Source organism: Gallinula chloropus, assembly GCF_964237585.1.
Source record: "Gallinula chloropus genome assembly, chromosome: 5".
Taxonomy (NCBI): Eukaryota; Metazoa; Chordata; class Aves; order Gruiformes; family Rallidae; genus Gallinula; species Gallinula chloropus.
Genome location: NC_140090.1, coordinates 66,892,903 through 66,998,272, shown reverse-complemented (window position 1 = coordinate 66,998,272; position 105,370 = coordinate 66,892,903). Strand labels below are relative to the sequence as shown.

The 105,370-nt window shown below is 47.4% G+C and overlaps 2 protein-coding genes across 3 annotated transcripts; both read left to right on the top strand.

Moving 5' to 3' along the window:
• Nucleotides 1–2,917: 2,917 nt before the first annotated feature.
• PPRC1 (PPARG related coactivator 1) lies at nt 2,918–17,206 on the top strand (the record flags this gene model as incomplete). Its single annotated transcript, XM_084265033.1, has 15 exons — nt 2,918–3,058; nt 7,112–7,255; nt 7,389–7,544; nt 7,944–8,066; nt 8,434–11,022; nt 11,104–11,284; nt 11,684–11,737; nt 12,111–12,171; nt 12,528–12,595; nt 12,759–13,551; nt 14,945–15,124; nt 15,297–15,360; nt 16,131–16,252; nt 16,392–16,543; nt 16,860–17,206. 15 exons carry the CDS (start codon nt 2,918–2,920, stop codon nt 16,961–16,963), a joined length of 4,932 nt encoding a protein of 1,643 aa, XP_084121159.1. The 3' UTR covers nt 16,964–17,206.
• Nucleotides 17,207–33,546: 16,340 nt separating this feature from the next.
• Nucleotides 33,547–86,485, top strand: LCOR (ligand dependent nuclear receptor corepressor; the record flags this gene model as incomplete). 2 transcript variants are annotated; one of them, XM_084264710.1, is made up of 7 exons in its annotated part: nt 33,547–33,643; nt 64,791–64,856; nt 65,273–65,352; nt 74,676–74,808; nt 79,370–79,657; nt 82,583–82,676; nt 85,456–86,485. In XM_084264710.1, 7 exons carry the CDS (start codon nt 33,547–33,549, stop codon nt 86,423–86,425), a joined length of 1,728 nt encoding a protein of 575 aa, XP_084120836.1. In that variant the 3' UTR covers nt 86,426–86,485. The 2 variants fall into 2 exon arrangements, with proteins under 2 accessions (XP_084120836.1, XP_084120835.1); XM_084264709.1 differs by having other exon boundaries at nt 74,676–74,895.
• Nucleotides 86,486–105,370: the final 18,885 nt, after the last annotated feature.

The window sequence follows — 105,370 nt, the reverse complement described above, 5'->3', positions numbered from 1 at the left end:
GGGCTCCCTGCGGCCCGGGGGAGCTCGGCGCCTCTGCCCAGAGCCCTCCCGAGGCGCCGGGCTGCGGCTCCCGGCAGGAGGCCAGCGGCCTCCCGCCCCGGGCTGCCCTTCCCCCGAGGCGGGGGGGACGAGCGCGCACCCAGGGACGGGGGGGAGAGCGGATGAGCCCGCTCGCCCGAGCCCAGAGCCCCGCGGCACCCGGGTCCCAGGGCAGCTAGTGGCGGTTTCCACCCGGGGAGGCGGGGGAGCGAGGGAGCGAGAGCAGGATGCCATCCATGGCTGTTCAGCACGGCGCTGCACCAAGCCGGTGCTGTTTGGGAGCTTGCCAGCCCCCCAGCCTGGGGCACCGTGGGAGGCTGGAGGAGAGCGAGTGGGAGGGAAGGGGCCGGCAGGCAGCCGCAGAGCCGGGGGGCAGGAAGGAAGAGGGTTTGCAGCAGCGTGTTGCGCGGTCGGGGAGGTCGTGGCTGGCGTTTGCCGCACCTTGTGCAGAGATGGCAGGTGCTGCCAGGGCAGCGGAGCTGCTCCCTGCACCGTGCAGGGGTATGACCGCATCCCTCCAGCACATCTGCCCCACAAACATCAGCCTGAAAGAGGAGTCCTGCGGGGAACCCTCCTCTGGCCTCCCAGCTCTGCGGGAGCCTGTGTGCCTGCTGCCGGCAGGGCAGGTTCCCAAAACCTCCCCAGCACACCCCAGGGGAGAACAACACCAGGTACGAGAGAGGGTGTTGTCCCTCTGCCACCCTGGGAAGATGCAGCCCCACCGTGGAAGCAGCAGCCAGGGCAGATCCCTGCTAAAGGGCTGATACCAGCCCACGTGGTCCTACCCAGGGGTTGGTGCATATTCCTCTTTGCTGAGCACCCTGTGAGCAACACATGGGTTGCTCAGCTTTCCTTTGCAGTGTGTTCCCGTTTTCCCCGAGCAAGCTGTCGGCTCTGAGCGCTGCACAGCCTGAGCGGCACCAGGCAGCATCACGTTGGGCAATGGGCTGTTTGCAGGCTGTGCCTGGCCAGGGACACCATGACTGTGCCTGGAGGGAGGGGAGCTGTGGAGCTGGGATGCATTATGCGCATTTTCCTTTCTGCTTGTTGCAGTTGTTTGGGGTTTTTTTTTCCTTGCAAACCAAGCAGGAATGCTTGGCACTTCCCTGGGGGAGAGAGGTACCTGTGTGGGGGTTTTGCTCTGGCCACAGCCGAGGGACCTCATGCACAGGGCCCCCATAAGGTTAGGCTTGGTCTGTGGACCAATGCCAGAGGGTCCTGCCACATGCAGGGACAGAGGGATTAGGCAGGTCACCGCATGTCCTGTGTATGCCCCAGGGAGAGGATGCAGAGGGAGAGGAGGGCTCTGAGCAGGAGGAAGAAAGCTGTGGGGCACCCAGGGCAACATTGCTCTGCATCCCTGTCGGCAGGTCCCTGAGTACCAGATCATGTCCGAGTTCTCCTCAGGCTGGTGGAAAGACACAGGCTTTTCCAAAGTGACGTGTATTGAAGTGATGTATTGAACTCAGGAGGAGCAAAGCATCCTCCGGAGGGAAGAACAACCACTCCTGGGTCACTGATGGAGCCCAGAGCTCTTCCCCAGGCTTCCTGCTTCCTCTGCAGTGCCAGGGATGAGTGCTGGCTGGAGGAGCCTGTTGTTAACAACTGACATGAGCTCTTACACCCTGCATCCCAGGGGTGTGCTCACATCCCCCCCCCCTTACCAAGACCCACGTGTGCACAACTCAGCGAGTGTTCACCAGTGCTCCTGTCTGGGTCTGTGGCCTGGGAAGAGGGCCCAGCTGCTCCTCAGCCAGCGTTTTGGCTGGACAAGGGTGTCAGTGGGGGGCTCAGAAGGTGCTACAGGTCTGTGGGAGGAGGGGAGCAGCTCCCCTAGATGGAGTCAGTCGGCTGCCAGGGAGGAACAGCCCCCGCAAGGCAGGAGGTGACATGGGACCAACGATCACAGCAGAAAACCCCGGGTGGCAGGAGTGGAAGGAAGGAAGGAAGGAAGTAAGGAAGGAAGGAAGGAGAGCAGCAGGATGAGGCTGTGCATGTCAGTCACCCTGGGTCAGGGACCAGGCACACAAGGCTGAAGAAAGCAGCTCTGTCCCGTGGATCCCCGAGGGAATCCGGCTCGGGCAGGCCTGTTTCCCCAGGGGCAGACAGACAGGCCAGGGGGATTGTTCTCCCCGGTGAATCCTGCACTGCAGAGCTGCTGCCCGCGCTGCTGTGAGCGCTCCCCCACGCCTCGCAGGCCGGCCCCGTCGTCACGGAGGCAGAGGAAGAGCCACAGGAGGTGACAGCACCCGCAAGGGGCTCCGGGATCCGTGAACAGGGGGCACCAGCCCAGAGCCGGGCCAAGAGCCACGTCCCCTGCCCCTCCGGGGGAAGCTGCGCCGGACCGGGGCTCTTCCAGGCGAGCCGAGCTCGGCCTCCGCCCATCGCTTCGCTCTGCCGCCCGGGCACCCCGGCGCGGGGCAGGCCCACAGCCGGGGGCCGGCGAGCTCCCGCCGGAGGCCGCCGCGCCCACGTGGACAGCAGAGCCGGCGGCGGGGCGGGCCCGGCGGCGCCGCGGGAAAACGCGCGGCGGCTCCGCCCCGACTGGGCGCTTCCCGCCAGTGACACGCGCGTCGCCCCGCCCGCCGCGCGCCGCAGGGCGGGGATGACCCTCCTCGCCCTCGCCCGCCGCAAAGATGGCGGCGAAGCCGAGAGGTTGCCCGCCGTCAAGATGGCCGTCCGAACGCCGCGGCCGGGCGCCCCCGCCGGCCGGTGTCCGCCGCTCGGCACGCCGGCGGCGGCGAAGGGGTGCGCTCCCGGTGTGCGCCGCGCGGGGCGGGGCGGGGCGGCGCGGTGGCCGCCGGGAGCTGTAGTGCGGGGCGGGCGGCGGTCACGTGCCGCGCCCGGCAGTGGCCGTGCTGGGAGCGGAGGCGCCAAGATGGCGGCGCTGCGGGGCGGAGCGGTGCCCGCCGCGGCCGGGGCCGGGATCGGCGGCGCCGTGACCGGGGTGGCTCCGCGAGGGCTGGCGGGTGGCGGCGGCCCGCGCGAGCCGCCCCTCCGCGCCGGCAGCCCCCTGCAGGTACGTGGTGGCCGGGGCGCGGCGGGCCGCGCCGTGACACGTGGAGGCCGGGGCGGCTCCTGTGGCGGCGGCACCACGTGTGCCGGGAGCGGGCCTGCCGCGCCGGCGGCGGGCGGGGGCCCTGTCGGGACCGGGGGAGCCTTTCCGCGGGTGAAGCGTGGCGCTCGGTTCCCTTCTGCTGGGGTTGGGGCGGCGGCGGCGGCACCGGCGCGGGGAGCCGCAGGACGGAGGGGGCCGCGGCACGGAGCCGGGGGTGTTCGGGGCGGGGGTCTTGATGCCCCTCGCGGGACGTGACAGGCAGTCCTCGGGAAGCGGGGCTCGGGACGGGCCGGCGGGGTCTTCCCTCTACGGACCCTCTAGACTGGGGCCGCCCTCGGCCACCTGCGGCCGCGGAGGGGGGTGGTGGGAGCACCCGGTTTGGGACACCGACATCCGCCGGTTTCGGTGGCAGGAGCTCCGGGTGGAGGTCGCGGGGTGCTCCGGAGCGGGGGGGCTTCCCCGAGCTGCCCCGGGAGGTTATCCCGGGAGAAACGGGGGGTTTGTCCCGGGGGAAGCGTGTCCCGCTCCGGGCAGGTCTGAGGCGCGGTGCTGCCGCCCGTGCGCGGCCCCCCTGCCGCCGCCGGTGCGACCGGCCCCGGTGTGAGCCTGCCGGGGCCGGGCTGGGCGCTGGCTGTGTGCGCTGCTGTTTGGGGGGTGCGTGGAGGGGTGTGCAGCATCCCTGGACGGGACCCGGGGGCTCCTGCGTGGTGCGGTCGCTGGGATTTCGGGGAGCTTCACGCTCTTGCTCCCTCCGGGGTGTTCCCGCTTGGCCGGGGGGTTGTCCTGGGGGCTGCTGGGGAGGCACTTCCCCTCGCCCCCAGCCAGGGAGGGGGGCGCTGAGCCCACCTCGCCTGTCCCTGACACGGGCAGAGCCGCCTGCGTCCGGGGAAGAGAGGCGTGTTCCCGCCTGACGCTTCCCGAAAGCAGCTGAGAAATCCATGGAGCATCCTCTGCCGGCGCCGCGCCGGCCGGGCGGAGCCCCCCGACTTGCCGGGCTCACCGCACGCCCCGGCGGGCAGAAGCCCCGCGCCCTCGCCGGCAGCTCCGGCCAGGTGAGAGCCGCCTTGGCGGGCTGCCCGTGGCTGGAGCCCAGCCGGGGCTCCGCGGGGAGCATGGCCGCTCTCTGCTTGGGGCGTAGCCCGGCACAGAGCGCCAGGCACACACGTGTCACGCGTCGCCAGCGTGGTTCGGACGGGCAGCTGCCCGTGGTCGCCTCGGTTGTGCCTCCTGGGTACCACAGCAGCGAGGACACTGTCCCCTGCCCTGGCTGGGTGCCACAGGAACTGGTGGCTGCTCTCAGGCTGTCCCGAGCTGTTGGCTCGAATCCCGGCTCCCTGCGTGCCCAAAGCGCGCTCAGGGTTTGCGGGCATCCTCCCTACTTCCCAGCTGTGCCAGCTGCTCTGCCATGGCGTAGCCCAAGCCCATCCTCAAACATCCCTGTGACCCGTGGTCCCATCCCTGCTGCGCTGCAGGGTGTAAAGCGAGCACAGGGAGGTGGGAGGATGCGGAGGGTGTCCCCCTGAGCTGGGGGGGGGACAGGGGCTTCTGGCAGGCAGGAGAGCGGGCAGGGACACAGGAGCAGGCTGGGCTGGTTCGTACCCCCGCCCCGACGCAGGAGCAGCGAGGGCGAAAGGAGGTGCCCGGCCCCAGGTGGATCAAAGGGAGTCCTGGGGGAACGCAGCTTCATTCCCTGGTGACTCACGGCTGTGGGACTCCTTGTTGGGAGGCCCTGAGTCAAAGGAGTTGAGGAGGGCTTGGGAGATCGCCCTCTCTCCCTCCCTCCCCCCCGGGCTGTGGGCAGGAGCTGCAGGAAGAAGCTGTTTGTGTGGGAGGATTCTCCCTCCCAATGTCCAGTGCTGGTCACAGCTGGAAACCTCTTATTAGGCGCTGCCTTTGGGGAGAGCCGGCTCTGTGCCACGATGGGAGGCGATGCAGCCCCCGGGGCATCCCGCAGACCCCCATGTGGTCATCTGGCAGGGCTGAGCTGGCCACCGCGTCCCTCAGCTGCTGATGCTCTGGTGCTCACTGCTGACTCAGGGCTGCACACCAGCACTGGGCGTGTGAGCCTGGATATGCTTCCTCATGGCATCTTGAGGAGGATCAGCCAGGAATCGCGGCTGGGTTGCGCTCTGCCAGCTGCCAGCCGGGCTCTGCACTGACAGCACGGCCTGAGGGACGAGACTGAAGATGCCGAGCAGTAGAAGTGCTCCATAGCCTGAGCTGCACAGTGGGGTGGTGGGGTGGTGTCACAGTGTCACCAGTGGACTGTGTTTCCAGATGGAGAATCCTGGTCAAGGGCGTGTGGGCTACCGAATCGCCAGCTGAGCCCCAGAGCCTTGCAGGCTCCTGTGTTTTGGTGCTGCCGTGCCGGCATGCCGGGGATTTGGGCTGAGTGGCTGCGGGGCATTGCTACAGGGGTCCTGGCTTTGATTTCCATCCTGGTCCTGGAATGCTCTGGGGTTGCTCAGAGCTCGCTCCAGGCAGTGCTGCACCCAGAGGTGCCTGCTCTGTCCTACGGGGCGAGTGTCTGAAGAGCCCCAGGGACCCGGCGTTTGGGCACATGCCTTTGGTGCTGCTGTAGTTTGGGGATTGCTTATTTAGTGAAATTCCTGCTCTGCCTCTGGCGCAGCTTCCCCTTTGCTGGAAGAGGATTTAAAAATTCAGGCAGGTCCTGTAGAGGGACAGGGCCCCTTTTGTCCTGTGTGGGCTCAGGCTCATGCAAGCTGTGCTACCTGCAAGAAGTGCAAGTGAGCTGCATCGGATGCGCATCCCCCAGGGTTCACTGAATTCTCTGGGTGGTGCTGCGGTGGTGGGAGGACAGCTCTCTGCCTGCTCCTTGCCAGCTTTGTGAGGGAGCTGTGCTCTCCCAGGGCTCGACCTTGATGCCCTTATCTTCCCTGCTTGCATTATCTCTGCTGAAGCCCATCTGCAAACAGGAGTTTGAGTTGTGTCTAGTGCTGATGAAATGTCTGCGCTGCCGTCACGCTCCTGGCAGAGGCTACATGTCTGGCAGTGCTGCTCAGCTGGGGCTGCAGCCCCTGCCCTTGCCCAGCACCTCACTTCTTCCCAGCCACCCTGCAGTGCCAGGCTGTGTGGCACCACAGAGTGCAGTGCTAAGACCTTGCTGAAGTTATCAGGTGGGTACCCTAACAACTCTGGGGCCGGCTGGGGGCCTGGAAAGGATGTGGGGCTGGGAATTTGAAGGAAGAACAGCCGGTTTGGTCCTGGAGCATGAGCATGCCCCATGTCCTCTTGTGGCCTGCAGCAGAGGTGTCGGGCCCCAGCACTGTCAGCCGGCTGCATCCCTGTTGCTGACTCCTGCACTTCTGTTATGAATTTCGTAACGTTTTTGGGCTTATCCAGAGCTCCGACAGCTGGAGTCAGAGCCGCACGTGACAGTCCGTGGGGTGGGGGGAGCCTGCCACTCCCCTGCCTGTCCAGCACAAGTGGTGTGTGGTGTCTGGCAGAGCCTAGGAATTGCTGTGGGTTTATCAAAGAATCACAGAACATTCGGAGTTGGAAGAGACCTGAAAATATCGTCTAGTCTGACCTCCCTGCCAGAGCAGGATCACCTAGACTAAATCATACAGGAACCCATCCAGGCAGGTTTTGAATGTCTCCAGAGAAGGACACTCCACCATCAGTTTGTATTTCCATCGATTCCTATTTCCCAGTCACGCAGCTGCGGGGTGAATTGGGTGGGGTTTTTCGTTCTGGAGGCGTCTCTGGGAATCGAAAGGGTCCTGGGCTGAAAGCAGCACGGGGGTTTGTGCAGTGGGGTGGGCTGGCCAGAGCCTCTCCTGGAAAGCCAGGCAGGAGGGTCCCTTGTGCTGTCTTCCAGCCTGCACCCCAGCTCTGTACCCTGTGCGTTTTGGGGGTGCTGGGGTTGCAATGCTGAGCTTGGCCACTCTTGGAAACCGGGATGCGCTGCACAGGTGATCGGCACCAGTGGTGACAGGGGTGTGTAGTGGTGCTTTGCAGAGCATTCACATGGCTCCCTATGCCTCTCCACAGTGCTTTTCCCTGGAGGACGATGACCTGAACTTATCATCACTGGATGCAGAAACCATCTTGGAGGCCGAAGAAATCCTGGGGACAATGCAGAGCTATTTTGACTCCTCTGTGATCTCCATCATTGAGGACCTCTCTCTGAGCGAGGTGGGAGCCCACGGGTGGGCGCCGGAAGTGGTGGCCAGGCTGGCTCTGGCTGGGGCATGGATGGGGAGGGGTGGTGGCACTGTCCCCCGTGGCCGTGTCCCACTGCCCTCTGAGATGGCTCCTGCCTTTGCAGCAGAGCAAGGCCTGCCTGGATGCGCAGAACGAGCTGTCCCTGCTGACTGCCATCACCGAGATCCTGGACAGCACGGACGATGAGACCCTGTCTCCCTTCGACACCATCATGGATGCAGAGCTGCTGACTTCACCTCGGGAGCGGGAGAATCCCTCGGTGAGTCGAGAGGCAGGGGTGGCCTGACCCCAGAACAGATGGAAGGATGCTCGGGCAGGTCCTGTTGGGGGGGTGCCCTGAGGTGGTAGCACCCTGGTCCCCAGCACCTTGGGATGCTCCCTGTGACCACCAAAGTGAGAAAAGGGCTGAGAAATTTGCTCACTGCCCAGAACCTGATGCCCAGCCCATCCCAGAGCAGCGATTCTGAAGCAGAGCTTCCCCCACCCCAGCCAGCTCCCCCTCTTACATACTGAGCACGATGTCATACTGTATAAAATATCCTTTTGGCCAGTTTGGGCCACTTGTCCTGGCTGTGTCCCCTCCCAGCTCCATGTAAAAATTGTCTGTCCCAGCTGAAAGCCAGGGTGCTGCCTCACGCTCTGCCTGCCTTCTCTGCAGTTTCAGAAGTTTCTCAGTTTGTCCCGACCATCGCTGGAGTGTGAGAGCCCTGCCCTGGAGCAGCCCAAGGCTCTCAGGCCTCTCAACAGCAGCAGCAGCAGCAGCGTCTCTGTGGTAGGGAAGGTGAGTAGCTGGCACAGGGAAGCTGAAGGAGCATCATCAGGGTGCTGCTGGGATAACTGAGTCCCTGCTGCTGTGCCCCAGGCCCTGCCCGCCTGGCACAGGCATCCTCTCCCAGAAGCAATGCTTTTGATGGGCAGTGGCAGCAGTGGGGTGAGGGGCTGCCCTGGCAGGTGGGTGCTGTGGGACTGGCGATGCTGTAGATGACCACGTAAGGGTGGTGGGTTTCCAACTCTGTCTTCTTACTGGGAGGGTCAGATGTGTTCAGGCTTTTTGTCTGCTGTGGGGCTTTGCTGCAGAGTTGGCTGTACCTGGGGGGGGCTCCAGTAGAAGCGCAGGAGCTGATGTTCGTTCTGGTTCCCCTTCCCAGACCGACACAGACCTGGCCTGGGACCGTGCTGCTCATGGCCTTGAGGATGCGGTGCTGCCGAAGAAGCAAGTGTGCAGCACCCCAAGGGTGGAGCGGAAGCTGGGCCGGCACCGGGCCCGAGATCAGCCCCTGCCACAGCGCAGCGATGGGGAAGAAGAGGAGGAGGAGGCAGCCTTGATCCCAGAGCTAGGCAGCAGCATGGAGGCTGGGGGTTTTGGTGTTAGTGGGGTCAGGGCAGCGCTGGAGGAGCACGAAGACCCCTGCATCATCAACACGGGTGATGTGTCCCTGAGTGAGCTGGTGAAGTCCATGCACCCATACTGCCTGCCCACCTTCACTGTGTGCCTGGACCCCGAGACTGAGCCCGTGGCCAAGGAGCTCCTGAGTGGTCCAGTCTTGCTGGAAATTGTTCCTGGTGAGGGGGAGAGCATGGAGATCCCTGTGGTCCTGCAGCCACTGACCCCCAGCTTCCCTGACATGGAGTCCCAGCTCCTGGGAGCAGAAGAGGGGACTGGGGAGTTGATCCCAGAGGATCAAGAGAAGATGACAGGAGCTCCAGCCCAGGAAAACAAGATGAAGGAGAAGATGGAGGAGAAACCACCTGGGAAGGAGCCCTCCTGCTCTACCCCAGGGAGCACATCCCCACCAGAGACAGCAGTGCCCAAAGCCCGGAGCCCTGACAGCAGCTCCCAGCGCACTGTGGAGGCCCCAGTGGGTGGCAAACGTGAGGGATCTGAGAAGGGCCGTGGCCGTGAGAGAGCAAGGAAGAGTCGGAAAAAGAAAGCAGAGGGAGACCGCAGCGAGCAGGCCCGGCCAGGCAGGGACTCTATGGCCCACCGCCTCTGCTCAGCCGGCTCTGGGCAGCCCCAGGACCAGCCACATGCCAGCCGGCGGCGGGCAGCACGTCCCTCCGTCCAGGTCTCGGACTTCCTGGCGCGGCAGCTGGAGCAGGCCCGGAAGGAGGGGCAGATGGAGCTGCGTGCTGAGCGGGCACCACAGGCCCGAGGCAGGCCCCGCAGCATGGCAGTGGCCTCCCTGCCTGAGAAAGCGCAGCAGGAGTCGCAGAAGGAATCGGTGCCAGAAACAGCGAGCGTGGCCCCAGAGAAGGCTGAGACCGTGGTACCTCTGGAGAAAACCACAGCAGACACGGAGGAGCGGCCGGCAGCTGTGCATCCCAGCCTGGCAGACCTGACCGAGGGCAAGGGAGATACACAACCCACTGCTAGACAGGGCAGCGAAGTCATGGAGGCTGCCTCTCCGCTCCCAGAGCAAGGTGTGGGGCTGGAGCCTCCCCAAAGCCTGCTGGCAGCAGAGCCAAGCGAGGGCCTGCCCAAGGAAGCCAAGCCCAAGGCCCTGAGCCTGCGTGAGTACCGCATCCGCATGCTGCACCGCCAGCCCAGCCCGGGCAGCAGGAAGGATGGAGAGAAGCAAGCAGCCAGCAAGTGGCCCAGCATCCCCGAGCCTCCGACAGAGCTGGCTGAGATCCCCTGCCTGGTGTCACCCCTGCGCCCTGCCGCCGAGGTGTCCAGCGCTCAGAAGAGCCCAGAGAAACCCGCCAGTCCTGCTGCTGTCCCGTCCGCTGGCACAGCTCCTGCTGCTCTAGCCACAGCACCAGCACCCACTGCAGCGCCAGCACCTGCTGCAGCTCCGGCACCTGCTGCAGCTCCGCCGCCCTCAACAACACCAATGCCTTTCGTTGCGCCAAACATGCCCCCAGCTGCTGGCGCTGCCCCTGCCGGGATGCCGCCATCCTCTGCTGGTGCTTACACCCTTTACCCACCAGTGCCTTCCTGGCCCTGCTTCGGCCCACAGCCCGTGGGCTGCCATGGTTTGCCCCCGCCACCCAGTGCCAGCTCTCCCGGTACTTTTCACATGGTGCCTGGCCTCCCGCCTCCGGCTATGGCCTGGCCCCCGCCAGCTGTGCCGCCCCCCATTCCCTTTGGCCCGGGGGCCCCCTATGCCCCGGTGGGGTGGGCACCACCATCCTACTGGCCGGGAATCCCCGTGCCACCACCTGTGCCTCCCCTGGCATATGGGGACCCCAGAGCAGCACTGCAGGGTGCTGCTGCCTTCCCAGCTGCTGGCCACCCCAGCACGGGCCTCCTGCATGGGCAGCCTGCTGCTGCCCCGGCACTTGGCTGCCCAGAGCCACTGGCCTTCCCCACCCTGCCGCTTGCTGCCCCGGCCAGCGAGACGGGGGCTGTGGATGGCCCGGCCAGGCTGGCAACTGGCAGGGTGTCAGACCCCAGGAGGCAGGCACGGCTGGCAGGGGAGAGCTCTCTCCCCAAGGCCCCTGCAGCCCCCACCCAGCCCCAGGCAGCCCCATCACCTGCCACTACCCAGCCCAGCGGGGTCCTTCCAGCAGCACCAGCCCAGCACGTGGGGACCTCCCAGGCTGCCCCCACCCAGCTTCCAGAGGAGCCCACAACTGCAGTCCCTGCCCAGGTCCCAAAGGCTTCCTCTGTCTGCTGCCCTGAAGAGGTGTGCCCTGCCGCTGGCCCTGGCACTCACCCCATGGAGGAGTCTGTAGGGCCAGGCAAGGTGGCTGTGAAGAAAACCCCAGTGGAGCCCAAGGCAGTTGTGGCCCCAGTGGAGCCCAAGGCAGTTGTGGCCCCAGTGGAGCCCAAGGCAGCTGTGGCCCCATCGGAGCCCAAGGCAGCTGTTGTGCAGGAGCCTCCTGCCCAAAAATCTGTCTCCCAGGCTGCAGCACCACCACCAAAAGCGGGCCAAGATAGCAGCCTGCCCACCAAGGCGCCTGCCACGCGGCCTTGGAGACACCAGCCGCTCCTCGGCCTTGCACATCCCAGTGACAGCAGCAAGGACATCGTGCAAGCCTTCATCAGTGAGATTGGTGAGCAGGAGGGCTACGGGGCACTGGGTGAGCATAGCTGGTGAGGCTGCGGTGCTGCTGGCAGCCGCGAGTAGTGGGACAGGTTCCTGGCACTTCCAGGGACAAGGGTGGCAAAGCTGCGCCCGTGGGCTTGCAGACTTCCCGGCACCCTGCCAGGGCATTGCCTCCAGTGGATGGTCTGGGCTGGCTGTGCCCAAACTGGTCCCTCCTCAGGCGGCACAGTCCTCCTTGTGGGAGATGCAGAGCTGCTGCAGGCTCTGCAGATGCTTCATGTCCCTAGTGCTTGCTCTGTCACCCTGGGGAGGCTGATGCAGGGGGAGGATGAGGCTGGGGTGCATCCCTGCGGTGCCAGGAGGGGTTTGGCTGACCTGACTTGCTGTGTTTCGCTTCTTGGCCCAGGGATTGAAGCCACCGACCTGTCCAGCCTGCTGGAGCAGTTCGAGAAGTCTGAAGGTGTGGTTGTGCCTCGCTGTGCCATCCCCTGTGGGGTTCCCTCCCTGGGCTGCCTGTGTGGGGTGGGAGCTGGGGTCCAGGACACTGCTGCCTGTGGCCTGGTGTTACCCTGCTGCCCTTGTCCTGGGGGTGTGTCTGTCCCCATCTCTTCCCTGGCCTGTGAAAGTGCCTAGGGATCCCTGGAATGACCAAGGGGGTATGGAAGAGCCTGTGAAGGAAGGGGACTTGTGGCAGCTCTCTGCAAGAAGCTGAGTTGGGGCACCGGGAAACTGGCAGCACTGGGGGTGCTCAGTGTGTGTCCCCTGTATGCAGGGTCCATTCCTGCCCTCCTGCCCCAGCTTCTCACCACCTTCTCCCACCTGCTCTCTTTCAGCCACAAAGGAGGAGGCTCCTGTGCAGCCCCCTGAGGACAGGCAGCCAGTGGGGAGCTCCAGGTGAGTTCTGAGCCTTTTGCAGGCAGTGCCTCAGCCTAGCCAGGGGCTCAGCCCTGCCTTCAGCAGCAGGGGCATGAGGCAGCTCTCGGTTCTGGCAGGGTGCAGGCTGTGCCAGGGACCACATCTGTCAGCCCAGGAGGAGCCGAGCCCCTTGTCGGGCTGGGAACCAGAGCTCGCACCGAGGGGGAAACTGGGGGAAGCAGTGATGGGCTGTGCAACCTCCATCCTTGCAGCTCTCTTGGGTGCTCTGTTTCCTCTGTCCGAGCAGGGGGGTAGCTCAGGCGAGTGCCCCAGGCGTGGGGACGGGGTCTGGCCTTTGGCCACTCGGTTTGACAAAGCTCCTGTCCCCTTCTCAGGCCCGAGACGCAGCAGGACAGGAAGCTCCCGGAGACCCTGCAGGCCTCTGAGCTGGCCAACGTGGCAGGTAATGCCCAGCGTGGGACGAGCGAGTCCACGATGTCCGGGCAGGGTCTGTCATGGGGCCGGGGGATACCTCGGGGCTTGAGGGGAGGTGGGGCAGGAGGGAGCCCCAGCTGGGTGGTTTGCAGCGAGGTGCTGCCATTAAAAGCCATCTGATGCTCTCACAGGCCTCACCCCCCCAGCGACACCCCCCCACCAACTCTGGAAGCCATTGCCCACTGTCTCGCTGCTGGCCAAGGCCAAGTCTCCCGGGTCCGCGCCCCAGGACGGGCCCCAGAAGATGGCCAAGCTGACAAAAGCCAAGCCGCTGCTCCCAGGCAAGCTTCAGGGGAAGAGCCCAGCACTCACCCCAGCTGGCTCAGCCCCCAGCCACGTCTGCTCGGGAGACCACGACTACTGCATCCCGGGTGCGCCGCAGGCAGAGAGCAGCGGCAGTGCTGGCACGCAGCCCCCCGCCGCGGGCGGCTCCCGCTGGAACGTCAAACACCACCGGGACATCACTATCAAACCCATCTCCTCCTTAACCAAACGGACGCTGGACCAGCCCAAGCCCACCCTGCCAGCCCCCACCACCACCGTGGGGCCCAGCCAGGAGCCCCTGGGGACGGCCTGCCTCGCCCCTCTGGATTATCGGACTAGCGTCCCCAGCAAGGCCCCCACCGGGTGCAGCAGCCCCCCCACCTCGGTGCTCATGTCTCCAGCCGCGTCCCCGTGCCGGGACCAGGAGACGCGGACTCCCAGTGCCCAGCCCAGCCATGCTGCTGCCAAGAGGTCCCTGCGCTGCTACCGGAGACCCCAGGACTCGCCCAGCCCCTCCACTGGCAGCTGGAGGGCTGGCCGGAGCCGTACCAGCCGCTCTTTCAGCTCCAGTTCGGATGGAGCTAGCGAGTCGTCCTCTTCATCCTCCTCTTCCCGATCCCGGTCCCGGTCGCTGTCCCCACCGCCCAAGCGGTGGCGAAGGTAAGCAGGGGAGCACCTGTCTCCTTGAGCTGGGCAGTTGCCTGGTGGCCAGAGTGTGTTCTGACACCTCTTTATGGACCCTCCTTATGTCTGTGCTTGATCTTTTTGTTGTCACGGTCCCTCTGAACGGGCACCTGGCTCACCCGGACTGGAGGAGCTGCTGGAACACCCTGCCAGGGCAACAGGTGTCTGGTTGAACCCCCACATCTGTGCCTGCAAAGCCTCTGCTGAGCCAGGCTTCCTTACTCCTCCTGGAGCACCATGGGACAAGTCCTTGGCTGCTTTTTCTGCTGTATTAATGGAGGTGGGACTGGTACAGCCCCAGGTGTAGACATGAGAGGAGCCACAATGGCAGCAGGGAGCTGCTGGAGGCAACCAAGAGAAAAACCCATCTGGCTTGACTGCCTCAGGGGTTCCTTATGGAGGTGGCTGTGTAGGAAAGTGGGGTAGCTTGGTCTTTGTGGGAAGTATTTCTTTGGGACTCCTTGTGGAATCTCTCACTTGCCCATCCCTGGGTATCTGGCCAGTTTCGGAGGCATCCCAGGTGCTTGTCCGTCCAACGCGTCTCTGTCAGTGGCCAGTAGGTGCAGGGGCTGTAGCAGGAAAGGGCACTCATATAGTGCTGTGTCTCAGGGATGTGCTGCTCAGGGATCTGACCTACCTGGCTTGGCTTTCCAGCAAACGCAGTCGGCCCTGTGCTGGGGAACATCCCCACAGATTCTGCCATCCTGACCTGCTGCCCTCCAGGAGAGTGTGTGGCAGTACCAGCAGCTTGGGGCCTGGGTTTGCCTGTGGCCATCAGGTTTAGAGAGGGACCCTGTTGCTGGCTGAAGGCAGCAGAGCTTGGTCCCAAGGCAGTTTCAGCGCTGCTGCCCTCAAGCTTTGCCTGGCCCTGCCAGAGAAGCTCTGGTAGGCACAGTGGCACAGCCCTGTCCCAGTGCATGCCACCTCCCACAGTGCAGTCCCATGGAGGCACAGGTGGTCCCAGTTGTTACGGCTGTTGAGTGCCACACGGGTGTGATGGCTCCAGTGTTAGCCTGTGCACTGCGTGGGGCTCAGCATGGCAGCCCTGGCCCCTCCTGAGGCCTTGCCCAGCCGCAGCCATGAGCTGCATTGTGCTCTGCAAATGTTTCTTGCTCTTGAGAGGCTGTGCCTGGTGTGAGCCTGCTCCCTTTTCCTGCCCTGTGTGGAGCCATCTGCATCTGTGGTGACATTGCTGCTCCTGTCAAACTCGCAGAGAGGTTTCCATAGCCCAGCTCACCCTGGGGATGGGCCCTGTCTGAGTGGGGTGCTGGGTACCTTGGGAAGGATGGAGGGGTTTTCCTTCTCCGGAGCCTCATGGTGCTGGGCATGGGAAGGGCTCGTCACTGAGCTGTGTCTCTCCACCCCCCAGGTACCGCTCAAGATGTTCCCACAGCTCCTCCTCCCGCTCCAGCTGTGGGTCATGTGGCAGGTCCCGGGACAGGTCCTCATCCACCTCATCGTCATCATCCTACTCATCCAGATCCACGTCCTGCAGCCAGTCCCGCTCCCGCTCCCCATCGCCTCGCAGGAGGAGTAACAGGCGGAGGAGGTGAGCATGGCCACCCTGCAGAGGTGTGAGCTCCCTTGGATCCATCTCCTGGCCTCCTGTGACATGGGCAAGGGTGAACCCGCTCATTCAGTATATCCCCTGTGCCCAAGATCACTCTCTTCTGGCACCCCCATGACCCTGAAGCTCATGTGTCTGGTTTCTGCCCTGCCAGGTACAGTTACGATGCGCAGGACCACTACCAAAGGCAGAGGATCCTCCAGAAGGAACGTGCAATAGTGAGTGCTGGGGGGCTGGGAAGCTGTGTCTGGGAATTTGGGGCTCCCTGGCCTCTCCCATCTCTTCAGAAAGCTGTGGGTCACAGCCTTGCAGTCAGCAGTGTTGGGAGGCTGTGGCCAGGGCATGGTGTGATGGTGATGATGAAGGGGAGGGTGCTCCATGTGAGAGGTCCCACTCACTAGGAGGGCTGGGAGGTGCTGAGCTCCATCCCATTTCATGGACTCCCATCTGGAGTACTGTGTCGAGATCTGAGGTCTGCAATACAAGAAAGATGTAGGACTGTTGGAGAGGGTTCAGAGGAGGCCACGAAGATGATTAGAGGGCTGAAGCACCTCCCTTACGAAGAGAGGCTGGGGGAGCTGGGCTTGTTCAGCCTAGAGAAGAGGAGGACCTCATTGCAGCCTTCCAGTACCTGAAGGGAGCAGAGAAACAGGAGGGGAATCAACTTCTAAAAAAGTTACACACTGGCAGGACGAGGGGGAATGGATTAAAGCTAAAGGAAGGAAGGTTTAAATTAGATATTAGGGGGAAGTTTTTTACAGAGAGAGTGGTGAGGTGCTGGAACAGGCTGCCTAGAGAGGTGGTGGATGCCCCATCCCTGGAGGTGTTCCAGGCCAGGTTGGATGGGTCCCTGGGCAACCTTGTGTAGCTCCAGGCCTGGAGGTTGGTGTCCCTGCCTGTGGCAGCGGGGTTGGAACTCTGTGATCCTCGGGGTCCCTTCCAACCCAGACCACTCAGTGACTCTATGACGGTGTGTCCCTGCTCGCAGGAGGAGCGGCGAGTCGTGTTCATTGGCAAGATCCCCAGCAGGATGACGCGGTCGGAGCTGCGGCACCGCTTCTCTGTGTTCGGGGACATCGAGGAGTGCACCCTGCACTTCCGCTCCGAGGGGTAAGCGCTGTGGGGCCACGGGGCAGCCCCTGCCCGGGAATGGGTCCTCTTTTCCCATTGCTCAAGGGGATGGTGCAGACCAAGGGGAGACACGCACGCTGCATTGCTGTTAATCTTCCTCCTCCTTCTCTGGCTCCAGGGACAACTATGGTTTTGTCACCTACCGCTATGCTGAGGAGGCCTTTGCCGCCATTGAGAGTGGGCACAAGCTGCGGCGCCCCGACGAGCAGCCCTTCGACCTCTGCTTCGGGGGCCGCCGGCAATTCTGCAGGAGGAACTACGCTGACCTGGGTGAGTTGTGTCAGCCCTCAGGTTGTGAGGGGACACCCTGGGTCCTCTCCACTTCCCAAAGGTCTAGAGGTCCCTGTCCTTGGGGTCGGTTAGGCTTGGTTCAGTAGGGCCGTGTTCAGGGATAGTTTTGCCCCGAGGGGAAGTTGCCTGATGGGCTCCCTGTCCCTCCAGTGCTGTGATGGAGCCCAGGTCCCGTCCGCATCAGCCCAGCTCTGGGGCTGGAGGTTTGGCGAGATGGGAGGGAGTCGCTGCAGGGATGGCTGGAACTGTGCCGGTGTCCCCGTGGCTCAGGGCATCCTCTCTCTCTGCCTTTCAGACTCAAACCGGGAGGATTTCGAGCCAGCCCCCGTCAAGAGCAAGTTTGACTCCCTGGACTTCGACACGCTGCTGCGGCAGGCACAGCGCAGCCTGCGGAGGTAGCGGCAGGCGCGGCGGAGAGCCCGCCCCCGCTTTTATACTCAGATACAAAAGACAAAAAAGTATGGAGGGAGAGGGAGAGAGAGAGAGAGAGATGGGGTTTTTAGAAAAAAAATTGAAAAAGGAAAAAAACAAATTTGTTTTATAACCGGTATTTAAGGCGAAGGGGCCGTTGGCCTTCGGTCGGAGGGGCCCAGGCGAGTGGCAGCCCCAGGCTTGCCCCAGCCGTGTAATAAATGCGGATGCCCAAACAGCAGCGCTGCCTCTTCTCCTTCATGTGAGCGTCCCCTCGGGGCCCTGGGGATACGGCTGCCCCCGCCCCCTGGGCTCTGGGAGTTGGGGCTGGGTGCAGGAGTGGGTGTCTGAGGGAAGTGGGGCAGGACTGGGGTCACCGAGCCTCTCGGGAGGGGTCTGTGGCAGCCCCAAATGGCATGCTGTGGGGTGACTACCTCTGAGGACAGGCAGCACAGACCCTCAGAGCTTTTCTCAGGCTCTGCTGGAGTGAGGACCCCGCAGTCCAGGCCGGGGGCATCAGGCTGGGTTTTGGGGCTGCCTGCACCTCCCGTGGTGGCCACGGAGGGGCACTGCAAGATCCTCCACCACTGCTCCCTGCTGCAGGCTGCGGTACAGGGGCCTTCGGTAGGGGCAGGGGCAGGGGTCTGCCGGCAGCTGCAACCTCTGCCTGTCCCCTCTGAGCCTGCTGGCTATCTGTGCTGCAGCTCGCCAGGAGCAGAGGGATGTCCGACGTGTCACCTCGGTGTCCCCCGACTGCAGAGAGGTTACAGGCCTCCACAGGGCAGAGCGCAGCGAGATGGTGCTGTGCAGAGGAAGGACAGGCAGGGGCAGGGAGGGGATACAGGATGCCTCTCCAGGATGCATCTCGGAGGAGAGAGGTGATCCCAGGCTCCCAGGGCAGCGTGCTTGGTTCTGCTGCCTGCTCCCAAGCATCTCCCCTGCTCCTCTCTGTGCCAGCAGTGCCAGGGCCCTGCAGTCTGCTCTTGGGACTAGAACAGACTTGGGCAGGGTGTGCTGGTGCCCAGTTAGGCCCCCTCTCAGCACTCGCTGGGGTGGGGGATCCTGCAGCCACCCAACTGGGCTCTGCAGAGCTGTGGTGGTGTGGAGGGAAGGGATGGGCAAGGGATGGAACCCCCAGGGCTCCTCACAGTGCCTGGACTGGGACGGGGCTGGTCAAAGTCTCCATCTTTCCTGCCTGATGGAGGCAGTGCCCGCTGCTCTGGAAGGAGAGCGGGGAGGGGAACAGCAGCAATAAACCCAGGGTGGGGTGTGCAGTGGGTGTGATGCAGGGCCAGGGCTTCAGCCACTGGGATTGTGCTCAGGCCTCCGTGGCCCTTTGGGGCTGTGATTGGGGGGTGCAGCAGTCTTAGGGAGCAGGGCTCAGCAGAATGGCTGCAGCTCTACCAGATGGTGAGGGATGCCTTTGGTCCTGCCTGGTGCTCCACAGCTTGGCTGTGAAGGCCTCCACAGTTGCCCAGGTATGTGAGGGTGAGCTCCCACCCTGTCTTCTCCTGCCAGGCCCTGGACTTTGCACAGGGGAGGGTCCAAGGAGGTGGCTGCAAGCAAAAGTGTGAGTGGGATGGCAGGGGGAGGCGGGCAGGGGGCTGTTAATCATTAATGCAGCTCTTCTCAGAGACATCAGCTTGGCAGGATGGGGCAGGAGGAGATGAAACGTGGCACAGGGGCATGGGAGGAGGATGCAGGCAGCCCTCACTGGGGCTCTGCAAAGCCCTTTTGCTGAGCACTTGTACAGCCCTTCTCCTGCCAGCTGCCACAGCAGTGCTGAGGGTGCGTGGGTCCCCATACAATCATTGCAGGGAGAGCGCCCATCCAGCCACCTGCCAGAAACACCCACAAACTGATTCAGGTTTGAGCCCAAAGGCTTGGGATACTTTCTCCAGCTGCTTTTGCTGGTCTCCAAGTTTCTTTACAGCCTTTCCTTGAACATCTGCTGCAGCTGTGGAGGCAGGTAGGAGCTGGACACAGGGGATGTCCTTTAGTAGAACAATCCCCAACACCCCTGGGGACGTGCTATGCCATGGACTTGTAGGTGCTCTGCAACTGCAGTGTCACCCCAAAGGTAGGTGCTGCTGGCCACAGCACCGGTGTGGCTGGCTCTTGCGGTCCTGCGGCTGGGCTGCACATGGTCTCCTCTCCTCACTGCTGTGGGTGAGGCAAGGCAGGGGGTGTGAAAGCGTTTGTGTTGCCGAAAGAATTAACACCCTGCTGTTGCACCCTATAAATCTTTGAAGTGTCAGGGGCTGTCTTTATCCCCCCCTCTTACAGTTTAATGGTTTCCGTTAGCAGTAACCTGCCCCTCTGTGCTGGGGTTGCTGATTTAAGGCCTGTTGTGGCAGGTGTGAGAGCTGCAGAAAGGTGTTTCCCTGCCACCCAGCCGGCAACAAAGGCGCCGAGGCAAGAAGACGGCGGGCGAGCGGGGAGCGGTGCGCGGCGCTCGGGGTGTGCGAGTGTTGGGGGGAGCTGTCTGGAGAGGCTGGGGGAACAGCGGTGAGGGGAAACACGTGGAGCGTGTCCCTTGCTCAGCCGGCCAGCTGCAGCGCTGCACGTAGCCCTCGTGGTAGCAGGGCAGCCTAGGTGTGTCCCCTGAGCTGCAGTGCGGGTGGGCTGTACCTGCCTTTGGCTCTTCGCAGCGCCGTCGTGTGTGGAGGGCCCTGGCCTGATGGCTGGCACCACTGCCACCCACGCCAGCCAGCGCACGTCGGGACTCGGGAGCTGGAGCTCCCCAGGCAGGGCTGTGCCTGGACTCTCTTCTGTGCTTGCCGACAGGTAAGTCTCACCAGCTGCTGCCTGCCTGAGTGGCTCTGCCACGTGCTGCCCCGTGGCTGGGGACAGCTCTGAGAGGTCGCCAATTGGAGCCAGCATTTTCACTCTGTGCCTCTTCAAGGCACTTTCCACATCTGTTCCCGTTCCAGACTCAACCCTCTTGTGGGTCCCTCAGGCTCCCCACACCAGGCCCTGCCCTGCCCTCTGCATTCGTGCTCCACAACAGGCTTTCAGGGTACTGATGCCGATTTCACACCTTCATCTTCCCTTTCCCATCTCATTCCCTCTTGCCTTAGTATGTGCTGAACGTGGTCCCCAGTCTAGAAGGGGATCCGGAGTGGCCCCTCATCGTGGGCAAACCTGGAAGATGAAGGGCCCGTGCATGGGGCAGCCATGGTCTTGGGACAAGGGATGACGTGCTCACTAGAGCAAGGGGAATTGCAGTAACAGGGTGACCTGACAGAGCTTGGGGTTTGGGTTGGTCTCACAGACCCTAAGTGCTTCAGCTGAATTACCGCACATCCCCAGGGATTTGCCTTTTATCTGTGCATAAGCCTCCTTTGGAGACTGCATGCAGGAGAGTCTGATAGCAGCACCTTCCACGCTTAAGATCCAACTGAGTATGTTCAGCGTGCTCATCTGGAAAGCTGACAGGGAGCCCGGTGGCACGAGATGCCAGGCACGAACCTGGCTCTGCAGCGTTCCTTACTGTTGGCACCAGTTCCCTACCCCAGGACTGACAGCCCTTGCAGGTCAGGCTGATTCTGCGCAGTCAAGAGCTCAGGGGTCCTGACCCAACACAGACAGAGGTTGCTGCTGGGTCGCCTGTGTCTGCCCAGCCTGGGGTCCCTGCACAGGGAGTGCCGCAGGGGCACCCAGCTTCAGGGTACCTGTGCAGAGGGGGCTGTGGGTTTTTTATGCTGGGATCACTGGGAAACGCAGGTTCAGGGGAGTCCCTGAGAGCTGGGAGTGATGCTCATCCCCCCTTCAGCACACAGAGCCTGCAGGTTTGGGGCTCCCTCACTCTCCCACCTCTGCTCTCTTACACATCCCTTATCCCGAATCCCCGCTTGCCTGCAAGCAAACCCCAGAGGCCAGCCTGTGTTTGTGTGGGCTTTAAACCTGTGCTTGTACAGCTGAGAGGGGGCTTAATTTCCAGGTTTCCTCTTAGAGTCGCTTTTGCAGTCAGTGTGTGTGCTTGGGGTGATGCTCCAGGGTCACCCTGTAAGTGTCCTGCAGTTCTGAGTAAAGGTGCAGTGAGTGTTCTGCCAGTGCCTCAGAACCAGACTCCTGCTCCACTCACCCCCAAACCAGGCAGCAGCTGCTTCCTGACTCCTCTCAGCAAAAAAGCTGGGGCTGTAACACACCACACAAAGTCACTGGGGAGATTTAGGGACAGTGAGGTCTGCAGCCTGGTGATGGCAGAGGATCGGTGAAGAAAAATACATAGGATTTAGAAAAACAGGTGTACACTCGGAGAAGGGGGAAAACACAAAACTCACCCCAAAACCACACAAAAAGCGTATCTGCAATTTTTCTATCAATCCTGGGACAAGTCCCTCCTGACCCTAATCTGGTGATAGCTTTAAGCCTAATGTGTGAGCAGACCTCTGGGCCTGTAATGCTGGGAGCATCAGTGCACGAGGCCCAGAGCTTGCCATCAGTGTGCACCAGGAGGAGGAAACCCCCAATACTTTTAGAAGCAAATTAAGAGGGGAAGTTGTTTATTCTTCATCTTCATAGTACCGGCAGAAACCTGGAAGCCTGGGCTTGGAGCGGCACCTCCTCCAAAGGACCCTATCTCTGCTGACTCCTTGGCCACCTGGGAGCTGTGTCCCAGGCTGAATTGCCCATCTCCAGGGCTCTTCCATTTGGATGTTTATGGAGGGAGTTTTACTAAACTATGAGTTAAATGGCTGCGGGTTTCTCTGCCCCTTCTTGGAAGGCTGGTCCAGAACTTCATTCCTGGCAGGGCTAGAAACTCTCCAATTCCCCATCTAAGCTTATTATTTGTGCCATTATCGTACGGTTAAAGAGTTTCTTAACATTCCCTAATTTAATGTTTTGTTTTCTTTCAGTGGTTCTTGAGAAATGCATATCCCCTTTCAGCCTCTGTCTGGCCAGGACAAACGAACCAAACGTTTCTCGTAGATCTTCGTCAGCTGATGCCTGTTTATCTCTGCACCCAAATAGTTTTCCTCTGTGTAGTGGAAACTCATCCTTCCTGGATGCAGAGCTACAAGGACGTTCTGGAAGAAGTCTCGTAGTACCTTGCGCAACGGCAATGATGTTTCTGCCTTTGCTAAAAATAACTTGTCCGATGCATCCTAGCATCATGCCACTCCTTTTCCACAGAAGCATCAACGAGCTGCTTCACGTTCATCCTGCAGCACAGCGAGGTCTTTTCTGTTCCCTCAGTGCCTCCATTCCATCGGTTTATAGCAAATGTCTTTTCCCACTGACCCCTGGGTCTTTGGCTTTGCCCCTTCTGCTGCCGTATTTCACCCCACCTCTCCCATCAATGACAAGGTGATGATCCCCTTCTTCCTCTGTGAGGAACTACTTCCCTCAGCACTTGCAGTCCCTTCCAAGCCCAGGCTGCCTCTGCATTTCGGGGGCTCGCACACGGCTCTTCTGAAATTACCAATGGATTTATTAACCTGAGTTTATTCCCAAAATAGGTCGTTAATGTCCTTCCAGCATCCTGGTCATGCTGGGTTTTGATGCAGCGTGGCCAGTGCCACTTGTATCTCCTTACCAACCGTGGGACTCATCTTCACCTTTAGCAGCAGTTCTGCATCAGCCCTAACCCTGAATCACGTGTCTTAGTCTGAGAGACCAGCAGCCCATGTTCCCCTAAGCCCCACTTTTGGGTTTTGACTGCAGCTGGCTCCCATCCCCTCTTCCCCCACCCGTGTCCTTGCAGGCTTTGCTGACGTGGGGTGTCTGCTCCCCGCTGCCACTCTGCTGCCTGACTGAGCAGCGATCCCTGCATTCACTACAGCCCTGCCTGGAATCATGTTGTGTTTCGTGTTACTGGGAATCGATCAGGAAATCTGCTTTCTGTCGTGTCGGAGGATACCCAAGCACTGCTGTTCTGGTGCTGTTCACTGCCTGGTGTTCACTGGGAAGTTAAATGCTCCTGTACTTGCACAATTTCTACTTTTTGTTCTTCTTGTAGCCTTAGAGACAGCACGGTCTATACTCAAAGCTGCATCTGCTGCACCTGTAACCAGCCCCTGAGAATACCTGCTCCTTTCTATCCATCCGTTCTCACAACTCCACAGGACATACCTTGCTCATGCCACCCCCTTTCCCATCCTCACAATGACCTGCTTTACTAGCACAGCTTCACAACTCCCTGCTCAACTCCCACCGACCGGGTGCTCCCAGCCAGCTTCCACACGTGCTTGTCTCTGCAGCTTGGTTCTAGACAGCATGCTCTGCCTCCGACGAGCGTCCCGGCATCCCCCAGCTCATCACACTGCCAAATTTCTGGCTTGCCTGATGTGACTGCAGCAAATAGCACATTTGGGGAAGAAGCCTACAAAATCCGTGGCCACAGGCTGTGGCAAAATCGAAGGAGAAGAAGTTGTGAATGGATGAGGGAAGAGAAAGGACGTGGAGTTTCTAGTTTAACCTCAAAAGATCCTGTTAGATGACAACTGAGGCTTAGGAGATAATGACCTAGGACAAGTGGATTTAACACCTCCTGGCTTAAATCAAGGGAGACCCACGAGTCCCTGTGAAAACGCTACGCAAGGTAAGTTGAGTGTGGCTAGAAGGCTCAGTCACAGGGCAAGCGACAAGGCTGTGAAACTGTGTACAGCATCAATACTGTGTCCAAGCTCTGTTCCCAGGTGAACCAGTGAGTATTGGAAACTGCATCTTTAAATAGCTTATTTTTAGAGGCAGGAAACATGTAGAGAAGCAGCAGAAAATACACTTTCTCTGTTACCTAGAGACAGTTGGAACTTGGCCCTAAATAAAGCGTCTCTCCTTCAAGTAGCCAGGGGCAAAGGGATTCCCAAATACCACTTATTTGTTAGAGCAGTGCTGCCCAGGGTTAGGAAGCAGAGGTTTAACAGCTCTAGCCCTGCAGCCTGAGAGTGGGCACGCACAGCAGCATGACTCAAATGGCCCGATAAAGCTATCAAGCAACACATCTACAGTCCATCAAAGGTCTCATGACCCTTGGGACTATAGAGCCCCTGGGACTCTTCAGGTGCTGTGCGATGACAACGTGCAGGCTGGGCAATGCTTGTGCACCTCAGGGCACAGAAGGACCATCACAGGAGCCCTGCAACCCGGGGTCGTGGAAGTTCTGCTTAGCATGTAGGCAAAGTACTTAACAGGTTAAAAAATACACATTACGTGTATAACAGAGGATCATAACCTTAGGGGAACAGACAGTATGATGCCCTGGGAACTAGTTCAGACTGTGCTTGGACTTTTACAGGCTTTGAAAGCTGGCTATGGGATAGACAGATCCCACTTCAGTCCATTTTCATCAGTGGACAAGTCTGTGAGTGCTACCTGTGATCTCATGTGAGTGGAGAGACCTGCAGGATGTACCTGGTCATGCATGTGGCTGCCACAAGAGGCGGAATGGCTAAGTCAGAGTCCCCTGGGTGCTGGTGGAGGCAGACTTCAGAGAAGGCAATGCTATTAATGGCCTGGATAAAAGGAATAGGTCAGAGCAGGACAGACTCTCTGTGCCGATAGCAACCAGGGAAAGAGGTGACAGCAGCCCGCACCGCTTACTGCTATGGACAGCTGTTCCCCTAATCCCCATCTCTGTCAACATCTCTAAACATCTCCATGTGAGAGCCAGGTTGGTGAGGCAGTGACCCCTCCCAGACTCAGGAGCTCGGCTCAGTTTTGTCTCTGTCGCCTCTCTCTCACCATGCTTTGACTAGCAGCTAATTCCTCGGTGCTTCCCATCTGACTATTCACCTTCAGAGTCGCCTATCAATGAAATGTGTCAGTGAAGAGGGACCAAAATCTGCTCTGAAGCCCTCAGCTGTTTCAGCAGTGCTCCCTTCAGCCTGCTGGATGGCACAGAACAGAATGAGGCACTTACAAGGCTGGGCCCAAACTCTGGCAGAAGCTGTGCATACGCCAGTTCCTGTTAGACTGCAGCTGCTGGGGAGGCACTGCAGGGTACTGGGTGCCTACCAAAAAAGGGTGGGGATGTGCACAACGTTTTGGTGCCAGTGGTCACTGGTCAAGGTCATTTATTCTTTTTGCCACTTCTCCCCTTACAGCTCACTGTTGGGCCCCTGAGTCCCTCTAGGTTTTTTCTTACTCTGTAAAACGTATTTTTATTAGTAATCATCACGTTTTGGACAAGCTGCTGTTCAAAACTGCTTTTGGCTGGCCTAGATATGTTGGGTTGGTTTGGGTTTGTTTGAGGTTTTTTTTTTTTATTTAACTTGGCAGAATTTGGGATGGATTTGCTATATTTCTTCTTTGGCCATAACTTACACTTTTTGAAGGATGTCTTTTTACTTCTAAATGTCTTCTCCACTCAGCTGTGCAACTGTGCCAGGCTTGGAGATTTTTGTTTTGCTGTTGGCATATTTTGAGCGATGGCATATTTAAAGCTTTACATGCGGGGTCTCAGTGTCATTGCAATCATTTTGTCTTTTCATCAACTGCTTTCAAGTACTCCTTAATTACTTTTCTGACTTTCATACCACTTCCCTTTTGAAGGACAATATACTCATCTCCCTTTTAAGTTACATTGCACTGCAGTGTACTTTTTTTTTGTTGCTTTTTCCTCTCCTGCAGTAATGTTGGGCTTGAGCACATTGTGTTCGTTATGATTGTTCACTATTATGTTTCCAACTCCCTCCTATGTACTACTTGTGACTAAATCAAGGGTTCATCCTCCACTTGGCTCCTATGAGTGGTCATTCTAAGAACTACTCATTTATCAGGGCTAAAAATGTGGTCTTTGCATCATTCTTTGACATGGTTTCTACCCAGTCTATATGGGGGTAATTAATATCTCCCATTATCATTATGTTTTCTTCCCTGACAACCTCTTAAAGTCCTCCAGCTGTTTCATATTCTACTCTCCTAATCAGGTGGTCAATAGTGTAAACTCACTATTAAGCACATGTTAGTGCATAATGGTTCTCTAGTAGTTTAAACAACATCCCAGGCTATTTTTCTCTCTCCTTCTTTCTTTTCCTCTTTTCCTCTTCTTGCTTTTTCTTTCTGGAACCTAGACGAACCCTGTGCTAGTAGCCTGAATCACTTTCTGTAGCTTTGCTTCTTGAGCTGCTGCTCTGGCGATCGTCTTCCTACTGCAATGAGACAAGATCTTACATTGGCTTGGGTTTTTTGGTGGTGGTGAGGGGTTGTTTGGTTTTTTTAAATAAAATTCACATGTTCAGTGTCTAGCTCTGGGCTTTGGTCCACAAAAATGTCTTCCTTCACCAGCTCCTTTTTCAGTGTGCTGAATGTACATTTTTAACTGAAAAGAAAACTTCTATCACCTTGGAAAAGCACAGAGAGATTTTCTAGCTGCCTGTGCTTTCCTAGTCTTCTGTAAGGGCAAGAAGCATTTTGTGGTCATTGCAGTTAAGGTCAGCTTGCTGTGTATAAAGACATTCAGGTTTTTATAGCCACACCCAAGTTCTTGCCAGGGTGATGGGTAATGGTAATCCTTCCCCAGCTTCCTCAGTCTCTGCTCAGAAACTGGCACTACATTTGCCACTTTTCACTTCTTGATTACCAAGGGTTGTATGCTGCATCAAATAATTTCGTGGTTTCATCCCTGAAGGGCTTTGAAGTTCCTGGGCAAGTGCTATCACAACTAGTCATTTGTCACAGCCCCCAGCACCGCCCACACAGTGACCACAGGCATGTTTGACACGTAGCGTAGTTTGAATGTGGCTGTGAGTGCAGGACACCAACACCTGAAACTGTTACTGAGCACTGCCCTTATTATCCTGGTATCAGGTTTGGGGGTCTCTCCTGAGCAACTTTTAAGTTCTCAAACTCTTTGCGTCCTCCGTTTTGGGGGCACTGCACTCGTCAGGTTGTTGCTGTGGGTACCTTGTAAGGTGCACCTGCCTGTTCCCCCTTTCTCTCCTAGGATGCACCAAGCCTTCCTCCAAGTACCCACATGCTGGTTGAGTTCATGTTTTGCTGCTTCCTGTTTCTGTAGCATTTATGGTTTCGCCCAGTCTCCTTAATGAGCTGACACCCACAAGACCTGTCGCCTGCTGACTGCCCTGCTAAGAGCTTTGGAACTATACAGGTATCATAGAATGGTTTGGGTTGGAAGGGACCTCAGAGATCATCTAATTCCAGCCCCCTACCATGGGCAGGGACATCCTCCACTAGATCAGGTCTCCCAAAGCCTTTGTTCTTGCAAATTTGACCAAATCAGACCAAAGTTGATTATGTTCCTGCTAATTTCCTGACAGACAGTGGTGGTACAGACAAGAGATAGCTGACCCTCTCCCCTCAAGTGGGGTAAAAACAGAACCCAGGGATTATCTGTTCCTTCAGCAGCAAAATGGCTCATCCATCACCCAGGAGCTGCCTCGTGTGAATGCATGTGGCACGCAGAGGAGATATGCTTAGTTATTTGCAAGGGACAGTGGCACTGGGGCAAAGCACGCAGAACTGGCCCCAGTCTGCTTTTCTTTGGGTCGTGGTGGGTGGCAGACACAGCCCCAGCAACAGCCTAAGGAAAAGGTACCTTGCAATGCCACACTTTGCTTTGCTAAGGGCAGTCGCAAAACCCTGCGGACACATCCAGGGTGGAAAAACATTCAGCGCTGAATTCATCATCAGCACTCATCTTGAGGGCTGAGTATGTATGGATTTGGATTTGAAGGGTATTTGTGTGCAAATGAAAGGCTTTACTATCTTCCTACAATATTCCTGGTCTTGATTTGTTTGTTTGTTTGTTTTTAGATCCATCCCAAGACTTTCAAAGGTGCATAGCATTATATACGTTTAGCCCCTGCCTCAAGGCAAAAGAACTACCTCAAGTCATACCTGCTGAAGGCAGCTTGTCTCTTCCAGCTCTGTCCTGGTTTCAGGTGAATGTTTCCTCACCCCCTTGAAACAGTTACAGGTTGACCTCGTGTTCACCTGCTGCATGCACCTTTCCTTTTATTACAACGATGATCCATTATTCAACCCTCCAGCTTTCCTGTTCCTTTAATGGGGATAAACTCCCTGCTGTAACCCCCAGCTTATTCCCCTCCACCTCCCAAATCTCTCGCTTTCTATTTACATCAGTATCGCAGTTACTGACAACACATCGTCTCGTGCACTGAGATCCACCCCAAACTTACCCAACACCTCCCCTGCTTTCAGGCTGATAGCCGGTCCCTCTCTGGCGAAGCTGCGGGTGCACATGACAATAAACCCCTCTGAAGCAGGGGTCCAATTGCTGCCCTCTCCATCCATCCTCCACCCACTCCATGGCGGTTTTCAGACTCCTGCCCAGCGGTGTAAATCACAGTGTTTCCCTTCCCACTCTCTGTGGGGGACACACTGCGCCTCTTCCCACCGATTCGGGTAGACTTTCCAAACTCCAGTGTCGCATCCTTGGCCTGTGATCAGTCACAGTGTCCTCTATGATGTCACTTTCTTTTTCTGAATTCTGGGGAGGGGGGAATATCTCCCTTGATGGGTTTTATTTCAGCATAGGATGGAGTAGACACATTTGTGTGAGCTCGTCCCTGTAATGGGCTTGGGACAAGCATTTGATTTTGTCTTGGCTTGCACTGGTTTAGCTTTAGGTTACCAAATTTGCTGCAGGGAATAATCCTGTCTTGGTGAGAAAACTGGGAAGATAATCTCTCTCTCTCGTTACTATAAATCATTTAACAAAGGCAATGTATTGGAATTAAGGCACATCCCTCAGAAGAAGGCATGTTTCTCTGTAACCTTCGGTGAGGTCTCATTTGTTGCTCTGCTTGACAGGATGTAGTCTGGGTTTGGTTCTGCTTGGCTGGGGGCTTCCCCGGAGGACGGAGGTTGCTTGCTTTGTGTGGGGATAGAAGCAGAGTGTGTGTGATATTGTAAATGTATCTTGCTGATGACTGGCAGAGGGTGACAAAGTTGAATTTGTGCCTTTTTCCTCACTTGTCTTTGTTCGTACTTGTGATTCAGTGTTCCCTCCCTGAGGCTGCAGGACCTCGTGCTTCCTACGGGAAGGTCTCTTCATCGCCTTTCCCTGCTTTTCCTGTGCCACTTCTCTGCAGCAGGAGCTCTGCCTAAACTGGGCTCTCCCTCGAGCATGTGAGGTGCTACCCTAAGGAGGAGTCCCCGCTCAGAAGGGCTGACTGAACCCTGGGAAGCTGCAACACATCCATGGGCTCTTTTGTACCCTGTCTCTGAGGGGACCTGTCGCTGACCTAGAGGTTTGTGTGCACTTGTCAGTGTGCTGCTGCCTGTACCCACCCCCAGGAAAGTGTTTTGTGGGCAGATCTGCTAAAGAAAGAGGATAGTCCAAGGCTGCGCCTGTGCAGACTTCTGCTGTGCTGATGGAGAAGGTGCTGCTTTTGGGATGGGGTGGCTTCTAGCACCAGCAGCACAGGGACAAGCCTCCTGTAAACTGGTAACTTACAGTCTGGCCCCTGTTCCTGTTTCTGTGTACTTGTGCTGCAGGACCAGAGGGGCAGGCAGTTCGGGGAGTGAAGGAGTAAATCATGCTTCCAATGAATCACATTAGGCCATGCAGTTTGACAGAGCCATTTTTTCATTCCTGCTGCTTCCCTTCCTCTGGCATCTCTGGGGCTGCAAACACACTGGGTGTGGTACAGGACCAGGTGAGAAGACGGGCCTCTGCTCTAACATCTTTCTGAATATTTTCTGTTCCCATGGCAGAACGGATGTTGGAGAGACCTGGTGCAGGATCTGCCTTGAAAGCCTTACCTCTGAGATGCCAGGCCCTGCTCAGTGTTAAGTGAAATTGTCTGTAGCTCATTAACATCAAAGCATTTTCTCCACTGGTCTGGGCAGCTCAGTAGTAACCAGCAGATGAACCAGAGAACAGCTATGCTCTCCACTAAGCTTTGCCTGCAAACAATTAACATCAAAGGGGAGCCACTATGAAACAGGGGAAAAACAATGCTCCTGCTGCAGCAAGTCTCATGGCTGGTGAGGGAGCGGGGGGAGGCCGAAGCTCGGACCCAGCTAGTGAGTTTGTGGCAAGATGTTTGCAGGAGTGAGCAGAGGAATGGCTGCTGGGACCTGCTGATGGCATTGGCCAAGCAAATGGGGGATCCACTTTGGTTGGAACAAACCTGTCTGATGGTGTTGGTGGCAGCCTGGTGCAAGCTCTGGTGCATTGGATCTGGTCCAGCCTAATTCTGGGATCAAGTGAGATCTGCTCGCTTACCTGTCACTCTGGATGGGTGTCCTGGGGTCAGCCCCACTGTTCTTTATACCCTTCTCAGTCCCTCTGACCACAAAAGTTTTTGCTAGCGATTCCAGATACTGGTGCCCTTTTTTGTTGTTGCTGCTGTTTTACAAGTGGACCTTGATCCTCTGTTTGCCCTTCCCCACAGGAGGCCTGTGAATGAAACCATTTTTTAGATTACAGGATGATTCCCATCCTCTAGCTCTCAAGCACTTCCTCCTGCTTTACGCACTGGATCCTGTGCTTCATGTCTCTCTCATCCTGCTCCCCTCTGCTTTGGCAGTGAGTAGGAAATCCGAATTGTTGGGATTTATCATGCTAACAGCCTGTGATTAGCCCTGGGGTGCAGCAGGCTTTGTAAAATTAATTCATTCTCTTAGGTGACCTGGTCAGAGATCAGAAGCTTTTTGGCAGGTGCTGCACCAGCACAGACCGAGGAGAAACGTGGGGCAACCTCCACGAGTCTGCTATCTAAACGTCATTCTAGGAACACAGTATTGCAAAAAAAAAAAGAGAGCAACAGAACTGCAGCTCTCTATTAATGAAGTGCTGGGGGTCAAGATCAGAGATAGAGTAACCACAGCGAGACGTGCCAGCCAGCGCACGCACGCTTCCTTCCTGCTAGCTCTGCCACGGGCGCGCTAACCTCCAGCCGCCACGCTGCTGATAGAGCACAGCCAAAACAGTTAAACCCACCCAGGCTCACCAGTCAAAGTTGTAGGATGTGACTTACAGGCAAGATACTTTCTCCAGAGGGCAGGCACGCTTTGTGGAAAAGCATACCTAATTCTGTTCGCACTTGCTCGGGAAAAGTATGTTTAAAACCCATCCGACGTGCTGGGGGTCAGTCAATGCTGTCTGGGTAACAGTCAAACTGCCACAGAAGGGGGAACTACAAAATTTATCTTGTCCCCCCTAGAAAAAGGAGGGTCATGTGGAGGCCGTGCACAGAATTGTGTTAGGGGAAGGATGGGGAGAAAAGATGCTTAAAAGACTATCAATCAGCACTGCCTGGGTGCAAGTGGGTTGGGGAACACAGGCTGCTGGTATGTGAGGATTGGGTCAGCAGCCACCAAGGAAGGGAAATTTGGGGGCAGCCTCCTGAAAGGAGTCAGTGGGGAGAAAAAAACCACACTTGCTCTGAAATGGAGATTGATAAATGTAAGACCGGCATCACATGACCCAGCCACAGCAGGGATGCAAACTGAGCGCAGAAGAAACAAGAAGATAGTAGCAGGTTGACAGCCAACAGCCACGCTGCCAGCACGGTCACCACCACTGAGTTTATTTTGTGGGCATCAGAGCAACAGTTGCATCTTGCAAGGAAGATTTTGCAGGAAGGCTCTTGGGAAGACCACAGTGGGCAGGCACTAGTCCTTGTGTATCTGGACTGATAAAATATAAGGTTGGCAACCATTAATCTGTCTAGCAGCTAGACTGCAGATAGAAGTTCCCTGCTGGAGGCTACAGCATTCATGTTGCAATCCTTTCATTTAGATCATCTGCTCCTCAGGGAAGGAGTATTCCTGTGGTTGGTACAGCACCTAACCAGACTTCTGAACTGGTTCTAGGAAGTAGCATGTCTGGACTTTGGGCAGAAGGAAGACTCCCCACTGCCGACAAAAGGGCTCTGGAAATTAAGACTCCAGTGGCTCATCGCCCTGAAAAAAGGGTGGAACAAAGACCAGGATATTACCGAGAACCAGACTGAGGTGCAGCCAAAGGTTTCATTCCTGAGCAGAGGTGCCCAAAGTCCTTTCCTGCAGCAGAGGAATTCTCTATAGGCCATGCTTTCCTTCTTTCCACCACTAACAGTTTTCAAGCCAGGACGGGGGGTCCCTAGTCACTAAACTAGCCTGCTCCATTCATGATGACAAGCTTCACCTTGCCCTCTTTACAAGGAGCCCACATCTTGAAACAGGCTTCTTGCATCTGGTTGCTGTCTGCTTTGGGAAGTTCTACCTCCTATTTAGAAACCATCCCCTGACCTTCTCCACAAGAAAAGAGCCAATTAATAATCTGGCCTTATGCTGTTGGTGGGCTTCAGATAGCTCAGTCCCTTGAGATTTACATGCTTTGCCTCCTGGAGCTTCTCTGGTACACTGGCAGAGCATTCACACCTCGGTTTTGCTTTCCTTTTGCTGGACTAGCCAAACCAAGCTGTCCTGATCTCCTTTTGCAGGACTGGCTAATTGCTGTCCTACCTACATGCACCAAGAGCCAGGTCCATCCCTTTTGGTCATCCCCTTTGAAGGGGACAACCAGCTTCCTGCAGCTGCGACTGCACCTGAGCAGCCACTTCTCTGTCTCCACAGCAGACACATTACCTGGGACACCTTATTACCACATCTGCATACAAACAGCTTTGACCTCTCCACCTTGGCAAGGTGAGGGCAATGGCCCTGGTGGTTAGGGTGGGGGGACAAAGGCCACGGCTCCTGGGTTTTGTCTCTGGCCTCGCTGCAGGATTTGGGGTAAGGTGTTTCAGTCTTCCAAGCTCATCCCTTGGGGTTTCCCTCCAGCTCAGGCGTTACGCCCCTTGCCTCCCCAGGCACTGAGTGCTCGCCTCAGAAGCGGTGTTGTTACATCATCACCCCCCTTACAAGGCCCGAGCTCATGCTGGCGGCCGGGAGGCCTTTGTTCCCGCGGTGTAAGGTGGAAGGGTAGAGCGGCAGTGCTGCAGCCCGGGGGTGGCCGTGACAGGGAGCTGTCACTGCAGCACCCGGTGCCGGGGAGGCCTCTTGCCCACGGCAGCCGTGCCTTTCCTTTCGCTGCGGCCGCCGCCTGACCCGCTGCTCCCGGCTGCGCCAGAGCCGGGATGGGGAGATGTCAGCTCCTCCCGGGGGAACCCTGCGTGCTCCCCGCGGGGGGGGGGGGGATGTCCCCGCAGGCCACAGCGACGCCCTGGGGCGGGATGTTCCCTGAGGGACAGTGACCCTCGGGGCGGGGTGTCCCCTCAGGCTGCCGCGTCCCCACAGGGGCGGGACAGGGGGCCGCAGCCTGCGGCCGGGCCGCGTCGCCGTTACCGCTGGGGAACGGCGGCGCCGCCCCGCGCCCTGAGGGAAGGCGGCGGCGGGGGAACGGGACGGGCACGGGCACAGCGCCCCACAGCGGGGGGCGGCGGCGCTGCGCGTGCGGGCAGGTGGCGGGCAGGAGGCGGGGGGTGGGAGGCAGAGGCGGCCGCGCATGCGCGCGGCGGGAAGGGGCCGGCGGCGGGGCGGGGCGCGCGGCGAGGCGCGTCCCGGCGGCGCCTGCGTGGCGAGGCGAGGCGGGCGCTGACGGCGGGTGGGCGTGGCGCGGTGCGGCGCGCGGCCCTTCCTTCCCGTCCCTGCCCCCCTGGCCGTGCCCGCCGCCGCCCCCACCCCCACCCCCGCCCGCCGCCCAGAAGATGGCGAGCCCGTGCGGGCGGCAGCAGTGCTCCATCGAGAGGCGCGGCGTCCGCCACCAGCTCGATTCGTGGCGACACAAGCTCATTCACTGTGTAGGTGAGGGACGGCGGCGCGGCGGGGAGGCCGGGCCGGGCCGGGCCCCGCGGCGGCGGCCGCCGCGGGGGGAGGCTCTACCGGGCCGGGGCGGGTGGAGGGGGGGGGGGGGTGGGGGCGCCGTGAGGCGAGCGGCGCCGCGGCCTGCGGGCCCGCCCCCCTCCCCCCGCTGCCGCGGGCCGCCGTGAGGCGAGCGGCGCCGGGCCGGGCCCCGCCCTTCGCCGGGGAGGGAGCCGGGAGGGGGGTCCTGCCCTGCCCTTTTGTGCGGCCCCTGTCAGCGCTGCGCCCGCTCCTCCCCGCCCGGCCCGGCCGCGGCCCCTTCAAACTTGTTTACGGCGCGGCTACGGCCGCGCCCGCCGGCGGGGAGCGGCCCGCCTGTCACTGCCCATCCGCCGCCGCGGGAGGCGAGGCGAGCCCGGTCCGTCCCGCCTGCCCCCGGCCCGCCGCCGTGAGGCGAGGCGGGAGGGAGGGAGGGAGGCCGCGGAGCCGGCGGCGGGCGCGCCCGCCCCGCTCCGCTCCCCGGCGGGGAAGGCTCGGGCGCGGGGGGAGCGCGGCGGCGGGGCCGGCGGAAAGTTGTGGATCGCGGTGCCGGGTTGACGCCGTGGATCCGGAGCGGGGCCGCGGGGGTTAAAAGGATGTGGGATTGCTTTTCTCTTCTCCCCCCCTCCCCCCTTTTTTTTTCCTCTCCTCTCTTGTGCGCGTTTGTTGTCATGCAGGCTCCTTGCAGCCGACTGTTTCGGGCTTTGAAAAAGAGGTCTCCGACGCCCTTTCATCTTGAGTAACTTTCTCCCGTCAAAATACAGATTTTTTTTTTTCTTTCTTTCTTTTTTTTTTTTTTTTTCTTTTTTCTCTTTCCCTAGCGAGAATTGGAGGCCTTTTCTGCGGGTCCCAAAATGCACGTAAACGCCAGCTCTAGGCCGGGAATTCGGTGGGTGTCCGCAAAGACAGTGATATAGGTTTGACAACAGTAGACTCTGTGAACTCCCAGAGTCATCTAAAACACTTCTAACCAGAACCCTGATGTGGCTCTTCTTGTTTGGCCTCCCGCTTTTAATTGAGCACAAATCCTCGTTTTATTTTTAAATATGCAAATATGGCCATAATCTGCCAGCGACCGCTCAGCGTAGGTAATCTGTAATAACATTCACAGATTCACTTTAGTTCCTTGTGTGTAGAGTTAAACCTCTTATTGTCAGTTAGCTCAGCATCCTAGTTCATTATCAGGGATTTGAAACACCATTTTTGGTTACACCAGGAGTTGTAACTGCTGCTGTATGTATTTTTAGCTTCATCTAAATGTTTAAATGTCTGTGATATAAAAGTGTGCGCTAGATGCTTGTTAACTCCAGATTAATAAGAGCAATTAACTTGTTCTAAGGATAAAGCAATTCAAGGGCAATACGTTGCAGAGAAACTCAGACTCTTTGTCGAAGTGCTGGGTTTTCTTTCTGTGCAATTATTGATGCTTCTCGATTCAGTTTATGGGGTTTTATTTTGAACCTAGCTTTGCTATGTTAGGAATGTGTTGTTGGCTTCCACCTCTGCTTGAATCGGATTTGTTTTACTTCTATCTCCTTTTCTCATCTCTCACCTTGGCTGCTGGGGATCACCTGTTCTAAACCTTCTAAACTCCCTGCTTGCAGCATGTCATCTTGTCTTGCTCTCGGTCCCTGCTGTTTTGTCATTGGGTCCCTCAGTCCTCCAATGGAGCTGTCCTGCTCCTCAGAGTTTAACCAGAAAGCTCCAAGGAACAAAAAAAAAAAAAACCCCAAACCCGAAAAATAGAGACAAAAAAGTGACAGTTTCAAAGCTGCTGTTAATCTTGTGTTGGGGTGAGAGTTGAGTCTGTTCATTATGCTGCTCTGTGGGAAAATCTTGGGACGCTGGAGAAGTTTGTGTTATCTACAGACTCAAGGAAAACTCTATGTTATTAAAGTTCTTAGCAACCCTTAGTACTAAAACTTAAAACAAACACCACCGCCACCCCCGTTTATACACACACACCCTGTTCCACTTCCCTGAAGCCATTTAAATTGCCAGCTCCTGGAGAAGTTGCTTTCTCCTCTATCCTTCCTGTATCTCTTCCTCATGCTTAAATTTGATACACGTTTTGTTCCTTCAAAAGGTTACCCTCTGTGAAAGTCCCTCTCTGTGTGTTTAACAAAAGGTAGCTGTGTACATTGTGAAGCACAGGGCTGACTGGGATTTTTTGGAGGTAAAGTACAAAACCATTTAAAAAGAAAAAGAAGTCCAAAGTGTAACAGTGCTATGTGACTTTTATCTTGATGCCACTATGTCATAAATAGTTTCAACTTCAAATTGATCAGCTTTATGAGGTCTCAGGACCTGCCCTGTTCCTGGTGTGAATTTTGCAAAAATTGTTGAGTCGTAATAAATGTGTTAATTATTACCTGTTTTGGTATTTTTAATAGAAATATAAAAGGCTTATTGCACTAGCCCAGGATATCCAGCTAAAATTATGCTGTGATCTTAACACCTTTCCCCAAATAAACCTCTGTTGTCTTTTTAAGAGGGCGTTAGCAATGTTCCTTGAGGTTTCAAAGTCGACCTGTTAAATGCTGTAATATTCTGTTTCACCTTGGCTGTTTGTCTTTTAAGAATTTGTTCCTGTAATAAATACTGATGGATAAACCCAGGGAAGCAGAGCATGAGGAAAATTCCTTGTTACTTCAGAAATACCCATTCATAGTTCTGAAAGTAAATCTGAGGTGTGTGGGGTTCTCTGTGTTAGCATCGTTCCCTGAAAAGTCATTCTTACACCACAGTGTGGTCGTGAGAAAAAAAAAAAGCCTGTGGTTGGAAGTAGTGAATTTTGCAATGGAAATGGCTTAAGGAATTCACTTTTCCCTCTTGCTTCTGCAATAGTCTGCTCTGTTGGGCTGTGGCTTCATGACAGTTTGTCAAAGTAAGCTTGTGCTCTCAGGGGGAGTAAAACCACAGGAGACCTGAAGGACCACCGTTGCCTACAGAGAGCCAATTCAGGGGAGCTGTGCTAGCAGAAAACGTCATCTTTTGGAGTGGGATAATTTTCTGCTAGCATAGCTCCCTGAACTGCTTCGCTGTCGGGTCAGGTAAATACCAGTGGTAGCGCAAGGAAGAGGGTGAGAATGCACATAGCTGGTGGAAAGGGAAAGAGTGAGAACGCAGCAGAGATGCAGATCATCTTGAGCTGTCAGAGTTGCACCTTCGGTTGTGCCAGCACAGCTTTTTGTGGGAGGTAGCTCAGGGAACTGATCTGGCTTAAATCTTCCTTCCCTATCATGCATTTCAAGGCTGGTTTTTTGGGAGGAGAGAGGTGGTGCAGCTGGTGGGGCACAAGTCTGTGGTGCAGTTGAGGGAGCAGCATGCTGTGGCGTGGAAGTGGAGGAGTCTAGGCTCTCTTTGCTGTGAGATGTGTTGGGTTGTTGAACCACAGCATGGGAGGGTAACCAGGAATGGTAAAAAGTGTCCTGATGTCCTGGTAGGACCTTGATTCTAGAGATGTGATATGCCAGGTGGTAACTATTTGATGCTGACCTGTGCTCTCTGTGCCACTCTTGAGTGTTAGTGTCTCTCAGTGGCCGAAAGCAGGTATCTAGAGACGGAAGCACGTGATGATTTTATTGTTTTTTAAATTCTTTTTTCCCCCTTTCCCAGCTGCCAGTCCCTAGCTGTTCAGGCATGTGCCAAGTTGGAAACAGTGAGATCAGATCAGCTATGTATTGGGGAGTTTGAGGGAGGAGAGAACCCGCAGATCCCGGAAACATCCTCCTGACACCTTTTATGCAGGCAGCAATGGCATTGCAATTACTGGAGTGATAGTTTGAGGTGGTTATCTGCATTTCTACTTGCTGATGATGCTTGGCCCTTTGTTAAATATTAGTTGTACTCTTAGAGACACTCTGAATTACAGCCTGTGTGGGGGCAGGGAGGGAGAGAACGAGTTAGTTCTCTTCGTGATCCTAGGTTTGGGAGCAAAATGAGAACTTGAAGTGAAAACCTGCAACATTCATGTAAGATTTTCCATCATCTTGAGCTCTGTCAGAGTTTCATTGAGATGCTTCTTAGCTGTTGATTTTACTCTTAAGCTGTCAAAATAAGCTGAAGTCATTAAAAAAAAAAATTAAGTGATCGTTGCTGATGAAATGCTGCAACCTGAGTTCCTGATCTGTTTCTGAGTACTAATTTGTTGGATAGTGGTGGTCTTCTGTGACCTTGGACACTTAGGACTAAAGTGTGGATCCTGTTGGAAGAAATATGATACATCAGGAAGTATTAGAAGCTAATATTAAACGAGAGAAGGTATATAACAGTTGAATAATTATGAAATCTTTATTACATTTTCTTATCTTGATTATTGCTTCAGTATAGTTCCAGCCGGTATGTGATATGAATTAGCTGCTGCTTCCAAACAGTTAGCCACGTTATCTCATTGTTTTGGAAGTAGGCTTGAGTCTCCCAGTGCTTAACGTAGTTCTGGTTCAAAGGGCAGATTGTATTCCTTTGTTCCAAAATGAGAAAGCTTGTTACAGCCCTGATGGTGATGAAAAAATAACAGTGAAAAGCAAGTTAAAGTTATGTGCTGAAGTAAAAGTTCAAATGTAGGGCTCTTCTGAAGTGGTTTAGATACACTCTCAGCACATGTCCAAGTGGTACTATTTGCTGTATTTCAACCTACATGTAATGTAGGTACAGCCTGCAGCTCTTTTAATTAATCTAAATCCGTTCGTTGTACAGAAACTCTACAGTATAGTAGCTGAAGTCTTGTTCTAGAAGATCTGGTCTCCACACAAACATTTTTGCCTGTTGGCAGGATGGAAACAAGGAGGGAGAATTACCCTTTTATGACAAAGTTATGCCAGGAAAAAAAATCGAAGCAGCTGTCATTTAAAAATAAAAATCTTTAGTTGTAAGGAGTGAAATTTACAGCTTGATATTTAGCTTTACTTGAAATGTGCATGGAAGGGTAGTATGCATCTGAAGAACAGTAGAAGTTGAACTGCGGGGGATGAATCTAGATCTGTTTCAAATATCTCTTTGGATTCACTATACATCACTTCAGATCTGCCCTTGGTTCCCATTTTGCAAATGAAGAATAACTTCTCCCCTGACAGGGATGATGTCAACCAAACAAATGCATGTTAGAAAGGATCTTGTTTAATCACTTTGTATTGTACCATCTTAAGTTCTTCTACTGATGGCTGTGACATTAAATTTTGGGCTAGGCTAAATCATTTGGTTTGGTTCTCATTTCAACAAAAGTCTGGTTTAATTTATGTGGAGGTAATAACTGTCACTGCAAGGTGGGAGGTTTCCTTCTTGGGACACGTTCATCCTACAGGAAGTATAGGGGTTTTTGGCTTAACTTTCAACAAAGAGCTGATGACATTCAGAGTTCATCCACTTTTAATAGAACTTCTCAAAATGAATTACAGTAATCCATTCTCTGCATGCAGGAAATAGTCCAAATCCACCTAGATAAAATCCATGTAGTATTTATGTTGAGAGAGAGATATATATACACTGCAGATTTATAGATTTGTGGCATGGCATCGTTTTAAGAGTACCTGAAGGACTGTTCACATTTTTAAGCCAGTTCGTGCTGTATATTGATGATAATATAAATACTGGTATGTACAGAAATACAATAACTGCACTTTAATTAAGAATGGGTGATACACAACCCCATTTCTGGTGCTCAGTTCTTGAAATCCTTATAGCATAGTACTTAAATGGCTTAGTGCTCTCCCTTCTTAGGCTGTCTTACATCCAGACAAGTACTGCCTTTTGTTTTGTTTGGGGGTTATTTTGTTTCTGAGAACGTGTGTTCTTTCATGGCTAGTGTAAAATAACAATAAGGATAATCCCTAAAGTTCATTTAGGCAAGGTTTGGGGAAAAACAGGCGTTTATTAGGGTTAAAGAAAGGTAGCCTGATGGGGCTATCTGTTATGCTGATTGGGACAGAGAGGATGCTACTGCAGTATTTTACATGGGACCTCCTGATTCTCTTCGTCACCCTCCTATGTATGTATGGGTTCACTCTTTGGAGGATGAGCCTTTGGTTCTTGAAGGTTACAGGGATGGATATTTCTCATTCTCTGAGAAATACACAACTTTTGGGATTTTCTGAGGACAGGATTGGATGGGATGGGCTAAGCTGATCTAGGCTCTACCTCCAGCCAAAAGGGATGGTAGTGTTTGTTTTTAGTAAACAGACAGAAGGCTCTGTGAAACCAGCTAATCTTCTGGTGGTGCTTAGTAACCTGACTCATCCTACCTAGGAATGAGATGAGCAGGAGAGCTCATCAATGTGATCATGTCTGTGGGGTGAAGGGAAAGGGAGCAAACAGAACAGCCTTCTCCAAAGGCAGGGAGTCTTCTACTTTACATCTTCTGTCTTGTAACTGCACTACAGGCTGTGGTTGTGTTTGACAGCAGCGCTGTCCAAGCGAGTTTAAATAACCTCCTCTGTGCTGGCACAGCTATGTGTGGCAGCTTGGTGAATCGGTTCCCTGACTGGACCTGACAGGAAAACAGTCTTTGTTGTTGCTGTTGTTGCTAAACATCTGCAGAGGATGGAGAGGCAGTGAATGAAGAGTTGCAGCTATTCAACTGGTGGTGTCACACATGCACAAATCCAAGTTGTCTTGTGCTGAATGAGTGCTAATTTCTACATGCATTGTGCTCGCTCGCAGTAGCACTTCATTGAACCACTGCTTCATTCTCCCTCTTCCTTCAAAGTACCGTGGATTATACCATGCCCTCTCCCTGATAATGAACTGTGGGCTTCACTGTCCCTACCACGTTGGATGCTTTCATCAGGTACTTCGATTAATAAGTTGCAACTTTACACCACTTCTCTCCAGTATTTTTGCAGACCTCTGGGGCTCCTCAGTTCTCTCCAGTGAATCCAAGTGGCCTCAGATTCTTTTGGGAAGTGAGAGCTTCAACTTCCTTTCTTTTTCTCCTGGAGAGTGCTGTATTGTTATTTCTCTGGACATCTTTGAATCATATACCTTTTACCTCAGATTTACTTTGTCTTGTATGCTGTGTAGGATCATGTGCTCTTTTATGGTGAGTTGACAAAAGAAACCCGCTCTTGAAGCTGAGGAGGACATTTAAGTTGTACAACACTGCTGGTGCATGAAAGATGAAGTGGAGGTTGTGGTGTTTCAACATTTCTGCAGGACACCACTTCCTATGTAGTAAAATTGCTATGAGATGATGCCTTCATCTGTTTTTTCCACTCCTCTTACAGAGAAGAGAAAAGATGGTACTCCTGTTGCGTTTTCCAGAACCAGCAGCAAAGTGACTACACAGGGAAGATTTGCAGGGAGACAAAGGATGTTCCTTATGCCCTGAGGACCATGATATTTTATGGGAGGGAGAAAAGAGGACTGGACAAGAGCCTAGTATTCATTAACAAAGGAAGCTTTCAGAAGCTGAATCCAGCAGTGTGGAAAGACATCAGAGGCCACCAAGCAATCTTAACTCTTGAGTTTACTAATGAAAAATTTCCAGGTTCTCTTTGAACATTTTTTTTGTGTGTGCTTGTAATGCAGGCATTCCAATATCGAGCTGGAGAGAACTGTGCAGATGAGTCTATCTGATGTGGTCTTTGGCCCTTCTCTGCTGTGACTGGGTTAGTTAGGGTGGTGGTCGTGTTTCGAAAGCAGCATAACTGCCAGAATAGGAAGAGGAACAGGTAGTCAAGCCAGAGTTCTTCATTTCTTGATTCTTTGGTTATGCTAACAAAGGGATGTGAAAGTTTCAGCCCACAGCCTGCAATTCCCCACCCTAGTACTTCCAGGCCAGTGCATAGTAATCCTCATGTGCTTCACCCTTTTCCCCTGAGCGCGTAGCTGTGTCAGTATTAGGCTGTAGCAGTGGGCTGTGTGGTTCCCTTTGCCACTCTGTGCTACAGGTAACAGCTCACTGTGTCACCTGTGTAACAGACTTCAAGTTCGGCCTCTGGCCTGGCAAGGGCAGGCTAGTCCTGCAGCTGGTAAACTCTGCAGCAACTCATGTACAGAAAGCTCTTGTGTACCATGCTGGTGCTTAATGTGTGGACAACCACAGGGTTCACTCTTGAAACTTTGTCATGGGATAGCCTCAGGTTAGTTGGAGTAGTGTGCTTGCATGCTTCAGCCAGAAGAGCCCTCTATCCACACTGTCCATGTGTCCTGCAGTCTTGGGCTTCTTAAGAAATACACAAATATTTGGGATACTCCAGGTGGGTTGTGATTAGACCTTTGTGGCTTTGTTTAAATGCTGATAGCAAAGCAGCTTGCTTGGCTCCTGACTTTATTTAGGAGTTATTTTGTCCTTTTTGTGAACAAGTCAAAGAAAAGTTACTGTTAGAACAGACATTGTCTCAAGTTTGGTTGTCATCTGGGTTAGGATTTGTAATTGTGGCAAAAATTATGAAAGCCACTTTCTAGGTAATGCATTATCATAATCTCTAGGTGCATTTCTGAAAACATGTCATTCTTTGTGTGAAGAAGACTTCTTGCAGAGCTGGACACTTTCATTTTGCTCTGCAAATGTAAGAGAATAGAAAAGCAGGAGGTAACTTTCTGGCCTAAGAAAACTTAAAAGCAGTCTTCTTAAAGCAAGTATTCACTTTACATCCCCCAGAAAAGGAGGAGCCTTATCCCTAGAGCTTTTTCTTTTATGATTTGGAGTGACTAGTGAAAATGAAGTTTATATGATACTCTAATCTCTCTTTTAGGGTTTCTCACAAAGATCTTGCTAATTTTTTATGGAAAATCCAATCATCTGATAGTGTTCACTTCCAAAATAGGCCGTAAGGAAAGCTTCTTGGAAAAAAATTTAGGCACTTTTGCTCCAGGCATTGTTTCCTGATTTAATTCACCTCACTGCTAAGTAAGGGGAGTGCCTCTTGCTGATTTTAAATGTCCTTCGGAAAAGTTAAGCTCTGACTGGAAGTGGAATGTTTTGCTGACCTCAGTGTTTAACACACATCAGTGTAGTGTAGCTTACTAGCTTTTCAAAGTAGTACAGGATTGAGTGAAGGATGGAAAAGTGTGAGGGGGAAAATTAGGTGTGAAATGTTTGCTTTGTGTAGATTTAGATCAGTATCCATGCTTCAAAATGGGTTGCATCAGACAGGTGCACAGAGCCTTTGTGAAAGTGAAGTGTCAAAGTCTCTTAGAGATAGGAAAAGTAGCTTTTTCCTCTAAATGTTTCCAGGAACGTTTAGGTTATTGTAACTTACACAGAGGGAACAATTACGGCAACTATAACACTAATTTTGGTGTTTCTGACAGAACACTTAGCTACTACTTGCACATTTCTCTTGGTTTTCATGCCCTTCTGTTGTCCTTGTCATCCTGTGCATTCATAGAAAGTAATAAAAATTTAATCATCTGGAACTGTATGGCAAGATGCTACAAGAAACCAGTTCTCGTGTCCTTCAGGAGTATTTTGTGAAGAGTTTTCAAAAATCTAATCCTTGGACTGGGCTCTACAATTTTTCTTTAGAGGTGCAGCAGTTTGGGAGTGAACAGCTTCAGTCTGAGTTGAGATGGGCCATGTGAAGGTCCATTTTGCCTGTGATCTTTGGAATTCAGCAGGAATGCCATATTTCTCTCTTGAGCAAGCCGAAGCCGTTGAGAGCGCTGTGTTTTGCCAGGGCTCTCTTAAATCTGTGGTTTTCAACCTAGAGTTGGCAAGGAGCAACTGTGGAAAAACAAGCCTATTGCCAATAGTTTAAATTGCGTGGGGTCTTTATGCTTTTTGGGAGCCCACAGTTTGAAAATTACTGCTCTAAATGATTTGTAAACAAGGGCTGTTTTTCCTTTCCGAAGTGGCTGTAGGTGTTAAGGAGTATGAGCTGATATTTAGTCATCTATTAGATTAGGATCGAGTTTTATCTTCCCTTTCTCTTCTCATACCTAACTATTTAAAGCTGTAATTTATACAGAAATGGATCTCAGGAAGGAGACTAACCCTGGAAAACTTCAACTTGAAAGCTAGCTTCTGGAAAAAGGATAGAGTGGCGTTAAGTAGGTCTATTTTAGGTGCTGCACTCCCTATACTCAGGGCTTTTGTTTTTTCCCTTCCGAGAACCTTGTTGTGAAGGCCAAACTCCTGCTACAGAGTTTGGATCTAGAGGTTTCATTAGCACTCCTCCCTTACATGGCAGCGAAGGGAACTTTTGAATACACAGGCTCGAGTGTGAACTGATGTCACTTCTGTACTGTGCACTGGCAGATACCCCGAAACAACAGGTAAACCTCCTTTCCAGTCTCAAGAGGACGTGGAGTTATTTATTTTAAAGACTCGATTGTATTTAAAGTATGGAACAGATGCTAAGCTGTTTGTTAGTCCCTAGGTGCACTGCTCTTCTGGGTATCAAAGCCCAAATAGTCTCCATCCTGACCACTCATCCAGCTCCCTCTGTTTTGCTGGAACCCCAGCTGAGGTCACAGGCTGAGCGCGCCAACAATATGAAACCGAATGGTGAGTTCAGAGGTTACTCTCTCAACGAGTTACTCAGTTTCAAATCAGATTAAAAATTGACTTCATAAGTTAAAGATGTTGCGGAACTGTAGCCTCCTTTGCCATGGAGGCTGTGCTCCTTGCTTGTAACAAACAGATTGGTTCTTGTTCCTAAATCATCTGTTTGCCTGTGACTAATCTTGAATTCGTATCTTCCTGCTGCTTGTACTTTGAACTGAATTCTGTACTCCGAATATGAACGGCAGATAGGGCTTTATGTTTTCTCAACCCCTCGTAGCCCAAGGACTGCTCCTGCCCTAGGATAGGAAATGCCTTATGCAGCTTTAAATATAATGGGAGGTGGTGCTGGGAGAAGTCGATCACAGCTGCTTTGGTCTATACTTGCTGGCATGTTGATGAACTTTAGCAGCTAAATGCACTTGTGATGACACCTCACAAACTTCAGAAAGTAAGCAGTTATTTTTGGAAACCTTTTCTTTTCAGGACTAAATCTACTAAACCTACTTTTAAAAAAAAAAAAGTCTATGCAAAAACACTAGTTCCCAAGAAACCAGCACCTTCTGCTTGTCATGGCATTTCAGCATCCTAACCCTCAGTCCTGCTTGATGTTCTTTCCTGTCTGTCCTTCTTCTAGTATCTGGAACTTTGAGGGCTTTCCATTACTGCATGGGAGGAGGAGTAGTTCTTAGGTATTTGGTCAGGGAAAGAGACAAGTGATTCTCTGATCTCATCTTTAAGGCAGATAGTTCTTTTCTCTCAGCATGCCATGGTGCTGCCTAGGAAGAGTTTTCATCATTCTGCCTGTAAGCAGCAGACAGAGCTAATTTCAGAGCTGGTTTGTACTGGCAGACTTGCAGTGCTGAATTCATTGCATAGTTTTGAGATTCTGTTGGTAGTTGCAAAACTTTCTTTAAAAAAATAATACAAAATTTCTTGCTCCGAACACTGGCTTGCTGCCCCATAGCTTTGCCAGTGCAGCCTGTGCATAAGCTGGGTCCTGAAGTCAAGGTTTGATAGGCCCTGGCTTTAGTGAGAGTTCCCAGGTTGGGCTGAGCAGGGTATATGAGACCTCAGCTATCAGTGGGTCAGAACGAAAGCCATGGACAAGGTATGTGGAGGAATCGGTACAGGTGGTGTCCGGTGCCTCTGAACTACAAACTCTGTTCACGGTGGTTGTGAAAGGGCAACAGTGCCTGCTGGAGCAGCTGGTGGTGAGGTGTTCCCATGGACAAGCTCCGCTTTCTGTCAGCATGGCAGCCAGCATGCCCTGGGCTTTGGCTCTTAGTGCAACCGCTGGCTCCCTGTGCTGCCAGTCAGCACTTGTGTGGGGTTGGGGGCTAACGCTGATTTGAGTTGGGTGGTCTTGGGAATGTGATCTTTTGCTTCAGGTGACCTCGCAGAAAGTCACAAACCAGCTCTCGTTTTCAAAGTGACGCACAAAATGCTTCTCCACAGGCTTTCAGTCTCCTTGGTAATGCATTCTTTTACTCAGGTGGCTCCTCCCTGTTAGTTCAGTCTGAGGGGATGTAGACAAGATAGAGCCAAACATGAGCTAACGGGACATTGTAGCCTTGAAATATCCCAGGAGCCTTTCTTCTCGTAACCAGTGACGGAAAATGAGAAGCTCTCTAAAACTAGGTCTCTCCTGAAACTCCAAATTTAGCACAAAGGAGGTCTTCATGAAGAATGGTTTTAGAAAAGGAGATGATAAACTCTAATAGATGCATAATTACTCACCTTGTTTGAATCTACTGAAAGAACATAAAGGTGCATTAAAATAAAGAATTAAAAGGTTTTGTTGTTCTGTCCCTGCATTAAGGTGGTTGCGGGTGCCATCCTAAATGCATAGTTAGTTTAGTTGAGAGATTTCTATGGAATCTGGGTCAGACAAAGCAATGAAATACGTTTTGCCTAAAAATATAGCCTTAAATAAATGAATAAATGTTTCTAGTGGTGTTTTGCTTCGTGGCTTTCTTTTTCTTTTTTTTTTTGATGGTGTGGGAGTAAGCATAACTAAGAGACAGGTCTGAAGGGAAATCCTGGCTGTTTAGTCTTAAGGTACTGGAACAACAAACTAAACTCTGGTAGTCTTCCAAATGCATCTTAAAGCATATTTGGGAAATGGACAAAATATCTCCCTCTCTGGGTGAAAAAGTTTCAGGTAAGTACCTGTCATCTTCCCAAGAGAAAGGAAAAAATATATTATTTTGAAGCCTTCACTAATGTGAAGATTGGAGGATAGTGTTTAGGCAGAGACTGGTGGGGGAAAGCAGGCAGGTTCTGCTATCTGGGGTTTTTTTGTTTGTTTGTTTTTTAAGACTAGAAAACCAAGTAGATGTTACATGGAAAAAGCTGTTCTAAAAGCTTATTGTTTTCAGTTAAGAGTTAGGACAGCACAGAGATTTGCCTAGATAAATGCTCCAGAGAGCCCTTCTTTTAAGGAAATCAGCATCCGAAAGTGGTCCAGTGGTCCTCGAATATTTAATACAACCACCCTTGGCTTTTGAGCCACCAGTTACTCTTTTTCCAGAAAAAGTTAAACATTATGCTATCTTTTTTTGTTTTTTTTTTTTTTAGCTTGCTTACACTACATCATGGTAGTGTAAGCAAGCTTGTAGGGGGTCAGATTTCTAAGAAGGCATGGAATTAGTCTCTGCAAAATCATTATTTTAGTGGAAAAAAATTCAAGCATTCATTATAGTTTATATAACCTAAACTTTGTCCTGTGTAGAAGATGCTACAGGAAACATTTAGTAGACTTTTTTCCCTTCTAAATAAAGGAGAGGTTGTTGGAGCAACTGCAATAAAGCATTTCACCCAGACTTTGAAGGAACTGAGAGACCACCTAAAGATCTTGACAAACCATGCAAATTGAGTATAGAAGGTATGGGTTTGAGCAATAATCTGGTCATAAATTCTGAGAAATCACAATTTTAACATCACTTAACCTAAATGAGCAGTATAAGGGAGAGCTGCTGTCAATGCTGGCCAGTATGAAAGATCCTTCAGAGAAGGTCTTGGTTCCACAGCAGGAAATTAAAATACAAATCCAAGGGATGCACAGCAGTGGAAATTTATTTTCTTTTTAAAACAATTCACAGTCACACAGACTTTTTAATCTAGTGGAGATCTAAAGTGCTGCAGAGAATCAGAATGGTTTGTGTTGGAAGGGACCTTGGAGATCATCTAGCTCCAACTCCCCTGCCATGTGCAAGGACACCTTCCACTAGGACAGGCTGCCCAAAGCCCTATCCGATTTGGCCTTGAACACTTCCAGGGAGGGGGCATCCACATTTTCTCTGTGCAACCTGTTTCAGTGCCTCATTACTGTCATAAGAAATGATCTCTTCCTAATATCTGATTTAAACATGCACTGCTTCAGCTTAAAGCCATTACCCTTTTTTCTTATTACTACCTGCCCTTGTAAATAGTCCCTCTCCAGCTTTCTTGTTAAGCCCCCTTCAGTTACTGGAAAACTGCTATAAGGTCTGCCCAATGTCTTATCTTTCACAGGCTGAACAAACCCAACTCTCTAAACCTGTCTTCATAGGAGAAAGGTGATCGTATCACCCCCTTTGTGCTAGTGCCCTCACTCTGTGGTGGATTCAATCAGGGAACCAATCCCTGAACCTTCCTGTCCTGTTACAGTGCAAATGCGGGGTGAGTGAGCGTCAGAGAGGTGGGGAGGATGCGTGGGGATCATCCCTTTCAGCCAAGAGGTGGATTTATCATGGATTAAAGTGCCAGGTGATCAGTAATCATAGCTTCAAAACATTGAAGACGTGCTGCAGGGTGGACTTCACTGTCTACAGTAACCTTCAGTTTGCAGTAGTCTGTCTTCTAGTAACTTGGGATAAATGCATCGTGGAATTTTGAGTTGTCTTATTTGGCTTCTCTTAACTAACAATTCACACAGTATATTTTGCAGTCAGACATTTTACATGCACAGGCATTTTACTGCTGTTGAATTTTTCCCCCCATCCTTTAAAGCACTTGAATCAGGGAAGCCTCACTCTGCTCTTGATGCTGCCTTGTGAATGTGCCTCAAGTTGTAGTATGTTTCCAGTGAGTAGATAAAAATCTTTTATCCAATGTGTACAAAGATTGTAAAATCGTCAGAAAATTACAGATAAACTGATGCTGTAATGGAGACATTAGGATCACCAATAGTTGCTGTCAGCAAAAGGTTGTTTTCAGACATTAAAACAACTGAATCTATATTCCCCAGTAGTGGTTCTCATAGGTATTTCCTGGTTCCCACAGCATAATGGGCATCTTAATTCTTCTCCTTTTGGATTGAAGTCATCATGCTTCTGCATGTCAGCCTAAAGAAAGGGTTACTGTTTACCTGGTTGGGTGATCTGCATGTTTGGCCGCTAAGGAAATGACAACAATCCCTGGTCCCCTACACCTTTAGGTTTATGATGCTAATTGGGAAGACAGGGCAGTGCTGAAACAGCTTGTTTAGGGGCAACACTCTCCCAAGGCAGAAGCAGTAGATTTTTAGCATGGGAACCTCCTTAAGGATAGCTGACCCCTCATTACACCAGTGTATTACACCAGTGAAGCATTCTTGTTTTAGTTCAGGATCTTCCCTTTTCACTGAGATAGTCCCTACCACAGAGGATCCATGGATTGAGCTCAAGATGTACGAGTTGAGTAGTGCTGGACAGGATACATATTCATTCATGGCTACTGCTTTAAGGATTTTTGCCTTCACAAGGGGTTGAAAGCTTTCACAGAGCTTGCTTCCCAACAGGAGTCACCAGGGCAAAAACCAGGTAGAGCCTAAGGGCAGATCAGCACTTGTCCTGATTTGTCAGCCACCAACTCTGATGGTTGACCAAAGGGCACAACAGGGCTATGTCAGGCCAGCACAGTATTCAGAAGGGAGAAGTGGAGTAAGAAGCATTGATGTGCTCACTCAGCAGTAGATCCTTTTCCCTTGCAGTGGGGCTTTGTGTGGTGGTCTGTCCTGCAGGAGCACAGATGTGGGCAGTGCCTGTATGTCTTGTCCTCAGCATCACACTGTGCAACGCAGCACATTGTATTGCTGGCTCTAATGCCTTTCTGTCCAACAGGCCTTGATTCTCCATCATCTTCACTGTAATTGCAACTTGTGTGCTTTTTCACTTACAAAGAGTCCCAGACAGTTACCTGCCTAACAAATTCAAGCAAGTGTGTGCTCTGTTCTTGAGCAGTCTTAAGCTGCACTTGAGGTTCTTAAGCAGATGTGCTCTGGGATTTGCTGGGCATGCTTTTCCTGTTGGCATTATTTTAAGGCAATGCCTGCTGTGGTCACTTACACTTTGCCTTTATTGGAATTGGGATTCTGGGGTAGTTATAACTATTTTGATCCTCAACAGCTATTCCTATGCAAGGTGAACTGGCAGAATTTACTACTTTTGTTTTTTCTTAAAAAAAAAGGGCAATTGGGGTGGGCAAAAATAATTTGTCCTGTCCCTTATGTAGTTGTATGGACTTGCACTCATTAACTGAAGGGTGCAAGTGTAGGAATGAGTGATGGAGCAGAGAGGGGGAGGGCTGCAAAACCTGTTTATGGCCAAAAGTTATGCTTATGAGTCTGTCCTTTGAATCCTTAGCCTTTGATTTGAGAGTGCATCCTTGAGCTTTGCCTCATGCTAGCGCTTATCCTTCAAAAGGGGCAAAAGATTACATGGATACTTCTGCGGTGTCCCCTGGTGCAAAAAAGCAAAAATAATTTTTGTCATGTCCTAAGCCTCACAATCTTCCTGAAACGTGTCAGGTTCTTCAGTGAGATGATGTGGTTCTTGGTTCTGCACTGGCCTTGTAGTTTGAGCTGTAGAGTGGTACTGTGATACCCTTAAAAGCTGTGTTTCCCATGCCTTTGGCTCAAGGGATGCCTGGGAATCAATCTCTCATTTGAATCTGCACTGAAGTATGCAGGACTAACCGGTCTCTATCAGAAGGTGAGGCAGACTGGTAGGAACTGTGCCTTTGTTCTCGCCATCACACCACCAGCAGAAGCTGTAGATGTTCATAGGGTGACTTACTTCAGAAATCACGAAGCTTAGCAGTTGTCAAGAGGAGGGAAAACCTTCAGTCTCCTGTTTAGTGTGATGATGATATACATAAACTGAAAAAAAAAAAGAAGATGCAGCAGAAAGATGGCTTCTATTTAAAGTTGGTGGGGTTTTTTAGTGGTTAATTGGGTTTTGGTCAGTGGACTGCCCTGAGTAAAATTTGTAGTTGCCTTACTGAAGCCTTGTTATTGAGATTAACAAATTCTGAGAAATCAGCCTATTCTGTTAATTTGGGGATGAGGCTCATCCCCAAAATGGTTATTAGTTTGTGCCTAGAAGTCTTTCTGAAGGACAAAGGCTTGAGAGTCCTTGAAGATGTATGCTGGTTACTTAAACTCCTGCCTTGGTATTTCTGTGGCTTCCGGGGGTGGGGATCTTGTAGCTTTTCTGAAGGTAGAGTCAGTTCTTTTCTCCTGTTGCCTTTGCTTTTAAAGCTGCAGAGTGCAGATATCTACCCTGATGGGTGAGTGGATGTCGTTCTCGGGAAAGTCACTTTAAGGCAAAGGTAAAGGGTAAGGGGGAGAGTGGTGTTGGGTTTTCTTTTTTTTTTCTTTCTTTTTTTTTTTTTTCCCCTTTAGTAGTTGAACTAGCTGTTTTGGTTTCTATTCTCAAGGACCACATGAATAAATCTGAACAATATGAGGTTGAGTTGCACCTGTAAAAATGGATTCGTTTTGTTCGCTTCCTCCTGTTCTGCACAAAGCCACGAGCAGCAGAAGTACTGGAAGAACCTGCTGCGTAGGCTTATGCTAACCATATGTTAACTTTGCTTAAAAAAAATTAAACCCTACCTCCTGCAGAACTTGATTTGCCATTGAGAAGAGCTTTCCACTTGCTGGGAGTGAAGGGGAATTTTTCAGTCCCTAGCAATTGTGCAAGGGGATGGCTATTGTTACTGGCTCAAAGACTGTAGAAAGAACTTTAATTTCCCTGCTCTGTTTGATGCCTCTGCAACTCAAACTGTTTTTCAATGCAAATATTCAGCTGACTGTCCACTGTTGTTGTTTGTAGGTTTCTTTCATTTTACTTCCCCTATCCTCCTGTTTCCTCTACATTGAGTGTTTGAAGTTATTTTTCATGAGACGTTTTTGTTTCCAAACTAATTTTATTTTCTCTCTAGGTCATTTATGTATTTGTCTTCACTAATGTTTGCAACATCTCCGAACATAATATCCTCTGTGAATTTAACTAACATGCTGTTTACCCTTTCTTCCAGATCCAGTTTCTGATCCTACTTCCACATTTGGGAGTATGCAAGGGACAAACACATCTCTTTGCGTAGCTTGACTGGATATCCCAAGACTAGGATGTTAGTATATTTAAACAATTTTTTGCATTAAAATGTTGCCAGTATCTTAATTGCACATAGATTATTATTTTTTTGAAATGTAATTAGCTTTATTGGCATTATGCATATTCAGAAGCCTGGTGGTAGAAACAGTTTTTCTGTAGCCTGACTAGTGCTTATTGGTGACTTTAAAATGGGTGCAGGAGTAGGAAGAATTTCAGGGTTGCTTTTTAAATGAGCCAGGCTTATTTAGTGCTACAGCTTTAGCACTCATTCTTGAAAATCTTGGCTCTTTGTCTAATAAGATTAACTGTAGGTTAATCCAAGAACATATAAAATCTTTAGACTGTGTTCAAGATATTTATGAAAGACCATTTCAGACTTCTGAATGCATGAATACAGGCCCTAGGAGAGATCTTTAAACAATCAAAATCTATAGAAATAACTGCATCAAGTAAGTGTTAACGTAAAGGTGAAATTGCACACTGAAGTTTTTAATCCCTGTACTTATTGAAACCAACAGGTCATGTTATTCTGGTACTTGTAAGGATCCAGTTGTCTGGAAGAGTAAACCCTATGCTAAACTATTTTTGCAGATTTGATATGCAGCTTCCTTTAAAATGTGTTTTGTGATTGTGTAGTTATTGCAAAATGAGGTATTGCATGCTTTCTGTTATGTAAGCAATTGTCTGTCAGTAATGAGGAGTTCAGAGATAAAGAAGTCAGCATTAAACTAATGTGCTGTTTTCAAAAATGTATTTTTGACTCTGCCACCTCTTGGAGTGTCTCATGTATTCAACTACTACTATATTTAATTGAATTACTTACTGAAACCCAACTATAAGCAACTGTTTAAATTACTGAGGTGAATTGCATGCTGATGGCTATGTTCATTGTGTATCATGCTGTGTGGATTTTGGAGGTTCCTCTGGAGCCTTAGCTGTCCAGTGTGCTTCCATTCTTTACCCCTTGTAACTGAGAGGAGCATTCTCTTCATGTGGTTTGAATTTCTTTCATTAAACTGTTGCCCATCTTCTTGGCTAACATCATAATGTAACTGTGTATAGTTTCTCTGCTTGGGTTTTCCTTTGTGCTGTCCAGCTCTGTACATGGGCAGTGTGTTTAGGTAAGGCTGCAGCTCTTCTTTGGCTTGGCTGCTTGACACGTGTTCCCAGAAGGAGGAGTGCTAAGGAAGTGCAGCATTTTGCAGCACTTGTTCTAGTACCTCCCTGCATTTTGTTTCAGCGGCCGCTTCCTTCGCTCACCCCTTCTGGTGGTATTCCTGTGCTTTTATAGAAAAGCAGGTTTGTTATGGTTGCTCACAAACTTTTCTAGAGAATTTGAGACTCACTGACTACTATTACTTATTTTATCAAGTCTGCTGAAGCACAGTGTGTTCTAGCAGTCTAGTATTGCTCAAGCCTGGAAATTATTCTGGTGTCAAAGAACACTACGTTGGTTTTATCTGAAATTACCTTCAGAGATTCTAGGATATAAAAGTGACAGTATGAAAGTGACTTGCATGAAATTTTTTATTAATGCTTCTTTGGCAATTTTATTGTTCATGCATTCTGCCAGACTTTGTTGGTCACATGTGCATGATACACTTTTTCTTCTAGAGAAGCTTAGATACCAAGGGTTCTGTATGGAAAAACTGACCTTGAGGGAGGATACTTACAAAGTGTCCTAGACATCACCCTGGTTTTTAACTTTGAGTATCTGTTAGTGCTACTCTAGACTTCTAATCCCTTAGGATCAGATGGTTAGCATGTAGCCTGCAGAGGTGTAGTTTGTTTCATATTCCTTCACTGTTTATTGTAGTGCTGGCAGTTCCTAGCCATGGATTAGGTAATCTGTTCCTGAGATTCTGCTCCGAAAGGACTGTTCAGAAGTTACAAAAAACACCTGTTTTGGATACAAATGGACAGCGAACCCCATCTTAAAAGCTGAAGCCTTTCTAGCAAAGCAGCACTCCAAACTGTGAAGTGTTTCTGTTTGTTTCTTTGTATAGAGGTAGTTACAGATATTTCAGACTTCAGTGAATTTAACCATATGACACAGTGTGGAATGCCAAGCTTGAGAAAGTTTGCACGTAGATTACCTGGAAAAATCAACTCTGATTTTGAACCAAGGACCTATGGACTGTTTCTTAGAAGTCTGAGTGTTGTCTTAGTGTTTCTTCACTTAGCACCGAAGAATTGGTTTTAGATATGCTGAGCATCCTAAGCAAGGACTTCATTCTTTGAACAGGCCTGAGGCAGTCACACATCTGCTGAGACCTTTTTATTGAGGTATTGACTGTAAAATTGGAGCAAGACTGGCTGTTCCAGAAGGCTGACCTCCAGATGTTTGTCTGCTAGTTTGGTGTTCTTGAATAGAAACTAATAATTTGATTAACTGTGAAAATATTCTGAGATTCTGCTGTCTTTCAGTGACACTGAGAAACCTGGTGCACAGAAAGTCCTCTCGAGTCCAGATCACATGTGTTGCTTTCGAGCAAAAAACCCCTTCAATTAGAGTAAAAACAAAAGTTGTGAGGGAGTAGGCTGGCCTCAACCAAAGTACAGTGGGTTAAATGCTGCACTTCCTTAATTATGAAAGGCCAATAGTGTTCTGTGCCCCTTCAGGGATCACAGAAAGTCTGGAGTAAAAGACATGGTGAAGAATGGGCAGTGTCAAAAATCCACACAGAATTACTTGGCTTGAGGAAGACTTAAGGATGATTGCAGGAGCTGAAATTACTGCCTATATAACTCAGTTATGTAAACTGTTAAACATACCTGTAGACACCCAATTCACTGTGGCTGCCCAGAGAAGATTCTTGGGCATAACTGTGAAATCCTGAATGGCCGCAGTGACAGAGGTAGTCTCTGTCATGCCACTTCTGGATCAAACAAATCCCAAGGTCGTTTTTCTGACTGTGGTCTTCAGCTCTGATCCAGTACCTGCTTAGATGTCTGCCTCAAATCTGAGTAAGGGAAATGTGATTTGAGAGAGCGAATGAGGAAGTCAGATGGGACTCGGTTTCAGCAGTGTTGCTGTGTAAGCTGTCCCTGGTCCTGCCGCTCGCTCCTGCCGGCATAACTGCACTAGGCCAGGAAATTGTTCCTGTCTGGGACTAATACCAGCAAAAATTACTTCTCTCTTTTTTGCCTTCTGTATGTACCTGCACAGCTTGTATTGCCGGTGAAAAGGGAAGAGTGTGACTTAAAATCCCTGATGTTAAGCAGCCTTTTTTTCTGTCCTGTGCTGCTGTCAAGGAGGAGAAAGAAAAGCTCAGTGTAGCCCCGGTTACATGACGTCAGAATTGACAGATTTATCAATCGCTTGCTCTTTGGGAAAATTTCCACTCATCCCTAAAGGTCAGGCTATCTTGTAGCTGTTTACTGTCAGTTTTTTGCATCTGTGTGTAGGTTTTGTTTTTTTTTTAAAGAAGGTTTGCTGCTCCTACTCTACACTGAGTAATGCTTCATCACATCTGGCAATTTCAGTTCCCACAACTTATTTCAGCACCGAATTGTTTTGCTGCTATAATCCTTTGTACCAAGTTCTCAGCAGCTGTGCTTATGCCCCTCTGTTTCCAAAGAAATACCAGGGCTTGCAGGTTCTTCAGTGTGTAGGCATAACCCCAATGTGAATGAGGGATAGGTAGGAATATTCCTGCTAGTGTTTACCTCTGTTGGCACAAGAGTAATAATAGCAGTAGGGCTGTATCTTCTGTGCTGTATGCAAGAGTGGTCATGTGCTTACTCTGTACCATTGTGCTCTTGATACTGTTGTCGTGCAAACGACTGTAAAGCTGAGGGGGCTTAGGCTTAGCTGTGCTCCCTTTGCACCTTGTGTTGTCGACTCAAATGCTCCACTCAGGGTTATATATATGTAAAATGTGGCTTCAGTGATGACAGTCACTGTAATCTGCTCTGTACCCAGTATGAATTCTGTGCTGGTGTCTTTCGGTGTTACGGTATTTCTCTCTGTATCTTTGTTTTGGGGGGGTTATTTTAGGTGGCTAACTCTTGTCCCCTGCCCTCTTTGCATTTGCCCTTCCGTTTTTGGGTAGCTGCTTGTATCATCTGCTGATTTCACCTACTTCATTTCTGTTGAGACAGGACCAAGTGGTCCACCTGAAAAGGCTGAGGATGCTTTTCCAGAGTTTCTGGGAAGCTTTCTCAAAAATTCAGTTGTGCTTCATATTCACTGTAGTCATGATTCAGGTTTAGTTCCATGATCTAGATTATTCTTTTCTTCTCTTAGCTTCTTAATCAGAATTTAGATATAATCACAGGTGTTTTAGTGAAATAATCAGTTGACTTAGTAAAGTGGTGTGTCTCTGCATGCCCTGAGATGTTTCAGGATGCTGTTAGCTAGCTGGACTCAGAAGGCATTCTCTTCATTGGGGCACTTATGTAATGGCTTATGATGGACGTTTATTTAACATCAGACAGACTTTCTCAATGGGAAATGACAGAGTGAAAAGACTCTTGGCAGTTCTTACCTTACAGATAAGTTCAGTATACTCACCTCAACTAAGAAATGTGCAGTAAACTTTCACATTTCTGTGCTATTTGTTTAAGATCATCAGATTTTTCAATAATGGGTGATAGATTTAGTTTCCTAAGTAGAATCACGTTTTCACTCCCCTTTGTAGACTCCTACATAGATTTGAAAATCTCTGTAGAGATGGTGAAAGGGATATTTATGATGTGAGATCCAGAAAGAAGAGAATAATACATTGAGATAATTCAGTAATGGCTGATAAAGGACATGAGAGTCACACTCAAAGGGTTTGCTAGATCAAGGCTGTGGTTTGGTAGATGCTTTTTCTGCAGTCCTTGTGTAAATGGATTCAGCAGCTTGTGCCTACCCTTTCTGGGCTGTTTTTTAGTGGAATTGTTTCAGTGAGTGTGGTTTTAGTAGGTGGCTGTGTTGCAGACATTGAGTGATGTGAGGCAGGACCGAGTTGCTAGCAGAAGGCAAGCCTCACAAATAGGACTGCTATGGAGTATGAAATCCAGCTAATGCCTCAGCCAGTTTAACCCATGCCTCTAACATGCTTCTGCACCACGCCAACAGTTACCTCTTCAGGCTGGAGTGTAAACCCCTGGCGTCCTGTGGGGGAGAAGGAACATTCCTCCATGGTTTAACTGACTTGGGCCTCTGCTATACCTACTTGTGGGAAGTTGCTCCTGATACTGTACCTGACCCTGGCTGGTCAGTGGTATGAGCACTACTATGGCCATGAAATAAAGTGGAGCAGTGATTGATCTTGCTGGAAATCCTCTCTCCTCTGTGGGAGGCACTTTCAGTTCTGTGTGCTGCAAGGCTATTATGCTTGTGCTGGGGGAGCATGGGGTATGGGGAGAAACAGGGAGTTAACGAATGTCATCTTAACTCTCCTTGGCAGCAAAGCATTTAACAGGTTGTCTCCAAGAGGAAAAAAGTTTCAAGGTTTTTCTTTTGCTGCATTAAATAATGCAATGCTGTTGGATATGGAAAAACATTGTCTTGATTTTGGGCAATGTTTGTGTCTCTCTATGTAAACTTCTGGTCCATTATGTTTTGTACCGCTAAGCACTCTTGTTCTGGGGCGGTTTGGCTCTTTTAATCTGTTTATAAACTTTCTAGCTAGTTGGGATAGTTTCTTTTCAGTGAAAGTTGTACCTGGTTGCCTGCTGGAACTCCAGGCCTGGAGGCTGAACAAAGAAGAGCACTGCTTTGGAATGGGGGTACTGGAAAACAACTCCCACTTCAATTTTTAGGTTTAAAGTTTGTTGGTTTGGGGGTTGTTGGATTTGTAGGGGTTTTTTTTATGTAGGTCTTATTTTACTATTAAGTAAAAACTACTTTTTTAAAGGATACATAGAAAGTTGGCAGTTAGTGAAACTGCAGCTGTTGTTCTTTGCCATTTTGTGATGTCTGTGTTTTCTGGTTTGTTTTATAAAGCAATAAACTGCGGTCTTTCTAAAGTAATAAACTGATTCTAGTCAGGTCCTGCATTGGTGGTGACTGGCTGTGAACAACACCAGATAGTCGTACAATAAACCTCCTGATCTCGAGTCAAAGAGTAAAACAAAAGCCTGCAACCCCTGACTCAAACAACTAGCCAGATTAGTGATGCAGTATCTCCAAATCAGAGATCCTCCCACCCCCGCAAATCCACATGGAGATTATGGCTCAGTCTGCCAGAGCAATTTCTGTATCTTGAGGTGATGTTGAGACAGCCATGGCAAAGAGTCTTTGGCTTTTCTTGAATTCTGTTCTGAGGCTTTTGGTTAGAGGTAAGGTGGTTGCATGCCTTCGTGTAATTCTCATCTCGATACCCGATCACACGCACAAAAACACCCCCTGTGGCAGGGGGGCAGGAGATGTTATACCTTTTCCCTTGCTACATTCTGTGCTCTGGCAACAAGCTTTAACTTGTCATTTCTGGGGTTTTTTGGTTGACTTTTCAGGTGTAACCAGTGCCAGTTAGAGTGCTAACATAGGAAACAGCCTGATAACTTGCTTTCGCCCCTGTAGAGAGGAGAAATCTACCAAGCCTCTTTTAAGGGATTTCTTAGGGTGCTCTTCTGTTGTGAAGGCAAGTGCATTGCAGAGCTGTAGTTCAGATACGTAGCTGTTTTTCTGTCATACTTAGCTCATTAACTTTTAAATGCCTTGCAGAGATGTGCTTAGACTTGATTTTTAGAGGAAAAGGAGTGGCTTGGTTGAGAGGGATGCTTGGAGATGAGAGTGAGGATGGCCTGCTGGCAGCTGCTTCTTTATTAAAATTACAAAGCAGTAGTGGAATTTTAATGAAGTCTTGCAGGATGGATGGTCACACTCACTTCTTCTAACAGTACTCATCAGCTGCTGTAGTAGTTCTTCTGCCCCTTTTTTGATTTCTCAGCTTATTGCTGTGGTGAGTTACTGTAACAGCAAAATGGCTGTTCGACAGAACGTGTACCTTGTTGGCTTCCTGATTGCTTCAAATGAAACTTCTCTACTGGAGGTGCTGTTTTGCAGTGAATAGAGCATTAGGCCAAAGAATTATTTTTCTCTTGAGCTCCAAGAGCTCATTGAGGGAGCCTTTCAGCAGTTGAGACCACATATTTTGTCCTGGGAGCACAAGGTGCTCTGCTGAAAAACACTATAGAAGAGCTATGTGTTGCTATCTAAGGCTTGGTTCTACCTGTTCTTTTAAACAGTGTCTATCTTCCTATCTATTTAAACAGTATCCACCTAGTTCTTTTCTCCATATGCATGTACGTCTGTATTGCTCTTACAGAACCAGGTTATTGATATCTAAGGTCCCTGAAAAGTCCTTGGATTTACTAAAGCATCTGTTGTCTCAGGAGCAGGGATGTCTGCAGGAAGTCCCTGAGCAGTACAGTTTCATTAACAAGAATGTGGAAGCATGATGAAAAATCACTGAAGATGCACAGCCTTTTCTTTCTTTGTTCCCCAGGAAGCTAAGACAAAGTTGGTGTAACTTGTAGTTAGAGCACTTAATTGTGCTCCATTCAGATAACGAGATCTCTCAGCATAGGTGGATGGGAGGTTCTTTTATTTGGTTGCATGAATAAAAGAATATTCACAACTTATAATTATATGCATGTCCTGAGACTTGGTGTATATTAATAACTGTCCTGTGACTTTTTTTCCCCTCCCTGGTTGCTTGGTCTTGCTTTTCTATTAAGATGCCTGTGACTGAAACATTCAAGTTTAATAGATTTTTGTCCTGAAAGAGACAGAATTCCCGTGTTACACACAGACTGTAAGATTTTTCTGAATTAATTCCTGCTTCAAATCCCATAGCTGTGGATAAATATATCCAATCTTGACCAGAAAATCTAGGCATGAGAAATCCAATAAAAACCTGATGTGATGGTGGTGGCTCTTGCTTCCTACTAGTTAATGGGAGTCCTAACATGATGAATGTAAAGTGCTGAGGAAAATACAAGGGGGATAGATCTTAGCAGCCAGCCCATGCTTCCCTAAGCAGCACCTAGACTAGGGAAAGTATTGGTCTGGTCTTGGAGTACACATTTTGTGTTTTCAATTGGAACTTTGTAAAATTAAGGTTGTCTTCAGTCTGGCTGAATTTGATCAGCTTCCAATTTCAGCTGCTGGATCTGGGTATGTCTTCGAGAAGCTGTTTTTCCTGTTCCTAGGTGTGTTTTGTGGCTTTTTCTGTTCCCCTCCACCCCCTTTTCCAAGTAGTGTTTAATTGCATTTGCTTTGGTAAGCAGCCTCTGTGACCTGGGCTTTTTGTTATTTACTGTTCTTCCTCTCTTTGTATCTCCTGTAAATTTAGTGACTGCTTTCTTCCCAGTCACCGACTAAAATGTTAAATGGCATAGGGCCAAGAACTAATACCTGATGGATCTCCCTAGCAGTGGCTTCCCATTGACACCAACATTTCAAGAGCAGTCACTTAATTGATTTTTAATATGGTTTATGTGTATTTGGCTGGTTTTTGTTTGGTTTCGGTTTTTTCCCCCCTCAGCTGGTTTTAGTCAAAATGTGTTGTACCAGCCCAAAAATGCTAAGTAAATTTTAAAATATTATATTAAGCCTGATACTGTTGTTAATAAACCTTTTAATTAATAAAAGTAAAATTAAATAGCTTTTTTTTGTAGGCCCATGTTGATGGACACTCTGGGCTGTTCCTTGTTTTTGAAAACCTTCACCAGGTTCAGACCCCAGTAATTACCTGCTTAATGTTTTGACATTTCAAAGGGATGATTTTAGTATTTTTTTTTTCCAGACCATTGGAAGTTTCCCAATATTCTGAGACTTTCTGGAATGAAACACTGCTGCAAACATTCTTTGAGTAACTCCTAGGGAAAAAAAGATCAATCGCCTCCATGGCATTTTAAGACTGTTAACTTACAGATGTTAAGCATCCACTTGATTTTGTTGAACGATCGTGTGCCATTCTATTGACTATTTGTTAATATACTACCATATTATTTCAGGGTGGTTTTTTTTTTTTTTAAAGTAATACACATATGTGCCTTCTTTTTGGTTTTATCTTTGCTTTCTTTAGAGCTGTGTGCATCTCTCTGCTCTGACCTTTGTAGCATTTATTTATGTTCCCTGCTCTGCATCCCCCCGCCACTCTTCCAACCTCGTCTCCTCTTTGTGCTTTCACTCTCAGCCACATCAGGCCTTGGTTGGCTCTTAGTTTTTTTTCATAGGTCAGGGTTGTTTTATTGGCTTTTTTTTCCCTCCTGATAGTGTTTTGAGGGTTTCAAGTAAAAAGTTCTTAAATAGTTAAGAAATTTAAACAAAATAGGTAGACAACTATCAACTGTTGTCTTAATTGATTTGACTTCTAGCTTTTTTAAGTTGTCCTCTTAAAGTGCAAATTGCTATGTGTTAAGCTGATTATTATTAATAGATGCTGATGAATCAGTTGTCTTTCTTTCTACTGCAATAGCTTTACAGTATTCGCTATACTTAACTGCTGCTGTGGCTAGTACTTAGTCTATTGAGGTCTGTCTTTCAGATTCACAGATGATATTGATAACTCACAGATTAGGGTTGAGGATACCTGCATACATTGTTTTTTATTTTCCCCCTTCAGGGCCCTTGCTGTGTCTATTTATTTTTTTTTCTTAATTCATTAACAATTTATATAATAATAAAGATGGATTGCAGCCTTTCTCTTCTCTCCTGTGCCTAAAATTATTTGACCTCTAGTTGATGGTACAAGCTTTAACGCTTTGCCTAGGTGTGAATGTAGGGCAGAACTGTGTAGTGAGTATCAAAGCCTATGTTGGAGTTGTGCTGTTGCAGGAAAAAAAGCATTCTTGGAAGTGCTGGGCTCTGTGTCAGTAGCAGTCCAGAAATGCATACCTATCTCCTTCTGAAGATCTTGTATTCCTGTTTTAGAGAGGAGAAAGTGTCTTTGACTAATCCACGTGGCTAGAGATCAGCCTAGAAAGTCCTCTCTTGGGCTATCAGCTTCTCTAGTAGTGCTGTATCAAGGAGCCTGGTAGCTACTCAATCATTACAAGTGCTCTCAGTTTTAAGTTGGAAGATGGTACAAGCATCTACCTGGATTTTTTTTTTTTTAAAGCTTGAAGTTAAACTGTTGTGTTGAATGTTCAACCAACAAACTCTAATTACAGGTTAAATTCAAGATTTGTAATATTTCATTACATAAAAGAGGATGAAAATACCAGAAAAGATGAGAACAAAATTGTTCAGGTGCAGAGGCAAGACTAGTGAAATTTGACCAGGGTGAAAACTGCGTAGTCAATTCGGCTTTCTTTCTTTTTTCCCTTTCATTGCAGCTTTAATTTCTATGCCTGTTACTCTTAGGATGAAAATAACACATCCATATTCTGGTTTTTGTTAGAGGACGTTTTAAAGAATAATGTTGCTTAAATCTTGCTCTACTTTTCAGAGCTAGCAAATGTGAAATAGCAATAAGCGTGTAGCAATCTATATTTAAAATTTATTCCCCCCTTGCTGCAGTACTAAGGGGTTTCTTTGTTCTTTCTGGGATTTTGGGTTTTTTCCCTCTCTAATTCTTCACTTGATGGAGAGTGTTCTGAGATAGAGATGATGTTTTACACTTTGTAAATGTTGGGTTTTTAAAAATAATTAAACTTTTTTTTTTCTACATTCCTACACTAACACCCAAAAGACATTTTCCATGTATAGGTCACAGATAACATTGTGAGCGTTAAATGTGTGCCTGCTTTAATTGTGAGCAGTGTGTCTAGGAGAAAGCACTAAAATACTGGGATCTTCATCCCTTTTCCTCTCTTATGTTATTCCTCCAACTTTTCCACTGGCCCTGCTCTTCAGCTGCTGTGAACTGCCAGGCACTGAAATATAGATGATGAAAATATGGAAACGGGAATTTAGCAGAGGCAGCCATGTTAATTTCTGTTCCATTTGAAATGCAGGAAAGTATCATCTGCCAAATGGAAAAGGACAATCGGTGGGAAAAGAAATGTTCTTTTCAAGCTTCTAAGAGCAGTGACAATGGAGAGAAAAAATACTATAAAAAGTAGGCAGCTCATTTTTCAAGATTTTGTTTTCAATGTATTATGCATGATTAACTGTACACAGTTGCTCTTTTGGCGTCCCGAATGACTGAATACTACATTGCAGGGCTTATACTGTCTTTGCTGCGTTGCACTTTGTGTTTGGGGGGGAATAGGGCTCAGCTTCGTGGCAGTTTTGCCAGTCTTTATTATAATAATTTTTGAATACATTCATACTTCCCTTATTTGCCTTTTTTAATGTCAAGCGTTGCACATAAGATGTTCTGCTGTTGCTATGCAACTGCTAAATCCAATATTTAATATTAATAAAAACCCGAGCGGCATTAGCATCACTGAGAACAGTGGGCTAGCAAACTATGATTGTACAATATCCAAGCTGTAAAACTTGGCAGGGACTTCAGTGTGCAATTGCATGCATGGCAAACCGTGGGGCATGAGTCATTGGCAGTTACTATTTTAAGAGTGGTGAGTTTGAGTAAAATTTCTGAGCTCTTCTGATTTTTATTTATATATATGAAAATACAATTTTTTAAACCAAAAGATTAGGAATGAGGTTGGCTAGCTGCTTTCTTTAAGGTTTCATTTCAGATACAAATTCTGAGGGGTCACTACCCAGAAAAGACTCAGCGTTATAAACCTCTATGGGTCAATACCCTGATTCTCCTATTTTTCTTCTAGGTCAGGTTGGTCGGCCCTTTCCCACTGTTCCTGCCACTTCCTGAAGCCTGAATTGGCTTTTTTTGGAGGCAGTGCTACTTCTCTGCCTGACAAGGTGCTGTTCAATGGGATGTTTTTCCAGTTTCTTCTCTACCACCTTGTTTTCTGATGTCTCCCTTATTTCTCTTTACTCTTGACTATTTCTCTTTCACCATCACTATTTCACTTTTTTTCTCCTCTATTTTTCCTCTTTTTTTATTTTTCCTGCTTTCTGAAATTAGATTTTTAGTATCAGCCTGCAATAGGCTTTACATCAAGGGTGGAGGTGTGCCCTGGCCATCTGAGTCCTGTGCAGACTCCAGTTCCTGTAGGGTCCTGCATCTGATATCTAAAGATGTTGGTGCATTGGCACTTTTGGTGACACCCAGAGAGGTGTAACACCATTTTTCCTTTCTTTTGAAGACTGCCACCCAAAAGATAACTTTGAATATATACAGATTTAATATCAGAGTTATTTTAGAATTGCTGCTCTTTTGCATGTGCTCATTCAGATTTTGGCTGGTCTCTTAAAAGGGCTGTCTCAGGTAGTTATATGTTCCCGACTGATCCATGCAAGTTTCCATAAATGTAAAACTACATTTTTGTATCTTAATTTTTTTTTTTTTTCATTTCTTCTACCTCTCAAAGATTCAGGCAAGTAGGAGAAGCTACCCCTAGCTGTGTGCAAGCCATTATTAAACCAACAAAACAAAAGTATTGAGGGGTGGGGTGGGGTAGGAAATACAGTAAGTGATAGTCTTGAGTTTATGGTCATATTGGGAATACGTTTTAATAAGCAGGTGGAATTTGTCTGTCCCCCTTAAAGGAATCTTTGTACGTTTCACATTCATGCTGCTAACCTGTCTTCTCGCGGTGCTGGGTAGTTAATAGCTCTGTAGATTTTACTGCCAGCAGGGGTTTAGTGTAATATTGATTTAACATTTCCAAATAATGGCAGTCATTTCGGTAAAGGGTTTTTTTCTCTTTTGGAATAAAGTAAAATTGTTTGGATTTATTTTAAGTGAGGCATAAATCATGGCATTGAAGTAAATCGGACTGTGTATCTTAGATGTGGATCTGTGATTGGAATTTGGTTCCTTGGTGGCATGGCACTGCTGAATCCCTTTCCTTTGAATTTTCTCTCTTCAAACCTCTAACTTCAGGAAATGCTGTTTCTAATGGTTGCTGAAATTCAGAAAAGTAACTGCATGCCACTCAGGCAGAAGGATGTATGTTTTTAATTGGGAAAACATACCTTGTATCAGTTGGGAGGCTTCAGCAAGAGAATTTTTTTCTAACAGAAATTACCTGGTCACACTGTAGAACCTGCAACTTCCTATTTTCTTTTCCAAATGGTTTATTTCAATGTCGTAATTTTCTTTGTTTTTAACCTAGCTATTTACAAAAGTACAGGAGTCGGTGGACTCTAGATTGTGCCATGATTTTTCAGTAGTTCAGTCATCACAATTGACCCATGCATCTTGTAATACTTAGAGAAAACACGTTGAGCTCTGTTCTTGGAACAGATAAATATAGAACTGCTATTGTGAATATTCTTGTAGTGACGTACTTAATCTAGAAAGCTAACAATTCTTTTATTTGCTTTTAGGGTTTGAAAGTATTCTAGAAGGCCTGTTTGGACCTGGATTATTAAAAGATCTCAGTTTGTTTAAAGGTATTCAATCTCTATGTTTGTATCTTGTTCTGCATTTCTAATGACAGAAGCAGCCCCAGCTCTGCCTCTAGAAAATGTGTGTTACCGTGGTGATTTGTGCTTTTTTTCCCCCTCCCCCAGGCAGTGCTCACAGTTAGTTTCATATTGGCTAAAATTACTAATGAGTGTGCGTTCATCTTTATGTAGCTGGGAGTGTATTTGGCAGGGCTCAGAAAAACAGATTTGTTGTGCATAGATAAAATGTATATGGTTTGGTAATCTGGGGATTTAGAAAAATGGCCGAAGTGAAGCCTGCATCCTCCAAATGCAGGCAAGAATGTTGTGAAACAGGTATTTAATTCGGCATTTCTCTTTTGGCTCCAGTTTATGTCGCGGTTTATGAATATGAAGTAATTTGCTATTCCTCTGATTTACAGACTGTGAGCCTGAAGGTGTTTCTGATTGGTCTTTTGATGAAAATTGTCTTTTCTGCTGCCTGAGAAGAGAAAAAGTGAAGGTAACAATGCAGATGTGTGAAGCTAGTAGTTGTAGGGGAGGGACAAAGGGAGGGAGTTTGCTGCTCCTAGTTAACTGAACATAGAAAATCTGCAACCTCCTACCCCTTTCCCCTCCTTCAGAAAAAGGCTTTCTGAATTAAAATGATACAAGTTAATGAAGGGACTAGCTGCTTCTCTGCAACTTTTTCTTTGTAGTATGTGATGCAGATTTTTTTTTTCTTTTTTCTGTGTAGTGGCTCTTTCTGTTGGTGTTTTTTTGTTTGTTGGGTGGGAATTTTTTTAGCTCTTTATAAGACATCTTGTTGGGATCATGTAACCCCTCCCAGGGGAGCCAGACTTGTGCACGTTCGCTCCAGTCAGACGTGGGGCTTATCTTCAGTATGGAAATGTGGTTCATTTTAACAGCCTAGAGTTTTGTTCTGTATCTTGGAATCTCCTTCCCCGTGGGTCGTAGCCTTTTATTAGAGGGTTCATGTATGGTAGGTTTTGTGCTGTGCTTGTTTATAACCAAGTCAGAGCCTAAACACGGGCAAGTCAGCTTTGCCAACATAATAAACTTGCAGTTTGTTTTCTTAATGAGATTATAGCTATATGTGAAACAAAGGCTACTGTTCTGTACAGGGTGGTTGCTCAGCCCATGTATTGAAATAACGGTTCTGTAGCATAGCAAGGCAGGCAGGCTCATCTGTCTTGGCAAAACATCATTTACTGGAACTCTTAATTACTGTTACTAGTACTACTACTTCTTCCTGCACAATGTAGAATAACATGCAGAGTGGATCTCTATCAATTTAGGAATGAAACTAAAGCACCCTTTCCTCCGCAGCAGCTAATGCGTGGCTGCATGGCTCCTTCATTAAGGAAGTACCTTGGTGATGCTGATACTGGCCACGTAGCCAGTTCATGCTGATTTTTGTGTTACCCGTTCATTCAGGCAGAGGGAAGAGAGTTAGGAACACCCATATTTGGAACAGATGTAAGGTATGAGACTTTCATTGAGACTGGCAGCAGGTAAGCTCTGAGTATGCTTGTGCTGTAAGGAGTTCTGTCTTGTTTGACTTGGATCACCTCATAAAAAGTCAAAATTCGGTGTTTAGCCCAGTTCTTGTTAAGCCATGGAATTGATTGGGTAATTAATTTTGCTGTGCAATCAGAGACTGGTGGGAAAGTCTGGAAATGTACGGGTAGATCATCAGAAAGGCTCTTTACATCTCAGTCGTCCTCATAGGCCCACAGTAACTAAAATAAAGCTCCTGAAAATCGGTGGTTGTTAGGTGAAGACAAGAAATTAAGGACACAAGTATCCACTGTATAGTGTGCTGATAAGGCATGGGCATCTTGTCATTTTCAAGCTTCTACACAACCCTAGTCAGAAGCTGAGATATCACTGTTTGTTTAATGTACTTTGCTAGGCTCCTCTTTGTAGTTTCTGGTAGTAAGGTGTAACCCATGACTGAGTAGCATTGAAAAACTGGCGACATATTCCTCATGCTGGTGGTAGTTACCATGTTTACGGTAAGGGTCTCATATGGCTTCCCATTGTACTACATGGTGGCTTTTAAATAAGCGAAAGAAAAGATGCAGGTGTGGTTGCATCTGGTGTGCTCCTTGGTGATTTGGAATCAGGAGTCTAAGGAGATTTTAGGATTGTGTGCAGACTGAGAGCGCAGCACTGCTAGGCAGAAGCACTAGGTTCAGAGGAAGGAAGCTTGGAGTTCTGAGCAGGCTGGAGAGAAATTTGAGTTTAGAAAGGCTGTGGTAGTGCCAGTCAGCCACCGTGGTCCTGGGTACAGAATAGTTTTTATAAATAAAACCCAAGAAATTTCTGTCACTAGCAGTTCACCGGACAGAAATATGATAAAACCATTTCTCTTAAAGCTGATTGATAAACAGCAGAGAGAGCTTTGTACACATGTCTGTTTGCTGCATGGACAGGGAGTGAGGAAGGAAGGGTGAAGCAGTCCATTCAAACCAGACTTCTGTGATAATCCTGATGATGCTCCCCGTGCTTGGCATGGGGCTTCTTTGGAGTTTGTAGGATTTTTATGGGCTTTTTTGTTTTGTTGTTTTTCTTCCTGTCTCTCTGTCTCTGTATCAGTTCTGTTGGGTTTGGGGCTTTTTGTTTGTTATTCAGGGAAGAATATGGCTCCTTTTAGACCTAGTAAGTTCCTGTATGTCAGCAGAGGGAGATGGCAGAGGGGGAGCGCTTCCTTTCCTCTGCGGGCATGCCAGACTGCTGTACTGATGGCTGTTGCTGATGTCATTAGCTTGCAATACAGAATTAAATATCACTTTTTCATCGGAGCCTTCAATTAGTATGAGTTTAACAACACTGTAATTTGATGTTTTAATTCAAAGGCCTAATTGTTAGAAGAAAGTTTGGAACTTCATTTGATATTTAGTCAAATGATGGACTGTCTTCAGCTGATGGACTGAAATAAATTAAAAATGGTACTAGTTTATTTGAAATCTCTTCCATTCAACATCTATAATGGTATCTTTAATTCCCCTTCCTTTTAGGGAGTTGCAGGCTTGGTCTTCTGTAACTGATACAACTTGCCTGGTCCTGCACAACATAAAGTGGTAGCAGTTGTGCTTTCTGCACCACATCCTGTGGTCTGTTGGGGTGGTTTTATTATTGTTGATGTGCATCCTCTTAACATTTTAGGAAAAGAACTGGGCAGGATGGGACGATTTGGCTTTGTGCTTGTATACTGGTGAGTTACAGAATTAAGATATGTAGTTGCTGTAGCTGGGAGCAAGACAGCCACAAACCATGTATTACAGCAGTGTGTCACTGTGGCTGGCGTTTTTTTCCAAAAGTAGTTTGGAAAAACTACTTTTTTTTTCTACCAATGGCATCTCTTTAGTAATACCCCCTTTTGGGTTAGTTGAATCATTAATCAGTGTACTTGATTTTTCACCTTTGAGTGATGTGTAGGTACTTGGTCTGACAAATTCAAAGCCAATAATAATCTTGAGGATTTTGTTTCTGGATTTCATTTACCCCTTAAGAATTACTTGTAACATAGGAGACCAGTAGTTGTGCTTAAGGAGAATTGAGTTCTGGACTGCAGGATGAGAACTGGAGGCCAAGGTTAGTTTTGTTGGCAGAGCTGTTGAAAGGAAAAAAAACTGCATGCTCTCCCATCCATTTCAGTGATGTTGGTTCTTGCTTGTACAAGCAATCAGATTCAATTACATGCATTCTTCAAAGGATGGAGAACCATCTGCTGAAGTATTCTGAAAAGATTAATTTATTTGTAGCAGTAGTTCTACTTGCAAAGACTGAGCAAATGCATGGATTTTTTTTTTGGCAGTCAAATTACAAGACAGGTTTTGATAGAGAAATGGACTTGAGTGTCTTCATTTGAAAGGGATAATAAATACAGGGAGCTAAAAATCTTTAGACACTTTTGCCCAAATCCAAAGGGTTATGTGCAATAATGGCAAGCTTTTAGAGACTGGAATTTTTTCTTTCCTCCTGTAATGCAGAATACACAATTGTTTCAGTATGGTGTGATCAGAGAGTATAACGAGTTACCTGAGGAGCTGCTACCTGGCTATTAACACAGGTGGCTGTGTGCAGAAATGCATGTGTACACTGATGGGCATGAAAGACAAAGAAGTTAGCAGCTCTTGCTGCCTGCTCACAGTGAGAGGAAGTAGATTGGGTGCTGTGGGACCAAGCCCAGTGAGTTCTCATTTAGATAATCTGCAAACCTGGTAATTCTCAATTCCTTATGGGCTTTGTCCTTTGTGGGGAACGCTTAAGGTCGTATAGTTATGAGGTGGTTGGCTTTTTTGTGGTGGGTTTGTTTTTTAATGCAGCTTTTCCTTCTCAAAGGAGGTAGTACAGAGAAGAAACATAAATTCAGACAAATTGAACTTTAAGTGTACTTGACTTACCTCTTTTAATTACGGTTCTTCATTTTTCAGTGTGGCTTAAGTAAACCAACAGAGCTATCATTATAGAAGAAATCTGTCGCTCTGTGTAGAATGTTTGTATCAAATTCTGTACTGTCATTTGCACATAGTTGGAGATCAAGCCTGGTTTAAGAATTATTTTTTTTAAAAAAGATACATATACATAAGGTCAGAAGAAGGCACCAGTAATAAGAGAGGAAACTGGAAAAAGAATCCTTAAAGAAGATTCATTTGGGTACATTTATTTGGAAAAGAAAACACTATTGTCTGAAGCTACATAAAGCAATTCGTATGTATTTTAAAAAAAAGAGGGAGAGGAGGGAACATGACTAATCTCATTAGTTGGTGAGAGCAGAACAAGAAGGATAATACTCCTAAGCACATTAACTATTTTGTAGATATATTTAAGCTACACAAATAGCAAGAGAATATGACTTCTAGGAGCATATTCTGGAGTTTCATCCTGTTGGCAGCAGAAGGTTGAGTCTGGTCTTCAAAGTACCATAAAATACCTGGGCTTCTGTGCAGGGAAGGACCTCTGACAATTCTTTCAGTTTCGAAAAAAATGTGGTAGGATACAGCACACAGCAGAGCAATTTTAACATTCAAAGTTACTCTGATATGATTTGGGTATTTTTAAAAGCTTGTAAGTAATTCCTTTACACAAACATCTAAAAGGTAATATCACGCCATTACTTGATCATGATTAGCCATAATAACAGCCCCTGAATCTGCCATCCCTTCTCTGTGGAGGAACATAATAGGAAATAAACTGTGGTAAGTGTCCAAGTAATTCCGAAGAGAATCTAGCACTACCACTTAAAACGTTAACTCATAGAATAATTGAAGATGGCAGAAGAAATATCTGAAAATGAGTTGAAGTTGCAGAACTCTTATGATTTTTGATGGCTTTAGAATGTGTTTAAACTGTGTACAAAGATCCTAAGTGTGCTGGAAGATGCACTAAAACATTTTTAATGGATTTCATTGCTTTAAAAAACTCAAGCATTTAGACTGTCAATTTTGTATTGGGTGGTTTTAAAATAATTTGATATGGAGGCTAAAACCTGAGGAGGCTGTTTGTGATAATCTCCTGCTGTGTTTAGTAGTAATGTGGAGTTAGTTTTGCTTGTACATAAAAGTGTATGTAAGCATATTTTATTTCCACTGATTTCTTTCTCTCCCCTTATATAGGTAATGAATGATATTCAGTAGCTGTGGATCAGTCAATTTAAATTTGTTTTGAAATTGATAAATCTGACATCAGTCATCTTAATGAGGAAATAATACTGTTTCTTACTATGAAAGTATGTATCTGTGTTCAGTAAGTGAGGGACATTTTAAAAACTGATTAATCTGTCTGAAATTTTAGTTGATGCCAAGCTGGAAACAGTTCTGGATGTTTTGAAGGGGGTGTTGAGAATTGAAAAATACCTGGTGAATTTAAGGCTTGTCTACAGGAAATGGTAGATGAGTCTCCTTTGCACTGGCTAAGAGTTTAAAAAGACTGCACAGTCTTAAGGAAAATGAGGTGTTGAAGAAGACAACCTAAGGGTGCTGAAACATTGCGTTTTTTAGTGTTCCTGGTCTTGCCTTGGGGTGGGCTGGGAGGCTGGATTGTATCCCTGGCTGGGGTCCTTGGGTTGGCCGCTCAGCTGTGGCTGCTCTGCGGGAAGCCTCCCTCTTAATTCCCATCCATCTTGGTGGAGAAAAAATCTCACGCTACTCTAGCTTGTGGGCGCTTCCCGCTCCATCTGCGTGCAGCCTGTGGCTTAAACATGAAGCTTCTGTTGCTGTATCTGTAGAAAACCAGCCTGCATCATACCTTTCCCTTCATGGCAGCAGTTCAGCGTTTAGATCTGCTGAATCATCATTTCCTACAAGGAGAGCTGCAGTGAAGATCCAGCAGCAGTGCTGACAGGGCCGGGCTGTCCAGGATTAGGTGGTCTCTCAAGGTCACCCATTGACCTTGCATTTTGAAAACCTGAGCTCTGTATTTCTGAGACTCTCTTAATTATGGAGTTATGCTCAAGATCTTGACGCACAGAAAGAGCTTTAGTCCTTTGGGAGAATGTATAAGCCACTCCAGGTATCTTTTCCTGTTGGGTATAGCGGTACCGTGTGTTCGCTGATGGGATTCCAGGGATGCTCTGGGCCATGGTGCCCACCTGAAGAGAAGCACAAAGAGAATAGAACAAATGCTGTGTTATAAATTATATGTAAAAGTAACTGGTTGCGTTTTGCCTGGGGTATTTGTAAGCAAGGACAGCGTTATCTAAGTTAATAGGTTTTTCTTCTTCCTGCTATGTGCATGTTGGTGTTGAAAGCTTTGATGTGATTTGGGACTGTAGACTGAGAGGACAAGAGTGAAGGTAGAGAAGATACATAATGGTTATTGAGAAGAAGTGGTGGGAATTTATTTTTTTTAAACTCAACATAAAACTAACCAACCACACACCCCCAAAACAAACAACCCCCCACTTCTGGAAACTGAGTTTGAATAGCAATCACAATCAAATATTTAGTGCAAAAACTTAAAGTCTCTTTCTAAGAGTGAACCAGCTGCGAAGACTGCTGGAATACTTGTAACACAATTGGTAAGAAAACAATAAAAACTGCAATGAACAGAAATCTCTCCAGTATATTTTGTCTCATACTCTGTACTGTACTGCAGCTGATGGAAAATAGATGCAGATTTTTTTCTATACACAAGGTTAAATCTGACTCTTATATAACTGTATTTCCTGACATTTTGATGCCTTACCATGGACATTGACAAAACCCATACATGGAAAGAGATGTATGTTCCTTACATTGAGGGGTAAGAACTAAGCACTGCTGTTGCCTTGCTATTCCCCTCTTCTCCTGAATGCAGATCAAATGATCCTTTATTCAGCCATTCACCAGTGTAAGCCACTTATGTGTTTGTGGGATTTTTTCTGACTTGTCCCTTTTTCATCATTCCCTCTCTATGTAGAAGATATACAGCTTTAGTTACCCTAGGTAGATTAAGTTGTATTCTTTATACATTACCTTTATATGAATAAAGTGCACTTGTTTATGGTGAGGATGCTGCTGCTGAACTTGGTTTTCACCGAGTTGCTAGGCTGGTACTTACTATGTATTGTCTTAATTGCAGAAAATACCCGGAAGATATGAAATGCATGGAGTTGGGCAAGGGTTATTTTTATTTGGGGCTCCCTCTCGAGCTCTAGTCTGTCATGGGGCAGTGTCAGATCAGATTGAAGGGGTAACGTTTCCTTCAATTCTGAATTCTCTGTCCTTTGAATGAAAAGACTTTGGGGTTTTTTTTGCAATGGCTTGTGAGACTTTAGTTAGAGGATGCTGATTAATTCTAATGGATCTTCCCTAGCCAAATCTCTGCACATCAGTTTGCAGTGATTCCTTTTAAAGTAAAACTTTAAGCAGTTTTTCTGTAAATGCTTAGATATTCCAGTGGTTGTTTCAGCACTTTTGTATGCCTAGATTACTTCTGTTACTAATTTGCACAAATGTCTCCATTTTACACAAACTGATAAGCTGAGTTTACAGTTACCCTGATAACACCTGAAACATAATGAGCTTGGCTCAGAATGGCTGTCAGTAGCTAGAACAGATCCTGTGTTAAATTTTGTCAGATGCAGAAACACAGCTTCAAAAAGAAGATGCAGCTATGTTCTATGAAGTCTCACCTGAAGAGTAACTCGTATAAAAATGTTGGGCTGATTCTTTACAAATATTTTTGTTATGAAATCCTGTACAGATACTTCACCTATTTCAAGGGTCTGAAAAGTACGACTGCGTTTTCAGTGTGTTGGTAGGATGCCAGTGAACCGTGGGAGCACCACTACCACTTGCTGGTAAGGGCTGCCTGGCACAGAGGTGAAGGCTTTGTTACAGTTAAACCATTGGTTCAAGTTTGTATTCTTTAAGATTGTCTCAACAGCGCTGACCTTTCTTGTGGCAGCCAGCAGGTTTGAGAGCAGACCTGGAATCTCTGGTATGGAAAAAAAAAGGTCAGGCACTTAGTGAGCCCTTTCCTTCTGCAGGCTCTCACCGTCGTAGCGAGTGTTGTACTCACCTGTGACCTCAGTCATCGCACGCTCATCTCTTCATTTAGCATAAAACACAGCCTTGTCTCTATAAGACAGGATCCCTCCTTTTCATAGAGAACTTTTGGGAGCTGTTGAATTACAAATCTGAGGCGAGAGCCCACGTTTTTCAGGCCAGAGTCCACAGCATTTCCTATTATTACCCTTTGCACGTAACTCATGTGACTGCTGCGTTCGTTAATTTACTATGGGCCGGTTACGTAACCTTGCTTCATTAAACTTCTTGGAAGCTGAGACAACACAAACTTAAGAATAACGACTTCTTTTCATTTATTATGATTTATACATGAATTCCCAGTTCTTCCTTTCTAGTCCTATGAGGATATGAACCTGAAATCAACTTGTACAGTAGAGGCAAAAAAACCCCAGATGTAGCCTAGATATTCTGGTAACTGATACTTTGTAAAGGCTAACAAAACAAAACACTCCCTAAACCCAAAGAGTGGTTGTGTATGCATTCCTGCAGTTGGTAAACACAGGTAACTTTAATATAGCTCAAAGCGAAAGTGGAGGGAGAGGGCCAAGAAGGTTGTTTTCCTAAGCAGGAGCAAGGCTTTAAACTGACAGAAATGGGAAAAGGGATTGTGCTTCTGGGGGGGGCAACGATCCAAGTGTTTAGAGTTTGAATCTGTGTAACCATTGCCTTGTAGTTTCTTGAACTGTATTTAAGGCAAGTGATTTGTCCTGGCACCTCATAAATTTTAATTAAACTACTTAAAAGATTTGTTTTGAAATATTCTTGAGATCCAACTGAAACAACAGAGCTAAGAGATAGAATTAATTTTAATTCATTGCGGGTGTTGTAAGCAGCTAACTTGTTTCCCTTTAAAAGTAGCTACTGCTGAACCTGGTCACAAAATGACCTGTTTGTTGCTAATGCTTGGTCACTTACTGCTCAGTTCATATGAACCTTGTGCAGAGTAAGGAGAACTTTCTCTGTTTTGCCTTCAAGGGTTACTTCTGGGAACTAAAAGTAGCAGCTGGAGAACAAGTGCTAGATACCAGATTTGCAGCCAAATGTAAAATACCTGAATTACCTTCTCTGTAGTGTGCACTTTTTTCCTTTAGTGTTACCAAGTCTGACAGGCTTCTGCATTTACAACAAAAAACCAGGACAAAGTACAATGTTCTGGAGCAGTCAAAAATCAAGTTGTGATTTCAGTAGATTCAACTCTGTGCTGAGTACCTAACAAAGTCTTTAATTTAGTGAAATATTTAATGCGTAAGAAGCTTTATTAATTTTGGAGTCAGGAAGATCTTACATATATTAAATATCTTTGCAGGAACACTTAGTCAGTCTGGATGAGCCAGCCTCGGAAGCTGGACAAGAAGCTCTGCTTAGACAAGAGCAAGCAAAAATCATTCGTTTTGAAAGGCAAGCGGAAGAGTTCCTCAATGCAGTCTTTTACAGAAAAGGTTGGTTTTCATGGGAGTGGGGGGAACTGGTCTGTTTGCTGGTGTTTTTGCATGTGTTTTGCTGGTATCAAAGATCAAGTTGTCATTGTGTGTTCGGTATTTTTCAGTTGTCTTCTTACATATATATATATATATTTATATATATACATCAAGAGTTAAAATTGCCTCTCAAATAATGTAGCAATAAAACAGTGTGGGCTTGGGACAGAGGAGGAGAGTACATAACTAAAACAAATCTCTCCATGACAATGCTGGTGTCTTGCACTTTTGGAGTAATGACTCAGTTCTTACCCAGCAGAACTGTTCCCCTGAAACCTGTGTTTAGGTGAATGGGCTGTTTGGTTAAGGAAGGGCAAGTGGTGGTGGGTGTGTTAGTGTATATATATTATTACTTTTTACATTTTAATGGGATCTGTATGAATGCAGTTTTTCTTAAAGGTCAGCAGTCTTCTCACTGCAGTCTGTAGTGATTACCTACTGGACCCTCAGCAATGCCCAGTACGAAATATTGTTGGAATAGTGCTAAGAGGGGGGTACATGGAGAATTCGAAACGTGACCAGCAGAAGAATTGCAAAATCAGTAATGTAGAATATGCTTAGAACAAAGCCAGTAGCTCAATGCTAGCAAATCCAGTAAATCTCTTCTGGAGAGTTATGTCAGCTAAACTGTGCTTTTAGGAAGGCACAAAAGTCATTTCACTGTTTTCTAGCAATCTGAGAAACAGGAATCTGGAGGTTGCTTCCAAATGCTCCCTGAATGAAAGTACGTTGTACTTATCAGTCTAACCCATGTGTGAGAAAATCTGCCAAATCAGTAATTCCAACCTGTCTGCTGGGGGACAATGCAAGGCTTCAGTTTAACAAATTAGAAATTGCTGTAGCCAGTCCTCAGCCCTTCCTCCCAGTGACCAAAATATTTAAAGGTGTTTTAAGTAGATAACAGTATCTTAGCCTTTCTTTTATGACTTAAATGACTAAATACAAACTGTACATTATGGTGTATTACATATAGAAGCATGTGGGATGGTTAGGGAGCATGGTTACTGCATTACTATTGATAGTTCAGGTAATGCTTTTATTCCAAGTCTTCCCTTTCAGTGTTTGGGTTGATATTGTTGGGGTGTTTTTTTTTTTTTTTTCTTTTAAGGGATTTCCTTTTGCTCTTAGACTTATTTTGTCTCTCTTTAAATCCAGAAGGGATGTAAGGAGAGGGGAAAAAACCCCAAACAGACTAGATGAAAACCTATTCTTTTTCCACATTGTGTTTTTGATGAGAAGAAAATAAAATCAGTTCCCTCACTTCCAAGTTGTTTATTTAAGAGTTCATCCTTTCAACACTGAGTTTAAATTTCCACATATGACCAACTTTGCATGTCTGTTGGAAGTGCATACTTCCCTAATTGTTGGAAAACTATTGGCAGATACTGCAGTGTGCTAATGAGAGATGTAACGCTCAGTGTTACACAGAAAGAAGATAATGAAATCACTTCAAATGTCTAAAAATTGTGGAGAATGTTTTCAGACACTCTTGCTTCCCTTCCTCTGGCAGAGGTGTGTGCTTGGTGCTAGAGTAGTAAGGGAGGGGAAGAAGCCTGGCAGGAAGTCAGTTCTGAATCCTTAATGCATCATTGTCAAGCTGGGCTGTATTTAGATTGCTTGGAAGGTTATTTTAGCTCGTGCCACTGACACAGGCTCCCCAGGCACTGTTATACCAAAGAGGACACAAAGAACAGCAGAACTCTGACGCTCCTGCCTAGCTCAGAGTTGCTTGGCTCTCCTGGTTTCATGCCAGGGATTAGTTCTTTTTTTCTCTTTCCATCCTCGCTGCCAGTAACATTTGAGACTGGTGTTTTATAGTCCAGGCAGGTCAGAGGAAATGCAGATGTTGTACAAACAGATGCCTGTTGCGTGTCAAGGACGTGCACTCACACACTTAGCATACATAGGCAATTAGCAGGATCAACAGACTCTCTGAACAGCTTTGCTGTCCGTTAACCTGACGTGCTTTTCCTCTCCTTTGTGCCCATGGCATTCCAACTCTGGTGCTTCTTTCAAGTGCTCATACTTCCCGGTGGAAGCAGAGCCGTAGTACCTGGCTGCCCTTTACCCCTGCCTTGTGGCAGGATAGGGTTTCAGGAAATCATACTTCTGTGATTGGTACTGCCCTTCAAAGACTTCAGAATAGATAAAATACACAAAATCTATTAGGTTTTAAAGCTCGGAGGTATTGCTTTAGACTATTTGTAGCTGATAAATATTGGCCATATTGTTCTTCTCTGAGAATCTCTGTTTTAGTTAATTTTACTGTTGTGGGGTTTTTGTTTGGTGTGGATTTTTTTTCCTTAAAAAAACCTGGACCCTTGAGAGCCAAATTAAACATCTGGTTGATTTCAAGTGATGATGCAGAGGCACCAGCAAATATTTTGCACTGCTTTTCAACAGCCTTAATCCTTAGCACTCAGGCTTTTTATTAAACAAGAAGCCTTTGCTATGCTAGGTAACTAGCCTTCTGCTTGAAAACTGAGTTTTGTGTCCCAAATTAGAGAGTTTATCTTGAGCTGTGTGCTGATTCTGTGAAGTTGCAGATTACAGGGGTATGTGATAGGAGGCATATCTAATATCTTCCCCCTGAATTTGGAAATGTGTTCAGCTCTAAGCATTAATGAATTGAACATGTGAACATGGGTGCACAGTAAAGGCATCGATTTAGAAAATATAGGTGCCATAAAGCTCTGCATTCCTGCCAGCCCCACTTGTATACACTACAGGCAGATGCCAAATTGTTGGTATCAGTGTGATTGTGCCATCAGCTTGTGTTCCTCTGGGCTTTCCTAGAGCCTTCTTATGTCCTTCAGCAGGTTATAGCTGAGAGCTCAGATCATGGAAGAAATGTCACCGTAATGAAAAAAACTCTGTGCTTCTCCAGGCTTGTGTCCTTGTGGATCATTTGGGAAGAAAGGGAGAATATAAACATACCTAAATTTAAGTTTGCCTCATCTCTGTGTGATGCCTTACAACTCTAGATTCTCTTCCTTAGCAAGAATAAAACATCCTGTAGATTTCACAGGAAAATGATTAAGTATTTACATAAACCTCTTAAAAGTTTACAGCTACTATACTGCTGTAAGAATAACCGTGCTGACTGTGAGGCCTTATATTTAGAAAGCTGGATCTAACAGGAAGGAATTTGGGCTTGGTTAAGTATTTAAAGCTCTGTATGGATTTTCATCAAGAAACACAGTAGCTGCTTACTGCTGCTCTCTACTTTGTGGGCAACTACATGCTCAAACCTTCGTGTCAATCATCCTTTAAAGGTACTCTAAAGCTGGTTTGTTGTATTGGTGCCTTTTTGTCCGAAATGGTGGTAAAAGGCAAATCTAATGCTGAAATGTCCCACAGAAGATTTTTGCTAATGCTTCTAATAGTTCAATCTCAATAGATTACCTTTCAACCTGGGCAATCTTTTTGAAAGAGGAAGTAAGCCCTTTACTATTGTTCCGTTTTGAGACCTGCTTTTACAGATTTGTTTGGTCTTCTACTGCACAATTTTCTCTGAATGTTTCTTCAGAAATAGATAATCAAGCCTTTTGAGCCACTTCTAGAGTAGTTGAGGGGTTTTGTTGTGATTTGATTTTATTTCTTTTTAATAAAAAAACTAAACTTGATTTGGCCAGAGAACTCAAGCAGTATTTGAGGTGAAGACTTAGCTTCTGTGATTTTTGGAGTTACAGATTTGCTTTGACATCTCAAAATACTACTGGCCTGAAACAATGATTTTTTTAAAAAAAAATTCCAATATATTTTTGGGTTGCCCACATCCCTAAATACCTTTGTGTTTGTGCACCATTTCATATAAATAAAGAGGAATGCCTACCTGTTCCATTTCACATTTCTTACTTTTAGCTCTAGCAGGTTGTTCTAGAAATGGAGTTATTTCTTATGTAACATATCTTGGGGCTTTTTATATATGAACAGTCTTTGGGTAATATCTGGTGCTGATTGATTATAATGATAGAAATGTCAAAAGGAATAGATAGAATGGTGTGGAAAACACTTGAATACTTGATCTTCTCATGAATTCTTTAGAAGGATCAGAACTATAGGGCTTTATTTCCCAGTAAGTTTGTAGGGGACTGCTGCAACTCTGTTCCCCCTCCTCCCCTTCAGTAGCTGCAGGTAAGTTACTCAATTCTTCCACTGAATAACCTGTTCAATTTTTTTGGAATGAGCTTCATTACTTGGTATTTTTGTTCATGAGTCTAGCTCTCCTTTCTGTTTCCACACCTCTTAAAGGTCTGGTCAAGTATATCTATATTTTAAAATAAAAGATAAGGTTGCATATTTCTCTTAGAAAAATGTTCTTTTGGGAAGATTATACCAGAATCAGCAATGGTTCTTGTTCAGGTATTCTAAGACTAAAGTACAGTTTATACAGAAACTGTTTTATCTTTGGCTTGCTTTTTTTTTCCCTAGATTATTTTTTTTTAATAAACAATGACTTAATATAAAAGCTGTTTTACTTAAAGTGCTTCCTTAAAAAAAAAATCTCTAATATTTACAGACAGTCCTAGGGTCACTGACCCAAATATTCCCCTAGTGGCCCGTGAGATCATGCAGCGAATGATCCGACAGTTTGCTGCTGAATATACCTCAAAAAATAGCTCTACTCAGGACTCCAGCCAGCCCAATAGCACAAAGAACCAAAGCCTGCTGAAAGCATCTCTGGTCGCCTCCTCTCCCACGGCTGCAACTGCTCAGAACCCTGTGCTCAGCAAACTTCTCATGGCTGACCAAGACTCACCTCTGGACCTTACTGTCAGAAAGTCTCAGTCAGAACCTAGTGAACAAGGTAGGACTCTTACCAGTGTCTTGCATCCATTAATGGCATTCTTGTTGCACAACCAGGAAATCAGAAGTTTGCATTTTTGCATTGCATGGGAAGTGGAAAAGCAGTAGATGTTTTTACAATAAAATAATGGTTACCTAGATGTGGCTGGGAGAGAAGAGCCTTTGGAAGAGTGTAGGGCCATGGAAATGAGTGATTTTTCTGAAGAAGGGTAAAGGGGATGCACGTGCTCCAAATTCTGGGGACAAGTGTGCAGCTCCTGCTGGGAGCTGCAAGAAGCAGTCTGCCAAAATAGACTGTACGCTTGCTGATAGGATGAGTTCACGTGGCCATGAAAACCATAATGTTTTCTCCTTTCTGGAGATCAGTACACAGTCTGACTGAAGGACTGTTTTATTTTCTTTCTGGTCATAGTGTGAAAACACTAGCTTTTAAAAGTCTGTGAGAAATTGCTTTGTGAAAGCTGTAAAAATGATACCCATGAACTGCACAAAACTTCCAGGTTTATGTTGGAAGAAATATCGTTTTTCTACCTTAAAAATAGACTTGTTCTGCAGAGCACAGATTGAATAACTTGTAACAGTGTTGCAGAGCTTGTTTTAATTTGGAAACCTTGCTTTCCGTCAAAAATGTTTTTTAACAAGCAAATTGTGTTGTTGTAGTATGGGAACATTGGGTTTTTTGTCTGAAACTGTTGAATAGAGGTTATCTTAAGTCTATCCTACTGAGAGGATTAAAGTTATTCTCTTTACCCTTCCTTAGAAATGTGTTAGTGGCTGAAATCATTCTGTTGAATGCGAAGTAGACTGTCCATCCTCACGTAGGTACTTAGGGATATGGTTTAGTGTAGGACAGGAACGGTTGGACTTGATGATCTTAAAGGTCTTTTCCAACCCTGTGATTCTGTGTCTTCTGTGTAGCAAAAGTGCCTTAAAATCCCCTTTTGCTGGCTACTGCAGGACCGTAGGCATCCCTTTATTCTTGGAACTTACGTTGATGAAGCCTTTTGTAAGAAGGTTAATTGTAGGTGGCCGACAGTCTGCAGTTGGAGCGTCCTGACACCTCCTCCATGCCGAGCGCCCGCTGCAGGTTGTGGCCACGCTGCAGAGGACGGTTACGTGGTGTCAGCCTGCAAGGGAGGGCTCCTGTGCCGAGCTGGTCGGCGTTCGTTCCTAGCGCGTTTTATCACAGACCTGTTCCGCGAGTGTCACTTGCAAATATGTTTGTAAATGTTAAACCGTGCTCATGGTGAAGCTTTGTGCTGAGAGAGCCAGGGAGAGAATTGGTTTTGCTGCTTTAGTTAATTAGAGGATTGTGTGGTGGTGAAGAAGGCGGCGCATACGTGTTCTTCAGCCGCCATGTGACGGAAAAGCTGTAAGATAATTTATAATGTTCGTGACACTTGTTATGGAATTAGAACATGTGCATATTAACTTGTGCAGTAATCTGTTTGCTGATGTAATTATTTTTTTTTTTCCAATTTACATTTAATGTAATTGGGAAGAGGTTTTGCCAAACTTGTTAATGAGAGCTTTAAGAAGCTGTCAGGAAAGACTGCTAGTAGTGCTTTTTGTTGTCTTTCTGTTCTAGCGGGTTGAGGGGAACCCAGCTAGTTGCAAACTACTCTGTGGGGCATGAGGCTGGTCGTGCTTGTCCTCGGAGGCTTCTTCTAGGTCGTAATGACCCTTCTGTCAGAGGAAGTGTTGGTACAAGTGCCTTTGGGTGCTGTGTAGTGTAGCCTCTGAAAGGAGGTGCTACCTGATCCAGCCTCTGTATCTTGTGGCAGCGTAAGTGTTGTTCAGAAGGGAGATAGAATTGTCTGCTTGCTTAAGTTTGGGTTATGGTGTATTTCCCAAATGCAGTGGGTGGAACAGCTTTCTGTAAGCTAATTCTAGTTCACTGTTTATCATGCTTTTTCTCCATATGTCAAATGAGAACTTTAAGCAATCTGAAAGCCATCTTGCATTGTTCTTGTGCTGGGTGGTATTTACTTGAGTAGATGGAATGAGCGAGGCGCTCTGAAATGTCTCTAGTTTACCTTGCCAACAGGTTTCGTTTATCGTTGCCTCATAAATTCCTTGTTTCAAAGTTTCCAGGAATTTCAGATGGCTGTGCTGCTTCTATGACAATGTTGCCCTTATTAAAATGACCAGAATTTCAAGTCATTTCAGTGTAGTGGGAGCAACGCTCTTCTAGCAAAAAAGCGCTTCGCTCCCTCTTCTGTTGCCTAGAAATGCAAAGTTTATGTAAGGGCTTGCGGAGGAGCAGGGGTGAGCATGAGGAAGTGCCATTTAGTGAGAATGGAAGAAACAGCCTAGCAGGAAAAACAATTTGGTATATGGAAGAAGAGAGGGAGTAAAATGGCACAGTAGGAAGGGGAAAGGCAGCAGCTCTGCCATTAGAGACCCATTGGACTCAAGGAAAAAAGGATGAAGCTTGCTGCCAGGTGAGGAGGAGTCTTGAATTTATACGTGTGTGTGCATTTAAAAGCAAGTTTCCAATGTGAAATTCCCAATTTATTTTACTATGGAGATTTGGATTTAAAAAGAAATTTAAATACCGGCTTAAAACCCTCCAAATCTCAGAAACTTGAAGAATGCCTTGTTTTCAGACTGGTGAGGGTTAGCTATGCAATAGGTTGTGTTGTATTCTGAACTGTCATTTGTAGGTGGTCTTTTATTCTCTGGCCCCTGATGACAGATGCACTTTCAATTGTGCCAAATTCTCTTGTGACCTCTGAGGACTATACTGAAGTCACTTGTAAGCCAAATTCCAAACAAATCTAAGCCTTAGCTCTTTAAAAACAAAATAAACCAGAAAATGCTATGTGCTAAATGTGACATTAGCCCAAAAGTTTTGTTTTTGTCCAGGGACAGCGTGGCTGATCTTGTTTATTCAGACACTGAAGTCCTTCTTTTGTCTCTGCAGACGGTGTGCTTGATTTATCCACTAAGAAGAGTCCTTGTGCCGGCAGCACCTCTCTGAGTCATTCTCCAGGGTGCTCCAGTACTCCAGGAAATGGGTAAGAGAAAGCAACTTACTATGACCTTTTAAAACTGTATTTTATTAAAAAGGTGGGCTTACCTCCTGTTAATTTTAACTTACGTTTGGTGTTAACCCTTTGGAGTAATGTGTTTTTTCAACTTAGACCTTTGGTAAATACCTTCATCCCACCTGCCAAATAAGAGTTGTTGCAAACTGAGACAGGTTCAGCTTGCAGATAGGAAGACTAATTAGCTTGTCCAATTTCGTGCTTAGTGAAAGGTATTTCCATTGCCTGCTTCTGGGGTTCAGTGGTACGTGACGTCCGTGGAGATGCAAGTTCAGTTAAATGTATGAAGAGTCTTGGAGGCTTTGCAATATCATTTAGATTTCAATTCACTTAAGAGTAAGTTAGTATTTTAGTGACAGTAATGACTTGGGCAATGAACCAAGCTGAATTAGAGTCAAATCACAGGGTGTTCTTTGTTAATATTTCATAGTGTAAAACACAAAATAAGAGAAGACAGGGGAAGAGTCGGGTAGTTCAGAAAACTTTAAATACAGCTTTCTGGATTTGTGACTACTGTAGCACGGAACAAGACAAGTTCTTTTAAAAATAATGTGGTGTCCTAGTCTTGCCTTAATTAGTTGAAGGTGTGAAAGAATGTTATATCAACAAAATTTCTTTAAGGTTTCATGTTTCTATAGTCACCGTTTGCGCACACATTTAGAAACACTTTACTCTTAGCTAGGATTGAGTTAATTGTATTGGAGAGGCTGCCTGGGAGTCAGGGGGATTTCGGGTGTTGATGGGAGAGCTATTTCTTGAAGCTACTGTGAACAAGTAATTTCTTTAGTGAAGTGCAGAAACAGTATAGGATTTAAAGTGCCATTTAATTTCTGGATTTAGCTTTACAATAGACTTTGGAAAAAGTGGAAATTTTAAACTAACAACCCATCACCACCAATCCCACGTACTGCTAACAACTGACTTAACTTTCACATTTCTCTTTGGAAAAATACTACCGCCTCAGACTTCTTCCTCCAGGATTCCCTTTTCCATTTAATATTTCTCCTAATAAAATATGTCAATCCTTGTTTGAAAGTTAGACTTGGTATTTTTCCACAGTTCTTTAACATAAACCTTCCCCACCAGCTCTTCATTCAATCCCGAGTGGGTTATTTCCAGCTTTCTGTTCCTAGGAAGGCAGCAGAAGCCACCCAGGCTGTGTATTGCTTGTTCCCTTGTTTGTGTACAGAGCAAGGGCCAAAGTCCAGCACACGGGGATGACAGGGCCAGCACCTGGCACCGTCCTGCCCAGTGCTGTGGGTCCGGAGAGGATGTGGCATACTGGCACCTGTGGTTACTTGTACAGGTGTGTGGGAAACAAGGGTGGCTGCTGTCTGTTCAGCATCAGTGAGGTCAAGTGTGACCCTCTGTCTGAAGCAGCTGCCAAGATGACTTTTATTTAGGTGTAGGATCACTGGTGTGCATTCTGAAGCCAATACATGCTGTAGAAGGGGCAGAGAATGCACATTGCTTGAGAGAGTTCTCCGGCATAGCAAACTTGCATTCATTTCTCTGGATTTTGTTCGGAATCCTTGTTGACTCTTGTTACCCACTTCAACTATGACCTACTGCATCCTGGAGAGAAGCTAGCAGCATCTGCATTGAGCACTGTGTATTACATGCCAGGTCCTTTCAGTGGATGTCTTTTCTCTAAAGATCTTTTGGTTTTGTTTTTTTAATCCCAATGTGATGTTAAAAAGAGTAATGTAGCTTTTCAGCAGTACATGTCCTATCCTTAAATAACACTGATTTAGCTAGAGGGCTTTACACCAATATAGCGTCCCAGGGCATTAAAATAGAATCGCTTGCTAGTCTCTTCATTAATCTGTATGTTGGAACATGGAAAAGCTTGGGGTTGGATTTTGAGACCAGCGTAACTTAGTTACTACAGGGCGCTCAGCAGGCAAAATATTAAAATACATGTGTTTATCCTCAGTAGTGGTACGTTGTGTCATAGAGGGAACACTGGCGACGAAAGGAAAATGGTAAAAATACTGTTTTTTCTGCTGTTAACCCTTGAGCTGGATGTCAGTTGGAACTGAGATCTTTCTTTTCTCAGCCACGCTGTGTATCAAATGAGAATCAGGGACGTGTTTATATGCAATTAGTTGTTAAGAGAGCAATTTGGTAAGTCTGGTGTAATGCAGTGCCTTCATATTTGGTGATCAATGAAAGTCAAGCAAATACCTTAGAGGCCTGCTAAGCTTTTTTTTTTGTTTGATCCTGAGCAGCAATTCTTCAATATGATGTCAGCAAACATCATCGGAGGTTTCCACCTATGTGTAGGTACTGCAGGTGGCAGTCATATTTGCATGTTGAATATGTTGCACTTTGGCTTACTCTTTTATTACTGTACTTGTTTAGTGGTAACGTCACACCAGTAACACAGTTGTGTGTAGCTCTATGGCGATTGATTACTACTTTGTAATTAAGGTGCTATTTTCAGACGCTTGCGCGAAGTCTTTTCTACTCCGAGAATTTGTGAACCCAACCAGAGACCAGCCAACAGGTTTCATTTTTCTTTGCCCAAAAAGCTTCTCTTTTTTTTTTTTTAAAAAAAAAACTGACTGATGCTGAGACTTAAAAAAAAAAAATTAAAATAAAAAAAAAGATAAAATTTAGCGAAAAATAAATAACACAAAAAGTGATGTTACCCAAGCAAGGCCTTCTAATAAAGGAGTGGCCCCCTCACCCATCCCTCCCTACCTGTGCAAGTCCTGCTCACATCAGTTTCCTTCCATCCAATTAGGCGACCTGGGAGACCCAGCCAGCACCATCCGGAGGGACTACAGAGTGGTGATGGGGTACCTCCAAGAAGCTTGCAGGATGGAACCAGGGAAGGTTATGGCCACTCCACATCTCTTAAAGTACCGCTGGCTCGATCACTCCAGATTAGTGAAGAACTGCTGAGCAGAAACCAGTTTTCTACGGCTGCCAGCCATGGGCCATCTGGACTACAGAATCATGGACAGCACTTAATATTATCCAGGGAGGCTTCTTGGGCAAAACCACACTACGAATTCAATTTCAGCCGCATGAAATTCAGGGGAAATGGTGCACTCAGCAACATCAGTGACCTTCCTTTTCTTACAGAAAACTCTGCCTTTCAAAAAATGGCACTTCAAACTAAACAGGATGGGAAAAAGGACGTGAGCCATTCGTCTCCTGTGGATTTAAAGATACCACAAGTTCGAGGCATGGACCTTTCATGGGAGTCCCGCACTGGTGACCAGTACAGCTATAGCTCTTTGGTAATGGGTTCACAAACGGAGAGCGCGCTTAGCAAAAAGTTAAGGGCTATCCTTCCAAAACAAAACAGGAGAAGTTTGCTGGATGCTGGACCAGATTCCTGGGGCTCAGATGCTGAGCAGTCTACCTCTGGACAGCCATATCCCACCTCAGATCAAGAGGGAGATCCTGGCTCCAAGCAACCTAGGAAGAAAAGAGGGAGATACAGACAGTACAACAGCGAGATACTGGAGGAAGCAATCTCTGTGGTTATGAGTGGGAAAATGAGTGTTTCCAAAGCTCAGAGTATTTATGGGATCCCCCACAGTACACTGGAGTACAAAGTTAAAGAGAGGCTGGGCACTTTGAAAAACCCTCCAAAGAAAAAAATGAAATTAATGAGGTCGGAGGGGCAGGATGTTTCAGTAAAGATTGAATTAGATCCCCAGGGAGAAGCAGCACAAAGTGCGAATGAATTGAAAGATGAGTAGGGGTGTTGTAGAGTGCCAATTACTTTGCAAACTGGGTGAGCACTACTGCATAGTTCAACCACCACTGAGCGCACCTGATTCTCCTATTTACTGCAATGCTCTTTCTTTGCAGTTTAGCAGAGACTTGTGTGGACACAGGTGAAAGGTGTGCTCTGAATGTCACATTTGTAAATTTTTCTAGCCTGGTATGGCACAGTTTCCCTCCTTCACCTGCCCATTCCCCCCTTCCCCCCCACCCTTTTTTTTTTCCTTTTGCATGTTTCTCTGTAATAGAGAGTTGAGTTACCTCACAAAGAATGCAGATCTGTGGAAGTGGACATCTTGCCTGTAGAGCCTGCCCGAACTTCTGGTGTTGGATTTTTAATCTCTGCCTTTATAGAAATAAGTCCACTTTGTTAAACTGATGCTCTCTTAAAGCCAGGCTTTTTTGAACGAGAACCAGACTGTCATTCTTCAAAGTGTTTTGGAAATCCTTTTTTCCACTCCTTTTCTTTGATCCAGTTGATTGAAAGATCTAAGCTAAATCAAGTTATTTAGGAATGGGACCTCTCTTGAACTCAGAGATTTGTTTTAGATAGATAATCAATTGGGTCTAATTAGGCTCTCCACTATTTTCTTTCAAAATTAAACATACTTACCATTCACTGTCTGCTTAGTGCTCACCCGGAGGGGAGGGGAGGGAAAACTTACATACACTACCTTCAGAATATGTCAGTTAATTATTTGTAACACTACCTTCGCTGTAATTTTGTTTGATATTTTTGAAGGGTGATATTTAGACTCACCTGCTTGAGGATGTAGCCTTATCTCACGGAAGACAAGCTTCTCGCAGTCAGGAGCAGTCAGGGTACACTAAATGATGTATTAGGGTATGCCTCATTATAACAGAACTATGGTTCTTTGTGACCTTTATGCTTTTTACAGACTTGATTCTGAGTTTACTAAACTATGTGGTTCCAACAACTAGTTTAAACAACTCTAATCTGGGGAGGGGCGGGGGGGATTTGTGTAACAAACTACTGTGATATTGAAAAAAAAACAAAAAAAAAAAGAAAAAAAAAAAAGCCCACGAAACAGTGATCTCAAACGTTACAACCTCAGTAGTCTGCCCAAATATCCACATTGGTGAAGGAGCTTGTTAATGTTCAGGGAAGAAGTAAAACACTGGTAGCCTGATCTAATTCAGGCTCTGCATCATATCTATCTGTAATACTGTCAGGGTCGAACACTCAATGAATGGGTGTTTCCTTTTTAAATATTACAGTTGCCAGTAGCAGGAATTAATCTGAGTCCTGCTTTTCTGTTGTTGTTTTTATTTAATCTGTTTTGATAGTGGTTTAGCACATGCTAGAAAAAGCATTTAGACACCATAAAAGCACTCCGTAAAACACCAATCCAGTTTTTTCCAGTATGATGATATTTATCATTCTGTGGAGATCCAGGATAAGTTTTGTACAGAACTTTTATCTTTGATACTTTCTGCGGGAGTGGTCAGTAACTAGGTGGAGCTTACTGGACTTTCCACAACATGACCAAATCGGAATTGCTGGTTCTTCAGGTAGAAACAATTTGGGTTTTAATCTGTGCAAAAGGTAGATAGAGTTACCATTTTTTTTCCCCATTTGCACAACCAAAAGGAGGTTTTTTTTGTTGTGTGAGAGCATTAAGTGATGTCAGTGATTGAAAGTGGTTTCTCACAGCTCACGGGAGGGTGGCCTACATAACCCATGGGGTGCTGAATGACTTCTGGAAGAGTTGACCCTGTTAGCCTCTCCCCCTCCCCAGCAACTTCATATTTTCAAAGGTTAGGCACACCATTGCTGTCATTTTAAATATGCACTGCTCATTCTTGAAACGGACTGGGCATTTGCCCCCAAGTACACTTTGTTTTTGTTTACTTAATATATTTTAGTACTCAAACTCCTGGTTCCTTGTAGCTCTCTAGTTGTGATCTTGGCATTTGAAGCAGTTTAAGCTCAGTAGCAGTATATAAACTCTGCAATACGTTCCAGTTTAGCTGGTGATTGCAATAAAGGCACAGTTAAACGTGTGGTTTCATCTGCTGTTGGAAGTTATGGTAGAAAGTTTGCTGCAAGTTTTAAAAGAAAAAAAGAAAGGTAACATGGTTTTACTATTCAGAGAGGTTTAACCTTTTGCAGTTGTCTTTATTTAAGCAACATGAGTTGAGTTTTATAAAACTTGTCACTGTAGTGTATGTGGAGTGCTCATTTTACTAACCTAAATATTTTGTATGTGTATGTTTAAGTGGGTGACAATCGTGCAGCAGAAGAATGGTGTGCCTACCCTTTAATGCTGCAGTTTTAAAAGAGAATTTGTCTTGTCATTTCAGACTGTAGGCTAAGAACTGTAAATAGATAGTGAGAAGTTGAGTACTCTTTTATTTGCTTTGGTTAGAAAGTGGATTTAAAAAAAACCAACAAACCAAACGCGTAACTTTCTCAGTTTAAATGTCCTGAGACCTGAAGATTGTAATACTCATGTCTGCAAAGCTTTTAAACACAACACTTGATCTGTGATAACTTAATATTCAGGTAATCTTTCTTTTTCGAGAAGCTTTTGAACAACCGTATTTCCTCCAAAGGTCTCTGTTTAAAAAGGAAAAAAAAAGAAAAAAGTGTAGATTATTTTTTAAGCACTAATTGCATTACGTTGGTAACTGCAATATAAAATAGCCATTATTGTTTTGTGAAGCATGGTTGAGATTAGTTAGTGGTCCCTTTTTAAAATTTCATGAGCCTCTCAAAAAATAAAAACAAATTTAAAAAAAAGCTGCTGAATATTCAAAAGATATATATTTTACCTTATTGTAGGTTTTGTAAATTTAGTCTGTAATATTCAGGTGCACCTTTTAATGTTAACTTTTTGTTTCAAAGTCCCATCTAATGTATTTTCTCTGAGGTGATTCATCACGTAAGACTAGTATCACTCGAAGTGCTGCAGTGATCACTAATGTTTTCTTTCATTTCTTCACTACATATTTTTTACAGGCGCTTTCAGTGTAGCTAACTAGTAGTATTTGGGATCATTTTAAATATATGATTGGAAGTAATGTTTGTCCATTAGCATGCTTAATTTTCTGCTGACCAGCAGTTTGCATGGCCAAAATCCCTGGTTGACCATATTTTGGTGTGGGAAGGTGTGGTTCACTGCTGTCTTTGTAACAAAAGCCTTGTTTCTCACGTTATTTCTGGTAAGTGGATGCTTATGTTACTTGGATCACTTGGACAGGAGAGAAGGTTTAAAGTCTTCTCCTGCTGCTCTTTTGAGATCACATTAACGTGTAACATAGACAAGCTGCAACCCTGTAGAAATGGAGACGTCGTTAGGAGGAGGCCTTTCGGGTACCTTTTGTCACTAGTTTTCTCTTACTCCCGAGAACGTCCATCCGATGTAGTTAATGGACTTAACAGTATTGTTGTGTACTACGTTGATGTAGCTGAAAAAGCCTGACAGCAAGAAACTGTGAATAATATTTGTGGCAGTCTGAAAACTAGTTTTTCAGTCCAAGTATCATGAAGGAGAATCCCTCTCCCCTTCCCCATCCTAGAAAAGTAATTTTATATTTTGTGTGTATAAAGTTTTAAGAATCAAGTTTCATATTGTACTGAAGTTTAGGTGTCGCTTGGTAAATCTTTGCTGCAGCATATAATTGAAGATGAGTAAGGCTTAGTGTGGTAGGGGTCCTGGTGTGGAGTTAATTATCGTACAGTTCTGGTGAGAAAGCCCAACATGTATGAAATGTGTCCTTTTTTTTTTTTTAATTTGGACTTGTAAGATGTAAAAGTGCTTTTTTAGAACTCTGACCTATTATTACAAACTATTACCTCACTTTCAGCCAGCTGGATCCTCATTCCACAGTGTTGTAGGCATTATTGTGGCCGTAATGCTTGAGTACAGCTATAGAGTTGAATGTTTCCAGTTAGATATTGTAGGGACACGTTTCTGGACTCGGTTTTATTTCTGTCGAAAGGTATTTTATTTTCCAGTCATTCCCTGTTGTGGTTTTTGGGATTTTTTTTTTTTTTAAAGCTTAAGACAGTTTCCTTTAGGATTTCCCATTTTTTCCCCCCCATTACACAGGAGAAGTTGCTGCATAAGCAATACAGGTATGCCTTTACTTCCTTCTTGTTGCAGAACTCATCATTCGATGCTTGCATTACCAGCCCTACTGCTAGACCTGAAGTCAAACTCTGAATTTTCATGGCAGTTGAGAAACAACTGATTTTTAACAGACACGGGTGTACGGGTAGGATAGTGCCTCTAGCAAGGGAACACATTCAGCTTCTCTGTTCTCCAGCAAGTCCTATACCACCTTTTTTTTGTAGAGCTTTCCAGCGCTCGAGGATATTCCTAAACATGGGAGGCAACTGCACGTGTGTTTAGACCGGTTGAGGGCAGCCAAGGAATCATCTGTGCTTTGTCTTGTGGCAGGCAGACATTTGCGTCTAAATATTTCTTTCATGAGAACCCGAGAGTACATTGCCTATGCCTGGAAACTCACAGGGCCTGGCAAAGTGATTCAGGGGCTTTAGGGTTGGGTAAGCTTTGTATAGATTGGAATAACTTTTTAGTTCTGATTTGAATTGCTTTTTATATCACCTGCAATGGTTGTTATAGAGGCAAAGCTGGAATTACCATGGGTTTCTTTCCAGTTTACTTTGAAGTAATGCTCTTAAGATGTCCTTGAGTCTTAGGAGAACACGGTGTCCAAGGAGTGAAGGGAACACAGTGCCGTTCCCTTGTTTCTCAAAAACAGTGTGGCTACATCTGTTATGTAAAGAGCTCTTTCTTCAGTGAAGACAGAATTTTAACTCTTCAGTGTGAGAATGCATACGCTTGTTGCAGTCCAAACTCTTACGAAGGCAAACTTACTAACCTGTACTGAAAGCTTTGTCACAATATCTTAAATAACCTCAGTTCTCTGCCAGATGTCAGAGGCAGGGTGGGAAGGGTTGTTTCCCTTATTTTCATGAGGATCAGAAACTTCTAGGTTTTCCCCGCAAATGTTTCAGAAGCTAAATGTAATTTCAGTCTAGGTCAGTGTTGCTTTTTCTTGACACCAGTAGATAATGTTGACTAATACTGCTTTTAAAAGCTGTACCTAAATTTTGAGACCAGTTTTGTTCTTAGAAAGGTTTCTGCTTGATCTTGAATTACATTAAAAAACCCTCCATAATTAGAACCTTCAGAAACCTGAAAAATCTGCTGCTAGTTAAATGCAGTTCTCTTGGATGTAGCAAATACAGTAACCACTGCAGTTATTAGTTTCTAACTATCCAGTGTATAAACACGATGTGCTGTGGTGATCACTAAGCAGAGAGGTACTGCGGACTCAAAATGATCTGTAGATGCACTCCATGTATACCAGAAACAATTGGTAAGTAGTTAGAGATTCCAGCGTCCATCTCGCTCCTCCTCTCCTGTTCTTGCTTTAATTGGAGCCGAGTCTCTATACCAGTATTACAGCAGCAGTTTTGGACTTCATGTCCTGTCAAATTATGCCTATATTCAGGTATTGTCATGAAGACCTTCATACTGAGACCTTTATTTAATCCTCACAAAAATCTCTTAGCTGCAAAAATCACTTTTCCCAGCCAAGCACTAGGAGGAAGGATTATTTGTTTTCTTTGGCCTGTCCAGGGCATTTCATTCGTTAGTAGTAAACATCCTGCCCCGTGCTTGTCTCTGCCGAATTGGTAAGTACAATGTAGAAGGTGATAACGCTACTACCTGATGGAGCAGGGATTAGGATACAGACCTCAGTCTGACTGGAGCAGGGAAAGTTGATGTCAGAAAACAGTTTCTGTAGTTGTCACCTAGTGCAGTCTATCTTAATGTGTTTTCCTACTCAGAAATGATGAAGACACTACTACAGCTACTAATACAGTTTATCAACTACTTGGTGCTACATTTCTCAAATATTTTTTCAGATAATATTTTTTATGCCTGCGTGAAAGCATGTAAACTTTACTGTCAGTATAAAAAGCACTTGTCTGACCTATTCTAAAGTACCAGAAAAGGGATAAATAACTGCAGCACTTTTTCTGTTACAATGCCAGAGTCTTAATTAAATCTGGTCTTCAGGTTATGAGATCTTTTAAACGTACAATCTAGGATCACTAACGGCTTTTCAGGTCAGATCGCAAGTTCTCTTGGGATACTAATCTGTCTTTGAAAGACTAGTACAACAAAATCTTCTGAAGTTCAGGCAGGGGATGTAGATATACATGCCTGATATTTTTAACTAATCATTTCAATAGGCCACTTCAGGGCTTGACATTTGGAATCTGGGATGATGGGTAGGGAAAGGGAAGTTTCCCAAACTGAAGAATCATTTTAGACCATTGTTTAATGTTCAGTTTGAAAACTGTATCACAAGAAAAAATGGGTAGGGATTCTTTCTCCCTTCTGCCTTCAGGGAATGAGTAGTATTTAGAATCTCTGGCTGAAATTCAAGCCTTTTTACCATGTAAATTTTTAATATAAACTCATTGACATGCTTTTTACATCTGAGGACTGAAAATGGATCTTAATGTTTAAGTTGTGGAACGGTATATTTCTTAAATGAAGGGGGAACATTAAAAAAGAAAATTAGATTAGAATACCAGCATTAGTGAGCTTAAGGAATTTTAGTATGTAATAGCAAAGTATAGCAAAGTATTTGATTAAAAAAAATTAATCTTGAATTGCTAGTCTGTAACTAGGTGCATTCTAATTTAGCAGGTGAATATTCTTTACTTATTGATATATGATGGGCTTTTTGCAAATAGAAACCTTTATCTGAGTCCCATGTGTTGCTTGTACTGATGGGATGTATGCTTACAGCAGCTTACTGCTGCTTTAAAATGTATAAAATATGTTTTGAGTGTTTGCTCATAACTCTTTCTAACCTCCACTTGTTAAATTGTCAGACATTGGTATTTTATCAGTCCGCAATGTAAGTTTTAAACTAATGTTCTTAGGAATCCAACTTGTACACACACTGTTTAAAAACCCTCAGGGACAGTTTACACACTATCCTCACTCAATTCAGGTACTTGTACTCTCTTCTTAAACCTAGCAGTGACTTGTATTTTGTTTTGCTTTTCTTTTGACGTGCTGATAGCACATCCTTGATGAATGTCAACTTAAAACTCAGTTCAGGTATCCAGGTATAACTCAGCCAAACGGATTTTAAAGCTGCATATTTACTCTCCAGCACACAGTGCCTCAGACACTTATAGTGGCATTCTGTATATTCAGTTATTACTACTGAGCAGATCGCGTGGGGGTTCCTGGTATGTATTGTAAGAAATTCCTATGTATATTATATAATATGTATTATATTATATACATATATAGTATATATGTTATCTTAAACTTATATATTTTAAAATGCCACTACTAGCCAGCGCAGCTAAAAATGAAATACATTCCCAACTGCTTCTGCAAACTGCAGAGGCAGCTTCTTAACGTGGCTCTTGCTTCTCTCTCACCATAACTACTTCTAACCTCAAGCACGGGTCCTTGGCTGTCTGACCTCTACACTCTAGTTATGCAATGTCCTTAGAGAATTCTGTGCACTGGCCACTGTGATGGAAACCAATGGGCCGGGAGTGCTTTGAGTTTATTAGTAATTGTTCTGCCAAAGTTGGTGTTTGTATGACAAGCGTGTAAACCTGTCAGATAATCAGCAGAGGTCCAAGTCTAGTCCGTAAGGGCGTAGGTAATCGCTTCTGCCTAATTGGTAGGACCAGGCCCTCAGCGGTGTCTCCTCTGCAACGCTGGGCGCTGATTCAGAAGGCGCTGGCACGTAACATCTGCAGCGACGGCCCCCCCGTGCTGCGCTCAGGAGGAGGGGAAACTTTAAAATCTGCTGTTCTGCTCTTGCAGTCATCTGTTGGCAGTTGCAAGTCAGCAACACCTCTGCTTTATTATTTGACACTTTACATCTAAAAAGTCTTCTCTTTCTATTTATGTAACCCATAGTCTTTGAAGAGTATGGAAAATGGCATTTCTCTCTGACCTCTAGAAGTTCAAGTGTCATGGGAAAAGAAAAAAAAACAGGAACCCCCCCCTTTACTCTTATGGACCTCATTTCAATATACTGTTTACAGTTTGACGGAATTGTATAATTTAATATTTCTCTTGTACTGTAGTTTATATTTATTTACAGATTTTTTTTGTACTGTGTGATTTGAATTTTTTGTTCCTTGCTATGATCAATGTTTTATGTAGTAGAGCACTTATGATCACAAATTAAGGTTTTTGGTTTGATTGCACTACATTAATTTTTTTAATGCAGTTCTGATTTTTTGACTGGACTAAATAAGCTGTGTCTTAATGTATGTGATAAGTACTTTTAAATTTTTATTTCATGTGGTCCATTTATTTTTTGCATTGTATGTCAAAGCGCTAATTCTCTTGTTGTGCATGTGTAAGATTTAATGGCTCCATTGTATTATTTGACCATGTCATTTTGGAAACACATTCCCAGCTGTAACGTTGTGTATGGTAGTTTTCACTGGATGCTAGACTTTTCAAAACCACTATTCTTCTAATAAATTTTGTTGTGAAAGACTTTAAGGGGTTCCAATTCTGTTGTTTCTAGTGTGCTTTCTAAATGCCCACGCTGATCACCCGAGGCTGTGAAAGCCAAGCTCTCGCCAGGCGAGAGAAGCAGGGGAGGAAGTGAAAATAGAAGGTAAAACTCATCCCGGCCGAGGGATTGAGTTTAGGAGTCTCCCAACTCCGCTTGGTTCTGATCCCAAACAGGGCTGGTAACAAAGCCGGGTAGGGAATAGATGTGAAAGCTGAAACGCTGCCTCGTAGCAGCCCGGTCTCGTGAACTCCCGCACTCTAATTTGCTCTTCCCCACTGGCCACCTTACTTTCTTTCATGGTAAATAATTTATCTGGCGAAGAACGAACGGTCTCTCAGGGAAAAATATAAATGATGTAGGGCTTGTTCATTGAGCACTTAGTAATGAGTCAAGGTAGGAGCGGCGCAGTAAGAGCCGAGTGGGGGGCCCTGGCCGTTGCCTTGCGCCGTTGGGTTGGCATGCGATGGGTTGGTGGGTGCCTGTTTAGGCTACTGCCTTGTGCACCAGAGGAGCTGTGACCCGGCTGGCAGAGGCTGCTCCGCTCCTCGCTTGCACCGGTAGCACTGGTGTTGCTTTAATTTTCTCTGCAACCACCAGCTCTGCCCCCGCAGAGGGGCCAGGTCCCAGTGAATGTAGGGCAAGCTCTGGTGTCTGTCCTGCCATCCCCCAGCATGGGGGCACAGGGCAGACGCAGCCGTGACACCAGCTTCAGCTGGCTTTGGGTGAGACCCAGGCTTCCCTCCTCGCGCCCGTGCTTCGGGTTGAACTACTTTTGACGTTATGCATTATTGATACCGGAATGCGGAATGCTAAAAAGTAGGTTACAGTAAGTGGTGTATAATGGAGCCTGACTGAGTTTAGGCATTTCTGCTAACCTTTGTGTTCAGTCCTAGGGTGGCTTTGAGTGATGCACAGGGATTTCCTAGCTTTGGGAAAATATATAGCGCTGCACACTGTCTAGCTTAGGTTTCTTTTCTCCTGAGAAAGTGCCTTTCTCAGCTCATGCTACTGAAGAGTCGGGAGTTTCAGGTTTACGTTTGCTAATGTGATTTATTTTTTTAAATTGTCTTTATTTCTTTTCAAGATCTTTAAAGAAATCTCACATTGCAAACTAACTATTGTATTCCTTATGTACTGATACAGGTACTAAACCCAAAGCAAAATGGTAAGGTAGCTGGGTTTAGCTGTACTGGGTAAATCTCTTTGATGTAAAAAGTTGGTTTGACCACAGACTACATCGTACACGTACTCAGGAGTAGTTAAGTCTTGTGTAAATAGCTTGAAAGCCTTATGCTGTAAACTAGCATTTATCGTATTTTTTTCTGTATGTCTGAATACATCTGTCAGATGTATAAAGAAATAGCCTTTGAAAGCGATGAACCACCTTCCCATCTGCCATCCTTTAGGATGTATTACACTGCACAAACCTTTCCCAGAGCATTTTTAATTGACACTTTAAGTCCTGCTATTATCAAAGACCAAGATTTTCAGGTTTTCCTGGAGGACTCGCTGGTGGTCTCGCGCTGTTACGCTGAGGTTGTTGAGGAACAGGGTCTCCAATTCCTTCAAAGCTCCTTACGCAAATATGTGTCACAAGGAGTGTGCACAAGGAGTTGCACACAGACTGAAGCATCATGCTGTTGTAGAAGTTGAAAAGAAACCTCATTAGGCCTGTTAGGCAGCTTAAAAAGCCTTCTGCTAATTTGCCTGAGCTCAGGATGGGTTTTGAGCCGCTCCGTTTGCCACTGGAGTGTATCAGGTCACCTTCTGCAGTAGCAGACCCTTTGTGAGAGTAGCAGTGGGCTGTACCCCCGCCTACACCTGGGTCACTTTCTGCAACCCAGCTACTCCAGCAGATGGGACGCAAGATGCTGTGCTGGTGTGGCAGAGGGACGAGCAGAGAGCTTCAGATCCCTGCCTGCGAGTGCTGGGATTGATACTGGCTGATAAAGACCTATCTGAGAGCAAGCAACTCCCTGACCTCAGCGGGAAGGATCTGAAACGTTGGTTTTGTGAATGAAGCTGATTTAATTAAGGAAATTCCTGAGCCTTGCAATTTCATCTCCTCGTGCAGCCGAACCCGAGCCCTGGTGCTGCTGGGCCTCAAACAGCCCAGTGCAAAGCTTGCTTTCTCCTCCTGGGTAAGGCGGATCACCGGGGGCTTTCCTGCCTGAGCCTGCCGAGCGCTCTAATTCCCTAGAGGCCTGGCAAAAGTGGGTCTGGGGGTTGGGGGAGGATTTAAACCCTGATTCAGGAGGATACTTCAGCACATCACCCATTTCTTAACCTGCACGCTCTGCTCCTGCAGCCACACAGCCGTGGGTACGTGCTGCACTGCGGTTTTCCATGGAAGTGAGTAGCAGGTCCTGGGACCTGCTTAGGAGTGTGGGTCATGTACAGAGTACCAGAGGTACATGCCAAAAGTGGTTTCAAAACCAGCTCGAAGCGTTAGGGGCAGCTCCAGCAATGAGGAATTGGATACAGTGAAGCCTGCAAAGAGATTAAAATAGCAGTTGGTCTTTGTAGTGGCATTGTTCTCATTTGCATCTCGTTTTTGCAGATCACCTTTAACGCATCGAGGTTTGCAGGTGGCATTTGAGAGAAAACTTCTAAAATCTTCTCCTGCCTCCTCTGCAGGTGCCGTGCAGCTCTGCAGGAGGTTACCGCGTACGCGCTGTACGGAAAGGCAGGGTTTTGTAGGAGATGGCTACAGCTCAAATCTCCAGGAGCTGTTTTAAAGCTCAGCTAAAATTAGAATCACTTAAGGTGTATTTCGCAGCGTAGAAATACAAGCGCTGCTGCCTGAAAATGCAAAGATTGCCTGTGTGAAAATACAGCGGCGTCTCCCCAAGGGACCGACCGGGCTCTTGGGCTGTAACCTACCGAGCGCTCGGGGCAGAGCCTTCAGCCTGTGGTGGATCCAGCAATGGGCTTCTCCCAGCTCCTGCCTTGCCTCCCTTGCTGCTGCGACCTGGGCTGTCTCCGTCGCAGCCTGCATCCCAACCTTTGCTGTACTCCTGCCTCCGGGAGATCGGCCAGCCTTGCGCCGAAAGCAGGAGTGGTTTGTCTGGACAGGGTTATCAGCACAGGGGCTGTAAAAATCATAGTGCTAAACAGGCAGTTTTGTTATACCTGCCAAGGTTTGGGTTGGTTTTTATTTCCTGCCATGCACCCAGATCCATCCTCACGTGCCCCAAATCCCTCCCGCCCAGCTCATAAAATGTAGGGCTTGCTTAACTCGTTTTGGAATGACATTCCTGACTTTGAAAGGGGCTTTTTATGGTTTTCTCTCTTAAGCCCCAGCCTTTGACTGTGCTTTTCTTCTCTCTGAACTTTAGAGGAAGGCTTTGACTCTAATTGTTGGAAGTTACTCTAGCTCCGCAAGAATAAAACTGATACTAGGGAGAAGCTGAACAGCTTCCCCACCCATGTGAAGGGGTTTTCACACACACCACTGGTAGGTGTGCCAGGACCTCTTGGTTGGAGACTCTGGTAGTTTCTGCCATGTTCTACCTTTGAGGTGAAATTGGTGAGATATATATATATATAATTATTTTTTTCCCTCATGTTTTCAAACGTGCTGTGGTCACCCACAGTGTCTTCCTCAGATTCCTTTCAGGCCTTTAAAGCAAGTAGCTGTGTTTGAGGTGCTAGCTGTGGTTTGAAACAGGCTCTTCGACTTGCAAAGGAGACTGTAGGGGGGAAAAAATACTGTAGGGTTCTGGGTTTGCATAAGAACCTTCCACAACGAATGCACTCTGTTTGTACAGAAATACAAGTTTTCTTCTCATTTCTAGCCCTCAAACAGCCCTGAGTTGTGACCACTAATCCCTCTTGCTCTGTGCTCGAAGCGTGTTTGCTAATGACTGAGTTCTTGTTGGACCATGGTAGTAGCTGCTCCCACACTGCTTGCCTACTGGTAACGTAATTCCGTGAGATTTTCTGCTGGTGCATAAAAAAAAAAGTAGATTTTTTTTTCCCTCTGTTTCAGGACCTGTGTTGGGTTTTCCCTCAGACAGATGCAAGGGTGTATGGGGAGGGCGACTGCTCAGCTGCTCCGTAATTCCAGCCCTCTTGCCTGTACCCCTTCATTAAATCCTGATGTTGGTGCCTTTACTTTTGTTTGAGCGTAGGTCGGCTTGCTAATTGATGAAAGTAATAACTCCTCATTTAAAGGAAAGCAGGAATAATAGTAGTAAAGCTTAAAATTGCTCTAACCTAGCCCCGAGTGACGCAGGTAGAGGCATAGCGCTGGCAAAGAGCAGGCTGAGGGCTTTGGGGTTTGACCGTTTCGTCTGTTCTTTTATAGCTCCTGAGCAGAAAAAAAAACAACCAAACCAAAACAACAGGACTTTGCTCAGCAGATTAATATGAACAGTGAGGCCTCGTCAGGGCAACGGGGAATCTGGCACTCAGCCTTTTGTGGGTCAAAAATCCCGGCGGTGAACGCGGTTTGGGCTCTCGGCTGCGCCATTCCGAGTGCGTGAGGAGGGTTTTTCAGGGGTGGTTTTGCTGCAGTTTCAGGGGATGGGTCCCGTTCTGCCTTTCTCTGGTCACACAGGGTGCTGTAGAAATGCCCACATCCCATTAGCGCTGTGGTCTCGTTACCGCCGCGTGGTTAAGCGCGGGTTCGTTTCTCCGAGCTTTCAGGGTTTGCGTCGTGCACTTACTGTTAATATGATAAAAAATGTCTGCGGCAGAGGAGCTCTGCGAGTGCTTGATGGGCAGCGTGTGCTAATGGGCCGTCATCGCTTTAGCTTCCTCTGCGAAGGTTAGGGACTCATTTTCCTGCTGGGGGGACTGGGGGGGATGCAGGAGTCAGAGGGAGGCAATCTGCAAGGGCGTCTCCGGAGGGGGGGGGGGTATCTGCCCGGCTGTGGTGCTCACTCGCTCCTTCCTCACCCTGTGTGAGGAGTGATGAGTCACTTCTGATTTTTCCAAGGGATCCGTTCCTTTGCAGGCATAGGCTGTTGTTGGTAATTATTTTGTTTTCCCCTTTTATTTTTCTCTTTATGGCGAACCAGCAATTGATGGGGTTTGTCCCCAGTATAAAGAAACAAATACCTGTCGTTATTCTGCGGGAAGGAGAATCAGAGAGAGATAAAGGTCGCTTTAACCACGCTATCCAGTTATAAAGGGTCAGCTGCCAAAAACTAGGGTTGCTTAAGTACCGTAAATAACCCTAAGGAAAACTGGGTGTAGAAGCAGTGGTGGCACCTTACATGTGTGGTGGTTTGATCCTGGCAAAAACCACAATGTGCTAAGCAAGGGGTAGTTCCCTGCCTCAGTTTGCCACATAGCTGGACAAATAGTGGGTGTGTGGGGGAGATGGGATCATTTTTAGCAGGCGTTAGCCGTGGTCAGGTGAGGTTTGTGTTTCCTACTCTTCCTTCAGCACTGAGATGTGTGACGATGCAAATGGTGGAGAAAAAGAACAGTGGGCCAGGATACCAAGGTGAATTTTTAGAGGAGAATAGACCCTCTTAAGAGGGGAAGGGAGGACAATAGTGTGTAATGACAAGGGTTAAAAAAAATAAATTAAAACAGAGCGATGATGTGAGGAATGAGCAGAAATGGAAGGATGAGAGGGCTGAGCTGAAGGGGAGGGGTGTGCATTAGCGCAGAGGAAACCTCTCTCCACTAGAACGCATAGAGACATTTCCTGCTTTATGTTTTGGTTTCTTAATAGTTATCTGACTTTAAAATTAACCTACATCATTTAATGGTAGTTGAATGACAGTTAAATTAACCCACTTTCAAAATAGAGCTTACCTAGCCCGTCAGCTCTGAGACAGCCTTGTCCCCAGGCATCCGGGGCTGCAATCCACTTCTCTGCCTTAACCTATTTCCCAGGCAGCCAGCTGAAGAGAGAGGGTTTGCTGCTCAGCCCCACGCTTGACAGAGAACGCAGACACGTATCAAACTGCTAATTCATATTTCACCGGGCATTTTCGTGCGAGGAGGTTCAGCACCGGCATGTGGGGAACGCTGCCGTTAGGAGTTGCAATACTGTTTCTATTAACAGCGTGGCCTTGATTATCTGAGGCCCAATTATCTGAATCTCCAGGTTATCTGAAATGGGGTCATATCCCCCAACGCCTGTTAATTACACCCAAGATACCCTCTGCTCTCCAAATGCTCTTCCACTGGCCCCTCCCAAGCTTTGGCGACCGGGCTGTGCTGAGGGCTTTCAGCTCTAGCGAGCGCTCTACCTCATCGCTGCATTTGGTCTTTCATGTCTACATTGGAAAAAAACCCCATATATATATATATATCCTGGATATTTACAGACTTTCAGATCCTCAAAGACTTCTAGCAGTAGTAGAGAGTGGCCGAGTGTAGCGATGAGACATAGCTGGGACCAGCAACATCCGCAGAGAGAGCATCAGCTGCACTTGGGTTCTTTTCCACCCCGGAGATGCAGCCCTCCAGTACAAGTGCAGCGTGGGAGGGGAAGGTGGGATTTATCACAGCACAGCATATCCTGCTCCCCAGCCTTAATTTACTGCAGATGAGTGCACCTTTGTGGGGGGAGGGATTTGCCCATTGTTGAACCTCTGCGGTTGCGTAGGGAGAGCTTTGTCCCCGATTTACTACTGTGTGGTGAACAGGGAGCCAACAGGGATGGGCTGGTGCAGGGGGGACGTGGCCACGCACCTGCCTTGCCTCAGCTCCGGAGCTGGTGTGTTCCCAGCTCCTACCTGGGACCATCAAAGATGCTCTCGGCATCCCTCCCCGCTCTGTAGGACCGGTCCCCCTGGTTCTTTCTCCCTTGCCTTAACTGGGTGATGCTTCTTCTAAAACATGCAAAGCTGTGAAAATCTGTGTAAGAACTTTTTTATTTTTCCCTGTGTGCTTTTGTTCTCTGTGTTCTGGAGCTCTCTGTGCTCTGTCTGTTCTGTTCCTCTGGTGCTGCCTGTCCTTTCGGAGCACCTAGCTCCGAGAGGATGCTGAGTACTGACTGCCTCAGAGAGAAACACTCCTGGTAATTTATTTCTTTTTTCCTTAAAGGGAAGATCCCAAATGTCCTTGATAATTAGAAAAATTAGCAAGGACAATTCTGGAAAGGCTTTGGAAGCTAGTATATAGAGTAATGTTTCCGACATGATAAATTTCCCTTGGTTTTAAAGCAATAACTCAGTGGTAAGGTTTTTAATTAGTGATTAAATATCATATTAGAAGTATCACAAGTGATGATAAACTGCTACAGAACACAGCTGAGTTAGTTACCTGGTGAAGGTGGGAGTGGAGGAAACTATGGCAGGAATATTACAGAGAGAAACTTATTTGAGGTTGCTGCTGTTTTTCTAACATAAGACCGACTTCAGTTTGTTTGGGTTTTGTTATTTGGCTACAGGTGGGGAGAAGGTGTTTCTTTGTGTTTACCTGCTTTATAAACAAATGAACAAATAAAAGACATTGCTCTGAAGGGTTAATTGTCTGAAGCTGTAATGGATGTCTGTGCTTTATCCAGTCAGTTAGCTTATTGTACAGCCTGGGTACCTTGTTGGAGACGTGCAGCTGACAAAAACCCCAATCAAACAAAACCCATCTACAACTTGTTTCTTCCTGCTTTTCAGTTGAAATGTAAGCTCAGTCTGTCCCCACGCACGTCACCAAGGACGGTGTAAATTCAGTGGCCTTGAGAACTCTGCAGCACCATCTCCATAGTCATTTTGGCTGTGCTTTGCACGAGTTCAGCTTTTAATTTAGAGAAGAAAAATGCTTTTTCTCCTTGCTAGCTGTTGTGTGGAGCCTCAGCTCTTTCTGTGCTGCTTTTCTATTTGGCTTTTTTTTTTCAGTGCAGCGAGAGAGAATTACTGTAGCACCCACAGAGGTGTGAAGGGACTCATTCATCTGTGTGGGGAGTGTTAGGTGCCAGGCATATTTCTGAGGATTGAAATGCAGGCATTTAAACTGGTACATCCAGGGTCAGCCTTTAATTGGGGCTTTGAGAGATGAGCTCCAGAAAATCTGGCTGCAGTGGCTTACAAGGCTGGTTTGCTCATCCCTGGCAAGGGATGGCTGCATCCCAGAGTGGTGCCAGCAGGAGGAAACGTCCCCTGTCCCCCCCTCAAAGCATGAAGTCTTCGCTGCGGCTATGAATGCAGAGGGGTTTGAGCACGATGCCACGGGTCGGATGGAGCAGGGAAGGTGCAAGGTGGGGGGCTGCCTTTGGCCACCCTGGGATAATCATTTCAGGCAGAGCGCTGGCAGTAGCCATGGCATCGTGTCCACTGCGGTGACATCGGTGTGGTCTGCCGCTCAAAGAGACAGTGCCACCTCCTGCCTTGGGCCGTGGTGCCTTTCCCAGCTGGTGTTTGCATTTGCTCAGCCGCCCCAGCAAGCCAAACTGGGACTGGCAGGGAGCTCCTTTCCCACTTCCACTGGGCGAGACACTCACCCCCTAAGCGAGCCCACCTTTGGCCACCCATAGCCACAGCCACTTTCAAGCATACGTTGAGTATGCAGAGCTCCTGGGGCATCACCTGCCTGCCAGCGGCGAGCAGGCTCCTTTGAAGAGGCTGCTCCTCCTCATGATCCCTCGAAATGGCATTTCCACTCACTCCAAAAAATAAATGAAGTGGCCAAAGCCGTGGGGGCTGGAGCTGCCACCCAGGGGCAGCGAGACACTGTTCCTTGGACTGCAGGGCAGAGCGGGCAGGGTGAGGGCGCTGAGTTCAGCTCAGGGAGAGCATCACTCGCACCTCAGGCTTTCTTAGGCATCCACATTTCTCAAATGTCCACCTTTAGCCAGGTTTCTGAGGCGTTGCTCAGCTTGGTGGGCTGTTCCAGTGGTACCTCTGGTTTTGGGTGGTGCGAGGCAGCGCTGCACCGACTGGCATGGAGTCAGCTGTGTGGCAGCAGGAGAGGGAGGGGAGAGGTCAGCCCCATAAAAGTACTAAATTGGATTTTATAAGTTTATGGCTATGTTTTGTTTCTTTTACAGAACTATAATCCTCGTGCTTAGAGTGGTCTGAAAGGAACAGAAACACTTAGCCTTGAACTTTTGTTCTGCTGCTGCTTCTTGTGGCTCTGAGGTACAAAACATACCTGTAAACTTATAATCAATCAAACCGATGTTCAAGGGCTAAAAAAAGAAGCCCAAAAAGGGCACAGGCTTCATGTTCACTAGTGAGAAACTCAGGGTGGGCAAACCAGAGGATTGCAATTGGCAATTGGCAGGTTTTCGGAGACCAGCATCCCAGGTAGGTTGGCGCGAACCCGTTGATTTATTTCTCCTTCTCTTTCTTGTCCCACTTCCTTACCCCCCCCCCTCCCAAAATACACTCTTGAACCACAGGCAAGCTGGGCTATCCCCAAAGCTCCATTCCTGGCATTCACAAGCAGAACCAGCTCAGTGTCACCCCGCTGCACCTGGAAAAGGGGAGTTGTGACACCCCCACCAGCAGGTCAGGAGGGCACCCACGGGCTCTGCAAGCCGGGGGCAAAGCTCCTCGGGCTGCACAGGGTGAAATCCAGATATCTTGTTCTTCCCTGCCCAATGGGTAAATCCTGTACCTGTGCAGGTAGGTGTTAGGGACAGACAAACCCCTGCCTTCCCCCAGCCCCACCGCCCCAACGGCGTGGTGTTTGTTGGAAGCCCCAGGTTCCCCCCACAGCAAGAGCTGGGGGAGGGCTGACTTCAAACTCTACTAAACAGTAGAGGCACAATGCAAACAAATGTATTGCAGCATGCAGCTATGCAAATAGCTTCGGAGCACAGCACGTTTCCCCCAGCATTAATTGCTGCACTGCCAGGGTTGCGTAGCAACAGCTCCGTTTGTGTCTCTGACAGCTCCTGCCCCTTGATGCCTCTGACACCTTCTGCGGCAGGCGGGGAAGGAGGGGAGAGCGGGGCTGCCCTGGGAAAGCTAGAAGGGCCAGGAGGTAGCGAGGGGCTCAGAGAGAAGATCTGCTTGGGATGCTGGGGTGTCTTCTACTGGCACGGGGCGACACGTGCTGCGGGGCTGTGAGCGGGGTGCTGCAGCGCAGGAGCCCCTAGCAGCTGCAGCTTTGTGTAGGTGGCTTTGAAGGCTGGTGGCCAGAAAGGGCAGACCTGCCATCTCCCAGGTGCTGCAGGAAAGCTCAGGGTGGGTAGCCTCTCCCATTGCAGCACATCTTTCTGGGTGCCCCATACAGGTTTGTGGCTGCGTCTGCAGCTTGGCTGCAGGCACAGAGGGTCCCCAGTGAGTCACCTCTCCCTGGCCTTGGAGCTGTGGTAGGTTCATGGCTTCTCCAGCCCTTGAGAGACATGGCACTTTCCTTGTGCACACCCAAAACTAAGAGAGCCTTCGGCCAAGCCCCATGGGATGACGTGAGTATGGGCACCAGGAGAAGGC